We start from the raw sequence: 141,507 nt of genomic DNA on the forward strand, positions 1-141,507 counted from the left end.
AAAACATAAAATATAACTAATAAATGAGATGGTTAAATGTACTAGGGACTAAAATTGGATTTTAATCTTACACAAGGTTATAGCTTTTTTAAGGATTAAAATGAAGTTTTCTAAATAAAAAATATAACTTGCCACCATCTCTATTTATATGCGCACAATCCTCACTTTCTCACACAATCCTTGCCCCCCCCCCCCCCCCCTCCCTCTTCCCTCTTCCCTCTTCCCTCTCTAGTAGAACTATCGGCTATGTCCAGTGGAAAACTCTCAGATGCATTCAAATCCCACCCTATCTTTCTCCACAAGCAACAGCCAGACGACTTCAGCTCATTGCAGGAATTGCCGAAGTCGTATGCATGGACGTCACAGCTGAACGAATATCCGTCTTTCGAATCATTATCTTGCTCAGAGTCTGTGCCGGTAATCGATCTCACCGACCCAAATGTCGTTGAACTCGTAGGACATTCATGCAAGACTTGGGGCATGTTCCAGGCCACAAACCATGGCGTCCCTCAAAAACTTGTTGACGACATGGAATCTACTGTTCGAAGCCTTTTCTCTCTGCCACCCCAACAAAAGCTCAAAGCAGCTCGATTGCCCGATGGCTTTTCCGGTTACGGTTTCCATCGCATATCTGCCTTTTGTGAAAAGCTAATGTGGTCTGAGAGCTTCACTACCGTTGGCTCACCACTTGAACATTTTCGCCAACTTTGGCCCCAAGATTACACCAAGTTCTGGTACGTACGCATGCATGCGCGTATTACTCCAGCCACTAATAATTACATATACACTAAAGATAAACCAAACTAACAGATGTGCTTTACAATATGTCGTGTATTCGAGAATGTGTTAGCAATTAAGTGTCAGTTTTTTGTCTCTAAATTGCATATTTAAATATATATATATATATGTATGTATATATATATATGTATGTATGTGTGTGTGTGTATTGTGTTTTTGCTTTGAATGGTGTTTGATTTTTGTTTGGTCAGTTGTATTGCTGAAGAATATGAGAGAGAGATGATAAGGCTTGCGGCTAGGTTGATGTGGCTAATGCTTGGCTCATTAGGCATATCCAAGGAAGACATCAAATGGGCGGGTCCAAGAGGTGAGTTTGAAGATGCATCTGCAGTCTTACAATTCAACTCTTACCCAGCTTGTCCGGATCCGGATCGGACCATAGGTCTTGCCCAACATACCGATTCAAGCCTCATTTCAATCGTCCACCAAAGCAGTAACGCCAGTGGCTTGCAAGTTTTCCGACAGGGGGAGGAGGAGGGCCGTGGGTGGCTTATGGTTCCACCAGTCCCTGGGGCTTTCGTGATCAATGTGGGTGACTTCATGCACATGCTATCAAACGGATTGTACCAGAATGTCTTTCACCGGGCAGTGGTGAACCGAAGCCAGCACCGCGTATCAGTCGCTTGCTTATATGGTCCTCCGGAGAATGCTCAGGTCTCACCCCTCTCAAAATTACTTGGCCCGAGCTGTCCTCCGCTGTACCCGCCGCTCACTTGGAATGAGTACCTTGGAACCAAGGCAAAGCTTCACAACAAGGCACTTGAATCACTCCGACTCTGTGCTCCTCCGAATTAGTTAGAGGATTTAATGAATGTAATCATATAACCATGCTTCGTCTTCCCTTGCTTACTTCTTCTCTGTAATAAAATAATAAAACTTCGATTTCTGCTACATAAGAAATTAAAGATATAAATATTTCTTACATGCCTTTGACTTGCTATAATATTCATGAATTTAACGCACAAGGAAATACATTACATTTTTGTACAAAAAGTAGAATTTCTAGTTTATGATTTCTTCCTCTTCCTCCCCAGGTGTCTCTGTTCCCTCTCCTTCACCATCATCTTCATCACCGCTATCATCATGATTCCCGACATCGTTGTTATTTCCAGAATGATTGTTATAAACTCTTCCAACCATGGATTTATCGCTTCCCTTTAAAGCATCTTTCTCCGCAAGTGAGGACAACTTTTCAGCCACCTCTTCCTCACCCGAGCTTTCTTTAACTGCTACAGTAGGAAATTTCAAAGGTTTGTCTGGGCAATCTTTGAAGAAAGAGTTTGTCACCATGAACCTAAACGCCTGCAGCAGGTGGCTTCTGTCTCTCCTAATATCTGCACTAAGAAGCTTCTGCAGCAAGGTTGGCTCCCTTTTGTTTGGCTCCATCTTGTTGAAAGAAGGGTTATTAGACGAACCCTTTTGATGTGATCTTTGCCTCTTGGAAAACCGATCCTTTCTATCATATTTTTCTCTCTTACCAAACTTGTTTGCCAATCTCCCCTTCTTGGTCAATGATTCATTATCTTCTTTTACATGCCCTTGATTAGAATCTGCGAGGTAGTATGATGGTACTTCGGCAACTTCAACTCCCAACTCAGCCTGCTTTGTAAGAATTTCTTTGAGTTGCTGCAATGAAGAATAAGTAAAACTATCAAATATAAGAACGTGGTGGCAAAGATTTACTTCCTCAGTGTCCGGAACAAAGTCAAGGAAAACCAGTATATCACCTTCTGAAACATAAACATCAAGCATCATACCAGTAATAGAAGAAGGTGACATAAACATCAAGCATGATACCAGTAATAGAAGAAGAGCTATCTCAAAGAGCTCTCATGAAATGATCCAAAATTTCAGGTTTAATGTAATACCAGTGATCTCTTTGAGTAACAATTAAAAATATAAGCCACGATGCAGCTTATAGACATACTAACAAAATGCAAAAAGTTAACCAGAACTAGCTCAATTGGCCTAGGTGATAATGAGTTGAGCAAAAGTATTTCTCAGTCTTCTTCAATGATTAGTGCTCAAATAATCAGTGCGAGCGCGCACGCGCACAAAGAGATAGAGAGAGAAGTAACCGGCACACCTCTCGTCGAATGTTGGCCTCTCTTTCAATGATCTCTGAATTTATCATCTTTTCATTTATCTTCTGCAAGTGGCATTTTGATATTAGAAAATCTACATTTAGATGGAAAGAAAAAGCAGGCATGTCTCACAGTCAGCCAAACCTTCTCTATGTTGGATTTTGATGGGTAGTGCTTCCTACGTTCCTCACGCCACCGCTCAATCTCTTGTTCCGTATATGACAAGGAAAGAGATCTTCTCATTTGGGACAGAAAGAAGGCGAGTCCATATACATAAAAAGAGTGACGAGTTTCATTAAGAAACAGGACAGTGTGATCACTCAAAAGGCAAGATGTAAGGATTATGGATGCGGAGAATGTAAAGCTAATTCATGACTGTTAATTTTGCAATGTAAAGCACAAATACATATTACCTTTTACTCCTATCTGTGAGTTTCTAGGTACCAAGCCCATAATTGTAAAAAGTTTTAAGACTTCAGGATTCACATATGGCTACAGAGACACTCATCATAAAATTCAAGAGTAAAGAGGAAGTTTCTTGTTATCTATCCTCTTTCTTGGAGAAACATTATGGTGTATCATCAATTTTGGGATTACATTAAAATGGTATTTTCAAAGTTTTTGGAACTACAGTCAAACTTTGGCCTTCATTGACAAAACCAGTCAAGTTTCAATACTAATGTTACTGTGCAGCAAGGAGGGCGAACAAGAGGGAGAAACAATAAGACCCAGTTGGTATTATTAATACAAGTTTTTATTTTTTTTTTATTTTTTTTTTAGCACTGCCAATTTGGCTGAACTGGCTCAAAACCCAACTTGTTTAGCTAAAACATTTTACGTTGAGCTGTCTTTGAACTTTGAGTAAGCTTATTCTGGATAAAGGTTTGTAGGCCTGAAAAAAAAGGGCTAACGCATATATCAGGCCTCACACAGTAAGGTCGTACCCAGTGCACAAGGCTCCTGCTTTACGCAGGGTCTGGAAGAGGTGAATGTCGGCTAGCCTTACCCCCATTTATGGAGAGGCTGCTCCCAAGTCTCGAACCCGAGACCTACAGTATCTTCAAATAATTTTTCCATGCCGACCTGCGAGTGTCTCAGCCCAAATACTGCTCTACATAAAGGTCATCTGATCGCTTAGGCTCGAAGGTTGGGCTGGGATCAGCTCAGGCCAAGGAAATTGTATCTTAGTGAAGCTCAAACACGCCACCAGCCTGCCAATTGAAAATCCTACATTTGACTACTCAACTACTCAAGCAAGCTATTATATTTTGTGACACTGTCAAACTGCCATGGTAAAGTAAGGGCCTGTTTGTTAACACTTCCATTTTTGGTTCAGTTTTTATATTTTAGTAATAGGTAGTGAGGAAACGCAAGGGATAAATAACGGATGGATGGTAGAATGATGGTTAGGGAAGGATTGATGGACGAGGGACGAAATGTACAAGAAATGACCTACAAGGAAAACCCAAAATTTAAACCTAAAAGCAATTCCAACTAGAAATTTAAACGCAAAAACAAAAGTGTTTCGAAATGAGCACTAAATAATTGAATATGATTATATCTAATGATGTTCTCAACTAATCCTCTTTATCAAATTCCCCCGAGAGAAAAAGTTCACTAATTACCACTAAAGACTTGGCAGCCTAAAGTTATGTTCCAAATGAAAAAATAGCTCTTTGTTAGAGTTTATAATGCAATAAACTAAGCCAAAAACAGCCTCAAAAGATGTAGTTAACCCGCTTTGTTGAAAACCATCTTAACAGAGTCAGAGACAGGTATAATTTAATCAAGAGTATGTTGTTAAACTTATAAAAGAGTGTATAATTTAATCAAGAGTATGTTGTTAAACTTATAAAAGAGTAAAAGTATCTTCAAGACAGTCTACAAGCCGGATTGGTGAAATTCCAATTAGAGAAAACTCATGAATTCATTCAAAACTATATGATATGAGAGAGCAGAGGTTACCTTTTCCCTTGCTTGCCCTGGTTTGAAGAGTTGGCCAGAGCAAACTTTCCTTCGCTCTCATTTCTTAACCCTGCAATTTTGTGGACAGAGAGAGTCGGAGACTCATGAATGAACATCATGCTTACAAAAAGTATTCTGTACTTGAAACAGTAACAGGAAATCATGGTTTATGATTTCTCTGCAACCCATGAAGCATGGACAATGACATTAAAGGAATAAACAGGAAAGATACTATATAAACTTGGTACTTGGTAGACAGGTATAAGTCCACACCTTTTCCTTTGTGCCCATTACGAAAAGTGAACTTTCCCTTTGCATTTTTCATATGATGTGACTGCGGATTCTGAAATCTACACAAACCATATTTATTAACAATCCCAAATCATTGGTATCTTCAGAAGTAAAATAATGAAATGACACTAGTATGACCTACCCCCCTTGGTGATTCTTCGGATTTTTTGTAAAGTTTCTGCTTGGTGATTGTTTCCAATTGGAATTTGAATTGTAACCACCATTACTGTTTGTATTATTTCCCTGCAGAAGCTGACACCATTTTTATCAACCACAGCAAATGCATTTACTTCAAAGTTATATAAATCTACTCTAATTAGCAACTAATTGTTTTTAAGAAAATGTACTTCATAAAAAAAAATGATGGAAAACTATCTACATCAAAGTTAACAGAAAAAGGAGGCAGAACATTTTGACAGCCAAATGATGTATTTTCAAAAAGCATGGCCTTACTATATCAATATAATGTAACAACCTTGTCCATCAAATCGTAACCAACAATAAAGTGACTTACTTATCAGTATATGTAATGAACCACGGAGCACACACATATACACAGACAAAGGTGATCTCGGAATTTACCATGCCCTTATAAAACATTACAAACTAAGTCTCTTACTAATCTTAAGAAGAAGAAACAAAAAAAAAGGTTCATTTTACAACCATTATGTTTTTAGTTTTTAGTTTTGATTTTTGATTTTTCTTTTCCAGTTAGAGATAAAGGAGAAATACATGGGTGCAATGAGGGACGTAGAAGGGTGGAGGAGGGATGGTGGAAGAGATGTAGAAGAAATGTATGAGGAAAGGTACACAAAATGAAAACTAAAACCAAAAAATATCAAGATTTTGTTCTCATTCATTCTTCCCCTCTCTCCCACCACCCGTCTTCGTCCGTCCTTTCCCCCCTATACTTCGCCCATATCTCAAACACAATAACTGAAAACTAAAAACTAAAAATTATCAAACAGATAAATAAATGCAGCGATATTCATGTAATACTTTTTGCCACAAAGAATATAAATTCAAATTACCTGTGTCCCTTGCATTGGAGGTAGACCCAAGTTTTGCTGATTCTGGTTAGCTTGCTGGCCTGCCTGATTAGAATGCAGATTAGCCTGGTTATTTGCAAACAATGGGACATTTTGAGACATTGTGGCCCGAGGTGCTTGATTTGATCCCTGGAAAGCATAATTAGGACGGACTTGCGATGGATTTTGCATTTGCATTGGCACAAATTGATTCATGTTTTGCATGGAATTCGGCAAACAAAACTGCCCATACGGCAAACCCATATTCGGGTTCATCTGTTGCTGTAAATTTAACATGTTATGCCCAAATATCTGCCCAGGCACTTGAGAAGACATCAATTGATTCACTTGCTGCACCAAATTGCAAAATTGCCCAACCGAGTTCATACCTTGCCCGTTACTTTGCGAACCAAAAAACCCAACATTCGGCTGACCCGGCTGAGATGTAGGGCCAACGGAACCGAACTGAGGCATACCCAGATGGTTATTTTGCATAGGAAGAAGGTTGTTTGGTAGATTCATGAAATTGGGTTGAGCTATCATGGAATTGGAATTACTAAATTGGACTGGAATTTGGGGATTCCTGATACCCAATTGAGGTTGCATCTGCATACGCATAGAGCATTGCAACATATCAGCAACAGATTAGATTCCGTAACCTCCTGCTTCTTCTTAAACAAGCCATAAAAACCAAAACCCAGAAAGCAGAAGCAGGTTGAAGTGGGTGAAAGCGGTTATATTTTGGAATGCAGGAGAAAATTACCTGGTGAGGAGGTGGAGCCGAGATACCGGTCGTGTGAGCTTGGTTGGAATGGCGAGGAAAGGAATTGTAGTGAGGTAACATTTTGCAGCGTCCAGACTGATACAGTGACTTCTGGATACTTCTTTGAGGTAGCGGAGGAGGAGCTAGGGTTTAAGAAGGGTTTAGAGTGCCTCGTTGTTCGCTGTGTCGGGGGGGGGGGGGGGGGGGGACAAGGATTTTTGGAGGATGGAGTGATTGGGCTTCTTTTGTTTTTTTTTTCTATTTTTTTACATATTGGGCATGCAACTTTAAGCCCAAAGGCTTCGGTTTCTTAAGCCCTTCAAACTCATGTACAAGGACACATCTCCACCAATATGGGTTATGATCGGAGGGCTCTCGCATTTTTACACTTACTTCATGGGCTCAGTATATTTCAATGGCCTAACCGTCTATTTTTTATATATTTCTTAAAAAATCATGTCTAAAACAACTCACTGAAATTCATAATATAACCATTGGTTTAAATGATAGTCGTTTTAGTGTCTTTGTAGAATCGTATTTGTTAATTTTTTTCACTACAAATAAATGTCTCAGTTTTAATTTTTTTACAAGGATAATCTATGAATAATAAATTCAAATATAGATAGTTTGGATTGTTGAAACCAGTTACAGAGAGAGTCCTACAAAATGTGTCAAAAATGGGTGTCCCTTTATTCTTACCGCAATATAATATATAAACTTACTTTTAGCTATGCTCCCTGAAACATAATTTCGATCTTTACCTCTTGAAAATAAAAAATCGCAACTTTGCTTCCTAGAGCTCTGTTTCGAGCCCACTTTGCTCCCTGAAATTCAAAAGTATCCACTTTACTCCCTGAAACTTAATTTGGATCACACTTTGACCCCTGAAAGTCAAACGTCGCTACTTTACTTCCTGAAACTCCATTCGCTCAACCTTCGCTTATTTCTATATATTCCATTAAATTTACTTATGTGCATAATTATGATTTAATTATGACTGATGTGGCACAAATATAGCTCACATATCGAATCAAATAATGCCACATAGATTGAAACAAAAAACAAAAACAAAAAAAATAAGGACTTTTCAAACATCGTATAACATGTTAGAAAAAGATTGGTGAGGAGGGAAGATTCTTTTTGTTATTTTTTATTATTCATTTATTTTCAGGATAAATTTTGCATATTACCAATTATAAATTTTGAATGGATGAACCATTTCTAAAAAATAAAAACAAGGCAATTTAAAGCGAATTGTAAGTTTCAAGAGTGAATTGGCAAGTTTTAAGTTTTAAAGAACAAAGTGCGATCAAAATCCTATGCCATGGAGTAAAATGAAGATTTTTGAGTTTAAGGAGGCAACAAGGAATCAAAATCGAGTTCCATGAAATAAAGTAACGACTTATAAGTTTAAGGAGGCAACATGAAATCAAAATCACGTTTCAAGAAGTAAAGTAGTGACTTTTGAGTTTTAAGGAGTATCCTATTAGATTAGGGCTTGGGTTGGTATTAAACTCTTGACCAGTTACATTAGTGTTTCCCCTCGCTTATATTCTTCACAATAATTGAATGTCTTAATGATTTTGAATTTGACTAATTTTTTACAAAGATGATCTTATGAATGATTAATTGAAATATAGAATTTTGATCATAAAAAATTCAAAGAATCAACTCTAAAAAACGTGCCAAAAAAGTCTCATCCTGACCCATATACAGATAGGGTAAGAATCGAGATACACTTTCCGAGACATTTTGATTTATCGGACTTAACTACGATACAGGCATTTACATAATACATTCATCATCTAACAATCAGACATAGACAAACAATGTTCTCTCCTTTTGATTGCATCTTCAAAGGGTCCTCTTCTTGGAATGACATTGTTATCTTAATTCAACATCAAAATAGGCATGGAGAATGAATGAATTTTCCTCCCACTTGCATGCCACTACAATGTCAAATTAAGCTTTCATCTAATACTACTAATTTCACACGCTCATGGCTAAACAGCTCTAAAACAAATTAACACCACGCCAACTAGAGGGCAGAACTGGTGTTAATTAGTTGTTATTTTTGGGTTGTCAAATTAAGCTTTGTTTTTGTTAGTGTTATTTTTGTGTTAGAATAGAGATAGAGGGAAGTACACGAGAGAAATGAGAGAGATAAGAGAGCGGAGAAAGGATGATGAGAGATATGTAGAAGAACGTATAACGAATGTACATAAAATGAAAACTAAAAACTAAAAACCAAAAACTGTTTTTAAGTTGTTTTCAGTTTCAAGTTTTTGCTTTCATATAATCTCCTTCATTTCTCCCTCTCACCCCTCCCCTTCATCCTTCTCCATTCCTTATTTCTTTCATAAATTTCCCTCTATATCTAAAAACAATAAAAAATTAAAAACTAAAACTAAAACGAGTTGGTTATCAAACGGGTCCTAAATTAATGAAAGCTCGTTATTTTTCAGCCACTACATCTCACATTACCAGAAGAAGAAAAAAATCACCATAAAGAACACAGAAGCAAAGCCTTAAATATCAATCCAAGAATCAATCAAATATAATCAAAACTTGGAGCGGTGAAGACAAGAGAAAACCACTGTAAAAACACACTTAAAAAAATGGCTCGATAATTCTCCATGTTCCGAATAAGCAATTGGGAAGGGGGCAAGGTGGGGAGATAAAGAAAATTTTAAAAAATATATAGTAAAAAAACGCTTCCCTCCCCACACATATTATTGCCCCCTTTTCTGTTCAATTACAAAGTCGATGTATTTGTTAAAGGCAAGGACCAGAGACACCCAACTCTCAAGAAGCACATATGTGCCTATAATTCTGTCATATTGGAGTCAAGTATGTCCTTGATGCATGGTTGCGGAACTTTAAGTCTGTGCATTGCCCCAAAATTGAAAGTTTGAAGATTTCCGGGGAATTAAAAAGTGATAAATAGGAATAAACTCACCTGAAAACATTTGGTATTCATCAATTTGTATACATCTTAACTCCTGATTTCGGCATCATTCATCCATTTATGTCAGTCTTATTTGCTTCTGATTTCAGCCGCATGAAAATGGAGAAAGGGATTACCGCACAAATCACCTCTCATCCAGAAGCAGACGCTGCCCTCAACCATGTGTGATAGATTCCATAGTCTTTCACTCTGTCCAAAGAGAAAATAATTAAAAAAAAGGTCGTACCCAGTGCACAAGGCTTCCGTTTTACGCAGGGTCTGGGAGAGGTGAATGTCGGCTAGCCTTACCCCCCATTTATGGAGAGGCTGCTCCCAAGTCTCGAACCCGAGACCTACCGCTCATGGGCGAAGGCACTTGCCATCGCACCAAGTGCGACCTCTCCAAAGAGAAAATAATTAATACAATAAAATAGATAATGAAAAGTAAAAAGAGTCCTACCACCACCTTGTCATCCACTCTAATTTTTTTACAGAAACTTCAAGATGTATTGAGTACGTAAAAGGATCGAGGGATTGGGATGGTTTAAAGGGAAAATTGGGGCATTTTTTTCAGTGGTTCAAGGCTTGAAATTTAATGTCACAGGGTGGTTATGCTGGACTTTACAGTAGACATTCCAACTGCTAAACCTGTCACACGCACACTTGCACATGAGAATATGCAGACGCATGCATTATGTGTGCTATCCTAATGTTATAGGGTTCCCGTTTATGCTTTTTTTGTTTTTTTTGTGACGTTAGTTCTTGCATTCAAAGTCTACAACATCCCCACATATTTGCATAACTAATATTACGGCCAGAAAACTATATATACATTATCTACCCCCATCTTCCATCTTTTCAGTTTATTTTTACCATTGGCTCCACCACCAAATAAGTACTACTGTAGAGGTTGATCTAATAATCTTTTTGAAGATGCTTAAATTGTATAAAAATTAAATCGAATCACTGGGAGACATGGTAATTAAGATTTGACAAACAAGTTCCTTCAAGAGAAGATTGAATAATAACATTAAATAAGGAAAAACATCAGTCTTCAAGATCAATGACAGATTTTCACTTACAGGTACAAGTCATTTGGATCGATTTCGGGAAACAGGTTGATATAAAAGCGAAAGCCATCAGGGCTTATATCTCTGCATAGCAAACCTACCAAAATATCCAAAATTAATTAATATTCAACCACGGTACTAATATTTTTTGTAGCAAACATTTACTCTTGTGAAGAAAATAATATCAGAGTATTGTCAAACAATGTTGTGCAACACACCTTTGCTTTCAGCAGTAAGAAGATGCTCCTTGGCCATGCCTGGTGCAATACCTAATGTAATTGCAGCATCACTAGCACTTATCCCATTTCGAAGAGCATCAGGCTTTGTTACAAGGGTCTTGATTCTAGCAAAAACCTGATTTCCAAAATACAGCAAGTTGTCTCATGCAACTTGAAATGGCTTCTGATGTAGAATGACCGATGTCATAATGAAAGATGCAAAACAAAGTACATTCTGGCATTGTATAGGGCCCAGATGTGTTTTGGGATGTGATATCCACACACCCCTTTTTACTTCTCTCACACCCTTTTCATTTTCGGCCGTTGGATCGGATGAATTGAAGCAGATCAAAGGATAGAAATTAACAAGGGGTGTGGGAGAAGTAAAAAGGGGTGTGTGGATAGCACACCCCATGTGTTTTTCATCATTTTATAAATAAATAAAAAAACCAAAAAATTGATGTGTACTGTATAGCTTGAATGGACTAATGAAATCATTCTCATTCCTCCCTATTCTAGCCTGTCTTACACTAAAGTAATCAAGAGAAACATAGGTGCCATTTAAGACCCGCATAACATCTATCTCATTCCTGTTCAGGAATCAGATTCCTTGTGGGGAACTTAAAGTTAAGATTATTAGCACCAGAACAAATGTTTTCTCTCTCTCTTAGAATGTTAGAACTGAATCTATCTTGTTTTTCGAAACCAATATCATTTAGTCTTATTGTGTATGAAAACAATTCTTTTGCAGCAGGACAACGCAATGGTTAGTGTTAAGTATGATTATGGTGGGGTTTAATGGTAGTATTAATTTACATGCATTCCACCACTTTGGCTCGGAAAGTGCAAAGGCAATACGTTTCAAACAAAATAATTAGACATTTTTATCAATGTGAAACAGCTTATAATGATATAAGATCACCTCTTCGTCACTGTGGGACTTATTCTGGATAACCATGACTCCACTATCAAACTTTCGAAGCATTACTGGGCTGCAAAGAGAATAATCAACAAGATGATATAGTATCATACTCATGACACATAATATTGATGTCGACAGGTATTCATTTTTTACTCATTACAAGTAATGTATACTAGCATTTACAGTATGCATTATATACTAATGTATTTCCATGCTTTCAAATAAACAAATTGAAGAAATTCCTACATACACGTCAAACTTCTCCCAGAGAGAACACGCTTGCAGCAAATCCTCTGGCGATATCAGTTCTGCATAAAGAGAGATACTAAGCCACGTTTCACGCTTTAAAATTTTCAACATGAACTCGAAACTTAACCAATTAGTGCTAACAAATTAAAAAACAAGAGATCAGGTATTATCACACAACACCTGTGCCTCGAGCACGATTGAAGAGACAGTAGATGTCTATAAGATTCATCATCCCTCCAGCTCTCTCAAGTGGAAGTCTGACAAAATCTGCTAACTATATATCAGAAACAACAGAAAATTAGTTTTCTTTTCTAAGACTAAGAAATTGGAAAAATAATAAGTGACATGATGCATTTTTCATCCTAATGACATAAATCAATACTATGTGAGTGTTACCTACCAAAAAAACAATAATGTGAACATCCGATAAGAATGAACGTAAATATCAGATACCTTAAACAAGCCAAGAAATTAGAGTTTAACAAGGTCAAATAAGTTATGAGCAATAAATAAAATTTTCCTATAACAACTTCACATAGCCTGGTCAAGAAGTTAGAAAGTATCCTTCACATTCTATTGCTTTTTAGACGTTAGAATGAAAACTGGGAACAAATTTGATTTTTCATATTGTGTGATGCTAAATCTTCTTCAATGACAAACCGATATTCAAGCGACACAATCTGACAGAGATATATGTTCTCAAATTCAAATTTCATAGTGTCCTCGCTTTGCTCCGCCGTCCAAACAAACAAACTTAACAGTTCACTTGGTTTTACAATAAGGTTGTACCCAGTGCACAAGGCTCCCGCTTTACGCAGGGTCTGGGAGAGGTGAATGTCGGCTAGCCTTACCCCCATTTATGGAGAGGCTGCTCCCAAGTCTCGAACCCGAGACCTACCGCTCATGGGCGAAGGCACTTGCCATCGCACCAAGTGCGACCTCTACTTGGTTTTACAATAAGGAAGAGAAATTAAACAAAATGGATTCATTCACAATCACACAGAACACGGAAAGAAGACAACCTGACGGGACAATTGTTGGTGATACTGAGCACCCGCAGACTCCTTAGTAACGGGCGATATAATACCAACACTGAGCATCCAATCTTGCATCTCTTGTTTGGAACCCAATTCCTCATCATTTGGCTGCGAGCCCGATAAAAGCTTCTGCCTCATTTTTTCTGCTAGCATCACCATCTCTTTAGCCTTACTCTGTAAATTTAATGTTACTCTACAACTTAAAACCATTCACAAACAAAATGCACGAACACTCAACTCGAATCGAAAATCATACAAACTGAAAAACAAAAACAATTCAATTGCAACAATTAAAATCCCTGAAATTCAAGAAGTTGTTTGTCATGGTAACCGAAAGGACGAGATTATTATTACCATGAGAGCATTCAAGTCCTGGAAAGCGTCCTGCAAGCTCTTATCAGTACTCTCCCACATCTCCTGCTCTTTCCTCAATATCCCCGAAACTCCAACCATCCTCACCGTCCCTTCCCTCGTATACAACCCGGAACTGGACGCTGAACCCGAAACCGAAACAGCATCGGAGCTGCCCTGCTCATCCCCATTCTCCCAGGCTCTACCCCGCCAGCTCTCCCAAAATTTGCTCAAAAACGCGTCCAAATCGCCCTTCCCCCTCACCACCACCGTCACAACCACCGACCTCGAACCCAAACCGGAATCCGGAACCCGGCCTTCCGGCGAAACCGAGAGCTGGAATCTGAGCCGGGGCGAGTGGAACATGGACTTGATTGACTTTTTGGCGGCGAAGATGTGGGTGATGGCGGCGAGAGGGATGGCGGAGGCTGAAGAAGAGGCGGTGGGTATTGTGGTGGTGGAGTCCGGAAGCCATAAGAGGCGGTGGGTGGTGAGAATGAGGAGACCCGATTTGAGGTGAGGGAAATTGGGGAGGTCGTCGCATTCGAGGTCTACGGCGGAGAGGAGGGAACATTCGATCTCAGTTGGGAGGAGGACTGGGCGGCCGCTCGTAGTAAGCTCCACCGCTTGCAGGCAATTTCCGGCCATTTGACAATCATGTGAGTCGTGAATCGTGATATGAACTTGAGTTTACTCTTAACGAAAGTAAGGGTGGATTAGTATTTTGAGGGATTTTAATTCATAAATTTAGATATTTATTTAGGATTTTAAGAGTTTTTTTTTTTAATTTAATCAGTATTTAATCAGAATTTTAAAATAATTTATTAAAATTTTAAAATATCTAAATGTATTTAATTAGAATTTTATAGAATTAGAATTTATAATATTTCAACTGCATTCAATTAGGATTTAATTTTAAAGAATTTCAAAAAGTTGAGGAATTAAAAGAAATCAGAGAGATTTTGTAATATATTTTAAATATCTATAAATCTCTCATCTGTTTATGAGATTTCGAAGAATTGAACCAAAATTTTACATACAATTCCTACAGATCAATTAAACTCTATAAAAATACATAAATTTATAAACCTATTAAAATATTTTCAATTTCCAATTAAATACACAAGTGTAAGGTCAGCGCTAACCTCCTATGAGAAATGCCAAAAAAATAAAATTAAAAGAAATTAAAAAAATAAGAAGTAAAACAAAAAAGACTTTAAGAAAATACTTTTCTTGTTCATTTTGTTTGATTTGGAACCCGTCCAGACGATGAAAACCAGAGGCATGACAAGGAACCCATCAATATCATCCATGGAGATTTCCCTTTCCCTTCCCCTCCTCTCTTCATCTGAACAATGCTGTTTATGAATACTTCTGAATTTTTATTCTTCTGAGCATCGGCATTGGCATTGGGTATTGCAGAATCCTAGGATCTCCACGCAGGTGACGGAGGCACCCTTTGAAGAAGAAGAAGATTTTTAGCACATCTCCATCTCATTCGTCGCAAAAATGATGCAGGTGGTAATTCAAATCTGGGGTTTCTTAAGAAATTCAAAATTGTTTGCAATCAATAAGTTTTGCTATATTATTTTACCGGTTCCTTTCAAATAAAAATTTTACCGGTCGAAATTTTTTGCTATGTTGGTCAATGGAAATTTAGAGGCAGAGTAAATCAGGAATTTGAGATTTTGTGGTTGATTGGCCAGCAGAATTTTCTTTCTTCTTTTTTATTAGTATCATTACCTGGGAATTATGATCATAATTGATATGAATTGTGAAGAGCAAATGAGGATAATAAATTAAAAACCTAGATCTTGATTTTAGTAACAATCTAGAAATTGAACATGTACAATCTGGCGACGAACGCTTTTCGGAGAATTTAATCTCTTGAATACTTGTATGTGATATTTGTTTATTTTGTTTCAATTCGAGGATGAAGAATTGCTTCGAAATCCTTCTTTTAACTTGCTGTTGGAAACTTGAAACTTACTGGTTAATTTGGTGTATTAAAGGCTGTAATTGTTTGTAGGAATTGTCTACCATTGATGATCTGCCTGCAAGTAACGTGGAACTCAAACCAGAAAAGTTTGAAGGCGGGAAGGATGGAGGTCCTTCGTACCATTGTGATCTTTACGACACAGAATTAGTTCACAAGATAGCTCAAGTGTTCATCCCTGGATTAGCTACAGCTTGTGTTGACAACACGTCTGGTGATATCTTCCGGACCCCTGGTTCGGTGGCTGCTGATATCAGAAAGGAAATGGTGGAGTATATTACTCAGAGAAGCCAAAATTTTGTGGCAGAATCTGTTATCTTGGAAGATAGCACAGATGCACAAGTATCTGATCATCCGTATGATATCATTTCTGATTTTGTCGATGACTTTGCAAGTTCCAAGAGAAATCTGTTTGGTCGGGTTTCAGGATGGCTGCTAAGTGAAAAAAGAGAAGATAAGATAGATGATTTTGTTCAAGAGATGGAAATAAACGGGTTTTGGTTGATTGATAAAAGAGAAGCTATAGCACAGACTCTGCTTAAAAATGTTGACTTTAAGAATGAACATCACTGCAACATGAAGTTTAACTCTCCAGAAGCGCTTGCTGAGCATGCTTCAAGCTGCAGTTTTAGGTCTATGACTTGCACAAATGAAGGGTGTACTACTGTATTTTGTGCAAGTCACATGGAGAAACATGATTCAATTTGCCCGTTCAAGATAATTCCATGTGAACAAAACTGCTCCAATACCATCATGAGACGCCAGATGGACAGACATTGTATTACTGTCTGTCCAATGAAGCTTGTTAGTTGTCCTTTCTATGCAGTGGGTTGTCAATCCCCTGTACCACATTGTAAAGTTGAGCAACATCGTTCAGATGATCTCCATTCTCACTTGCTTTTCATTCTTCAAACCATTCACAAGGAAGCGTCTGCAGAGGATCTAAAGAAACGAGTGGAGCAAGTAGAAAAGGTGAGTTTCTTCGTATTTTGGACTCAATCATACTTTTCCATCCAATAATTGCAATTCTCATGGACAAAGCAGAAATCTAATTGAGCAATAAGCTTTCAATTTGTTTTTTTTTTGAAAGAAATTCTGACATAATGGTGATTCCAAAGGATAATCTCATGCAGTTAAACTAATGGTATTCGTGGTAGTGTACACCGCTTTGCAGCTTCAGATAAGGCTTTTAATGCTTCAGGATATTGAGAATTGGAACAGGAAAAGTATTTTGCTTGATTGCTTCTAAAACAAGACTATGACGACTAACCTTTTGGGAATATACATGCTGGAATTGAGTTTGTTGCAATGTTCCAATGTTTTGAACAAAACCGTCCTATTAAGGTGCAGCTAAGGTAGTAAGCACCGGATATCTATAAAGTTGCAAATCTTGTGCGTTTAGAACCCCATATAATGTATTATACTCTATTTTAGATAACAAAATGACACTGCAAATCTCATATATTGCTTTAATTGTTCCTATTAGCTTTGTATTTTATAATCATGTCTATTTCCCTAAACTCCGCCTATGTCTTACATGGCCGGTCCCAAGCCCGGATAAAGGAGGAGGGGGAGGGCGTCAGGTAGTCGACAGCCGGCACTCCATGATCACGTCGAATCCTTATGAAAATGAATCCAGAACAAAATCGCGCTAAAGCTAGGGCGTCACCCGTAAGTGGCGCGCTGTGTGGCCCAAGCACAGTGATAAGTGAGCAAGGGTCGCTGTATCTCCATCGGCACCCGGATGCAGTGTTAAATGAGCAAGGGGGCCATAGAAACTTCTTTTCGAACGACTCCACTCAAAGTTGTTTGGGAGCATATGCTCCTATCAACTTTACCCGGGACACACAAAAGAAGTACTTTGATCCTATTAGACGGGGGAGGGTGAAGAAGCTAGGACAGAAGGGTAGAGTTCAAGAGAGCAAAATGCGTTTAGGAACGTGGAATATAGGAACCTTAACGGGAAAATCTATGGAAGTAGTGGAAGTTATGGTGAGGAGAAGGATAAATATTATGTGCCTACAAGAAACTAAGTGGGTTGGTAGTAAGGCAAAGGATCTAGAAAACTCAGGGTTTAAACTTTGGTATTCGGGCACAAATAGAACGAGAAACGGTGTTGGCATCATCGTGGACAAGACCTTGGTACAAGATGTTGTAGATGTCAAGAGGGTAGGAGATAGAATCATGGCAATCAAGATTGTAATAGGACAAGAACTTATCAATGTGATTAGTGCGTACGCACCTCAAGTAGGGTTGGATACGAGTTCGAAGGAGAAATTTTGGGAAGATCTTGGAGACTTGGTGCAAGGAATTGCTCAGACGGAGAAGTTATTTATAGGAGGAGATTTAAATGGACACGTGGGCAGGGAGACAGGCAACTATGGAGGTTTTCATGGTGGCCATGGTTTTGGGGAGAGAAACGAGGATGGGGAAGCTATTTTGGATTTTGCAATGGCATATGATCTCTTCTTAGCCAACACCTTCTTTAAGAAGAGAGAAGAACATGTGATCACCTACAAGAGTGGGTCGTCAAAAACACAAATAGATTTTCTTCTAATGAGGAAAGGGGATCGTATAACTTGTAAGGATTGCAAAGTTATACCAGGAGAGAGCGTGGCTAATCAACATCGCTTGTTGGTGATGGATGTACATATCAAAAGAGTAAGACAAAAGAACAAGACTTGGAAGTGTCCAAGGACTAGATGGTGGAATCTAAAAGAAGAAAAACAAGTCATTTTCAAAGAGAAGGTAATCACCCAATGTGTGTGGGATAGAGAGGGGGAAGCTAGCCAAATGTGGGATTCCATGGCTAGTTGTATCCGAAAAGTAGCAAAAGAGGTATTAGGAGAGTCCAAGGGCTTTGCCCCACACCAAAAGGAATCTTGGTGGTGGAATGAGGAGGTACAAACAAAGGTGAAGGCTAAGAAGGAATGTTGTAAAGCCTTATACAAGGAGAGGACCGATGAAAATGGTGAAAGGTATAGAAAAGCGAAGCAAGAGGCGAAGAAAGCTGTCAGAGAAGCTAAGTTAGCGGCTTACGACGATATGTATAAACGACTAGATACCAAAGAAGGAGAGTTGGATATCTATAAACTATCTAGAGCAAGGGAAAAGAAGACAAGGGACCTAAACCAAGTGAGGTGCATCAAGGATGAGGATGGAAAGGTTCTTGCTACAGAGAACGCGGTTAAAGACAGATGGAGAGGTTATTTTCATAATCTTTTCAATGAAGGACATGAAATGAGTGCTTCTTTAGGGGAGTTGAGTAACTCAGAAGAGTGTAGAAACTACTCTTTTTATCGTCGAATCCGGAAGGAAGAAGTGGTTGTAGCTTTGAAGAAGATGAAGCATAAAAAAGCAATAGGCCCAAACAATATACCAATCGAAGTGTGGAAACTTTTGGGAGAGACAGGTATAACATGGCTCACTGACCTTTTCAATAGGATTTTGAAAACGAAGAAGATGCCAAATGAGTGGCGAACGAGCACTTTGGTGCCTATCTACAAGAATAAGGGCGACGTACAAAATTGCATGAACTATAGGGGTATTAAGCTAATGAGTCATACAATGAAGCTCTGGGAGAGAGTCATTGAGCATAGATTGAGGCAAGAGACACGGGTTTCGGACAACCAATTCGGGTTCATGCCAGGGCGCTCAACCATGGAGGCAATCTATCTCTTACGAAGATTGATGGAAAGATATAGAGATGGGAAAAAGGATTTACACATGGTCTTTATAGATTTGGAAAAAGCGTATGATAGGGTCCCAAGAGACATTCTTTGGAGGATTTTAGAGAAGAAAGGAGTACGAGTAGCATATATCCAAGCTATAAAGGATATGTATGAAGGAGCAAAGACTGCCGTAAGAACTCATGAAGGACAAACCGAAAGCTTTCCCATAACTGTAGGATTACATCAAGGCTCATCCTTAAGTCCTTACCTTTTTGCGTTGGTAATGGATGAGTTAACAGGACATATTCAAGATGATATTCCTTGGTGTATGCTTTTCGCAGACGATATAGTGTTGATAGATGAAACTCAGGAAGGGGTAAATGCAAAGCTTAACCTTTGGAGAGAAGTGTTGGAATCTAAAGGTCTTCGCCTAAGCCGATCAAAGACAGAATATATGGAGTGCAAGTTCAGTGCAAATGGAGGCCAAAACGAGTTAGGGGTGAGGATCGGAGATCAAGAAATACCAAAGAGCGACCGTTTTCGTTACCTAGGATCCATCTTGCAAAAGAACGGAGAATTAGATGGAGATCTCAACCATAGAATACAAGCTGGATGGATGAAGTGGAAGAGTGCATCCGGCGTGTTGTGTGACCGCCGTATGCCACTGAAGCTCAAGGGAAAATTTTATAGGACGGCAATAAGGTCGGCGATGCTGTATGGCACAGAATGTTGGGCGGTGAAACATCAACACGTACATAAAATGGGTGTAGCGGAGATGAGGATGCTTCGTTGGATGTGTGGGCACACGAGAAAGGATAAGATTAGGAATGAGGATATCCGGGGTAAAGTAGGAGTAGCCGAAATTGAAGGAAAGATGAGAGAAAATCGGTTACGGTGGTTTGGACATGTGCAAAGAAGGCCTACTGACGCTCCGATTAGAAGATGCGACTATGGGACAGAGGTTCAGGGCCGAAGGGGTAAAGGAAGACCTAGGAAAACTTTGGAAGAGACTCTAAGAAAAGACTTAGAGTACTTGGATCTAACGAAGGACATGACACAGGATCGAGCACAATGGCGTTCTAAGATTCATATAGCCGATCCCACTCAGTGACTTGGATTTTCCAAGTCTCCAACCGAGAAGTTTTCCTCACTCGGGAAATTAAGGGAACACTACCCCAACCTACATGCTCCACTCAGAAAGCTTCAACATACAAGCTTCAACAAAAGAAAATTCAAAGAACTTAGCGAAGAAGGCTTTAGTGTATTTAACACAATACGTTGAAATGAAGGAAAGCTTATTTATTGATATCCCCGATAAGCTACAAATATGTACATATACATGAGTCAAAATAAACACACAAGAGGGAGCCTTCACAAAGGTTGCTTAGGAGAAGTCTCAGCAGTCGGTAGAGCCCCAGAAAGAGAAGGCACCGGAGGGGGATCATTTGGAGCCTCAGTACTGGACAGAACCCTAGAAGGAGGAGGCATCAGAGGTTGATCATTCGGAGCTTTATTACGCGGTACAGCCCCAGAAGACGAAGGCAATAAATGCCTTTGGAACAAACCCACAAATCTCTGATGATCAAGTAAAACCTGACCATCAGTTTCCTTCATTTGGTCAAGCTTCCTCTTCATGTTTGTAGCATAGTCATGTGCGAGCCGGTGCAACTGTTTATTCTCATGCTTGAGCCCTCTAATCTCCTGTTTGAGACTCATCACTTCAGCCGCCAATGATTCAACTTGGCGGGTTCGAGCAAATAGGCGTTGGGCCATATTAGACACAGAACCTGCACACTGAACACTGAGAGCCAGCGAATCCTTAACAGCTAACTCATCAGACCGTTTGGAAAGTAGTCTGTTATCTTTGGGAGTGAGAAGGTTCCTGGCCACTACCGCAGCGGTCATATCATTCTTCATCACGGAATCCCCAACGGTAAGAGGACCAGTAGGGGAGATGAAGGATGGGCGCCATATGTTGTCTGGAGAAGGCGGGGTTGCCTCTTCAACAAGGTTCAAGTCAAAACGACGGTCGGAGGGGCTAGACATTTTCAAAGGTGTTGAAGAGAGAAGAGGTCGGACAAATCAAGATCTTAGAAGTGCAAGAATGAAGCTTCTACTGGTGGAGATTCAAGTGTGCTTTGGAACTTAATGCCAGCCCCTATAAAAATCTGCACTCGACGGAGCTTCAAAAATCGAAGAGGCGCCTGCTCAGAAATCGAAGAGGCGTTTGCTTTCTCAAAAGCTGGGCTGCTTAGAGATCACGAGGGTTGATCTCAGAAATCGAAGAGGCATTTGCTTTCTCAAAAGTTGGGCTGCTCAAAGACCACGAAGGCCGATCTCAGAAATCGAAGAGGCGCTCGCTTTCTCAAAAGCTGGGCTCCCCAGAGACCACGAGGGCCGATCTCAGAAATCGAAGAGGCACCTACTTTTCCAGCCTTGTCAGCACCTGTCACACGCACACTCAGCTTTGCGGAAATTATGGGCATTCTGTCGAAGACTTCTGGGGAAGTAGAAAACACATGAATCTTACTGTTCAATCACCCACTTCCCACACGCAACAATAGCTCATGGGTACCACAGATAATTTTGCCAAAGTTCTCTGCCAAAGTTGAGCACGTGAAGCTTGCAGCTCCCACTACATCGCTCTGACCAAGAAGGGTAAAAGAATAGCAAAGAAACAACACTAACAAAGTTTAGACCAATAAATTTTGAAGGTCTAGCTACCATATTATTACCCACAAGGGTAAAGGAACAGTACCACTGCTGGATAATTGGAAAGTCCCTGTGTGTCAACCTCTGTGCTTCGTGGCAAGGTAGACTAGCAAACATGCCCAACCTTTACTCACATTCGAGAAAACACTCCCAATAGGATTGCTTGCTCCAAAATCGAAGAGGCACCGTCCTCCGAATCTCGAGAGCCAGACTCCCAACATGACTACTTTCTTAAAAATCGAAGAGAGGGTAAAGGAACAGTACCATTGCTGGATAATTGGAAAGTCCCTGTGTGTCAACCTCTGTGCTTCGTGGCAAGGTAGACTAGCAAACATGCCCAACCTTTACTCACATTCGAGAAAACACTCCCAACAAGATTGCTTGCTCCAAAATCGAAGAGGCACCGCCCTCCGAATCTCGAGAGCCAGACTCCCAACATGATTACTTTCTCAAAAATCGAAGAGACACTACTCCCCGAATCTTCGAGAGCCAGACCCCCAGCGTGATTGCTTTCTCAAAAATCGATGAGGCATCGTTCTCCGAATCAATCGAAGAGGCGCTCGCTTTCTCAAAAGCTGGGCTGCTCAGAGACCACGAGGGCCGATCTTAGAAATCGAAGAGCCACTTACTTTTCTAGCCTTGTCAGCACCTGTCACACGCACACTCAGCTTTGCAGAAATTATGGGCATTCTGTCGAAGACTTCTGGTGAAGTAGAAAGCACATGAATCTTACTGTTCAATCACCCACTTCCCACACGCAACAATAGCTCATGGGTACCACAGATAACTTTGCCAAAGTTCTCTGCCAAAGTTGAGCACGTGAAGCTTGCAGCTCCCACTACATCGCTCTGACCAAGAAAGGTAAAAGAATAGCAAAGAAACAGCACTACCAAAGTTTAGACACATAAATTTTGAAGGTCTAACTACCATATTATTACCCACAAGGGTAAAGGAACAGTACCACTGCTGGATAATTGGAAAGTCCCTGTGTGTCAACCTCTGTGCTTCGTGGCAAGGTAGACTAGCAAACATGCCCAACCTTTACTCACATTCGAGAAAACACTCCCAACAAGATTGCTTGCTCCAAAATCGAAGAGGCACCGTCCTCCGAATCTCGAGAGCCAGACTCCCAACATGACTACTTTCTCAAAAGCGAAGAGAGGGTAAAGGAACAGTACCATTGCTGGATAATTGGAAAGTCCCTGTGTGTCAACCTTTGTGCTTCGTGGCAAGGTAGACTAGCAAACATGCCCAACCTTTACTCACATTCGAGACAACACTCCCAACAGGATTGCTTGCTCCAAAATCAAAGAGGCACCGCCCTCCGAATCTCGAGAGCCAGACTCCCAACATGATTACTTCCTCAAAAATCGAAGAGACACTGCTCTCCGAATCTCGAGAGCCAAACCCCCAGCATGATTGCTTTCTCAAAAATCGAAGAGGCATCGTTCTCCGAATCTCGAGAGCCAGATACCACAGACCACTTTTTCAAAGTGCTCTGACAGAGTTAAAACATGTGAAACTGGCAGCTCCCACTACCGTGCTATGACCAAGCAGGGTAAAGGAATAGCATTACTACTTGTTGTTAGGGAGACTCCTATATATGTCGACCTCCATCCCCAACGGACAGGCAGACCTGCAAAAATGCTCAACCCTTCATCATATCTGAGAGGGCACTCCCAACGAAGCCTTTCGAAATATTCAGCTTTCTTTCCCCCCGATAATACCTCTGCAAACAAGCTATACTAGAGCAAGAATATCTCATATCATCAGGGTTAAAAGCAAGAGTATCCCATATCATGCTTTTTCCCTGTCTTTTCCTTTGGCCTTGTTTTTACCTGCAAGACAAGGAGAAAGAGAGCAATCAGTCAGCACTTGGAATCAAGCTTCCAGCTAGGAACTGACTGCCTGGAACCCCTTACCTGATTACTTACCTGGCATTGCTCTCGAGTACTCATCTTCAACATCTTATGTTTCCAGGGAAGATTCCGCATCTGCTTGAGGAACAGATAGGGCAAGTGCGAAGGATACAAGGAAGCATGTGGAGACAAGCGTAACAGCACACGTGCCGATACATCCATTACTCTGTCAAAAACAAAAGTATTCTATATCAGCAGGGTGGAACGTACTCTAGATTTGATGGACTTGTTTTGACCCTCAAATTCTTCAGTCGGCCTTATACTCTGGAGGAAACCAGAAAACCCTCCAGCTCAGTTCAAGAATAAGCCTGTGGAAAGTTACTTCTTCAAAAGCAAAAGTATCTCATATCATCTCTTCTCATTTTTCTTCTCTTTATCCTTCATGCTGCTGCAAGATGGGGAGAAGGTGAACAATCAGTCGGAGCTCTGATTGCTTACCTTGTCTGTCACCTCTTTCAGCAGACCCCCTAGCTCGGCGACTTGGGGGACTCCTACTACATGGTTTGTATCGCGCTTGACCAAGCCTGAAACTACAAGTAAGCTTCAAGTGAAATTGATACATTACCTTGTGCATCTCCACCAGTTGAAGATACCACCCCTGGATGGAGGAAGAGTACTTCCAGAGAAGATGCCACATCTACCTATGAGACAGATAAGGCAAGTCAAGACGACACCACACTCCGATACTTAGAAGTTTCGTGATTACGAGATCATTCTCCCACAATATTTCCTAATGTCATTTGTACTAAATCATTCACTTGTACTCACTAAAGGAGAGCTTGAACCTATGTACTTGTGTAAACCCTTCACAATTAATGAGAACTCTTCTATTCCGTGGACGTAGCCAATCTGGGTGAACCACGTACATCTTGTGTTTGCTTTCCTATCTCTATCCATTTATATACTTATCCACACTAATGACCGGAGCAATCTAGCGAAGATCACAAAAAGCGACCGTTTTCGCTACCTAGGATCTATCTTGCAAGAGAACGGAGAATTAGATGGAGATCTCAACCATGGAATACGAGCTGGATGGATGAAGTGTAAGAGTGCATCCGGCGTGTTGTGTGACCGTCGTAGGCCACTGAAGCTCAAGGGAAAATTTTATAGGACGGCAATAAGGCCAACAATGTTGTATGGCACAGAATGTTGGGCGGTGAAGCATCAACACGTACACAAAATGGATGTAGCGGAGATGAGGATGCTTCGTGGGATGTGTGGGCACACGAGAAAGGATAAGATTGGGAATGAGGATATCCGAGGTAAAGTAGGAATAGCCGAAATTGTAGGAAAGATGAGAGAAAATCGGCTCCGGTGATTTGGACATGTGCAAAAAAGGCCGACTGACGCTCCGGTTCGATGTGACTACGGGACAGAGGTTCAGGGCCGAAGGGGTAGAGGAAGACCTAGGAAAACTTTGGAAGAGACTCTAAGAAAAGACTTAGAGTACTTGGATCTAACGGAGGACATGACACAAAACCGAGCGCAATGGCGTTCTAGGATTCATATAGCCGACCCCATTTAGTGGGAAAAGGCTTTGTTGTTGTTGTTGTTGTTGTTGTCTATTTCCCTAGGTTATGATATCAAATACTTGTCCCCTGCTAATTAAGATTAGCACATTTCATAACATGACAGGCATCTTCATCCAGTCAATTAGCGGAAGCTCGAGATGTGAGGTCGTTAACATCTGCAGTCAAGGGTATTGAAGAGAAACTTGGTCCAATGGAAGTGACCAGCAAGCACCCAGAGGATGTTGAATCAAAGCTAGGGCCAGCAGATTTGAGCAGCAAAAATCCATATGGTCCTGAAGCAATATTAGGGCCAACGGAAGAGACCAGCAAACCCGCTGAGGATCTTGAAGCAAAACTTCAGCCACAGGAAGTGAACAGAAGTGCACCAGAGGATGTTGAAACAAAACTAGGGCCAAAGGAAGTGAGCAGCAAACCCCCAGAGGATCGTGAAAATAAACTAGGGTCAAAAGAAATGAGCAGCCAACCCCGAGAGGATCTTGAAACAAACCAAGGGCCAAGGGACATGAGCAGCAAACCCCGAGAAGATTTTGAAACAAACCAAGGGTCAAAGGAAGTGAGCAGCAAACCCCCAGAGGATCCTGAAACGAAGGTTGGGACAAAGGAACTGAGCAGAAAATCCCCAGAGGATGTTGAAAAAAAGCTGGCACCAAAGGAAGTGGACAACAAACCCCCCAAGGATCCTGAAACAAAGGTTGGGCCAAAGGAACTGAGCAGAAAATCCCCACAGGATGTTGAAGAAAAACTAGCGCCAAAGGAAGTGGACAGCAAGCCCCTAGAGGATCATGAAGCAAAAACCGGGACAAGGGATGTGGACAACGAATCCCCGAAGGATACTGAAGCAAAACGGGAGCCAAAGGATGTGAACAAAGAATCCCCCAAGGATATTGAAGCAAAACACGGACCAAAGGAAGTGAACAATGAACCCCCCAAGGATATTGAAGCAAAAGTAGGGTCAAAGGAAGTGAGTGGCAAATACTTGAAGTATATTGAAGCAAACGTAGGTTGTAATGAAATCAGCAGCAAACACCAGAAGGATCTTGAAGCAAAACTGGGGCTGACAGAAGTGAGCAGCAAACACAAGGATGGTGGAGAGAGTAGGGAAACCTCAACCTCTGAAAATGCCTTGGAGGATGCTGAAACATAAATCCTAACCTGCCGAGTCTCCTGTTTTACAAAACCTTATTCATGTTTGGTAGAGCTATCCATTGCCAGAAACTGAGTCATCTGTACCTGTACTCTTGGTTCTCGACCGGTCAGTTTGATCTTTACGTAGATACTTCTATGATCAGCTTATTTTGTGCCTCATTGTTTATTCTTTGTTTACCTTAATCATTTTTTGTAAGCAATAGAACGTTGTGATACAGTTTATAGGTTTTACTCTGGAATATTTGTCTAGTGACAATGTGATATCACCTTTGTCAAGTGGCAGTGTAGCCACCTAGTTAAAACATCGGCGACATCTTTTTCTGTCAAGTTCTGATCTCTTCCAAGTACTAGACATCGCTTCAGTAGTTGTATAACTTGCACATATTTATGGGGGAAAAACATCACTGACCAACCCTTGTGTTATCCTCAGTAGTATAGCGATTCCCTCGTGAATTTCTTTTAGTATTGTAAAATTCTTTCCTTTCGGTTATTTCAAGATGAAAGTGGAGCTGCAAACTCAACAGGCCAAATGCAAACAGAGGCCATACAAGGGAAGACGGTCACAGTAAAAAGAGTAGGTTCATTGAAGGATCAAATTTAGTTTGTGTCCGAGTTATATCTAACATGTCTATTCAACCTTCAAGAATGATTCAGCTTGTAGTTTACAACTCGGAGAAAGAAACACGTCTCCAGTACTCTGTTATTCTTTGCCAACACAAGGCATTTGTTCTCATGGGTAGAGACAACAGTTACAGGCAAATCTATGCAAACAGATCAACGCCCCAGAACTTGGCAGGCTGATTTGTCCGGTGTTTCCTGTCTACCTTTGCAATCAGGTCCTAGTCCTCTTTGATGAGCTCAAAGTCAAAAACTTGGGCAGCAGTCTTTTTGTATTTCTCAGCCAGATTCTGGCAAATGAGGAATGTGATTGAGAAGAAACAATCTTACTATATTTGACTGGTAATTTGAAAATAAATCCAGTAATTCAACTTCAAGCGATAGAAAAAACGAGCTTACCTTAAGAACTGGATCGTCTAGACATGAAACTGAACCAAACCACTCACTGTTGGCCACAGCACCTCCGAGAGGAGTGTGGGCAGTGACACAGATGCCATGCTTCTGACAGAATTTGACAAGAGATTCGCGCTGGAAGTATGGGTGAGTCTCAATCTGATTCACGGCGGGCTTCACTTTGGAATAAGCTAAGCAATCTCTTGTCAGAAAGATGTCATGATTACTGCAGATAATTGTTCCATCAGAGCACAATTCATTTACAAAACAATTGACAAATGAATGAAACTAAAATGCCAAAACACTAGGGTTGGTGGCATATGTTGCTAAACATGAAAGAGAGAAAGAAAGTTTAATTTATATCTTTATCCAAAAATCTAAATTCCAACTTCCAAGTTGCAAACATGGTCACAGAGCAATAACAAAGTGACATGATCAGCTAAATAAAGGAGCTTCCCATATCATTTTGTGCGTATTCAGAAGCACCCAAACTTGTTGATACTGTGTGGCACAACTCAAAGAATGCCCGATTACTGAAATAAACCTAGTGATATTGCGACATAATTTATAATCTTTCTCTAATTGCACATATCATGTGTAAGTTTGTAACATATATCAACAAGCAATAAGACACAATAGTTAACCTCTTTCTGAACTAAGCTATATAGTATCTGTTAGAAACTTAATTGGACTAAACTATCATTTAGTGAAGGATGAAATGTATTTGGTAACAATACAATCTGATGTAAGTTGCAAACGTGGAAAAACTGCTTCCTATAAGCAAGGATACGTGGATAACATGCAGCAAATGATAACTGCTTATCCATTACTCGGTGAAAACTGCCGGCAACTGCAGGTAACTGATTTCCACGATAGATGGAAATTAGATGAGGCCTGTGTCTATATAATTCAATTCCCTACTTGTGAAGAATTGTTCTGAGAATGAGGGTTCTATCACCTTTGGAACATAAGGTCTTAAATAAGTAGAAGAATTGCATTTCCAACCAAAAACATGGCTGCTCCAGGTATCGCACGTAGTTGAATATATGTAATCTGGGATACTTGTTAATATTATATACTCCTAATTTTCCAACATTTGGTATCAGAGCCAAATTAACAAATCCTAGATTCAAATGTATGTGTCGAACTACATATGTTTTTAGCATGTGAATTTTTTATGAAATGTGTTGAACCAAAGCACATGACAGCATCGGCGATAACACTCCTGCTTTCCATTATTCCATCCGACAACACATGACAGCACCGATACTTTCAATAAAATGCATGAGGTAGTCTTGCCTCATAAGTTTTTTAATGTCAAGCAGCACTTACGATGATATTTTGAATTCACCAAAGTGAATGATTTGGATGTATATTCTGGCAAAGAGGGGTTTAAAGATTCATTGCATGTTCATACTCTTTTCCAAAGGAAAGAATATATAAAATGCGTAAGGTTTCAATGAATCATTCCTTGTATAATCTTGTAATTATCTTGTCCAAAGACTTGATATATATGTGATAAAAGTTGATTGAAGTGGTCAGAATGTACATGATGACTTTGAAGGGGTGTTTATATTTCTAACCTAAAGGGGATATATAAACATGTGTAAGTGATGCATGAAATTAAAATTGTATTTAATGTTTTATTTGGCTGCCTCAGCAACATCATCTGCACTTAGCCTTTCATCGATCGAGCCTCTCAATGGGGAAACTTTAAATTGGTGGCAGTTTTAATCAGTGTATGGTATCATGTAGATCAGGCTATATTGTTGTCCAAAGACTTGTAATAAATGCATGATAAGATTCTTGAATGATGGCTATACAATGAAGGTCAATGGCAGTTTATATCTCTTGCCCAAAGGTGTGATATAAACATGCATTTAACAATCACTAATGGTTGTTTCAATTTTTTCATGTCTTCGACAGCCAAATTTTTATTCACAGCAAGAAAAGGAAGACAAAGGCTCTTTTTGATTGGTGTAGAGGTTGCGTACACCCAAGCGCACCAGATTGTGAGTATCACTAAATTTTGATGTATTTATGAGTGATTTAATCTGATTGGCATCTGAATTTTGATGGAATCAACCTATCACTATTTTGGTTTAATCTGATCCAAAACCCCTTAGTTTTCTTGTTATCAAGTTATCAATTGCTCAAAAATTGTATGTGTGTGAGTAACTGAAAGGAAAAATAGAAATACTTGATATCGGTTTGCAGTGCATGTAATTGATTCATCTATGGGAGTAAGAATTATACATGTTATTTCTATATGTGATTGATGCCTGACATAACCCTTACATGGGTAAGTCTGTTGCCTTTGATTTCGATTTGAATGGGTAAAGTAAATTCATGTAAATCAATTTCATAGCCTGCTGTGCTCTATGATAATGTATAGTAAATATATATTAACTGAATTGAATAGCCATAGTATTGGTTGCTGTGGGAAATAATCAATATGGATTAAAAATCTGAAGTTCTGCAAACATGAAGCAAACTTGACATATTGTGTGTTTAAATAAGGAATGAGTTTTCCTACATTGCTTAAGCTTGAGATGAACCAATGCAAGGACACAAATATATGTATAAAGTATAACCTTGTAGTATCAACTTGTGTACATATGCTTTTCACCAAAGTGAAAAGACTTCCGGAACTGGATTGTGTAAATTATGAATTTAAAACTCAACACATGTCAATATTCTTTTCCAAAGAGAGGAATGTATGAATGGTTTGAGATCTTTTAGGGTATAACATTTTTACGGCTATTGAAATGTGGGAGTGCATGATAAGGATGCCCATGTTGCAAACATGGGTGTGCATGATGGTTTTGAATCAACTGAAATGTGGGAGTAAAGAAAGCGCTGCTGCGTAATTTTGATAGCATTTGGACCTGATGCTTGGCTTATCTTATTTTCCCTGTGGTTATTGTAAATAATGCCATGTTGATTCAGTTTATAATATATATTAGTACAACTGACTTATGTTCCAAAGAGCATGTTGGTTTCGTATGAGTATGCAGGAAGCTTGAAAAGCTAATATCCAATGATTAAGGTTGAAGGCAACATAAAGTTAGCTTTATAAAGGTACATTGGGTAATTGCATGTATGAATGTGTATTTATATGTATTTGCATGATTGTCAGTATGCCATTACAATTATGAAGTGATGGTTTAAGATTGAGTTGCAGTAATAAATATGCATGTGCTGAATCTTTATGATTATTCTGAGTTATATAGCTTATATAACACAAAGTGGTATTTGATTTTCAATTCAGTAAAGGGTACTGTGATTATCCAAAGATGATCCATAAAGTTGATTGAATTGAATCATAGAAAAATGAATGTTAAATTCATTGAAAGTTTGACATCATACATATTAGATTCAAATGACAGTGATTTTAGAGTGCATGTGCCAATGAGCTGCACATGGTTTTCTAGAGTTCGACATTTGAACTGATACTGGTAGATGTTGGGAAGCAAGTTACGTGTAACTGGATGCGATCACTAAGGAGTCAATATTGTAATTGTGATAACATTTCGATTAAATAATTAGTTTACGTCCAAGTGGGAGAATGTTAGAAACTTAATTGGACCAAACTATCATTTAGTGAAGGATGAAATGTATTTGGTAACAATACAATCTGATGTAAGGTGCAAACGTGGAAAAACTGCTTCCTATAAGCAAGGATACGTGGATAACATGCAGCAGATGATATATAACATCTCACCCCCATTTTATTTTAAAATGGTTTTTAATTCTTAATTGGTGTGCCCAAGGGGCCCACCTTCTGTTTTTGTGTCCCCATTCCCGTCACTCTTCCTTCTCTCTCTTTTTCTCACTCTCAGTCATCTCTCTCTCCCCCTCGTCCTTCATCTCTCCCGAACAACACACCCATAACCCATATCCTAAAATCATCATCAAATCACAATTTCGACACCACCATCGTCTTTATCTCGTTGCTACGAACTCAACCATAGGCTTGGCATCTTGGAAGTCGAACCATGAAGCCCCGTACACGAGCTCCGACGCAGACAGTCACTTTCGAGGCCATTTCCGGCCAAACCACGGCGAGTTGGCCGGCGTGAAAGATATCATTCTCTTCGTCTCGCTAAGTACTATAACTTTCCTTTTTGTTTCACCCAATTTCGTTGAGTATTGAAGAAGTTATATTCATTTGAATCTTACCCAGTTTCCGGCGACCTCAGTGGCTTTCGAGGCATTTTCCGGCCAAAACACGGCGAGTTAGACGTCATGTGAGGTACCATTCTCTTCGTCTCTTCAAGGGCTACAACTTTCATTTTTTTCTTGCTTGATTTCGTTGAGTTTTGACAAAGTTATGGCCGTTTAAAGTTAGGTGGTTTTCCGGCCGAATTTCCGGCCTTCTTCTTAGGCAAAACCAGGCCTTTCAGGCCATTAGAACCCCCCTCGGGCCTTAAGCCCGTTTTGCCTCAGCCCAAAACCCCAGCCCGTTTGATTTTTATTTTTAGTTATGTGTTTTTAAAACCCAAAGGCCTCGGGCCTTATTTAGAATGGCCTTGGGCCGGTTTTTGGTTAAGGGGCTCTAAGCCCAGCCATTTTAATAAGGCCTTAAGGCCTTTGTGTGGGTGTGTGTGTATTGTGAGGGGCTGCCTTTGTGCAGCCCGTGTGTGTGTGTGTGTTTGGGGTTTAAGCCCAAACCACATTTCTTCACCCTAAACCCTTTTAACCCAAAAACCTTATAATTCCAAAACCCAATAGATCCTAATTCTATTTAACCTAAACCCTAATCCGGATTTTAAGCTTAAAATCCATTAGACCTAATTTGACCGTTGACCCCCGGTCAACGTTGACTTTAGGGTTGACTTTTCGAGTTTTCGTCCGGGACCATTTTTAGGGTAATTCGACGTTCTGAATCCGTTTCTGATGTCCGTTTTCCCAAATTCAATTGCTATTATATAGTTTTATTTATTGGACTCTTTATGTGCTTAGGGGCAATTATAGTGACGTTTCTGTCTTCGCTAGCTGCGTGACTTTTCGACGGCGAAGTATTGTGAGTGGACCCCTTCTAAAAATGCATGTTTTAATAGTAGAAATGCATACATGGAAAAGCATGATTTAATGATTATGTTTTATGAAACGCTTTGAGATAACATGCTTACTAAGGCTAGTTTGAATTATTACTATTTTTCCTATAACCCATGTTCTTATAGAATATCCGATGGATGACGATATGATATTTAGAACATGTTTCGAACACCTCTTTATAGTATAGATGATGGATGACTTTATACTATGAAGTTGTTTTTCAATATATATATGTTCAATGATTTTGTACTTACCTAGTGGTCCTTTCCGCTACGGGACGTAGGGATAGATTCCGGTCCGTCCCGGGCGACGGTTTGGTGTTGGCATAGGGCCTGGAGTGTGTTTCCTCTGGCTATTTAGCACAGGGACGGGGAGCCGGTATGGGGCCTGAAGTGTATTTTCCTCTGACTGTCTGCTCAGAGACGGGGAGCCGGCATGGGGCTTGGGAGTTATCGAACAATTCACTAGTGATTATTATATATATGAGTTATGATTTGAGATACTGCACATCATGCTAGGTTTCGGAAAACCTATGTTTAACATTATATATGTGTTTTCATAAAACCTGGGGGTTAGTACGTTGCTAACTGTTTTATTATATATATATCAACTTGGTCCACTCATGCTTGTTTTGCGCCCCCTTCAGGATTTAGGATCGAGGCGTACAATCCCGGCAATCCAGGCACTTTCGCTTCGGTATCTTCGAGTCCTCTCGATGTAGGACCCATTCCTTTGTTCATCTAATTTTATATTATTTCTTTTAGTATTCTAGTTAGTCGTATGCTCTGAGCACGTTCCTTAAATGCATATTCTTTATTCTTTTATATTTATAAACCTTATTTATTCCTTATTCTCAGCATTTGCATTCAATTAATGGCTTTCGTCACCCTTGGGTGTCGGCCAGCACGTGCCCATCTTGGTATTCGAGGAATATCGGGATCGGGGCGTGTCATGATAACTGCTTATCCATTACTCGGTGAAAACTGCCAGCAACTGCAGGTAACTGATTTCCACGATAGATGAAAATTAGATGAGACATGTGTCTATATAATTCAATTCCCTACTTGTGAAGAATTGTTCTCAGAATGAGGGTTCTATCACCTTTAGAACATAAGGTCTTAAACAAGTAGAAGAATTGCATTTCCAACCAAAAACATGGCTGCTCCAGGTATTGCACGTATGTAATCTGGGATACTTGTTAATATTATATACTCCTAGTTTTCCAACAGTATCTCCACCCGAAGCTGTATTTGTAAAAATTTATTACCGTTTTAACGGGCACACGGACACTGCACACATTCTGCAAGGTTTCAATTTTCTTCAGCACATTCACTTGTATTTTCGTGAGTAGGTTTCCCATATATACAAATGAACTAGGTTGTATAACTAACACCGTAATATATTGCATATGAAATAATCCGAAACGTAATATGAAGTCGCAAATCATTAGTATTGATTCAAGTAATGATCCCTGAAATGTGCAAAGTTTTTACGATCACCTAATTCCAATGCTACGAACTAAACCCATAGAGACCAGCTCTTCCATAGCATGCCAGGTAGTTTCCAAAGATATGGTTGTGTCTATTTCTAGCACCCCATCCTCATCCAAAGCACTGCCAGTCGTACCAACTCCTGCATGTATGCAAATAAAGAGACAGATGAATTCAATAATCAATACAGGAATGAATATATTTGACAACTAAAAGAAAACAGTTCAGAAGAGAATCCAAGATAAGAATGAATAATTTTTTTTTATCGCTTTATATTTTTAATCATCTAAAGGCACAACTTTGACTCAATAGATGTTCAGAATCATTTGTTAACCTGCATACATGAAAAAGAAACTAAGGTTGGGTCTGGTACTCTGGAATTGGCTCTCCCATATGTTGCAGGTGGGAATGCCCACTTCCCCAGTGTAATAGAATGAGCACCTACTTTCATTTCTCCCCTGCTTCAATTCCATTCCTGCTAATAGTAAAGGAAAACCGAAGCCAATACTATCTTCATCAACCCCTCTCTTTGATCTTTCTTGCTGCACTTGCCCTCTCACTGTCTGATTCCCTCTGCACTTCTGTCCTCACACACCCTAATCAGTATGCCCCTTCTATCTCCTAACCATGGTTTTAAATATCGATAATATCGGCGATATTTCGTCGATATTATCGTTTTTCAGAGGCTCCGATATTTTTCCACATATCCGTCTCATTGTCGTCAAAATATCGCGATATTTTCGATATTATCGAAAAAGTTGTCGTGGATTCGTCGTCGGAAAGGCAGCCGAGGCTGCGTCGTCCCCCCAGCTGCCCAGATCTCTCTGCAATCCATGCTCAAACCTAAGATCTGCGCCTCAACGACGCCGATTCCCCCGCCGTTGTCGAAGTCACGGCGAAAGATCCACAACTCCAGAACGGATCGAGCTCGCAGTTGTAGATCCACAACTCGTGGTCTGTCCCCACGGCGAAGCAGGCGTGGTCTTGGGTTGAAGTAGACGTGGAACAGAGACGGAGGCGAGCGCGGCGCCGGCGGGGCAGGCTCCGGGGGGAGGAGGAGAATGGGTGGTTGTTGTGGAGGTTGAGGTTGGGGTTTGGGGGCGATTGGGGGTCGTCGCTGGAGTCAACGACAGAGGTGGGGTTGTTATCGGTGGGATCGGTGAGCAAGGCGGATAGGGATCAAGAGAACTCAGAGTTCTTGGGTTCGCCGACGAGGCGGAATACGTGGACCAGGAGGAAGGCGAGGGAGGAGGAGAATGCCATGTGGAAGAAGGATTGAGAAAGGTCTCTGTGCGTGTGTATGGGAGAAGGGAGAAGAGAGAATGATCGAGAATTCGAGAGATCTGTCGATCTGTGTGTGTGTTTGTGGGAGAAGGGAGAGGGAGAAGAGAGAAGGATCCAGAGACAAGTCTTGTGTGCGTGTGTGGTGTGCGTGTGTGGTGGCGTGTGTGATCCTGTGTGTGCGTGTGTGTGTGTGTCGGTGGCGTGTGTGTAGGTGGTGTGTGACGTTGTGAGAAAAGAAAAGCATGGTAAATAATTCAACTTTTACATCTTTTAGGAATGGTACAATGTATAAAGTGTAAAATATTGTACTAATTCATTATATATAAATTATTATGGTGTGTTTAAATTTCTTTCATTAATTACTATATATTTTCTACACTCACAATGTTTGCCAGCTCGCTATATAATCCACTTGATAATGTTAAATCCATCATGCAATGCATTTCCTTCCAATTTTTTATGATAAACTAATAGATAATTGACTAAATAAACATCTTGCAAAGTTTCAATAAAAATTTCCAAGTTTTTCTTACAATTTCCATGGTTTCCATGTAATTTTTATCGATATCGATATTATCCCGATATTTCCATCGATATTTCCGTGTTTTCGGACTACCGATATTTCCGATATTTTCTTCCTTGCTCCTAACACAAACCACTCACATAGTCATTGATTTTTTTAATCTACGCAATTTTAGAATCATCCATCGAATCCTAGTTTGATATGGATTATGAGTTGGAGATAGTATTGCTTTCTGTTTCTTACTGAGCTCATTTAGCCAGTAATGAATTTGGTTAGAATAGATTATTCAGAAAATGTTACACTTTCTGAATATTCTTTCCACTTATCGATCACGTCGTCCTTGACCATCCAAGCTGTAGAGACGTCAGTTGGTAGCAAGGAAACTGTTTTCCATTAGCAGTAATATATAATTTTCAATCACGCACTACTCTTGTCAACTGCATTTAAAAAATAGTAGAGCGCAGATCACATAATACAGAGAAGTTTTGTTATGCATAAAGTAGTCAAAAACCAAGAATTAATACCGGTATGCTTGGTGGCAACATGAAAGTGAACAAGGTACAGATCCAGATAATCCAACCGAAGCTTCTTCAGACTGTCTTTACAGGCCTTTACAACGTGTCCATGATCCGAATTCCAAAGCTGCATTAAGGATGAAGAAACAGGGACAAAAATAGATGTCATAGTCTGGACAACGACGAATATGGACTAGTCAGCTGGAGCAGCAAATAATGTTTTGATTGAAAATACACTTGCCTTGGTGGTGATGAAGAGATCCTCTCGCTTAACAAGCCCAGTCGAAAATGCTTCTGCAAGGGCCTCCCCAACCTCTGGTTCATTCTTGTAATCAGCTGAAAGCAGCATTAGATAAAAGCGTTTAGGGTTTGAATTGTGTTCTGTTATTCTTCTCCTTCTAGGAGGCTAAATATAAGATACAACACTAATAGAAAAATATGTTTGCACGAGTAAAATTCGTCGCGCAAACATAGTTTGCGCGACCCTAAACACAAAACGTCGCGCAAAAGGCCTTTGCGCAACGGAACTTTGCGCGACGAAGCCTTGCGTCGGGCAAAATTTTGGTGCCAAACCAAGAATGTTTTACCGTTTTTTTCCAATTTTGCGCGATGATGTGGTAAAAACTAACACACAAATTAAACTCTATTAAGACAGTTGTAGTATGAGCAAGTAGGGATCGTTCTAGGCCGGGGATTAGAAGGGATGCTAATCAACACAAACTGGACTTAAAAACTGTAAACTAGACAAAACTAACACAAATAAGAATTAAGGGGGGATTTTGGACGAATTTTAGAACTAAAACTAAGTAACTTGCAGAAAACAAACTAATTGATACTAAATTGGGGGGAATGAAGGGGGTGAAAGGTTAGTTAGAGGATTCTTCTCCACACATGACACATATGCATACAAATCGATTTCCAGTTATTCTTTCTATAAATCATGAATGACAATGCCCCAAGTTAACCGTGAACAACACTAATTAACCATCAGATTTTCCTAAATTCATTGAATTGGACTCAGTGTCGCAACCAAATTATTCTTATCAAGTTCCCTATATGAACATCATGATAGAGATACATATCAAAGATCATTAAGTTCTGTGAAAATCATAAGCATTGACAAAGCATTCGTAACTATGAACAACATGATACTCCTGCCAGAAATTTTACTTAACACGATCGTGACCAGCGACCTCCACTACTTATAAATATAAGTTCATAACTATTAAGTGAAAATCCCTTATATTTTAGCATCAGATTCATGCATGCAAACTAAGTAGGCCTCCTTAATCAACATACAAGAATAAGTTCTGAATCAAACAGTTAAGCAAATTGCATTCACGATTTATGAAACAATAACTGGACGTAATCAATTCATATCACATATATGTTCATGGCTTTGAATTCTCCTCTAGCTAAAACAAATTGGTTCCTCATGTTCATCATAACTGAAAACCAAATTAAAACAAACATTGGACTAAAACTAAGGATAGAATACACCTAGAAAAGCTCCCAGCAATGGCAGATTCGGCACTCCTCCTCTTGGTGGCAGATTTGGCTCCTCCTCTCCTTCCAAAGCTGCGGCACACTCTGTATTTTCTGTTTAAATTTCTCTCTAAAAATCTGACTCTAAGTCCCCCCCCCTCGAATGTTGTGGCAAGGACCCCTTTATATAGGCAGATGCACGGCTTCCAATTCCTGGGAGGAGAGGGATAGGTTCGACACAATTCAAGGGGGAAGGGGATTAACCTGTTTGCATGATTTTAGGGCTTCTAGAAATCAGATAATAGGTGTTTTAATATGAAAAGGATTCCCCATTGCAGCTGGAATTAAGGTAGGATAAGATTATGATAGGATAAGATAAGGTTAGTTTGGATAATGTTGGATAAGATAAGGTTAGATAAGGTTTCCTTCTTTTTAGCTGATTCCTTATCTTCCAAGTCTGAAATTAATTTCTCCAGATTTGTAGCACATTCCTAGCCTCTTTTGAACTTCAAAACGTCCATCAACCTTGCTCCATGCATGTGCTATCCATTCCAAGTCCAAAAATGCTCCAAAATGCCATTTCTTGCCAACTTTGCCATTTGGACCTACAAACACACTAAAATAACTTAAATTACTATAATAAATAGAAACTAACTAAATAAATGCAAAGAAACAAGCTAATAAAGTCACATAAATATGCTCCTATCAAGCGACGTATGTGGACCTACATCGCGCAAAACAACTTTGTGGTATCCACTTGTTTAAATATTTTAAGTTGACGATCGAATCAGTTCATTGTATTCATATATGGTCAAGGAGTGTAGCTGTTAAAAATCATCAAAATTAGAGTTAATATAACCGTTAAATTGTGATTTTTCGTTTATAACCGTCGAAAAGTTTTGTCCTGTTACTTGATCCCTGAATGTTTGTTTTTTGCGATTTTTGACGTATGCGATCTCGAAGTATATACAAACAAGTTTGACGGTTTGATCGTTGAAAGTAATTTTGTACAATGTGTTTCCCATCAAAATCAATGGTATATGTATATACTAAGTACATTTTCATTTATTTATTTTGTACTCATAAGGAAATTTTGCGCGACGCAGTTGTACCTACGTCACTCAAAGTCTTTTTTTTTTTTTTTCTTTTTCTTCTTTTGCTTTTCTTTTGGGGTTCTTGCATTGCCTTTTTTTTTTGTGGTATCCACTTGTGTAAATATTTTAAATTGACGATCGAGTTGGTTCATTGTATTCATATAGGGTTAAAGAGTGTAGCTGTAAGAAGTCATCAAAATCAGAGTTAATATAACCGTTAAAAATGTGATTTTTCGTTTATAACAGTCGAAAAGTTTTGTCCAGTTACTTTATCCCTGAATGTTTGTTTTTTGCGATTTTTGATGTATGCGATCTCGAAGTATATACAAACAAGTTTGACGGTTTGATTGTTGAAACTAATTTTGTACAATGCGTTTCCCATCAAAATCAATGGTATATGTATTTCCTAAGTACATTTTCATTTATTTATTTTGTACTCATAAGGAAACTTTGTGCGACGCAGTTGTACCTACGTCGCGCAAAGTCTTTTTTTTTTTTTTTTTGTTCTTCTTCTTTTGCTTTTCTTTTGGGGTTCTTGCATTGCCCTTTTCTTTTGTGGTATCCACTTGTGTAAATATTTTAAATTGACGATCGAGTTGGTTCATTGTATTCATAATGGGTTAAAGAGTGTAGCTGTAAAAAATCATCAAAATCGGAGTTAAAATAACCGTTAAATCGTGAGTTTTTGTTTATAGCCATCGAAAAGGTTTGTCCCATTACTTGATCTCTGAATGTTTGTTTTTTGCGATTTTTGGCGTATGCGATCTCAAAGCATATACAAACAAGTTTGACGGTTGGATCGTTGAAACTAGTTTCGTACAATGCGTATCCCATCAAAACATTAGATTCACTAACACTTGGAGTTTATTTATACTTTCATTAAGTATAACATAAGATTTTGTGATATCCACTTGCGTAAATGTTTTAAATTGACGATTGAATTGATTCATTGTATTCATATAGGGTTAAAGAGTGTAGTTGCAAAAAATCATCAAAATCGAAATTAAACTAGCCGTTAAATCGTGATTTTTCGTTTATAGCCGTCGAAAATGTTTGTCCCATTACTTGATCCCTGAATGTTTGTTTTTTGCGATTTTTGGCGTATGCGATCTTGAAGTATATACAAACAAGTTTGACGGTTGGATCGTTGAAACTAATTTTGTACAATGCGTTTCCCATCAAAATCAATGGTATATTTATTTATTTTGTACTCATAAGGAAAATGGCAAAAAAAAAAAAGAAGAAAAGACTTTGCGCGACGTAGGTACAACTGCGTCATGCAAAGCTGTTTTGGGAGATGCAGTTGTACCTACGTTGCGCAAAGTCTTTTTTTTTTCTTTCTTCTTTTGCTTTTCTTTTGGGGTTCTTGCATTGCCTTTTTCTTTTGTGGTATCCACTTGTGTAAATATTTTAAATTGACGATCGAATTGGTTCATTGTATTCATATAGGGTTAAAGAGTGTAGCTGTAAAAAATCATCAAAATCGGAGTTAAAATAACCGTTAAATTGTGATTTTTCGTTTATAGCCGTCGAAAAGGTTTGTGCCATTACTTGATCTCTGAATGTTTGTTTTTTGCGATTTTTGGCGTATGCTATCTCGAAGCATATACAAACAAGTTTGACGGTTGGATCATTGAAACTAGTTTCGTACAATGCGTATTCTATCAAAACATTAGATTTACTAACACTTGAAGTTTATTTATACTTTCATTAAGTATAACATAAGATTTTGTGGTATCCACTTGTGTAAATGTTTTAAATTGATGATCGAATTGGTTCATTGCATTCATATAGGGTTAAAGAGTGTAGCTGTAAAAAATCATCAAAATCGGAGTTAAAATAACCGTTAAATCGTGATTTTTCGTTTATAGCCGTCGAAAATGTTTGTCCCGTTACTTGATCTCTGAATGTTTGTTTTTTGCGATTTTTGGTGTATGCGATCTCGAAGCATATACAAACAAGTTTGACTGTTGAATCGTTGAAACTAGTTTCGTACAATGCGTATCCCATCAAGTTCAATGGTATATATATTTACTACGTAGATTTTAATTTATTTATTTTGTACTTATAACACTTAAGAAATTGAATGATATATATGTAAAAAAAATTTGAATTTGAAAGAAGGAAAGTCACATTTTCAGTAATTTTTATAATAATTTTTTTTTTGAAAAAATACTTTGCGCGACGTCAAATTGTATACCTACGTCGCGCGGGCTGTGATAAATTTGGGGGTCCAATAGTGAAAAATAGGCTTTTTTTTTTTCAATTTTCCAAGTTTGGACAAAATATTGAACCCTCCCTCTTTCTGTCCTGTGAACTCCAAACTTGAACCCTCCCTCTTTCTTTCCCCGTAGACCCCAAATCTTGAACCCTCCCTCTTTCTTTCCCCGTAGACCCCAAATCTTGAACCCTCCCTCTTTCTTTCCCCGTAGACCCCAAATCTCGCTCTCTTTCTTTCCCTCTTTCTTTCCCTCTTTCTTTCCTTCTTTCTTTCCCCGTAGACCCCAAATCCTGTCTTTCCTCTTGGATCGTCGAACCCAGACCTGTGTTTCCTCTTAAAAAATCTTGAACCCAAACAACAGGCCGCCACGGGAATCTTGAAGCCGACGCGAATCTAGTCCCAAAATCAAGGTAAGGGTTTCTGATTTTCGATGGGTTTTTGTTATTTAGGGTTTTTGTCACAAATTTATCTGTTACCAAATTGCTCGGGGTTAATTTTCCTTTTTGAAGAAATGAAAAATTGACTACGGCAAAGCTCTATTGAAAAACCTATTTCCTTCTGTAAGAGCAGAATATTAGTTTCTTTTTATGATGTTTGTTGAGGTTTGTACAATCTGATACATTCTAATGCAAACCTTCCTAGTATTGGGCCGTGGAGATAGCTCTATGCCTTGTTTGTTGCTTTTCCAAACCTCACTTGGTGTTTCTCAATTCCAAATTTGCCAATTCGGAAAACAGGAATCAGTAATATGTCTTACAACATGGTATTTTGGATGAATAGGTAGTTGTCATCTTCCTTTCTACAACAATAGTCAGTGCAACTTTGTATATCATGGCTTCTTGATATGGGTTGTGGCAGCATCAGCGCTTGATGAAATCACAAGCATTTCCTACTGCTGGTTGATTAGCTCACCTGGCCCTCAAGTTGTGCCAAGTTTCAATTTTACAATATAGACAATCCATACCAGAGGTTACTTACATTAGTACGGAATTTAAAGAAAACCCTTGTAGTCGAAATATTATATTGCAGATTGTTTCATTTCTTGGTTAAAGCATTGTCTTGGTTTTTTCTGCGTATTAAACTGATAAAGTCTGATGTCCAATTCCTTTGTCTTTTGCAGATCCAGCAGTAAACCTAGTGACTTCAGGACCTTATGGTCTTATATTTGCATCTTTTGTACCCTTTTTCTTTGATATTCCAGTTTCAACACGCTTTCGTGTATTTGGTGTTCGCTTCTCGGATAAGTCTTTCATATATCTAGCTGGCCTACAGGTAAAATGTGTGCAATCAAAGTATTCCATCTAACCATAGATGTTGAAGAACTATAGCTGTTTACTTTCCCTAGGCACTAAATTCTAAATGTTGTTCTCTCTTGCAGCTTCTTTTATCATCCTGGAAAAGATCAATCTTACCAGGGATATCATCTGAATGTCTTCTGTATCCGCAAAGCAAAGGTTATATTTCAATCTGACTTTTGAGGTTCACTTAAAAAGAAAAAAGAAAAGGAAAAATATGCATTCAATCAGACAGTAATTAACATTTTTTTAACGCTCTGAACTCTCTAAGATAGTTAGATTGGGCCTTGGCAATGGAAAAGTACAACTTGGCTTTTGTGAACTGCTATTTAAAATAAATTATTTTCTTGAATTAAGGAGGTTTGTGTATGAACATGGAGGTGTTCTTCTTGTACAAATTAAAATGTGAAAACGAAGCTATGAATTTGGTTTAGTTTGGTTTTTATTAATTTGATTTTTTTCTTCTTTTGCAGTTTTCGTTGAAGGGTTTTGATCTTTTTTTAATCAGTTGAAAGCGATAGACTTGGGTTTTTATTTTGTGAAAAGGTATAAATTCTCCGCATCAGATTTGCTCCTCCTCCTCCCCTTTTCTTAATGTTTTTTTCTTCAGGAGGATTCTATGTTCCCAGAGATCGACATGTTCAAGGACGTTTACGTTCGACCTAGTAATGAGACCACTAAGCAGCTTCATGTAAGTATATATAATTACTATTATTCTTATATGTATGAATCGTTCAAATATTATCTATATTTTGTTATTAAACATTATATGTTTTTTCTTTATTATTATAGGCTACTATGATGGAAAAAAGCACTGCTGTTCTCCAAGAAGCAACATTGCAAGTACCCCCAGAGACCCCGATCGAGGACGTCACGGTACCTGAGGATGTAGGTTTTCAGATCATGACTGATGTCCTGGATCAAAACTTCGGTCGTCGTCGTGGCAAGGTTGTTTGGTGTATGGGGAAAGCGTGGGTTCGTGAAACGGGTGCCTCTTCTTCCAGATCGAACACAGCAGAGGTCGATGCATTGAAGGAGGAAGTGACGCAGCTGAGGGCCGAGGGCGAGCAGATGAGGGCGCAGCTGAGGGCCCAAGGCGAGGAGATGAGGACCTTTGCCGGGACGGTGAGAGACCTTGTACAAACCATACAGATGTTCGGCCTCCAAATCTCGCTACCAGCACCTCATCTTGCTCCACCTTCGACCTCAGAGCCACCTCGCCCTGCCGATACCCAGTAGCCTGATGGTTTGATCTAGTTCACTTGTGGTTTTTCTTTTTTGTTCGGACATTTTGTATGTACATTTTCATATATTTTATAATTAAATACTTTTGCTTGGTTAATTAATTATTCTTTAGAATTTAATTATAATATTTATCAAAAATTTAAAAAAAAATATTTTTGACCAAAAACTTTGCGCGACGTAGGACGTGCGTCGTGCAAAGTGGCTTTGCACGACGAAGAAAGTGCGTCGCGCAAAATGGCTTTGCGCGACACATGTTATTTCTTTGTTGCGCAAACCCTACCGTCACTGCCTTGGCGCGACGGTTAGCGCGCGACGAAGGTTGCGTCATGCAAACCCTTAGGCAACGATTTTTGACTTTGCGCGGCGAATGTACGTACGTCGCGTAAAGTGTTTTTCCTACTAGTGCAACTTGTAATACAAGTAATATTAAAAGAATTATAACCAAACTAGGAAACATAATTATATTCCTAATATAATTTGGGCTCACGCCAACACTCCCCCTCAAGTTGGTGCATAGATATCACCTAGGCCCAACTTGTCGAGTGAGTCTTGAAACCTTATTGCAGAAACTGCATGAGTTAGAATATTTGCCAACTGTTCTTCTGTCTTCACGAACGGAATGTCAACCAACTTAACATCCAACTTTTCTTTGATAAAATGTGTATTGACCTCAACAGGCTTGGTCCTATCATGCTGCATCAGATTGTTAGCTATCTCTCGTGCTGCTTGATTATCACAGTACAACAACATAAAACCTTTTGGTTTAAACCCTATCTCAATGAGTAGAATCCGAAGCCATAGAAGCTCACAAATACCATGTGCCATTCCTCTGTACTCAACCTCGGCTGAAGACCTTGCCACCACATTTTGCTTTTTACTTCTCCATGTCACAAGATTACCAGCTACAAATGGGAAGTATCCCGATGTAGACCGCCGATCAATAATATTTCCAGCCCAATCTGCATTGGTATACCCTTTCACCTCCATATGCCTATGCTTTCTATACATCAACCCTTTTCCTGGAGCTCATTTTAAGTAACTCAAAATCCGCATTACTGCTGCCATATGATCTTCACTAGGAGCATGCATAAATTGACTCACCACACTTACTGTGTAAGCAATATCTGGCCTTGTAAGTGACAAGTAAATCAACCGCCCTACCAATCTTTGATACCTTTCCTTATTCACTGGGACTTGATCCTGATAAATTGCTAGATAATGATTCTACACAATAGGTGTATCCACTGGTTTACACCTTAACATACTAGTTTTAGACAAAATATCCGATACATACTTTCTCTGAGATAAGTATATTCCTTCCTGAGACCTAGCCACTTCAATTCCCAAGAAGTATTTAAGTCCTCCAAGATCTTTCATCTCAAACTCAGAAGACAAATGCCCTTGTAGACGTTCAATTTCCATTGTATCATCACCTGTGACAATCATATCATCTACATATATGATAAGCAGAGTTACCTTGCCATCCTTACGTTTGATGAACAACGTATGGTCTGTGTTTCCCTGTCGATACCCAAACTTCTTCATCGCCTGGGTGAATCGCCCAAACCACACTCTGGGTGACTGTTTAAGGCCATACAGTGGCTTCCAAAGTCTACACACTTTCCCACTGAAGTTCGCAGCGCCATAACCTGGTGGAATATCCATTTACACCTTTTCCAATCACCATGTAGAAAAGCATTTTTAACATCAAACTGTCTCAGAGGCCAATCATGGTTCGCAACAAGAGATAATAAAACTCTAATGGTATTCATCTTTGCAACATGAGCAAAAGTCTCCTGATAATCAACCCCAAAGGTTTGGGTAAAACTTTTGGCCACTAACCTCGCCTTGTATCTATCAATTGTTCCATCTGCCTTATGTTTAATAGGGAACACCCACTTGCACCCCACTGATTTCTTTCATATGGGAAGTGGGACCACACTCCATGTATTATTCTTTTGTAGTGCTTCCATTTCAACTTGCATTGCTTCTGTCCATTTCGAATCTTTCAAGGCTTCCTCCACTTTGGTGGGTATTTTGATGGTTTCCATTTGCTGAACAAATGCACAGTATTTTGGTGAAAGTTGATGAGTAGAGACATAGTTTGAAATTAAATACCGCACCTTTCCTTTTGGAGAGTATTTGTCTGGTGGCTTTCTTCGATTTTGACGAGGAGGCAACATATAAGATGGTTCAATAATTTCCGAGTGAGTACTTACCTTGGGAATATCCGTTGGATCATGGACTGACACTGGAAGTCTGAGGGGGGGGGTTTTACTGGAGTTGTTACTTGGACAAATAGTAGATGGCCCATTTGGGCAATTCGGCGCATCAGGAAATCCATTTGGGTTATTGGCAGACACAAGAGAGGGCCCAAGCCCAGTTTGGTTGTCGGGTGGTGCAAGATACGGCCAACATGGGCTATCAGTAGCAAGTGGCCCACTAGGTGCTGTTCTATCACGGTCATGTGGTCTATCTGCAGGCCTGCGTTCATTATCCTCTAATTCCAACCCGTGTCTTGGGCCTTCATTATCCTTCAGATGTAGCCCGTGTCTTGGGCCTTCATTATCCTCCAGATCCAACCTGTGCCTTGGGCCTTCATTTGGGCAGTCAATACTTAAACCAATAGGGATATCAAACTAGCCATAATCTTCACCTATGGTTATCTCCCCCTAAGGAGTATGGCTGGGAAGAAAAAATAATTCATCTTCAGAGAAGGTAACATCCATACTGACGTAGACATGTCGGGTAAGTGGATGATAACAACGGTAACCCTTTTGTTGTGGACTGAATCCAATGAAAACACACTGTACAACACATGGATCAAGTTTGCTTCGTTGATTTTTGTGAAGATGGACATATGCCACATAACCAAAAACTCGGGGTTCGAGATGAAGGGTGGAAGGGAGCAAAGCATGATCGGCAAGCACGGCCAAGGGTGTTTTAAAAGAGAGAACACGTGATGGCATTCGATTCATGAGATAAATAGCATAGGTGACTGCATCAGCACTGTATGTCTTGGATGCACAACTACCAATAAGAAGGGCACGGGTAATCTCAAGTATGTGTCGATTTTTCTGTTTGGTGACTCCATTTTGTTGTGGGGTCTGAGGGCATAAAGTTTCATGGAGAATGCCTTTTTTCAGTAAAAAACTGAGAAGGTTCCTGATTAAGATACTCACCACCATTGTCTGATCGAAGCACTTTAATAGGGAGTGAATATTGAGTATAAACCATGTGATAAAAACTTCTGAAGATACTACCCACATCGCTTTTATTTTTCATGAGGTACAACCAAGTCATTTTGGTGCAGTCATCAACAAATGTTACAAACCAATGCACACCATGTTGAGTAGTAACCAGAGATGGCCCCCACACATCAGAATGAATTAGCTTAAAAGGAATTGTTCTTCTATTCAAACTCGGGGGATAAGAAGCTCGATGACTTTTGGCTAATGTACAAACATTAAACTTTAATGAAGAATCTGAAATATTACCAAATAATGACGGAAGTAATTTTCGCAAATAACCAAAGGAAGCATGACCAAGACGACGATGCCACAACTGAATGGTCTTCAACTTCCCACTATCACAACCTTGAACTTGATGAACACGACTCTGTGCAACATCATCAACATAGTACAACCCCATTCTCTTAGTACCACGCCTAATGATCGTCTGGGTTTGGATATCCTGAAGTAAACAGGAAGACGGAAACATTTGCACAACACAGTCTAATTGCTCGGTGACTTGTCCCACAGATAACAAATGGCTAGAGAGTGTGGGAACAAGTAAGCAGTGGTGTAAGGAGAGAGAGTAGGAGTGAGTGCAATCGTACCCGCCCCTGTAACCGGGGCAACACCTCCATTAGCTGTGACAATACTATCCTGTGGTGGTGGTGTTGTAGAGTTAAATAAAGTACGATCATAAGTCATATGATAAGTGGCTCCAGAGTCGATGATCCAACCTGTATCAAGATCAACAGATGCAATTAAGGCTTTGCTCGTGTTACCTGGATCATCGGATTACTTTCAGGAAGTAATCAAATTCAAGAGTGATAGCGATGGGCCCAAATTGTCTGGGTCCGGGTTTAGTTCCTGCTTGTTTTCCGCTGGTGGGCTGAGTAAATCCTTACCCAAGTTGCTGCCGACATCATCATCTGTGCGTTGTCCAACCTGGTTGTGGGCTGCAGATGAACCTGCTTGCTGCCCAATTGAACTACGGGTGCCAGACTCGGCAAGCCCAGTTTCATCACACTAGAGGTTAGCTCGACAAGCCTAGGTCCCGAGACTCCTACAGCCTTGAATTCGAACGGCAAAGCCAGATTGGAGGATGCACTCAAAAGCAAGCGCGGAGCCCGAGGATGGAATTGTTGTTTAGTTGTCTGCCAAGGATGGAATCATAGCTTGGTTGCCATCGTCTCTTGCTTCAAGACACATGGCTTTAGGTTTCTTAGGTGTCCTGTGCGTTGACCTTCCTTCGGTTAATTGTACAGGAAAAATTGGTTTCTGTCAGCGGTGTCTCTTGCTTCGAGACACTGTCGGAAAATTTTCTTTTGATTCTTTTCAGAGTTTTGCAGCTACGGTAAAGAGAAAGAGTCAGGATCGGAACCTGCTCTGCTGTCAAGATAAAATTGTTTAGGGTTTGAATTATGTTCTTCGAGGAGGCTAAATATAAGATACAACTTGTAATACAAGTAATATTAAAAGAATTATAACCAAACTAGGAAACATAATTATATTCCTAATCTAATTTGGGCTCACGCCAACATCATTAAAGCAGCATTAACTCGTCAATGCATCTTACAACCGCAAAGGTAATTTATGCTACAAGCTACAAATAGATTACCGCCATATGGGGCAAAAATGATTATGAGAAGCTAGATTCAAATGCTTTAGCAGACACAAGAATGATCTGTAATCGGAATCAGATTCCAAATTTCGATTTGTATGATGACAAAGCCGGAGTGAGTCCGGATATCTTTTACATTCCTATCCATTTCTACTGTCCTACATCACGCACACACAACACAATGCTCTAGTATACAAGAACCAGTTGATGCAACGAAACCCAGATGACAAATTAATGAAGGGAAATGAAAGAAATCAAACCCATATGAACACACAAGAAAGTGTAAGGTTGGATGATAATTAAATTAATGGAAGAAAATGAATGATAGAAAGATAAGGGATGATGGATAGTTGGATACCAGCGCAATCGAAATGGCGATAGCCAACGTTGAGGGCATTGATAACGAGGTCTCTGATTTCGTTTCCTTCCATGCGCCAAGCACCCATACCCACTACTGGCATTTTGAACCCACTGCTGAATGTTATCGCCATTTTTCCTACCTTTCTTTCTTTCGAGTTCGGATTTTGGCTTCTGCCTCTGCCTCTGCCTCACTCACTGTAATACACTTGCCCTTCTCTTTCTCTCCGTATTAATGGCAGTCAAAGATGGAATTAAAGATAATATCCTCTTTCTGATGAGTCCAGGGGGAGCGAATCAGAGATGGTTTCTTTTTGTCCATTTGTCACTCTTTTTATTCGTAACGCTATTACCAAAGTATTGAGCTTTAGGCAAATTAGAGAGATTTCTCAATGTATTCGGATCGGTTTCGGCGAGCTTGAAGGATTTTGATTTTTCTTTGGTTTAGATTCGCGGGTGTGTTATTACGTCGTTAAGAATGGCCACGTAAAAAAGATGGGAAAATTATTGTGTTTGCGTTTTGAATTTGACTTGTAATCAAACGATTGAACAACTGAGCAAGAAACCTCTTTTCGACCTAGGTTCTTTCTCTACCCCGAAACATGACTTTAAACGAACAACCAAATAATATGAAATGGTAAAGGTGAAGATCGAGACAGAATCTAAAAAGAATTGAAACTTAATCTACTTAGCGAGAAAGTAAATTAAATTAAGAACAAATGCATAGAAAATAAAAGTGTTTAGACAAGTTGTTAGGGCTGGTTCGGTATGGGATACCGAACTGAAACAAGTATCCCGAATCCCAAACCGAATTTTTCCGGGATGGGATTTTGAAGACCAATCCCAAACCAAATTTTCGGGAATCCCAAAATATTTTCGGGATTTCGGGACAAATTGGGAATCCCAAATTGAAATATGAAAACAACAACTCCCATTTGCACACATTATACTGTTTTTGTAATTAAAGTAGACACGGTATCTACTCTTGCTTACGTCTATTTCTCGAACCCGAACCTCGTTTGCAAGTTGTTGCTGAAGTCTTTGTTGAGCTGTTTGACCTTCTAATGCCAGGCGAACATGCCTTGCTCGCACTCGAGCCTAAAGCTTGCATACAGCGAAGAGTTATTGCAGCTTGTTTTCTCACAGCATGACCTCTGGCAAGGGCTTGAAGTCTCACCAATCATTTTAAAGCTCGAAGAGCTCTTCTAGCCTGATATATATATCACCAAAAGATTCTAATGTGATCACAACAAAATGCAGAAAGGTCAATAAATCAAAGTATCGAACTACATGGAGAAACACAAATTGCAGCTGCTGTCATTAAAGTACAAACTATTGAAGAAGATGTGCTAGATTCAAAGAAAATTGCAGAACACAAACCCTTATGCAAAAAGCTTTCTGAAACAATAAACATTTGCACTTTTTTCTCTTCGACTACAGGGCTTGATAACATGTCAGTCCAACTATCCAAGCCATAAAAATAAGCCAACTCTGACTAAACAAATACATTCTAGGCTTGTTTTCAGAAGAAGAAAAAAACCTTATGAAACAATCAAACAACACAAAATGGCAAGTATGATAAACTGCCAAACTGAATCTTGCTCTATGCTTGAGAAATAGGCTTTGCTACACAAACCAAGGATCGCTGCCATTTTATTGGAGCTCATTTAGAAAGCTAAGCAGTATCATAATCTACAAAGCCAAATAATATATGCAGAAAAATGGTCTTGAAGTACCTGAGGAAATACCTGACAGAAAACGGTAGAAGTACCTGAGGAAATTTCAACGAAGCCAACAAAAAAAAATTCATGTATGGTCCTTGAATTTCAGGCCTAACTACATCATTATTCAGACACAATCCTGTATGATAATGTTGTATCGGCTCTCCGTGGTTGGCTGCAATTCCCGATTTCACAGAGAGAGTTCGAGGAGAAGGCGAAGGAGCTTGGGTCTGCTAGTTTCGAGGATGAAATAAACGAATTATAGAAGAACCATGTGATTAAAAACCCCAAATTTCAAATGAAATATAACACTAAATTGAAAACCCCAAATCCAAAACCCTAGAATTCAAATGCCCAAATTAAAAACGAATTGAAGCCACAAACAGACTTTACCACATCAAGATTGCCTGATGAAGACAAGAAGATTACCTTAATGAAGAGAGAAGTAGAAGGAAGCAGAGGTGGCTGTACTGATTATCGAATGCAGAGGACGTTGTCAAATGCAAAAAGAAAATGGAAGACTGGATGTAGTGTGAAGGTAAGGGGAGAGAGTGAAAGAGTGGAGGTCAGAGAAAGAGAGAGAGAGAGTTAAGGAGTGAAGGTGGGTTTGGGCCCGGGTGGAGAGTTTCAATCAAATAGTCTGAAAGTGAAGGTGAGGATCATGAGGTCGTTGAGATTGAGAGAGGGTTTAGTTTTGAATGAACGACTGAGATTATTTCTCAATCAATCCAATGGCCTATGATATCTAAAACTACATATATATTTTAACTTCGGTTCGGTTTGGGATTACTGAAAAAGTCATATTGTGAGACCGATTCCCGTAACGAAATTTTGGGATCGGTTCGGGATTGGGTACCTAAATTTCCAGAATTTTCGGTTTGAGATTTTTTCGATACGGTTTGGAATTTTCGGTATTTTTTTCCACCCTTACAAATTGTCATTTAACCCCTAAACCTCAACTTCGTCTCTTTTTGCCTTTGTACTACTAAAATCTATTACCAAATCCATCAAAATTGGTTGCGTAAAACAAATGAAACTTATTGTTGTTGAGTTTAAAGGTGAGCAAACGGATCTTGGACCCACGGGTAGGGGCGGGTACAAGCGGGTTGAGGCGGGTACGGGGCGGGGCGGTTATATGTCACTTGCGGGGCGGGGCAGGTCTAAATTGCTAAGAAAACGGGGCCCCGGCCCGAACCATATCTACCGTCCAATTTGTGGAGATTTAATCTCCACCTTTGATTAAATCCCACAATCCACCTGGCGCAGTGTTCGTCGATGCAGGTTCTGGGCTGAACGAAAAAGATGCGGCGGAAAGGGAGCAACGAGTGTGGAATACAGGCTTCAAACAGGCACTATGTGATGACGATCTGGGCAGGAGGTTCATCAAGACGCTGCAGCAAGCAGCAGCAGAGGTTCAAGGCATGTGCGAGATGGTGGTTGGTCAAGGTCTTAGTCGAATTTGGACACACACGGGTCAGGCAGCGGCAATCTTGAGGTGCAGAGGTGTAGCGGAGTAACGACGGCGGTCCAGTATGGGAAATCGCACTCAAGTTGACCTTGCTAGTGATGGGGATTCACTGGAGGGTCTCCGGCGAGGATAGGAAAACAGTGAATTGCCCCAACAAGATTCCGATCTTGTGGCTCAGAAACTACAGGAACCGCAGGAAATCAAGCTTTGGGTAAACGATGAGGTCGCCGATATCGATCTCGGTCTCGGTCTCGCCGTAGGAGAACGTGGTGGTCCGACATCTCCTGGAACAATCAGAATTCGAAAGACCTAAAGAAGAAGAGGAAAAGAAAAAAAAAGAAAAAGAAATAAAGAGGGGACCCGTGGACCTGGCCTGAATCGGCCTGTTTCAAATGGGCCGAGTTAGGTTCGGTTCCTGTATTAGAATTTCTTGTGCCCGACCCGGCCCACCCCGTTTCTTTTAAGCCCAGGTCCGGTTCGGTCCTTTCAAAATCGGGCCCGACCCGGCCCGTGCCCAACCCTAGCTAAGATGTGTGTCATATAAGAGCAAGTCCATTTATTGGTCGATTGCCAGGTGGAGTTCCTTTAAGACAATTACCATTTAAGGAGGCAAGGGCAAGTAATTTTCCCTTATTTTTCACGCTGAATAGTACTTGCGTTTGTACAACTCCACCTATTTTTGGAAAGGGCAAGGGCAAAGACAATACTATTGACAAGTGTGTGTGTATATATACATATATATATATATTATGCTTTGTAAATTTGTTCCTTGAAAATAAAATGATTGTCTAATTTCAATAGTTTATTTCAAATACAAGGCAAAAACATAAGCTCTACATTACCTTTTGCTTCTATACTTGTCATACAAGTAAGCCATTAGAGCTAGGGTTGGGTTCGGTTCTTATCGGTTCGGTTTTTTGCCAAAACCGAAACCAAACCGAAATTTCGGTTCGGCCCAAATTTTTTTCGGTTTTTTTCGGTTCGGTTTCGGTTATTTTTCGGTTTTTTTTTTCCTCCAAAAAATGCAAAACAAGCACAACATAATATAGAAATAGAAAATATGACATGTTTCCATCTCTACGTATAAAGTCTCATAAAACTAAAAGTCTCATAAAACTTAAAGTCCAACTAGAAATAGAATCAATCATCAATCAAGTTTAAGTCTTCAAAAATTCCAAATTAAACATCAAAGTTTAAGTCTTCAAAAAGTCCAAATTTAAACATTACACAAGTCAAATAAACCTTCAAGGTTTCATCACTTCATGTCTTGCACAAATAAAATCTTCCAAGTCTTCAAGCTCAAGCTCAACGCATAGGCGGCCTAGGAGGCAACATAGCACCTTTCTTTGAGCTTCCCCTTGCCATTTCTACATACAAATAAAAATAAAAATAAGAACATGACATAATTGGCACACATACTTGGCATAATTGAAATTTCAAATTATATTTTTGGCACACATACTTGGCATAATTGAAATTTCCAGCAACTATAGTACATAGTTACTAGCGAAGAAAACAATGACACCTTAGTTCAAAGTATCTGGATCTACAAACTAAACATGCAACGAGAAAAAACTCTCACATAGTTCCCTTAAAGGTTCATCTGCTGTACTGAAAAATTAACTAATGAACCATGTTAGAGCAAAAACGCAACAGTTTGTATTATTTATAACAAAACGTAAACAAGCCTTGTGACTTGAATAAGCTAAAGACAGTCCATGCCATGGAAAAATTTGACAGATTTAAGACAGCATTGCTAATGACTTCAACTCTTCTTCCTCACATCCTGTGTAGTACTAAAATCTTATACAAAACATCTACAGAACCCATCTCGTACACATCTAAGTCAAAGCATCTGCAGAACGGAACCCATCTCGTACTCAAACAATACCGAGTCGCATGTTTTCAATGCTGAGTCGGATTTCTTACTCAAATAATTCCTAGAGCTTCAAGCTAGTACAATACCATTCCTAATTCCTAAAGCTCAGTTATTCAATACAAACTACAACAATTCTATTCTGAATCCGAATGCATTACTATCCAAAATGAAATTTAAACCGATGTAATCCAGTACCCCTAACCAAACAAACCCTAAATTCTCCCAATAACAGAAAAAAAAAGCTCACCTTAAACGAAGCCTTGAGCCTCCTAAACGAATCATCCCGTTTCTTATTCTCCACCACCACCATCCTTTCATACTCCTCATCCTTGACCGTACGGCTCTGCTTCTTCTTCACCTCATCCGAATTCTTCTCCAACGCCGCCTGCTCCTCATTTTCGAGATCTTTCTCCTCCAGATCCGCCAATCGGCGGGCCTCGGACTTCCGCGTGGCAGCCTCCGCCAGCTTCTCGGCTTCTTCCTCGCGCTTCTTGGCCGCGGGGGATTTGCTGATGAAGCATTCTCGTTGTAGCCATCCCAGGGAGTCGGTGACCCCCAAATCCTTCAAATCCTTCAAAGCCCAATCCCCGAGAACCCCCAAATCTACGACACCTCCAACTTCCTCCCCCACCGCCGCCTTTCCTCCTCCTCCTCCTCTTGGCGGTGCTCCCTTCGCTCCAAGGACGCCGTCATCTTCCTCGCGCTTCTTGGCCGCGGGGGATTTGCTGCCCTTCACCTCGCACCAGTACTACTCGTCCTTCTCACGAGCCTCGCGTTCCTTGCGCTTGGCTTCGATGAAGCTCTTCACAGAGAGACAGAGAGTGTGAGAGAGATGAGGCTCGGCTGCGCGAGAGGGTTATTGGGCTAGGTTACACTGGAGGCAGGGAATGAGAGAGAGAAGAGAGGAATGAAAAAAATAAAAGGTGCGGCTAGGGTTAAAACTTAAAAGGTTTGTTGATTGCTAAAAAAAACTAAAAAACTTTTCTGAAACCCTGGAGGCATGAGGATTCGAACCCATGCGCAGGGGCTTGAAGAGTTTCAAGCAAACCAACTTGGTAACTGGTTATGTCTTGTTATGATTGTATCACTAAATTATTTATAATATTGAAAAAAAATTAAATATATATATCTGTTCGGTTCGGTTTCCGAACCTTAAAAACTGAAATCGAACCAGCCAGATTCGGTTTGGTTCGGTTTGGCAGTTTCGGTTCGGTTTTTTTTCGGTTCGGTTTTTTTCGGCCTCGGTTCGGTTTGGTTTTCGATTTTTTTCGGTTTTCGGTTATTTGAACCCACCCCTAATTAGAGCTACTTCACATAGATGTTTGGGGGCCATCATCTGTAACTTCTGTGCACAATTTTAGATACTATGTCATCCTTTGTTGATGACTTTACCAAATATTCTGGTTTTATCCCTTGCAATGTAAACCAAATGTGTTTCATACATTTGTGAAATTTAAAGATCTTGTTGAAAATTTGTTGCATACAAAGATTGTTGCTTTTAGATCAGATTTTGGTGGTGAATATTTGAGTACTCAATTTCTAACTATCTTGTTGAGAATGACATTCATCATCAATTAAGTTGTCCATACACTCCCCAACAGAATGGTTGTGTAGAGCCTAAGCACATACACTTAGTTGAGACAACAATGACACTTTCAATAGTTTCCAAAGTTCCACAGATATATTGGGTCATGCCTTTTCCACTGTTGTATATCTTATTAACAAATTACCTATTGCATCCAAACCATCTCCATGGGAAATTCTGTTCAAAAGGTCACCAAATTATATATATTGAAGATTTTTGGTTTTAGCTGCTTTCCATAGTTGTAGCCTTATTCTCAGTCTATTGGATCCTAAAAGCAAGCTTTATGTGTTCTTAGGCTACATTTTAAAACATAAGGGTTACAAGTGTCTGGATCTCACTACCAACAGGTTATACATTCCAAGACATGTGGTATTTGATGAGGATAGCTTTCCATTTCACATATCTGTATCTTCACATGGTTCTAGTTCCTCAAGATCCTCTCTATCTCCATATACCATTCCTTTTCAACTCACTTTTACACAACCTCATACAATTCCCATTAGTCCAACTCAACATCCAACAATTGGTTCTAATCTTATCTTATCACATATTCCCAACTTATCTCATACTCCATCTCCTTCATCATAAATAGCTCAACCTGCTCCAATTTCTACAATACACCCAATACAAACCAGATCCAAATATGGCATTTACAAACCTAAAGCTTTCTCTGTAACAAAGCAGTTCTCCCTTCTCATCACTCTCATGATTTTGTTCCCACTACTTACCTACAAGCTTCTAAGTATCCACATTGGGTTCAAGCAATGCATAAGGAGTTTAATGCCCTACAACACACTGGTACTTGGTCACTGGTACCAAAAACTAATTATCAAAAGATTGTGGGATGTAAGTGGGTTTTCAAGATTAAAAGAAAACTTTATGGTACTATAGATAGGTACAAAGCTCGGGTGGTTGCCAAAGGATTTCACCAGCAAGAAGGGTTAGATTATACTGAGACTTTTAGCCAGTAGCTAAGCCTATGACTATTAGACTATTTCTCACTCTTGTTGCACAATTTGATTAGAGTCTTAATCAATTGGATGTTAGGAATGCATCTTTGCATGAAACTCTCTCTGAATAAGTATTCATGTGACAACCTCCTAGTTTTGAAGACTTAGTTCACTCTAATCATGTTTGTCAGCTGCACGAATCTCTATATGGTCTCAAACAAGCTCCTAAAGCTTGGAATGAGAAACTTCATGGAGCATTGAAATCTTTTGGTTTTATTGGATCATAATCATATCACTCCTTATTTGTTAAAAATGATCATATGGTATTCATTTTGGTATATGTAGATGACATCATTATCACAGGGCCATCTTATTTAGCTCGCAAACATGTCATTTCTCAACTCAATTCACTATTTCCTATAAAGGATCTTGTTGATCTTCACTACTTTCTTGGCATTGAAGTCAATAAATCTTCCAAAGGAATCTTCATTTCCCAATCCAAGTATATCTTGGATTTATTAAAGAAGGCACACATGGATTGAGCCAAACCTTGTGTTATTCCTCTCAGTACGTCCAAGTTAGATCATTCTTCACCATTATGTGAAAATCCTTCAGAATACAGATCACTAGTTGGTGTTTTACAATATCTCACCTAGACTAGGCCAAATTTATCATTTGCTGTCAATTTATGCACAATTCTTGGTAGTCTTATTTTCAAGTAGTAAAGAAGACCTTTAGGTATCTAAAAGGTTCTATTGACATTGGTCTATGGTTTTCCAAATCTTCTACAACTTCATATATCAAAGCTTTCTTTGATGTTGATTGACAAGGTGTACTCTTGACAGAAGATCAACTGAAGGTTACTACATTCTTTTGGGTTTTTCCATTATTAGTTGGAGTGCTAAGAAGCAACCAACTGTGGCTCGTTCTTCAACAGAGGTAGAATATTTATCTCTGCTAATACTGCTGCAGAATCACATGGATCAACTACGTGTGGATATTGGCTTCTCACTTCCCGGTACTCCTTATCTTTGGTGTGATAATATATTAGCCATTTCATTAGCTAAAAATCCACTGTTTCATACCAGGACAAAGCACGTTTTGATAAATTACCATTACATTTGAGAAAAAGTATTAGCCAAAGCTATCTCAGTACACTTTGTCTACACACATGAACATATTGCATATATTTGCACCAAAGCTCTTTCCAAGCTCATATTTCAGTTTATGAGTTCCAAACTGCCTCTTTGAAGCCCTTGGTTCAGTTTGAAGGGGATATTAAGGATAGTTTTGTAAATGACTCAGTTGATATAAAACTTAGGGTTGTTAGTTTGTTGAGATAGTTGTAATAGGTGGTTAATTAGTTAAATTGTATTGTTATTTGGTTAATGTGAGAGGTTGTATATATACAACAATATTATAACATTATTATTCATTCAATGAAATACACACTTTCTATACATAATTGAAATATTATTTATTGACCCATTTATCCTTAATGAATGTTGTATTTTCTAAATAGGATTCCTTGCACGCCAAATATTTTATTTCTTGCATATTTTTGTACAAATTGACAATTATAATTATGTGGAAGCATGTTTCCTTAAGGTGGGACCAAGAAAAACTATAACTTATTACAATATGAATTTTATTCCAATACATAATTCGTCCCAAGTTGGGACCATAAATTTTTATAATTTTAAAGAAGTTATTTCATTATAAAGTATTATTTTAAAGAGATTTTACTATACAAAGACAAACTCCTATGCTCTCAGTTCAAGCAAATCACATGCTAACATTTGTTTTTTTTTTCTTTGACAAAGATACTTCTTCATCAACAGCAAAAAAGAATACAAGTCTAGGTCAACTGTCAACTACCAACTGTAGGATATGAGGTAGAGAAAGCTAAAACACGGAGAGGTAGGGAACTTAAGGGCAGATAGAGGAGACTACCAGCATAACTGAGTCATTGACCTTAAGAACCAAGCTTCCACAAAATAAGTTAGTGTGGGCTGGTGAGACCATCAATGGATAGGTTATGGACTAGAGTGGATGGGGGTTTGGAAACCCAGACTTCTGGACATATCCCTCTTTTACAATGCGAGGCGACCTAATTGACCAACAAATTTGCTTGGCGGGGAACCCAGCTCTACTTAGAAAAGCTGAAACTGTGTGAGAGGTTCCAAATCTGACAAAGTAATGGAAAAATAGACTAAGAGACATTCTTCTTATTTCCATTGATGAAACGAACCAGGGAAGCCGAATTAGATTCAAAGAGAACTTTGTCTAAGTTCAGGGATAAAGCCATTTGCATAGCAAGAATCGCTGCATTAGCTTTCGCCTCCAGAATATAAGAAGAATAACCACTAATACACTTGCCATCAACCAAAAAGCCGAGGGAATCACGGATGACCACCCTAGACTAGTTCGGAGGGAATCCTTAGACCAAGAAGCATCACAGTTAATTTTCATGAAGGAGGGAGGAGGAAGCTGCCAGGGAGTAGAGACAGAATCAGAGACGATCGAAGGTTGCTAGAGAGTCTTTGAGGGGTTGACTGCATAAAACTCCTCCATGAATGTCATGGCCCTCAAGAGTGTTGGAAGGATAGGGAGATGAGTCATTAAAGCATGCATGACACCTACCCTTCTGTTTGGGATGAAATTTAAACTTTGGGCTAAGAGAGAAGAAGCCCAGAAATACACTTATGAAAACAGGTCTGCTTGAGGCCCATCACATGTGTCCAGCCCAAGAAAGGTGGCGGCTCCACATTAAATGCAAAGACAAGTGGCCTACATTGGAGAAGACAACTGATGGAAATCCACCAACTCACAACCATACTTTCAGCCCAAAAAGTACTTTTGAAGGGCAAAATGTGAAAATAAGAGGACAAGTGGTTCACTACCGTCAGCAGTTTTCGGGCAAGGGTAAAAGACTACAGTATGGTCCGATTTGCCTATAAAAGGAAGAAGAGGGCCCAGAGACAAGGACACTCAATCAATCAAACAAATACAAGCACAAATTCTGCTCAAACTCTGCTCAAGCTAGAATCGCTTCAACGAAGCTGTAGTCAGCACCCAACCTCAATCCATTTTAGGACCAACTTTCATAAAAGCCTCATTCTCATTATGTAATAGCTCTGCTACTCTCCCCACCATAGTAGTATCGATTCTTTTAGGTTCATCTTGCTTACCACCCATTTCCCTTTCATCCTCAACGCTGTCTGAACACAAAGAAGAATGAGCTGTACAAGATTCAACCTTGCCCGACAAGTGCGACAAGCAGGAGCTCGACAACCAACCAAAGTGCCAACACCTCGGGGAGCTGTGTGCTCGAGCCAAGGACACCTGCCAGCCAGATTTCCTGCCCGAACATAGTTTTGGCACGCCCGGTGAGACCAAAATCTTGTATGCCAAGAAAATGAAGGAAAAAACAAACCTTCAGGCGGGGATTAGCACAGAAATCACCCCAACACACGCCGAAGTCCAGCATGACAAATCTCCACGAAGATTTCCTTCAAGGACCTATCTTATTAGAGAGCCCGACCCCTTCTAAAACAGCAGGGGAGAAGGTCACGAATGAAGATTTGCAGGCCACTATGATGGCTATCCTGAAAACCGTGGAAAGAAGTTCTCAAAATGTGGAAAAAGATTCCTGGGAAACAAAAGAAAAAATAAGTAGACTTTTTTCCATAACAGGGGATTTGCAAAGAAGGCTGGATATGGAATATTCTTCCCTAGAAAAAAAGCAGGCTAAAGTAATAATAGGCGAAGCTAGTCCAACGAAAGAATTGGTTACTCCTACATTTCCTGTGCTCAGTGAAAAAAGGGATAAAGGAAAGAACAAGGAAGAGTCCGAGTCAGCTCAACCAGTGTTGGAAGAAATTTCGAGAACAGAAATGCCCGATTCCCTGCTTTCTCTAAACATTAAGGGGCAGATCGGGCAAGAAAGAACGAAATACGGAATGCCCGAATGGATTGGAGAATCTAGTGGGAAGAAAGAATCCACCAAAATGGATAAACCTCTCCCTTATAGGCCACCACTACTGACCAATAAAGGTGGAGAAAGAAAATGGAGGAAGCCGGAACCAAATAAGGAAGTTAACTCGGGCAATAATCATAGCCCGAGATGGGAACCACGCCCCCGTTCTCCACCTAGTAATGGAGCCAATCAGCAGATCAGAGACGAGTTGGCTGACTTGAGAAGAATGGTGGTAAGAAATGCCCAGCCATAAGCTAGGCCGATGTTCAGGATCACTTATCAAAAGCCATATCCTGAGTTCATCGACGAACAGAATCCATTTCCTCCGAACTTCAAAATGCCTGCATTTCCAACATTTAGTGGAGAAGACAACAATGTGTCCTCCAAAGATCATATTTTCAAATTCTCCAACCATTGCGTGGTATTTGAAGACAACCCTAATTACAAAATGAGGTTATTTGGAAACTCCCTGGTAGGTTTGGCATCTCAATGGTATTCTTTGTTGCCCCCAAATTCCATTGCTAACTGGGGGCAAATGGAGATGGCTTTCCATGAACAATTTTACAGGATGGAACCAGAGATGACCATCAACGACTTGATTGAGGTTAAACAATATGAGCATGAAACTACTGAAGATTTCATTATGAGGTTTCGAAGAACAAGGATGAGATGCCAGTTCCCTATCAGTCAGGCACAACTCATAGCTATTGCCCAGAAAGCTTTGAGATTGCCTTTAAGGAAGAAATTTTATGATGTATAGTTCAATGAGTTTTAGGAGCTGGTGATCGCAGCTACTAAATATGAAAAACTGTTACTTGAAGAACATCAATTAAAGCATTCTTCCAAAATACCACCTTTCTATAAAAGTAAGGCGGCTATCCATCAGGTGGAATTTGAGGAAGGACCAGAGGAGAGTCATAGTCATAGAAGGGAGTGATGGACATGTGTGCAGCAGAAATGACTTATCCTTTCAAACCTCTAATAGTAAAGGGACTAGTTCAACCAGTCACAGATCAGAAAGTAGTTATGAATGATGGAGGTTTTGTACCTATGAAACCTCCAAAATACCAAAGTTATTCTTTCGACTTAACCAAGGCGGCTAAAATCTATGAAGAGCTGGTGCAGGCAAAAGTGATTGTACATGATAGCACTAAAAAACTACCCAAGCCCAATGAGTTAAAAGGAAAGAAATATTGTAAGCTACACCACACTTTCAATCATTCCATCACTAATTGTGTCCAGTTCAGGGATTGGATACAGAAGCTCATCATTAAAGGGAAGCTACTGTTAGAGAAACCCCAAACCAACATGATGATTGATACAGATCATTTTCCAGAAGCCCCAATAAATATGATCAACCTAACATGGGCCAAGGAAGATGTGGGAGAGAAGAAAATGGAGTGAAAAAGGGCACCAAGGAGGATTACCTGAAAAGATCCAAAATAGTCTCAATAAACTTTATATAGTCCAAGGGAAAAAGATTGTACATAAAGCCACCCTTAGCTACAAAATCAACCCAGTACAAAAGCCAAAGGGATCATTTCATAAAAGGAGATTACAAAATCTTAATCTAGCAATTTGACATATTCGGCCAAAGAAATCACCTTGGAGAAATAGGTTTGCATAATAGCAAAAATGCGATCTGGTTCACCCAAGCATGTGTGACTACTCGCCAATTGGCTTTTAGAGTCCTCCACTTCCTGGGAAGCTTGCTCCATCTCCTTAACTTTTTGAGAGAGGTGGTTGGTGAGGATCACTTTTTCATCTTTAAATGAAGATAACTGTTCTTCCAAATGCTGTATTTCAGAATCGACCAAAGCAATCCTTGCTTCGATCCCTGATCATTCTGCCACTAAATGTTGAAGGGTGGAGGAGCTTTGGCTATACTTTTCTTGATAACAATTTACCCTGTTGGCCGCTCGCTTCGCTTTGTGATGCTCTTCCCTTAAGGCCCTTAAATTCTCAAAGAAACTCAGAAAAGACTTGTGTTGAGTTTGGACAGCAAATGAGCCTGATGAAGTTCATTTAGGACTTTTTTTGCATAATGGAGAGTTTTGAGACTGAAAGTAGCAGTGAGACCCTTTTTCGTCCAATCCTTAAAAATATTACGGGCCTTCTGAAAATGAGGGAGCTCATGTGATGTTGGAGAGGACTGCAACTTGTTTTTGATCTGCCCGAACTTCTTCATCAAATTAGGAAGAGAAGGCATCGAGGAAGATGATGGTGTGTTTACGACACCTTCAACAGCAGCGATGGGGACAATACTAATCAAAGGAGTAAAATTGCAAGTGGTGACAAGAGTAGTTGCCTCAGAAACCTCGGCCTGTTCATTTACCAGTTCAGGAGCAGTGGAAGTTGAGACAGGACGAGGAAGATCGTTCTTACGCACCATACGTGGTGGAGACTGGTCAGAACCTTTTCCAGAGCCCTATTTTCAAACAAGACAAAGATGTTAAGAAAATGATGCATAGATCAAATCAAAAGAGATTGAAAAAAAGCAAACCTGAATGGAGGCGGAAGTTGTAAGATGTGGTGTTACTTCTCCTAGTGGCTGAGAGGGTTCGTCATTGCCCATTGAGGAAAAAGAGATATCGACTAAACTTTCAATAGAAACCTGCTACGGATAGATAAAAGAGATGAATAATTAGCAAAAGAGAAATGAGTTAAAAGTTTGAGTAATAGTATACCTGAGGACGAGCCTGAGGCTGAGAAACAGGTATTTCAGAGACTCCTGGTGCATCAGTAAAAATTGTCTGAAAAGCATGAGGGTCAGCCACCACAGGTGCTATAGGAATCTCAGGGACGATAGGTTCTCCAAAAGAAGAAGTTGGGACTTGACGGAGTAATGGAGAAGGCTGGAAAATAACAAAAAGTTAGGAAACTTTTGAGGTTAAAGGGGTCGAAAATAGATGTTTACCAAGATGTCATCATCCTCTACAAAGTGCAGCATATGCCCGGTCGAACGGTTAAACTGGGAGATAGGGGTTACTTCTAGAAAGGTGGGCTTCGTAGGAGGTGGAAGGATTCGCGTTGATTGGGACAAGGATTCAGATAAAAAGTGTTCTTCCACTTGTAGTTCCTAATTGAAGAAAGAGAAAGATCAATTGTTTACAGAAAAGAAAGAGTTTTGAAGAAAATATAGGTCGTACCTCAAATTCTTTAAGGGTAGCATCTTGATGGTCTTTTGTCTTTTGCCGCGTCTGCACCCCTGATGGTTCATTAGAAGAAACAACGGAAGGTTTCTTACTTGAAGATTTCTGTTTTTTCCTGCCCGCTGTGAAGGTAGTTCTAGCTGGAATTTTTAGAGCTTTAAAGGTTTTAGCTCTCTTACTTCCTTTAGTTGGAATAGCCTGCTCAAGATCAGAACGCTCTTCGGACAAAAAGTTAGAAGCTTCCGCCACGGTGCTCCTTGCCCACTTAGAAGAACGAATGTTCGCCTCAGGCTTATCCTCAGCTTCTGAATCACCAAGGAACTCAGATATATCTTCACCCTTGCCAGCCTCGCTCCTTTTGGCCTCGGCTGCAACATTGTGAAGGATTCGGGCATCAGTGGATTCTTCATCCGATCCTGTGTCTCCTACTGCAGTATCTCCTTGAGCTACAAGAAAGAAAAAATGAAGTGAAAAAGAATGAATTCACAACAAAGACACAAAATATGAAGGAAAGACAGGAAACATACCTATCAAAAGAAGCTGATTCTTTTGACTAATCATTTTTTTCCAATTCTTAAGTTCACCTGGGTTAAGAGTGGATGTAAGTGAAAGTTGGCTGAAGATACGGTCATGAGCCTCGTGTAAGTTCCCTCCATACTTTTTGGTCCATTTGGTCTCCCACCAGGTAGAAAAAGCTAAAGAACATTCAAAGTTAAGGGTGAAGGGCCCTCGCGCGACCTTGCTCATAACAACGAGGTTGCGAGCTCGAAATATGTCTTCCGAGGGAACTTGTATGCGATAAGAAGTGCCGCAATGAATGGAGTAAAAAAAGGGAATATGAATGGCTTGCCTAAAACCAAATTGCGTGCTGCAAAAGTTTGGGTGATAAACTTCTAGCCCGCGCTCATATCGATCTTGGCGAAATCCCCAGGCTAAGTCCCTCGGCTGAATGCAGCTGAGAAATTTCTCTCTGCAAAAAGGGGTGGCATCTTCACCAAACGTATCTGAGAAGGCATTATCAGTAAACCAAGGGTATTTCTTGAGTGCGGATGCTCCCCATTCTAAGTATGTTCGGGGTTTGCAGACTCTGAAGAAATAAAAACAGGCGAATGTGGAATGATTTGTGGGGGAAGCTTCAGCCAGAATTCGGGCAGGGGTCACACCTTCGGGGAATCCCAGATTGGTTGCTCGAAACTCAGGGAAATACCATTGTAACCACAACTGTATCATCCAGATTGGCCCATTGAGATTGGTTTCAAAAGGTTCACCCTTAGTCATTTCAAACAAGAGATGGTAAAGATGAGAAAGGATGAAAGGGCCTGTGGCTATATCATCAAAATTGTGGAGAACTTCCACCAATGGAATCCACTCAACCTTCATTCCCTTGGATTTATTCGGGAATGCATGCTTGCTAAGCCAATATAAAAGGAAATACATATGCTCCTGATGTAAATCCGCGTTAGGCTTGCTCGCACCAAAACTTCCTTTTACAAAAGGGATGAAGCCCTTGAATGAGGTCCCATAACTCTTGAAAGTCGCAGAGTTATATTCTAGATGAAGAAAGGAGGCTGAAGTGCTCGAACTAGTACCTGAGCTCTCTGCAGACATACGTAAAGATGGAGCCCAATCATGTGTCACATCCACAATCCTGGCCGATGGTCTTAAACCAAAAACCTGTGCCATATCTAAGATGGTGGCGGACAAAGGACCCGTCCCAAAATCAAAAGTGTTGGTGCCCGAATTCCAAAATAGGAGAGCATTGGCCAATAACTCGGGTTTCGCCGTTATAGAGGTTTTCGAGAGCATTATCAGTTCATAAATACCGTTACTCATCCATTTCTTTTTGAAGTGGGGTTCAAGCTCAGTTATCCATTGGACCCAAGCTATGTCAGTCATTTGGGGAAAGCCACGATGATGGGAGGACCACCTGGTTGAGGGAATACCAGATTCAGCCAGAAATGGGTTCGGAGTAAACCAATTAGCTCTCGGTATATTTGTTTCTACCATTGGCGGAATCTGTGAATTCCATACAGGCCCCAATAGGTGCACCCCTCCATCTTCAAAGAATAGTTTAGACTGAGGACGATGAAGGGCATTAAGCAGAAGGCGCAGGGTGACAATAACCGCACCAGATTCATACGAGGGTTGAGATTGGATAGTCTTGGGTGCCATTGAATCAAATATGGGAGAGAGATAGAGAAGGTAAGAATGAAATGGCAAAGAACACTAAAAATTTTGAGTTAAGGAGGTAAAATCACTAAAGAGAATCAAAGAAACTCTGAGATTAGACGGTTGAAAGACAGAGATCGTGGTTTAGCGTAAAGCGAGTTAGCTGCATTAAATAGCGCGTGTTTCGAGTGCCGACGTGCAGAGGAAGTTCAATCGATATTGGCACCTAAAGTCTGGAAGCTTAACAACGACTGAAGGGGGCACTATTTGGGATGAAATTTAAACTTTGGGCTAAGAGAGAAGAAGCCCAGAAATACACTCAAGAAAACAGGTCTGCCCGAGGCCCAGCACATGTGTCCAGCCCAAGAAAGGTGGCGACTCCACATTAAATGTAAAGACAAGTGGCCTACATTGGAGAAGACAACTGATGGAAATCCACCAACTCATAACCATACTTTCAGCCCAAAAAGTACTTTTGAAGGGCAAAACGTGTAAATAAGAAGATAAGTGGTTCACTACTGTCAGCAACTTTCGGGCAAGGGTAAAAGAGTACAGTATGGTCCGATTTGCCTATAAAAGGAAGAAGAGGGCCCATAGACAAGGACACTAAATCAATCAAACAAATACAAGCACAAACTCTGCGCAAACTCTGCTCAAGCCAGAATCGCTTCAACGAAGCTGTAGTCAGCACCCAACCTTAATCCTTTTTAGGACCAACTTTCATAAAAGCCTCATTCTCATTGTGTAATAGCTCTGCTACTCTCCCCACCATAGTAGTATTGATTCTCTTAGGTTCATCTTGCTTACCACCCATTTCTCTTTCATCCTCAAAGCTGTCTGAACACAAAGAAGAAGGAGCTGTACAAGATTTAACCTTGCCCGACAAGGTTAAATCTTGCCCGACTTGCTTTGTTGTTAGTCTTTTAATTAATAGATTTGGTATTAGTATGTATCCTACAACATATATTCAAGTTATTCCCAGTCTTTTAATACTTCAAAGCCATCCAAATTGTCAGATCTAGTTTGTTTAATGTTGTCATTGTCATTGTCATTTGGGCATTGTTCATGAACAAAGACGGACCATTTTCCCAGATCTGGATGTTCGTTCTTTAAAGCATATAAGATAAACAAAAGTCCTTGACCTCAAGGCATAGAAAAGAACTTAATGTAGACTTAACCCATCTACGACAATCCTTTGATAACAAGAAGTCAGAATAACTTGGGGCGCAAGTAATCGGCTTAAATACACTTGTTTTACATCTGCCATACTGAGATGGCAGTGGCATGCCTACGCACAAAATTAGTTTTGATTGTGAGCCTCCAGGCCTATACCTAAGGCCCTGCAAATGCACCTTTCAAAAACTAATTTTGTCTTCCTCTTGAAGCAGTGCGACAAGCAGGAGCTCGACGACCAACCAAAGTGCCAACACCTCGGGGAGCTGTGTGCTCGAACCAGGGACGCTTGCCAGCCAGATTTCCTGCCCGAACACCTTCCAAATTTCCAAGCATAGGAAAGCAACTGTAGAGAGAATGCGACCTCGGTTAAGGGTGTTGCCCTCCCCAAGCGATACCCGAGCGACAAACCATTGATAAAAAATGGTGATAGCCTGAATATCAATTTGATAGTTCAGGGGAGTAGCAAACCAAATAGCCTTAGTCCAAGGGCACAATAAAATAGAATGCTTTGCACTTTCTGTAAATTCCAAACATAACAGGCAAAGCGGGGAAGCACAATAAGGTCTTTGGAAAAAGGCTCAGCATTGTGGGAAGACAGTTGTTAGCAGTCCGCCAAAGAATTTTTTTTATCTAAGGCAAAGTGTGCAAACCCCAAATTAGCTTCCAAAAAGATGGATCAACATAATGAGATTGGTATGCCTTTTGGCAAGAAGGAGGCGCTGCCTGATTCGCAAAACTTGAAAAAAGTGTAACCTGATTTAACCGAAAAATCCCCATTGAGAGTCCAGGGCCAAATAAGGCAATCTGGTGAAGAAATGTCACCCAATGGAATTCTTTCAATAGCTCAACACTCCTCAGGGGAGATGAAGGAACGAACCAGGTTAAGATTCCACAAACCATCAACGCAGTTGCTAATGTCCTTAACCAAGGAAGAGGCAGGACTAGTAACCTGGACCATAGGGTGGATAATCTCCTATCGGGTTGAGGAGATCCACCTATCTTGCCAAATATTAACCAGATTACCATTCTTGACTTGCCACCTGGCGCCCTGAATGATAAGGTCTTTGCCACATAGTAAACTACTCCAGGCCCAAGAAGCTTTAGAACCCTTTAGGGCGTGTTTGTTTGACCTTCTTAGGGGGGACTGGACTAGACTACACTAATTGGTATTGTAGTCTGATGTTTGGTAGGGGCAAGGATTACGTTTAATGGGATTAGATCCGACTCGCACGGATTAAACCCTTCGCTAGCAGTTCTTAGCGAACCACCCAAAAAACGTCCGGATTCGTAAGACCTCCTCCCTCATGTCGTCCTCCTCATCCTCATCTCTGCGTCCTGCTCGCCGTCAGCTGCATCCTGGTCGCTCTCATCTGCATCCTGCTCCTCATCTGTTCCTCTCGTCGTCCGCTCCCTCGTCTTCACGTAACAGATCTGCTCCGAGAGTTCTCCAAGGACAGCATTCGCCTCGTCAAGCGCTGCCACAAGCCCGATCGCAAAGGTAATTCAGCATTCGGGTCGGATTTGTGTTTTCTCACAAGTTATATTCTTTGATATGCATGTGTAATTGATGAGATTTGATGGTTGATTGTCGTGTAGAATTCTCCAAGGTCGCGCTCCGGACAGCGATCGGGTTCGTCGTGATGGGTTTCGTCGGGTTCTTCGTCAAGCTGATCTTCATCCCCATCAACAATATCATCGTTGGATCTGTTTAGGTATTTATTGGATCTAATCAAATCCATTGATTGAAAATTATTGATGGAAATTGTGGAGATTTGATTGGTTTGCTTGATCGATGTATGATTTGATTAGGTTGTTTATTAGTTGGAATTCGGATTAATTTGATTTTGGTAATTGTTGTTTGTTCAATTTTATAAACGAATCAAAAGTTTCGATGAGGAATGTAGTGGTTGAGTTGCATATGTATACACACACACAGACGTTTGGTTTTTCTTCTATGCCAATATAGTTGAAATGGTTCTTTAATGTTGAGATTTTTATCAACTTTATGTTTAGATGTGTGCATCGCTCTTGGTTTTGAGTGTTTCATTCGGATTACGTTAATGGTTTGGAACGGATAGTCTGCATCGTGATATTTGGTAGAAATGGATGTGGTGAATCTGGTGATATGATCTAAATAGGGAGATCTTCTTGAGGCACGATTGATTAGTTTGAGTTCTGGTTTTACTCTGTTGCTCTATTATTCTGCTTTATGTGTCTTAGGAAATTGATACCGAATCAAGGACGTTTAACAGAATATTGATTCATAAAATTGGTCCAAAGATCTTGTATCTTGAATTTATTCGATTCGTATGTAATAATATAAGATTACGGTGTCATTTGTGTACTGTGTGTGCAAGGTGTATACAGTGTGTGTTTGTGTACTGTGTATGCAGTGTGTATGTATGCAGGGTGTATGCAGGGTGTATGCAGTGTGTGTATGTATGTATGCACTGTGTGTGTATTGCAGGGTGTGTGTGTAGTGTATGCAGTGTGTGTGTGTAGTGTATGTAGTGTGTGTGTGTGTGTGTGTAGTGTATGTAGTGTGTGTATGTATGTACTGTGTTTGCAGTGTGTATGTATGCAGTGTGTGTGTGTAGTGTATGTAGTGTGTGTGTAGTGTATGCAGTGTATGTAGTGTGTGTATGTATGTACTGTGTTTGCAGTGTGTATGTATGCAGGGTGTATGCAGTGTGTGTGTACTTGCAGGGTGTGTGTGTAGTGTATGCAGTGTGTGTGTGTAGTGTATGTAGTGTGTGTGTGTAGTGTACTGTGTTTGCAGTGTGTATGTATGCAGTGTGTGTGTAGTGTATGTATGCAGGGTGTAGTGTATGTAGTGTGTGTAGTGTACTGTGTTTGCAGTGTGTATGTATGCAGTGTGTGTGTGTAGTGTATGTAGTGAGTGTGAGTGAGTGTGAGTGTGAGTGTGTGTGCAGTGTGTGTGTGTGCAGTGTGTAAGCAGTGTGTGTGTGTGCAATGTGTGTGTGAATAAGTGTGTATGTGTGTAGTGTATGCAGTGTATGTAGTGTGTGTAGTGTACTGTGTTTGCAGTGTGTATGTATGCAGTGTGTGTGTGTAGTGTATGTAGTGAGTGTGAGTGAGTGTGAGTGTGAGTGTGAGTGTGTGTGCAGTGTGTGTGTGTGCAGTGTGTAAGCAGTGTGTGTGTGTGCAGTGTGTGTGTGAATGAGTGTGTATGCAGTGTGTGTGTGTGCAGTGTGTGTGTACTGTGTGTGCAAGGTGTATGCAGTGTGTGTGTTTGTGTATTGTGTATGCAGTGTGTATGTATGCAGGGTGTGTATGTATGTATGCACTGTGTGTGTACTTGTAGGGTGTGTGTGTAGTGTATGCAGTGTTTGTGTGTAGTGTATGTAGTGTGTGTGTGTTTGTGTACTGTGTGTGCAAGGTGTATACAGTGTGTGTGTTTGTGTACTATGTATGCAGTGTGTATGTATGCAGGGTGTATGCAGGGTGTATGCAGGGTGTATGCAGTGTGTGTATGTATGTATGCATTGTGTGTGTAGTGTATGTAGTGTGTGTGTGTAGTGTATGTGAGTGTGTGTATGTATGTACTGTGTTTGCAGTGTGTATGTATGCAGTGTGTGTGTAGTGTATGTAGTGTGTGTGTAGTGTATGCAGTGTATGTAGTGTGTGTATGTATGTACTGTGTTTGCAGTGTGTATGTATGCAGTGTGTATACAATGTGAATGTTTTGTATTGTGTGGGGTTGATGCTGAATTGCAATTTGTTGTGGTTGTTGGTTGCAGAGAAGATGAGCATAAACGGAAGGCTAAGGCTAAGGCTACTGCATTACAGGTGTCCTTTAATTTCCCTTTTCACATGCAATGCCTAGCAATGATAGCAATCCTCATACTAGTGTTCTTAGACACATGTTTATAGATGTATAAGAGTAGAACATTTTGAATATGATGCCTCGGGTTAATGAAAACTTTTTTTTTTTCAACGCCACCTGTATATTTGTTGCCTCGGGTTAATGAAAAGTTTTTTTTTTCAACGCCACCTGTATATTTGTTGCCTCGGGTTAATAAAAAGTTTTTTTTTTCAACGCCACCTGTATATTTGTTGCCTCGGGTTAATGAAAACTTTTTTTTTTCAACGCCACCTGTATATTTGTTGCCTCGGGTTAATGAAATTTTTTTTTTTGAACGCCACCTGTATATTTGTTGCCTCGGGTTAATGATAACTTTTTTTTTTCAACGCCATATGTATATTTGTTGCCTCGGGTTAATGATTTAGTTAATTTGTTTATTGTTTTTTTTTTTGTTTGGATAGATATGGATCGAATGAAGCTTTTATTGATCTTATTGTTAGAGATGTCTTATTTGGAGACAATTTGTATTTGTACGATTCTTGTGGTGATGATGCTACGTGGCAAACAGAGACATGTTGAACGACCCACATTGACTAACCGTTCACTTATTAGACGAGAGATTAGTTTGTGTTATCTGAATGGTATAATAGGGAATACTGATACTGAATGTGTTAACGAATTGAGAATGGATAGAAGGACTTTTGGCATATTATGCGACTTACTTCGTCAAGATGGGAGGGTAAAAACTGATGGTTTGGTGTCTGTAGAGGAACAGGTGTGTATGACTTTACAAATATTAGCACATCATACTAAGAATCTTAGTGTTGGCGGTAGATTTTATAGGTCGGGAGAGACTATAAGTAGGTATTTCAATAGCGTATTGCAAGGAATTTTGCGATTACAAGGTACCCTACTAAAAGTCCCCCAGCCTGTGCCTATTGATTCTACAGATGCTAGGTGGCGATGTTTTAAGGTATGATGAGAAATTTTTTTCATTTTCCCTAAGCTTTAACTCTTCATTCCCTTTGTATAAATTAACAAAAAGTTTATTATTTTTGGTTTTTAAGAATTGCTTGGGAGCATTGGATGGAACACACATTGATGTGCATGTACCTGAAATTGACAAACCAAGATACCGAACAAGAAAGGGTCGAGTCGCAACTAATGTGTTAGGTGTGTGTTCAGGAGATATGCAGTTCATATATGTGTTTCCGGGGTGGGAGGGTTCCGCATCAGACTCTAGAGTGCTACATGATGCGATTAGTAGGCCTAATGGTTTTAAGGTACCAGCGGGTAAGACTATTACTTAGTCTCAACTTTGTAAGTTAGGTTTAGTTCTGTTTGTCAACTACAAAACACTAATAAGGTCTGTTTTTTTTTTTCATTAGGTTGTTATTACCTTGTAGATGGTGGTTATACAAATGGTGAAGGATTCCTTGCACCCTATAGAGGAATACCTTATCATTTATCTGAATGGGAGGGACGAACACCTTCTAATAAGGAAGAATATTTTAACATGAAGCATTCTAAGGCAAGGAATGTAATTGAACGCTGTTTTGGCTTGCTAAAAGGAAGGTGGTCGATACTAAGGAGTCCATCTTTCTATCCGATAAGGACACAAGGTCGAATAATTACCGCTTGTTGCCTACTACACAATCTTATTAGGCAAGAGATGTCAGTAGATCAAATGGAGAATTTGCCAATAATAGAAGATGGACAAAATACAGAAGAAGGTGAATATGTTGGTAGTGTTCAAACATCGGACCAGTGGACTGCAATGAGGAATGATATGGCTCAGGAAATGTATAATGAGTGGAGAGCAATTAGGAACCAGCAACCGAACTAGCTATATGTTTTAATGATAACATTTTATTTTAGTATTCCTTTTTATCATGCATTTGTTAGATATTAGCACAATGATTGGATGGTATGCAAATTAATTGGATATTATGCAAGTTGATTGGATATTATGCAAGTTGATTGGATATTATGCAAGTTGATTGGATATTATGCAAATTGATTATTTGTATGATATTTTCCTTCATTAAAATATTTTTTGTTTAGGTATGGATAACGATAATATTTTGAATGCTACTCAAGAGCCAAAAGGAAGAAGGCGTAAATGGGAAGCATTTGAGGAAGAAGTATTACTAGGAGTTCTTGAGGATTTTGTTGCTCGGAAGCAACGGTGTGACACCGGTGCTTTCAAACAAGGTACTTTGGTTGAAATAGCAAAAGCTGTCAATGTTTTATGTCCTCATTCAAATATAAAGGCAAATCCACATATTGAGTCCAAGTTGAAGAAATGGAAAAAAACATATAGTATGGTCGTTGACATGATAAACACAAGTGGATTTGCATGGAATGATGTCAAAAAGTGCGTTGAAGTTGACAGTGATGACGCATGGCAAACTTATGTGCAGGTTCATATCCTATTTTATTTATGCATTAGTTATATTCTTGCTGCTATATTTGTTACGCATGCTAAATTTTAGTTTTGCTATGTTGATATAATCTTAGAGAAATAAAGAAGCCGATGGATGGAGAAGCAAACCTTTTCCACTGTTTGATAGATTTGCATATATATTTGGAAAAGATCGGGCTACGGGTAATGTAGCCGAAACCCCTGCTCAAATGGTGGAGGAACAAAGTCATGATCATGTTGGTGAAAGTGATATTGGAGGTGAAAATTTTGTTTCTTCAATGAACCAACAAAGCCAACAAAGCACCCCATCTGAAAATAGCCAAAGAAAGAGGAAAAGAGCTGTGGGAAGTTCAAGTGATGGAACCGAGGCACTTATCAGTGGACTGAAAGATTTTTATGTTGAAAGTGGGAAGAGGATGCAAATGGTAACTGAAGCTTTAGTTCAAGGTACTGCAGATCATACTGACATAGCTAATGAACTTGAAGCAATGGGTCTCTCTCCTATGGATCAAATTGATGCATTGTCTCTTATTTTGGATAAACCAAAAAATGTGGGAGTGTTCAGGGCAATCAAACCGGAACTCAAGAAAGTGTTCGTCCAAAGGCTTTTAAGCGACAACGCAAGCGGATGAGGATTTTGGCTAATGTTAACATGGATGTATTTTATTAACGTTAACATGGATGTATTTTATTAATCATACAATCTTATGTTATGACTTATAACTTAGCTTTGCACTAGTATTTTGGCTTATGTTAACTAGCCATTTTGTAAATTATGGAGATCTATTTTGGCTAATGTTAACTAATGTTAACTAGGATTTTCTAAATTATGAAGATCTTATGTACTTGTATTTGTTGAAGTTGCATGTATTGGCCACTATTATTTTTCTTCTGTTGGGTGATAGAGTTTAAATCAAGCTACATTTGCAAATTAAACCCAATTCTATTAGCAGGTAATAGAAACAAAACAATTGTCAATTTTTTTTAAGATTCATAATATACATGGCAAAAATATGCTCCAATTAACCCATATCATGAGATTTGTAGCATTACTCTATTACACAATGGCAACAATTTGTAGTTCTAGTCTAAGCAAACACAAATCTGGTGAACAGTACTGTTTTTCTTATCCTGCTTCTTAGTCCGAGACTGCACCAAACGCTTCACTAAGTTAGTCCAGCTTAGTCCAGTCTAAGCCAGTCCAGCTTAGTCCCGGCAGCTAGTCCAGTCCGAGACAGTTCGGCGCAACAAACGCACCCTTAAAGTGTTAAGAGCATCATCATCAGTGAAGTATCGTCCACGAATAATGCGGGCCCAGAAAGCCTTAGGCTCCTTCATAATACGCCAAAACTGTTTAGCCAGCAAGGCAATATTAGAGCGTGTTTGTTTGCACTCACTAAGTACCACTGGATTGGACTGGCTTACTAAGAATATTAATCCCGTGTTTGGTGCGAGCCAAGATTGTGTTTAATGGGACTACGTCGGACTCGTGCTGACTAAACTCTTCACTAACCAGTCTTAGCGAGACCGCCCAAAAAGGATGGGATTGCTAAGACCATTGCTTCGCTTCGTCTGCTTGGTCTTCGTCTTCCTCAACTCACTTTGTCTTTGTCTTCCTCAACTTGCTTCTTCTTCCAGATCCCGCACCAACCGTCACGCCCTACTCGAGTTTGCTAAGAGCTTCACCAGGAAGATGCGCTAGCTAGTTTGTCTCTTTCTTCTGCAAGATCGATTGACATTGATTTGGAGAGGTCGATTGAAATGAATTTGCAGATTTGACGATCTGACGAAGCCTCTGCAAATTGAAAAAAAAAAATTGGGGATTTTTCTGGGTTTGATTTGAAGAGAAAGTAAGTAAATTAAAAGAAGAAAAATATAGGTTTGAATTCAAGAGAAAGCAAATGCAAAGAAGAAAAAAATGTGGGTTTTATTTTTTCTGGTTTGAGTTTTACTGAGAGCGAATCTGGGCGTGAAGAACCAAAGCAAATGAATGAAGAAAAGAGAGAGACAGGGGAGAGAGACGGGGTGGGGGGGGGGAGAGAGAGAGAGAGTCAAATAAAAATAGTTGTATTTTGTTTTTTTTTTAAAGATAAAAAATGTGTATTAATAATAGTAAAATGAATTAATGAATGACAAAAGAAGTATTTGAACTCTAAACACTCCACTATTCTTATCCAGCTTAGTCTAAGCCAAGTCAGTCTAACTTAGTTCCGAAAGTTAGTCCAATCTGAGATAGTCCGGTACAACAAACACATCCTGAATCATGTATGTTTCTTTCGTTGGCAAGAAAATTTGGTTTTTATATTTTTATTGAGTCTCACTCTAATCCAATATTATTAATTTTAATAATATCTTTAATATAAAAAGCAATTAAAATAGAACAATAATGTAGTCCTAATCTAAGCAAAAATCAAATTGGTAACAGTACTATTTTAATTATCCTGCTTCTTAGTCCGACACTGCACCAAACACTGCACTAAGCTAGTCCAGCTTAGTCCCTGCAGCTGCAGTCCGAGACAGTCCGATGTAACAAACGCACCCTTAAAGTCTTGCAGGGACCTGAAACCCAAACCGCCATCCAACTTGGGAGAACTAACTGAACTCCAACTACGCCAATGAATTTTATCCTCCGTATCATTTTGGCCCCACCAGAACCGGGCAATAAGAGAATCAATTTCCTTGCAGAGAGTAATAGGGAACATAAAACATTCATGGGGTTGGTGGGAATGGCCATAACAACCACTTTAAGAGCAATTCCAACGTTGCAAAGACTCCCTAGGGCAAGTTACTATTGAATAACCTCCAATGAACAGTAATTGCCTTAATGAACATAAATTGCCTTTTGCATCTTCACCCCTACACTAAATAGCCATGGCAATAGGCAATCAAATATTAGTATTTTTTATTTTATAAAATAATGCAAAATAATTTATTTGTAATTTCAGATAAGATTTTTAATCGTTCTCATTGCGCCACGTGTCATTATCCGAGAAGACAATTTTTGGTGATAGATTTCGATAAGATATTTATCTAATGCCATCGTGCCACGTGTTGTTACCTTTTCAGAATCGTTGAGGATAAATGTCCGATAAGATTTTTAACCAATCACGCCGCACCACGTGTCATAATCTGAAGACAATCTTTGATGATAGATTTCAATCAGATTTTTAACGAATGACAACATGCCATGTGGCATTATCTACAACCTAATCCTTTCTTTTTCCTCTATATTACCCACCATCCAGAACAAGAAATCACACACAAAAATCAAAATATCTATCATTATTCATAGTTTCTACTTCTTTCTTACAATGTCTTATTCTTCAAGGATGTTGTGGGAAATCGAGGAGCAAGAGAAAAAATTGTTTAAGCAAGGGGAAGAAATGTTCAATCTCTAGGTGGCCCAAAATGAGATGGAAGACGAAGAGGATGAGAAGCGTAGAAGGAGAGATGACGAAGCAAGAAGCCAAAAAGCCTCACATTCCCGTCGAGTCATCCAAGCTGTAGCTCAGATCTGCAGGCCCAGTAGTTCTGCAAACCTTGATAAAAGCAGGCCACGACGAGGTACAGATCTCTTGGACGATTATTTTGTCCGTAACAGTGCATTCCCTAATACGTACTTTAGACGTCGTTTTAGAATGGAACGACATTTGTTCAACAAAATCATGATTGATGTTTGCAACCAGGATTCTTACTTTGTGCAAAAGAAAGATGCTTTTGGTGTTATGGGTCTCATTCCTGAGCAAAATATTACTGCTGCCTTGCGAATGCTTGCATATGGAGCATCTGCAGACCAAGTGGATGAGATAGTGAGGATGGGGAATGTTGGAAATATGCCCTAAAACCAATCATATGATGATACTTTACGGACATTTCACAAGTTAAACTAACGTAGTTTAAATATAAAGGGCAAAGGTTATTGTTTGAGCCGTCTCATATAAATGTTATATGCTTAAACGATAAGTCCAAGGAATATGTGATTGAGAGAATGCAATCTAAAGAAGTTAGAATCATGAGACCATTCTTTCGTAGACACATCCTAAACGTTCCTGATCATAGGATTGCCAATTGGGCATTGACAGTCCGTTAAGATCAGTACGTGCTATGTCTTCTCTCAGGGAGAGTGACTAGTCTCGAGTCATTGGTGTGTGTGACATCAAGACAAGTACGTAGGTGCTCAATAGAGAATGAGTTTACTGAACACGATCAACGAAGAGTTCTCATATTCATGTCACATGAGAACTCATGGTTGGGATAATGCAAAGTAGTCATTTGACCTGATGCATCACAGTTGTCTTGTGGTTAAGTCCTTGATCTTTGATTATGTCAAAGTCACCCCATCCGCGGGTGTCCACGGCATCGTTGGGGTTAAGCCACTTAGACATGGAGGCAAGTGAATGTGCAACAAGGGATCTCTAACCTTCAAACCGTTTGGGGGAGAATACTCTATGATATGATTGAAAATCTCTGTTCAGAGTATGAATGAGATTTAGGAAGGCGTTCCAAATCACATTCAAGGTAATCATATAAGTAAACGAATCACATTGGATAATAGACATGAATAAACTATCAAACCAAACAATGTGGTCAAGAGTATTGTATTAGAGAAATACCGTATTGCATTTGTAATCCTAAACTGAATAGGTTCTCCACCTCTTCTGATTAGCTTGGGTAACCATGATATGCTGCTAGGTGTCACTCATGGTTTGTGGAAGCCCTAAACGTGTATAATCACTAAAGGGAGAATTGAAAGTAAGTTTCAATTCATAATCGATTTGAAATGGTTTTAATCGCCCACTGCCTCGCTAAAAGGAACCTAATGGATCGTACACCGTGTAAGGTGGAGATTGAAGAAACAATGGAGATGAGTAAGAATAATTAAATGGTTTAATTATTTATGGCAAGGATTAATTAATATGTTAATTAATCAAACGAATAAGTTCGTTAAAGACCTCGGGATAGTTTTGGACCTTAAGGCCCAATGGGCTTTAAACGTCAAGCCCATTGACTTAAGTTGTATGACAATTTAATGAATAAAATTCACAAAGGCCCAAAAGCTCAAATCCCTAATGTGGCCGGCCATGGTATATGAATTAGGGTTTTTTGGTTCTTTAGGTCACTTAAAGAAGTGACTATATAAATGACTTTATAGCCTAAAATTCATTAAGGGTTCTTTTGGAGAAAATTGGAGAGAACATGTCTCTCCTTTTCTCTCTAGGAGGCCGGCCCCCTTGGAGGGATTAGCTAGCAATCCAACTCCTCCAAGGTCACTCATTTCTTCTCCAATCTAACCTTGGTGTGGAGACTTAGAAGTTCTCAATTTTGGGAACTTGGAGAAACCTTTTCATCAATCCAAATCCATAGATTTTAGATGCAAGGAATGAAGGCCCTCTCTTTGGGTGATTACCCTTTGCTTATGCAAAGAGGAATCTACAAAGGTATAAATTTCAACTCACTTTGTTTTGAGTTGAGTCTTGGTTCACCAATCTACTAGGCTTTGAATTTCATGGGTAATGTTTTGTTTTTAAGTGCATACAAGCATGATTCCGCCTTTTAGTTGTTAAATGCATGCTATAGATGTTGCTTAAATGAACATGTTTTCACAAAATAATCCTTCAGGGAAATCAACCATTCTTGAGTCTCTGATGAGGTTTTGCTCCGTAATTGAATCTATCTACACCGCAGAGTACCTTCGGAGACTTACTGAGATGGACTTGCAAAGGCTTCTGAAGAAGGCCGAGATGTGAGGTTTTCCTGGGATGATTGGAAGCATCGACTGTATGCACTGGACCTGGAAAAACTGTCCAAGTGCATGGCAATGAGCTTATGGGGACAAAAAAGGAGCAAAAAGTATCATTTTGGAGGAGGTAGCATCATTTGATACATGGATTTGGCTCTCTTTTTTCGATGTTCTGGGGGCTCAAAATGACCTCAATGTCCTTGCCCAATCCCCAGTGTTCAATGATGTCCTGCAAGAAAAAGCACCAAGAGTCATGTATTGGGTCAACGGATGTAAGTACCACGGGCTATACTACCTAGCAGATAGCATTTACCCAAGGTGGTCATCTTTTGTCAAAACAGTGCCACGTCCGCGAGGCAAAGGAAAAACACTTTGCAAGCTGTCAAGAGGGGTGTAGGAAGGATGTGGAGTGTTGTTTTGGTATCCTCCAAGTTCGTTAGGTGATTGTAAGGGATGCTGCCAGAATGTTTGATTTACAGTTGCTTCGATCCATCATGATGACGTGCATCATTCTTCACAACATGATTGTGGAAGATGAGTACGATTATGATGCCATTGATGAATATGAGCCAGACACGATGAACAATTCCATAACACAAATATATTGTGCTCATGATGCCACCGAAGAACCCGTACAACACGAGCCATTACAAAGGGATGGACGTTACAATGAAAGGCTCACTAATTGATATACTACAATTTAGGACCCATATATGCACAATGAAAGGCAAATTGACTTGATAGAGCATCAATGAGAATTGAAACAAGCTCAAGAAACTTAAGTTCATTTAATGTGTTTGTTTTTATTTGGTGTGTTTATTTAATTTTATTTGGTGTGGTTATTTAATTTTATTTGGTGTGTTTTTAAAGTTCAATTAGTGAGTTTATTTTTTGGAGTGTTTGTAATTTTATTTGGTATGTTTATGTAATTTTATTTGGTGTGTTTATGTCCTTTGAATAAAGATTCTCTTAGTTTAAATAAATTACCAAATTAAATAAATATACTCTTAGTTTAAATAAAGTACAAAATTCAATAAATTGGAAACAACATAAAGTACTCTATTCAATAAATAAACAACCCAAAGTGATTGGAAAATTATGGGCTCCGATTAAAAACAAATTCCCTAGTCCCTCGTAAATGGAAAATCATCACCTAACCAATTTGTGGTGCTAGGACCATCTCCTCTTGCTCTCGCTTCCCTTGCACGCCTCCTTTGCACCACGTCCGCTTTCTCCGAATTCCAAAAATATTTAGAATTCGGTGACTTCCCCTCTAAAGGCTCATTCATAATGTCACGATCTTGTTGTGCCCTTCTTTCTTCTTTAATCTCTTCCCTTTCTTGCCTAAGTAGCTCTCTTTCTTTCTCATTAGCTTGAAATAATCTCTCAGTAGCTGCAGCTTTTGCTTCATCTCTAGCCTTATCAGCCTCAAATTTAACCATTTCCCACGTCAAAGTCAATTCACCTTGGCGAGCAAGTTATTCCATATATTTTGCATAATCATTCTTGGAAGCACTCCCTTTTCTCTTTGAAGCCTTTATACCTTGAGGCCTAATTGGATAATGGGTCGACCCCGACGCTTGTTTAGGAGGCGTTTCCGACACTTCTTCCGTGTCTCCTTTAACATGAGAGTCATGAACGGGCGTAGAGTGTAGAGGGATGCTGTTCATGACAACTTCTGGACCGACATGCACAACTCTGAATTTAGGACAATCTTTGACAATATTCCAACATTCCCACCGGGTGAATGATTTGGTTTTGTTTTTGCTTTTGGCATTATACCAAGCTTGTGCTGGAAGTATCTACACAATGCGGGAGAAGAAATAATTATAATCAAAGTAGCTAACAAATAAATAATACAAACAAATAATTATAATGAAAATTTTGGTATAGTACAAACAAATAAATAATATATTGTTACCTGATCCGCTAAATTTTCCCCACTTCGAAGATTAGCACTAGCTTTTGCCAAAGCATCTCTCCAAAGACTAAACGATTGGCTGAGTATTCTCCAATGACTGGACATCGATTCTTTGGTTCTTTTCCCACCAATTTTCTCAAAATAATTGGTATGAATAAGGCTCCACATTTCTCGCAACTGCATCTCATTACCCGTAATCGGATCATGAGTAACTTTAACCTAGCTAGAACACAACGTAACATCTTCAAGAAGTGTCCAATTCGTACCTGCATCATTAGTCATTTTGTTGGAAACCAATTGGATTGAAACTTTGAGAGAAAGATTGGAATATGGTTGATAGTATTTGAGAAAATATGAAATTGTGGTGTAAGGTTGAAGATAATGAGAAGGTATTTATAGAAAAGTAAAATCAATTTTTTTTTTGGATTTTTTATTAATTTTTAACACTTTTTATTAATCTTTTATTAACTTAATTAATTTCATCCGTTGGATTAAAAAAATTTGAAATCCAAGTCTCCAGATTGTGCCACGTGGCACAACAGTAAAATTTCAAATTTTTTTACTGTTATTTTTTTTAATTTTATAAAGGCGAATAACGTGGACCATTGATCTCAAATCTAACGGCTAAAATTAATGAAGGTTTGAATTTTTTTTTTTACCATTGGAAATCCAATGGTTCCCAAAAAGTAACTGTTGAGCAAAAATTGTACACAATATGTAAACAAATAATTCACTCGACCCAATTTCACCCTCGTTCATTTTTTGAAGGAGGGTTTTATTAATTTGAGTTCGACCCATTCTTGGTTACGCGCCTATTAATTACAACCCTTCTTTTGGGAAAGGAATACCCTTTGATTCTAATAAATCATAACTTGGGGATTTGGGTATTTATTTGATTTTGTGAGTGCACCTAGGTCAAGCCCTAGATTGCCTACGTACCCTCATTGAGGACTTGCCTTGTGCAGTTTTAGCTCGTGTGGGTGAGGTCTTTGAGCGATTGGAGCGTTTGATGCCTTGTGCGGTTTTAGCTTGTCCGGGCGAGGACTTTAAGCCGTTGGAGCGTTGATGCCTTGTGCAGTTTTAGCTCATGCGGGCGAGGATTTTGAGCCCTTGGAGCGGTTGATGCCTTGTGCAGTTTCAGCTCACGCGGACGAGGACATTAAGCCGTTGGAGTATTTGATGTGGCTTCGTGCCATTTGAATTTAGAGCGGCTTTGTGCCATTTGAATTTGACATGGCTTCATGCCATTTGAGACTTTTCTTCGGCTTTGTGCCTTTTGGAATTTGATACGGTTTCATGCCATTTAAATTTGGAGCGGCTTTATGCCATTGGGAGCTGCTTTATGCCTTGACCCTAATTTGCGGGTAAAAGGCCCATGTATGCTGGAGCTGCTACCACAACATGATTGGGAGATCCACCGCCTTTTTTTCTTGCGCCTATACCTTTGGATTATTTTCCTTTTGCTGTAAGAAAATATCATATGATGTCGATCCATGGTTACTAGTGCGAAGAGGCCAACTGGTATGAACTTATTCATATTTTTTTTTTTTATTCATAGGACTTATTCCCTTCGAGAGAGTAAAATAAAGTCGTTGACAATTTTCAAATTTCCTTTACATGCCGTAGAGACGTCAAGAGGCAAATTTTGTTTTGTACCCTTTGTCATTTTGTCTCCATATTTACTTGTTTCATGCACCATATTCAATCAATGGGGCCATGCTCATAATGCCCATGTGAATGGCATTCCAAGTTTTAAAGGAGCTTTTATTTTCTTCCCTTGCTGTTGCCTTCGGTTTTTGTTGGATTTTAAACCTAATTGAACTAGGATTTTGAAAACATGAAAGCTGGACCTTTTTTCATTGTGAAAGACTTGTTTGACCTGTCTTTTCCTGTGAGTTTTTAAACTACCCAGTGGAGGTAATGAAGTCATCCATTTTTCCTCTTTCTTTTTCTTGGTTTCGGGCTTTTTATAGTCAAACTTTCTTTGAGAAGAAACCACATGATTTTATGTTGGAGAGATGTAGCATTTTAAAGATGTCACGTGAGTGTTTTTCCATTTGATTTGGGGAGTTGTCAGCAAGCCTTTTCCTTCTCTTGTCTTTCCAAGTCCAAATAGGCTTTTCTTTTTATGGAGTCAGGAAGATAGCTATCTTCTGCTGTCTTTTTGAGGGTGTGGCAATGCTTTTAGAATGAAGTCAATGAGAGTTGATGCATGTCTTGTGAGATTAACACAATCTTCTTTTTGCATGCAAATTCTTGGAGTCACCTCCACATTAGTTCTTTATGAAACAATGATCTTTTTAATCCTTGGTGTCGTAGAGCAGCTGCCGCTGATGTTCTTGTTTTACGGACAAAATTTAATCTATGGGGGCATGCTCATAATGCTCACGTGAGTGCCATGGAGGTGTGCTTTTATTTTTCCACTGTAGCCTCTTTCTTTGCACCATGCACTCAAAATTGGAGTAGGAAAAGAAAATGTTGGCATTTGTTCCTTTCTCTTTTTGCTGTTGCTTTTATCCATGTGATGCTTCCTTCCATCCTTTTTATTTATTGGACAAAAGACATAGAGGTAGTAATTCAGAGGCTTTTTTTGTCTTGTTTCTTTGTAGGGCCAATAATAACCTCATTATTTTAAGTGTGAATGGTTGACACGCGTCATCCCACACGAAAGGCACGTCCTTTTTCATTTTGACACGCGTCATCCCACACGAAAGGCACGTCCTTTTTCATCAGCCTCGTGAATGGTTGATTTTTGAAAGGTCAACTTCGATTCCCGGTACCTTACTACAAAGCCAAGAATTTTGCAAATGCCACTCCAAATGCGCATTTTAAAGGATTCATCTTTAATTGATGCTTTCGGAGTTTGTCAAAGACTACTTAGCCTAGGAGGGTTTCCGAGAAAATTTCGTAAAAGTCAACATAAGAGAATATTCCAGGATCCATTTCAGAATTGGGTCGGGTCGGGTACAATGGCCCAAGGGTTTGGGCTTAAGGTTTGGGTTTTGGCCCTCTTTTTTTCTTTCTTTTTTTGGTTTTTTTTTGTATCGGGTCGGTCTCGCGGATCAAGGTCGGATCTGGGTTAGGGTTAACTGGTTGTGGGCTTGAGTCGATTCATGGATCGAGTTTTGGGCTTTTTGTTTTCTGGTCGGGTTGACCCGGTCCCCATCGTGGGTCCAGTCATCGGTTTCTAGGCTGGTTTAGCTAAGATAAATTCCCGAGCTCCAATTAGCTTCGAATCACAATCATTTTCAGCAATCCATATGTCAAATTGAAGCTAAGGAAAGGGAGAACAAGGATTTACCAATACAAGGACTAGCTGTGGCTGAGAGTGAACGGAAAATGGCCTACAACCGTCAGGTCATTCGTCAGAAACTGGGGAAAATTCCAGAGAGTTGCAGAGCATGAATTTAGTCCCAAAATTCACGAATTTCATGTTAAATCTCGTAGAAAACACCACTACAAGGCTTCTTTAAGTTGTTCCGATGATGTTCCTTTTTTCTCGTTTTGATGATGAGATCATCCACATAGCATTTGACGGTGTTGTGCAACATATCACTGAAAATGACTGTCATGGCTCTTTGGTACTTGGCTCCTGCATTTTTGAGTCCAAATGGCATTACAGTATAGTAGTAGACTCATTTCGGAGTACTGAATGCCGTAAGTTCTTCGTCTTCAGGTGCCATTTTAATTTGATTGTACCCTGAGAATCCATCCATGAAAGATAAAACCTCAAAGCCGGTTGTGGCATCTACCAACAATTCAGTTATTGGAAGCGGGAACTCGTCTTTTGGACATGCGTCATTAAGATCTTTGAAATCTATACAGACACAAATTTTTCCATTTTTCTTCTTTACCGGTACGATACTGGCGAGCCATGTAGCGTATTGAACTTTTCTGATAAACCCAACGTCTATCAGTTTGTCAATTTTGGCATTAATTTGCACTTCAGGCTCGGGTCGAAAACGTCGTGGTGCCTGCTTAATGTAACGTCTTTCTTTTGATATAGCCAATCTATGAACTGCCACCTTAGTGTCTAGACCAGGCATATCTTGATAACTCCATGCAAACATATCTCGGTAATCTTGGAGAAGACATTTGTAGTCTTCTAATTCTTCCAGTGTTAGTAGGACACTTACAAATATAGGCTTTGGCTCGTCATATGTTCCAAGATTGATTTCTCGAAGTTCATCCACAGTGGCTTGCCCCTCATCTTCTATTTGAGGTGGTGCTGGTTGAGCATTGCAATAAACTCGGTTGAGTTGTCACCATTTTCCTCTTTTTCATCTTCACTGGTGACGTAGTTTACTTGAGCAACATTACGAACCTCTTCTTCTGTGCTTGATTCTTCATCCACTTCATAAGCCTCACTTTCTAGAAGTCGCGGTGCATTGTTGAGGGTTCTGAAGCTTGCGCAAATATGACTTTGCCCATTTTTCTTTTTGACAGGAAAACAGGTGGGGAATTGCCTAACAGGCACAATTAGCTTGTTATCAGATTCCTTGCTTGTTTCTTTGCTACCGATCATGCTAACTTGAACAACATCTTGTTCCTCTTCTTGTGCATCATTATTTTTGTCTCGGTTTATCTTCACCTTTTGGCTTTTGACTCTCCATTTTTTGCTTTTATGAGATTTCTTAGGTTAAGAGTTGGTGATTTTACCAAGTCGTTGGAAGACAGAAACTCGAGGTGGCTTGCTGTTGGATTCTTCTTCAATCAACATTGCTTTCTTGAGATTAGTAAAGCCTTCCAACTCATGATTCTTGGTTTTTGAGACAAATGATTTGAGCATTCCATTTCCTTGGTGCACTGTGACATTAATAGCACTCTTTTTAGCTTTATGCCTCTTCGCTTTTATCTTTAATGGAACTTTTGATGAGGACTCATTTCTTTTTAACAAAACAATGCGACCATTATTCCTTTGCAAATTTGTTGAGACTATCAAGTTGCCCCCAGGAATTGATTGGTTGATTCTACGCAGAGGCTTCGTGTAGCTGGTTACAAACGCTTCAAATGCATTTTGGATTTGCTCTTTTGCTCTGTTTTCAAGTTCTCTTCGATATTTTAATGAGCGATTGAGAATTACTTTTTGGGATTTTGGAGTTTTAGAACTCTCGATTTTGACCAGCTTCAACGACTTTGCCTTTTCCACATGTGATGATTGTGATTCATTTTGCACCACTTCATTTTTTGTTGGTTGTGAAAAAGTGACTTTTGATTGTTTGTAGAATTTTGCATCTGCGTAATTCACTTCTTCACCCCTAAATGGGTCGGTGTCCGCTAGAACTTTCCTGACTTCGCCATTTACTAAAAACTTGAAGCACTGCTGGAGTGTAGAAGGAATGACACCATACGTATGAAGCCACAGACATCCTAATAAAACATTGTCAGATGTGTTAGCATCGATTAGATGAAAAAGGGCATCAGAGTACAACTCTCCTATCTCCATTTGCTATAGATCCCATTGCTTTTTGTCCGACTTGATTGAAGCCTTGAATAGTTAGCATTGATGGTGTCAGTTGACGAACATTCATCCCTAGAGCTTGAAGCGTTTGAAGAGGAATCAGGTTTACTGCTGATCCATAATCAAGCAAGATTTGATTTATTGATGTATCTCTCACCAGTCCACTGACGTACAAAGGCTGATTATGATACTTGTCTCCAAGTATAAGGTCATTTTCGTCAAATGTGATACTTGCAAGGCAGCAAGTGCAATACTTTGGTGACATCATATCCACTTCTGTGGATTTGAAACTTGTTTCAAACACTTCAGGACTTGTTAAAGCCATAATGAGTGATTTTCTAAGCTCATTTGACATTTTCAAGGTATCATACACACTAAGAAGAGATGATGCTTAAGATGGTTGACTATGTCGTATTTGCCATCTTGGGACTGTTGTACATCTTTTGCATGTTTATTAGGGGTACTTGCTTTTGTGGTTGAGACTGAAATTTCTACCACAAGCTCTACAGTTGTAGTGACTAGAACCTTTCTGGCACTTGGTTTGTCCAAATGATCGACTGAATCAACTGCTTATTTACCCTTTTTCTTGTCTGCAGACGGGATCCTTTGGCCATAGCGTAGAGTTATTTCATTTACCTCATTTTCATTATGGATTTCACATGAGGTCGCGCAACAGTTTCCAATTTCTTCATCACTTCCCTTACTCTTGAAAAGTTTTGGAGGGAGGTAGTCTCCAAGGGTTATTGGTGCTCTGAAAGGCTGCTTGTACTCATCATCTTGAAAGACTCTGAGCTTTCTCTGAGTACTTTTCTTTTTTTTCTTTCCATCTTTTGAGGGTGGTCCCCTCCATAATTTTCCTTTTGATCTCTTTGTGGAAGAAAGATGCTTAGCAATCTTTTTCACCTTCTTTTCACTGACGATTTGCCACTCGTCTTTCGGATTCAAGTGATGACGAATCCTCCCAAACATCAAAACTTGGTGCAGCCATGAGCTCCTACAGAGTTGGAATTTTTGGATTTCCTGAACAAGGCATGTCAGGATAAGCATGGACAACTGTGGTTTCATTATCGACATGGAATCCTACAGGGATTGGCCCTTCTGGTAATGGAGTGGAGGCTTTTGATTTTCCTTTGATCATATTGGACGTTGCCGTTTCATGTTTCGAGGACGAATCCACCTCGATCTCATGCTTGTTGATCTTTTCTTGAATTATATCCCTAAGGATATAACAATCCTCTATCATATGGCCGATGAGTCGATGATATCGATAATACTTGGGATCATCGGTCTTATTTACTTCAGCGGGACGCTTTGGTTCAGGAAGCGTGGTCATTTTTGCTGCAAGGAGTTTGTCGAAGATAGTTCCAACATCTTCATCATCGAAACTATATTTAACTTCTTTTCTTTCCTTAAGCGAAAGCCTCCTCATCCCTTTGGTTTCTTCTTTTCTTTTTACATTGTCATTTTTCTTGTCTACTTTGACAAATGTCGCCATAGAATCTCCTTTCTTCGGCGTTCTTTTGTTTTCTCCTTTCTTGGTGTCAGACTTATTTTCTAAGTCTTGGATCATCTTTCCAATCACATTTTTCTGGGACATTTGCTTCTCCACATTACTTGCCTTTGATACCAACTCGTCAAATGTTCGAGGCTTCGCAATGCCTACAAATGTTGCAATCTCAGGGATGAGGTTGTTGTAACATATTTGCACTGCCGAAAATTCAGAAATCTTTTCCATGCATTGTAGGTTAAGACTTATCCATCTTGTGATGAATTCGCTCACGCTTTCTCCAAGCCTTTGTGTCGTTTGAGCCAAATCCATTAATGTGACTTTTTTCTTTGAACTGACGAAATGAGCTAGAAAAGTTCTTTGCATATCATCCCACGTTAGAATATATCCTGGCTCTAACTGAGTGTACCATGTGAAAGCAGACTCTTTGAGTGACTGAACAAATTGTCAAACTAATAAGGGATCTAACTGTGATATTTCCCCACAAGCTGAGTAAAAATGAGCTAAGTGTTCTTGAGGAGAACCACTCAAACCATCAAATTTATCAAAGCTAGGTTTTTGATACCCTCGGGGAAATGGAACTGTGTCATAGTGAGCTAGATAGGGCTTCCGGTATCCGAGACTTGGTGTCGTTAAAGACATTTGATATTCACGAATATTTTTAGCAAAAATTGCATCAATATCTTGATGCATGAGCTGGCCACTGGAACTTCCCCCTTCTGTTTATTTCCTTGCTCTATCTCCAGCATTATTCATGCTAGCTTGAGCGGCTAACTGAGCTGCTAAAGTAGCAATTTCAGCTTCCTTATCAGCTACCAAAGCTGCCATTTCTGCTAGTTTCTGTTGCATTTCTAGCAGTTGTTCTTCTGTATTGGATGCGCCAATCATTAGAACTTTCATGTTCTCAGATTCGACGTCTTCATTTGTCTCTAACCTTTGGAATTAAGTCATTACTCTAGGAATCTCTTCTTGGAAAAAAGATTTGTTTCCTCCAGGAGTGTCTCTAAGGGAGGATGAACTCTCGGGGGAGTGAATTGCCAATGCACGGGCCCTTGCACGTGTGACAGGCCCCTCAAATTGAATGTTGTCTCCTTCCTCGACAAGTTCGTAGGCCTTGGCCTTTTGTTGAACATTTCCGAACACTATTGGCAAGATTTCTTCACTTTCCTCGACGGAAGTCATCATGACCAACTCCGTTGTAGATAGAGTGACTGGAATTGTTCCAATCATGATTTGAGTGATGACAGGAACCTTGATAGGCGGTGATGATGTCACTTTGACGATCTTGCGTCGAGGCACCTTGGTGTCTTTAGATGAAATAGCTCCAAGAAGCTCATTTGAGATGATTTCAATGTCTTCGAGTAAACGCTCCCTAGCGATCTTCTTCCTAAGAGCTTGTGACGCTTTCTTCCTTGCGTTCCTCAAGGCGTTCTTGGACGAACATTTCTTCAGTCGAACTTTGATGACTTTGACAACCACCTTGCTTGTCTTTGTTGCTATCTTAGCCTTCACCATGTTGCAGATAGTTCGTGCTCATTGATGGTGAAGGAGATTCGGCGACCAGTATGCCTTCCATGTCCAAATTTGGATTCAGCAGCAGGGAGGTCATGGAAGTAAACAGTAACTTGTGGCGCCATGCTTCCTTCTACACAAAAAAAAAAAAAAACATAGGACATTAATTATCTTCGAAATTTAGAGATAGGAAAATGGGTCCCACCCCGCATGCCAAAAACCATGTTGAGCAAAAATTGTACACAATATGTAAACAAATAATTCACTCGACACAATTTCACCCTCGTTCATTTTTTGAAGAGGGTTTTATTAATTTGAGTTTTACCCATTCTAGGCTACGCGCCTATTAATTACAACCTTCTTTTGGGAAAAGAATACCTTTTGATTCTAATAAATCGTAACTTGAGGATTTCTGTATTTATTTGATTTTGTGACTGCACCTAGGTCAAGCCCTAGATTGCCTACGTACCCTTGTTGAGGGATAAGTCACTTGTAGTTCATGATGTATTTGTTGGGGTTTGATGCCTTGTGCAATTTTAGCTCATGTGGGCTAGGTCTTTGAGCCATTGGAGCGTTTGATGCCTTGTGCAGTTTTAGCTTGTGCGGACGAGGACTTTAAGCCGTTGGAGCGTTGATGCCTTGTGTAGTTTTAGCTCGTGCGGGCGAGGACTTTGAGCCCTTGGAGCGGTTGATGCCTTGTGCAGTTTCAGCTCATGCAGACGAGAACTTTAAGCCGTTGGAGCATTAGATGTGGCTTCGTGCCATTTGAGTCTTGTGCCGGCTTCGTGCCCTTTGAATTTAAAACGACTTTGTGCTATTTGAATTTGACGTGACTTCATGCCATTTGAGACTTTTCTTTGGCTTCGTGCCTTTTGGGATTTGATACAGCTTCATGCCATTTAAATTTGGAGCGGCTTTATGCCAATGGGAGCTGCTTTATGCCTTGAGCCTAATTGGGAGATCCACTGCCTTTTTTTTTTTGCGCCTATACCTTTGGACTCTTTTCCTTTTGCTGTAAGAAAAGATCTTATGATATCGATCCATGGTTACTAGTGCGAAGAGAGCAACTGGTATGAACTTATGCATATTTTTTTTTTTTTATTCATAGGACTTATTCCCTTTGAGAGAGTAAAATAAAGTCCTTGACAATTTTCAAATTTCCTTTACATGCCGTAGAGACATCAAGAGGCAAATTTTGTTTTGTACCCTTTGTCATTTTGTCTCCATATTTACTTGTTTCATGCACCATATTCAATCAATGGGGCCACGCTCATAATGCCCACGTGGATGGCATTCCAAGTTTTGAAGGAGCTTTTATTTTCTTCCCTTGCTGTTGCCTTCGGTTTTTGTAGGATTTTAATCCTAATTGAAATAGGATTTTGAAAACATGAAAGCTGGACCTTTTTTCATTGTGAAAGACTTGTTTGACTTCTCTTTTCCTTTGAGTTTTTAAGCTACCCAGTGGAGGTAATGGAGTCATCCATTTTTCCTCTTTCTTTTTAAAGAAAACTATTGAAAAGGGTTTGAAAACTTTGAGTTTTACAAAATAAAGAGTAAAGTGAATAGTACCAGGATTGACTTTTTAGTGTAAAAATGTGGTTTTTCATTAAAATGAACAGTACCGGGAGCTTTTCGTTAAAGTTTCTTTTTTTTTATTGGTTTTGGCACCTCTGTCACTTCGTATCCATGCCTGCTTTCTTTCTCTTTTTGTTGTTGACTTTTATCTCTTGTACAACAGATTGCACAACAGCGAGTCTTTGCGTTCATATTGTTTAATTAAAATATAAAAGCAAGTGGCAGAGCACCATTTCTTTTATAAATGCCTTTTCGGGCTTTTTATAGTCAGACTTTCTTTGAGAAGAAACCACATGATTTTTTTTAGTGAGACGATAGCGTTAGTAAGTTAAATGTTAGATTAGTCACTGACGGGATTTGAACCCACGCCGTCATGCAAGGGCACAACACCTTTCCACCACATGATTTTATATTGGAGAGATGTAGCATTTTAAAGATGTCACGTGAGTGTTTTTCCATTTGATTTGGGGAGTTGTCACTTGTCAGCAACCCTTTTCCTTCTCTTATCTTTCCAAGTCCAAATAGGATTTTCTTTTTATGGAGTCAGGAAGATAGCTATCTTCTGCTGTCTCTTTGAGGGTGTGGCAATGCTTTTAGAATGAAGTCAATGAGAGTCGATGCATGTCTGGTGAGATTAACATAATCTTCTTTTTGCATGCAAATTCTGAGAGTCACCTCCACATTATTTCTTTATGAAACAATGATCTTTTTAATCCTTGGTGTCGTAGAGCAGTTGTCGCTGATGTTTTTTGTTTTACGCATAAAATTTAATATATGGGGGCCATGCTCATAATGCTCACGTGAGTGGCATGGAGGTGTGCTTTTATATTTCCACTGTAGCTTCTTTCTTTGCACCATGCACTCAAAATTGGAGTAGGAAAAGAAAATGTCGGCATCTGTTCCTTTCTCTTTTTGTGTTGCTTTTATCCATGTGATGCTTCCTTCTATCCTTTTTATTTCTTGGACAAAAGACATAGAAGTAGTAATTCAAAGGCTTTTTTTTTTCGTCTTGTTTCTTTGTAGGGCCAATAGCCTCATTATTTTAAGTGTGCTTTTGCTGGGACTTTTCTTATTGTAGGAAGACATCATTTTCTTTTTGACTTCACCACTGAAACTTGCTGACACCATGTGATGAACAACACATTTTCTTCTTTTCCCTCTCTATTTTCCATTTTCTACTTTTCTTTTGTAGAGTTTGCAATCCCCTTTTTTTTCTTATCTTTCGAATTCTTGAAACAAAAAACTTTGGGTGGAACTCTTGAACAATAAGTTCTCTTCTTTTCCCTTTTGTCTTGTAGCATATGTCAAGTTTACTTACTTTTCCTTTGCAAACCTTCTTGACCATTTTTTTTTTATCTTTCGACTTCCTGACACAAAAGACTTTTGGGTGGAACTCTTTGAATCAATACATTCTTTTCTTTTCCCTTTTGTCTTGTAGCATCTGTCAATCTTACTCACTTTTCCTTTGCAAACCATCTTGACCATTTTTTTTTTTATCTTTCGACTTCCTGACACACAAGACTTTGGGTGAAACTCTTGAACAATACGTTCTCTTTCTTTTCCCTTTTGTCTTGTAGCATCTGTCAATTTTACTCACTTTTCCTTTGCAAACCATCTTGACCATTTTTTCTTCTTATCTTTCGAATTTCTGACACAAAAGACTTTGGGTGGAACTCTTGAACAATACATTCTCTTCTTTTCCCTTTTGATTCTCATGTGAGTGCCTTTACCAATGAAGTTGTCAGCGAGTTTTATTATCTCTTTCTTTTTTTTTTTTTTTTGTGAACTAAGCTTTTCAAGTTCAAATAGGACTTTGCTTCTTCTTCTTCTTTTTCATCAGCAACCTCTTTTATGCCATCGGTGAGAAAATGGAGCATGCTGCGACGCTGGGCTTCCGGATCGGAGGACAACGTAGCTGTTGTGGCCGGCTGTGCTGTTGAAGTGGTGGTGTTCGGTGGGGTCGCAGCGGCAAGTTAGGCAGAGATTTCTCAATGGTGCTATCGTACATCCGTGGCTGCTATTGCCTCATTCGGAAACCGCCCTTGCGTCTTTGATGAATTTTGGAACCATCGTTGGGCATGGTGGGTAGGCGTTGTTCGTCCATGCCAATCAGACTTCCAAACTTCTTTGGGCACCCATGCAACTGGTTCTTCCTTTTGAAATTGGGTTGAATCCAATCAGCGTGTTCTGCTGAAATCTCCATTGTATATCGCCGCGGCGGCAGAGGGATATGGTGGTTTTGTTGCCGTTTGTTGGGCTGCAACTTGAGAGGACATTGGGGGATGGGAGAGGTTGGAGAAGCAAATTGTTTCTTTTTTTTTTCTTCCTGCAAAACCGAGAGAAACCAAACAATGAAAGATTTAGAAGGATGGATTTGTACCTTTAAATGCTTTGTTGCTTTCCATTGCCGTATATCCTCTTCTCTGTTTGCTTTTGCCTCGTTGAATTTCTGCAGCAGTTCACTTCTTTGATTTCTCTCCAACTTTCTCAAGATCTCTGCCGTCTTTTCTTCTCCGTTGTCTCTCAATTTCTGCAGCGTACCTCCTCCTATTTTTTTTCTTCATTTCTCACTGCAACTGGTGCCTATTTATAGACATCTTAGGAGGGTTCTAGAGCTTCTTACGTGGGGAAGATGGAGGCCATGTCCTCTGCCACTTTCTCTTAACTTGTCCCACTAACCATCCAGTCTTCGACGTCTTGCTTTTGCGGAAAAATAGGGACGCCTTGCTTTGCACCTTACTTCCCCCTTTTCTGGGAGGAAATACATATTTTATTTTTATTTTTATTTTATTTATGGATGTTGATCTGTATGTAAAGCCCATCTCCATTTTTTTGGGCTGGATTACATTTTTGTTTTGTGCTTGATCCAATTTGTATGGATTCTATTTTTTATATGTTATTTTTTTGTTCAATAGTAATCGTTGAAATCCAACGGACACGAAGGTGCCACGTGTCCCAGCCAACGATAACATTTCAGATTCTGCTTTGCAGGCCCGACATCTGAAAACCTGTCGAGGATGCACCCCCACTAGCCCTTGAAGTGCACGCGCCTGACGCAAAAAAATCTAAAACGTGGCTGACGTTAGCGTTGCATCACCTCCACCTCGGGCTCTTGGGCCACCGATTCGTGCGGGGCCTGTCGCTCGGGCCCCCTCCGGCGCTGTAGCCCACATGGGCTGGAGTTCATTGCCCCAACAATTTGATCCTGTGCAATCCACGGTCCATCAGGCTAAAGCCCCTGCTGCACTTGCTCTAATCAATACCTCATGACCAACAACTGACAAGGAAGCATGCTTCCAGCTTTGAAGCTTCTGAATAACCCGGTACTTAACGAAAGCAAGAGCCGCCTTTTTTGATCGGCCCCAAGAAGCAGGTAGACCAAGATATCTCCCCGGATCCGATGACTGCGGCATATTAAAAATATTTCAGGCTTCCGCAATTATATCAAGGGGGGAGTTTGCCGAGAACACCAGACAACATTTGTTAAATGTAACTTTTTTAAGGTGGGTAATTTTTAAACATATCTACCACAATGTCACATCATCATTATGTGTTATTAACTTACTGATTTTATAACATATAAGTACTTGCTACTAGCAGTTGAGTTTGCGTGATGTTGTGGAGTTTAAACCTATGTTAAATGTGTGGAATATATTAATTTTTTTTTACATCTATATCAAAATTCATTTACATTCTTATATTTATTAAGGAACAAAATATTAGTTTGTAGAATATATTACACAGTTCATATGGCTGTAATATCCATATCGAAACCTATTTATCCTTATGTTCAATAACGAACAAAAGATAGGTTTCTATACAATATATTACATAGCAAAAGTTAGAGATTAAACTATTCATTCCGTAAAAGTGGGGGATTAAACCATGTCCCAACTTTTCAAATTGCTATCTATTGCCATAGAATAACTCATTTCTTCTTTCTTCTTCGGTTTTCTGTAGATGGTTGTGCGTACATTTTTGTATAGGAGCTTTTGATATCATTGTTAGTTGGCAACAAATATGATCAATTTAAAATTTGAAAATACTAAGCACGAATCACTAACACTATGTTTGGATGACGGAAATAAACTTGGAATTTGGATAAAAGTCGGTATTTATAAATTGACATGCACCAATTCCTTTGTTTGGCTTCATAAACATAGAAACTTAGAATTTCCACGTGAAAAAAAACTTTGAATTTGGAACCTGCAATTCCCAAGTTTAAATTCCATGTAAATAAGTGTCATTTCTCAATTTCTATGATTGAGAATTTAAAAATAACAAATCTCATATTCAATTACATTGTTCTTTTAGGTTAACCAAACAAGAAAATTCACAAATTCTAGAAAATAAAATCTCATTATTTCAATTACTGTCATCTTAAAATTCTTTAGTAATCTTAAATTTCTTCATCCAAACATAGTGTAATTGATATAGCTATAAGTTTAAATTATGAGACAAAACTGAACCTTATTTTGAGAATTATCCAGAGATTACTTCCATACCTTCCATATCAACAGTACCTGTACTGAAAAAGTAAAATTTCTGTTAACTTCCGTAGGTAATAAACTTCGTTAAATATCCAAACTCACAAATTTTAAAACCCAATCTCTATCAGACATTGAAATTGTTGAAAAAATTAATTTTACTATTATAATATCAAGTTCATTAATTGAATGGAAATTAGAAGAAGTGTTTTCTGGTGGAAAGATATGTCTATTATAAGATGAAATTCAAATGAATAGTTGCAACTTTCGACTCTTCATGAATAGTCACATGTTTTCCAAGAGACATCTCAACTTCTATAAACAGGGATGCCCCCTACAGTTACTAAACTTTTCATGGTTTACATAATCATACAGAGAGTCTCATTGAGTGCATATAAGAAGTTTTCAACACAATTGTAGTTCAGTAGAGCATTGTGATTTGAAGTGCTGCTATTACAAGGACGTGGTCGTTGTATTCTGGGAGACAATCGCTGATTAACGATTAACACCGTAGTGGGAGGTAAACTTGTCTTAAGAACAGAATGTCAAACATTTGCCTCGATTGATTTTTAGGTTTTTCTAATCCATTATGTCATTTAACATTTGGTTGATCATGTTTCATTTCTAATCCATTATGTTTTCTAGGGACAAAATGTCAAACATTTGCCTCAACAGATTTTTTTGCCTATTTTGCATAATAATAGTCGTTGGATTATTGCGATGGGAGGTTCCTTTTGGTTTGACAAATGGTTGAATGACCCGATTATTAACACTTCTTTATCTTCGATCATTTCACCTTAAGGTTCTTCCTCGGGGTTCAAATGCTATTGATGCTCAAAGTTGGTCTATGCAGATTATTTTATAGATTTATTCCCTCTAGTGGCGCAATAGATTTTACGTCTACCTTTGCCTTTAAATATAGAGGATGACGAATTGATTTGGGAACCCTCTCCCATTAGGAACTTTTCCTTTTCTTTTGGTTATCATCTTATTTGAAGGAAACATAGTGATTGTGCTTGTGCTAAGGTTATCTAGCAATGTTTTATTCCCCCTATCTATTTTGGCTTGATGGCTTTTTCATGATAAACTTCCTACCGAGGGTGCACTTCAACGACGTGGTATTTCTTTGGCATCCATTTGTTGTTTATGTAATATTTCTGAAGAATCTACTGCTCATCTTTTCTTCGGCTGTCGGATATCTAGGCAACTGTGGAGGTGGTTAGCATGTCAATTTGGTACCTCTTTGCATTTTTCAGATTCTTTGGCTGTTTTCTGGGATGTCTATGTGCCTAAGACATTTTCCCAACAATTGTACAATCTCTGGGTTTTTGCAGGCGTTTTGAATATTTCAAATATTTGGAAAGCTCGAAATAAGTTTATATCTTAGGGTCGACCAATGTCTTTTTATCGTATTTGCTTGTCTATCAATTCTGGGATTATTCATGGTAGGAAGTTTATTCCTAGTTTCTCTTAGGGTTTTACACTTGTATCATTTCTTCTCTTAGGATCCGACTTATCCCTCGTAAGGTGCTTACTTTTCTTCCTAGACTTTGGTCTCGTCCTTGGTTTCCTTGGATTAAACTTAATGTAGAAGGTGTCTTTAAAGAAAACCCTAGTCCTACTGCTTGTGAATTAGTTTTTAGGGTTGCCATGGTCGGTTTCTTGGTGGTTTCTTCCAATGGATTGGTCATCATAATTTATTTATTTATTTATTTTTTTGCAGAATTTTCATCAATTATTAATGGTGTAGAGTTTGCATATCAGCATGGTTGGCATTGTCTTTGGTTGGTTGGAAAGTGACTCTTTTAGTGTTATTTTCGCTCTCCAATCGAATGGTTCGGAAGTGACTTTCTACACATATCAGTTTCTATAGTTACAACCTTTTTGGGGAAATGACAAGAATACCGTCTGCTAAGATTACCTCTCCCAAGAAAAGTACCTGAGCTAAACAAAGTAAACATGTGAGGAACTTGGTGTAAAGCTGTTTGTCATTTGGATTTCAATAAGTTTAATTGTTGTTAGAGTAGGTAAGAAAGTTGATAAGACTTCACACGAATCTGTCAAGGTATGGACGGAATACCTGGTTCGTTAAGTTCATGAAGGTCGTTGGAACATCCGTCAACCCACATGGCATTACAAGGAACTTATAATGATTATGTCAAGTCCTGAAAGCAGTCTTAGGATCATCATCGTTTCAAATCTTCAGCTGGTCATAACTAGAACTCTAACCAACTCGAAGAAAACTTATTCTTTACTGAGTTGGTCAAAGAGACCATTAATTCGAAGCATGGTTTAATGGTTTTAATCGTCACTCAATTGAACTACTTGAAATCTAGTTACACAATTCTAAGGTTCGGTTTTTCGTCTTCACGAATAGGTTTGAAGTTCCCTAAGATAATGTGTTGGGTTGGATAATTCCCTAAGAAGTAAGCTTTTGTAACTAAGTTATTTCAATTCTATAAGAGTCAAACGATAAGATTCAAAGAGAATCGGTATTGTACTTGAAAGTGGATCGATAGTGTACTCCACTTCATGCTTTTGGTGGTATCCTAAGTAAGTTTTGAGAAATGATGCCAAGGATATATGTCCTCAAATTGTACCACATTACTTTCTTTCTCCACGACATGCACTAATAGGCAACACGTACTAATAGACCTCACAACTTTCTAAATATTTATTTTGCCCTTATTGTTGGAAATTAACTTGTCTTTAGATTCTAATGTTTGCTTGTGAAAGTGACCATAAGGATGACTAGTAGTCGAAAAAATGACCATTTTCGGTGAATGCTTCACCAAAGGGATAAGCATTGAGGGTGGTGAATTCACTGCATTCGCACAGGACAAGTCAAACTTTGTCTCGTGGCATTAGGATTCACAAGATGTACCCGACTGGGGTACCAGGTGATTTAAATATTTGAATAGCTAAGGATGATGTGGCGGATTGAGGGGTGCCCTAACCAATCGAAGTCCTAAAGAAAGTGTCCTAAATATGCACTCATGACTAGGTCGGAAATATTTTGGTTACCTAGGTGGGTGATATGGGTAATACCATTTCAAATTCTTCGGCCCAGGTTATCACTCTTAGTCAGTCTATCAGTCGCGTTGCTTATTGACTCATTTATGATATTTTGATATTGTTTGCTACCCTGAAATTGTGAATCAGTGTTCTAGCATTAAGGTATCACTCCTAGATACTGATGTATCCGCTATCAGAAATCATATCACATGAATACCGATTAACAACTCCTGGATACCGAATAGTTTCATCAATGAGTAGCATCGTCGTAGATTGCCTACAGGTTAGAGCTTGCTCTGATGGATAGTTTTGGTTGATTGGTAAGGAATTGGTCCTGTGATTTGGTTCTGTTAATTCTAAGGAAATTTTTTACTATTTCTGGTATTTTTGCTAACCATAGGTATAACAACTTACACTCCCATGCAAATACACACCGTAGTGACGGGTACTGCGTCAGAACTAAATATGGGAGCTAGTGTTGGCTGAAGTGTCCTAAGGTCAGTAAAAGGAATTTACTAATAATCTACTTCATAATGAGGTTTAATGAAATTCGATCTTCCTCCTGAAAAGTCAGAACTATAACTAGTACTTTTGAAAGTTCTTCCTCCCAAAAGTTCTTCTGTTGAGTGCTACCACTTTAGCATCACATTTGTACTCGAGACAGTTTTAGAAATTTTGACAAAAAGTAAAATGAGTAGGAATTCTAATAGGTGATATATTAAACAGACACTGCCAAGGATCAAACTATTTACGGTTTTCTATCTTGGACGGGTTGGTAATGATGACTGGATAGTAGTGGAATTGATTGGTAAATCTTTGGTGGGACACAACTATTGATACATTACCCCTGCTTTAGAGCCATCAACTCATTTCAAAATTGAGATTTTCCTTGGCAGGGAGGTTTGTCATTTAAAATCTAGAGGCAGTCGGCAAAATGTTCTTTTAAAAGGTCGACAAGTCGTCTAAGTCACCCAAAACTTAGGAAAAGCTAATACATTTTCCTTGCTCAACAAGGTGGCAAGATTCAACATTAGGTTCAAGAACCAAAAATGCTTACATCACACATGTGATGAATGAAGTCCTAACCAAACTTATGCTCTGATACCAAACTGACACACCCCAACCCGGAATGTCTACCTAGACTCCGAATCAAGCTGTGTTGGCCGACACCAGAAAGGTGACGAAGCCATAAAGTCTAGTGATGCGAAAAATGTGAATAAATTTAAACCAAAAAGTGATTAATGCAAGAGTGCGTATGTGAGCGGGATTGAACCGATTTCACACGGGATGTCAAAGTATAAGTAAAGTACAGTAAAATTAGAATAAGAATTATACCATCGGAAGCAATCTTCTATATTAGAGTTTGCCAGAAATCCTCGTCTACACGAACAATGTCACTTAATGTTGGAAGGGCGAAAAATAAGGGTGAGTGGGTTTTGAAAACGTGTAGCCCCTCGCCGTAAAACAAGTATAGTTTCTAAATAAATATATATATATATATATATATATATGTATGTATATATATTATCTGGTGAATCATAATATTTCACATATAAAACATATAGCATCCGATGACCACAATATCTCACATAACGAACATATAATATCAAATGCCCATCAATATATGCTGACACGCAAACTCATGTAGAGATATTCTGTCATTAACAGGACTGGATGCAATAATAATTTATGCTCTAGTACTACTGTAACGACCCAAAAATTCTAATTTGGAAGCTAAATCTGCTGATAGGCCAAAATATAGTCATGGTTAATCTCTACGCTATTAACTAGAATAAATTTCTTTCCTTAGACGAAATCCAACACAAAATTCAATTTGGGTTATTTTATGGCTGCATCTAACCATCTCGTTAAATTGCCTACGTACCCTACGCAGGGATCAAGCCATTTGTAGTTCACTAACACCATGTTAATCCATTTTCTAAATCATTCAAGTGATTACCAATCACAAATCTAGGTTCAAACAAAGGAATCACACCAAATGCATATCCTACATGGATTCAGAATATCAACATTAGCCTAAAAAGACAACATCGACCCTCTGGCCACACACAGGAAACCCATTTTTTTTTTACTAACTCCAAATTCCACCAAAATTTACAAGAAGATAGAGCTCAACAAGAGGAACAAATTTTATACCTACCGTGAAGACTAAAAGTGGACGGAAGATGGTCAATTTGTCGATAAAGCTGGCGGGTGCCCAAAGTTTCCAGTGTCAATTCGTCGCTTATAGTGGTCCAACGGGGACAAAGATGGTTGAGATTTATTCCTAGGATGATGGGCTACAAGACCCAAGTGGTGGCGGCGGCCATCACTTGGTCGATTCACCGGAAAAAGGAAAAGGGTGGCCGAAGCACCATTGGGTTTCATTGGGTTTTGTGGTCTCGTACCTCCACGTACGGTGGTTAATCAAGGTGGTTCTTGGTTAGGTTTTGTAGAAGGGAGTGAGAGCTTCAAGATGGTGGTGGTGGCGTCGAAAAATTCCACCGGAGTTGGCCGGAATCGACCTCGGAAAATGGGAGGTCGCGAGGGTTAAATGGAGTGGGTTTTCTGGGTTATTTGGGCCTCTGCACCAGGTTTCCCAAAATGGAAACCTGCCCTTAAGGCAATTAGGCTTTGGAAATTTACTACCAATAGTAAGTCCATCTGTTTGCACCCACGAGCTCACAAGGTCGTTGTATAATTACTTTTAGCCACCTAGGGACATTTTCGTCATTTGCACTTATCGATAAATTTTTCCACAAAAACATATATTTTAAAATTTTCAGGGTATTACATTCGACCCCCATTAAAATAAATCTCATCCTCGAGATTTCTACCCTTAAATAACGAAAAAGGAATTAAAGCTAATTCCACCATTCCGTTTTTAGTGAATAAAATCATAACCTCAATCTGATTTTATTCAAGCCCCATAAATAAATATTTCCATGAAGTAATTGTTTATTCTCAAGTTTCCTACCATTGGTAGAATGAATATCGGAAATTGTAGCCATATACATTGGAAAAATAAATATCACAATCATTGGTGAACCACTTACCATCATTGGCTATAGGCAACCGTTACCACGATTCTTCCTCAAAATGGCCACAATCATTGGCGAAATCAACATCAGAACATTTTTGCCACATTCATCATTGGCAAAACAAATATCATATATTTCAGCCGTAACCATCATCGGCCAAATAAACATCAAAGTTTCAAATCGTAAGCATCAGTGGCTAGGCAAAAATAACAATTTCAAGCCAAACCATTTAAATTGGCAATCAAATATAAGAAATTCCAGTCAAATCATTGGAATTTCAAATCACAATCACTGATAAAATCACTTACCATTATTGGCTATACACAGCCGTCACCACGATTCATTCCCAGAACTCGTATGCCAACATAATCCAATCTAATGACCAATCCCGCGGCTGATTACCCTCACTTCAATCTAACCACAACAGCATGAAGTAGGGTAACGAGAGTGTCCATTTAATCCTACACCATAGAACCAAGTACCCTCCCCACGGGATATGGTACACGTTTGGCCGTGTAGGCCTCCAGAGGTTTAGGGGATCAAAATCCAAGGCAGCGCGCGGTGCCCCTCACTCCTAGTGCCTCTCAATCTATGAGTGTCCATTTCCAACAGCTATACCACATAGACTATCCCGTAGGAGTAGCCCGTCCATATAACACCCTCTAAAGGTTTAGGGGATAGAAACTAAGGGGAACCTCATAGTCCCTTACACTCTCAGGTCATCAAAATCATTTAGGGAACCTGCATTTACAATCCACAAGAACCTGTGCTCACAACAACACACGTGAGTAATCCACAATACATATATGTATCCCACACATTCATAGAAATTATGAAATATTGCAGCCACAATGCAAATCATAATTCCGAGTAACAAAACTCCATAATCATCACGGAAATTGCACCATGCCACATAAGTAAGTGATCCACCATGTGTATATATCACATGAATGCCACTTTATTCACAAAATTTTGAAATAATGCATTCACAACGCATATGCAATGCACATGAAGGCCTCATGATGCATAAAACTGATGAAATATTGCAATATCACTGCGATCATATTTCACATCATCAAAACATGAGAATATATATATATTCACTCTCCTGCCAGTGTAAGATTCATAATACATGTGTATTTCACATCATCAAAACATGAGAAAAAATATATATATATATATATTCACTCTCCTGCCAGTGTAAGATTCATAATACATGTGTATTTCACATTTAATCATAGAAATTATGAATAATGCAATATCAATGCAAATCATAATTCACATAGCACTTTGTTCACAGACATTATGAAATATTGCATTCACATTGCATATCATATTTCACAACAATAAAAATTCAAGAATATCCCACACACGTTAGTTATTCGCAATATACATGCATTTCACATGACTGCCTCATTATTCATAGAATTTATGGAATAATGGGATATTACTGCAATCATATTTCACACCATTAAGAGCACAAAGAATATATATACATTCATTCTCCTGCCAGTGAGGTTCACAATATATATACACACACACACACAAATTTCACCTAAATGCCACATTATTCATAGGAATTATGAAATAATGCAAATTCAAAGCTAATCATAATTTACATCAACATGAACTCGAGAATATTGCATATTGTAGAGCAGGATCATTCGCTTTGATACCACTTTGTAACTACCCAAAAATTCTAATTTGGAAGCTAAATCCGGTGATAGGCCAAAATAAAGTCATGGTTATATCTACGCTATTAACCATAATAAATTTCTTTCCTTAGACGAAATCCAACACAATATTCAATTTGGGTTATTTTATGGCTGCATTTAACCGTCTCGTTATATTGCCTACGTACCCTATGCAGGGATTAAGCCATTTGTAGTTCACAAACACCATGTTCATCCATTTTCTAAATCATTCAAGTGACTACCAATCACAAATCTAGGTTCAAACAAAGGAATCACACCAAATACATATCCTACATGGATTCAGAATATCGAAATTAGCCTAAAAAGACAACATCGGCCCTTTGGCCATGCGCAGAAAACCCTTTTTTTTTTACTAACTCCAAATTCCACCAACATTTACAGGAAGATAAAGCTCAACAAGAGGAACAAGTTTTATACCTGCCACAAAGACCAAAGGTGGACGGAAGATGGTTAATTTGTCGATAAAGCTGGCTAGTGCCCAAAGTTTCCAATGTCAATTCGTCGCCTACGGTGGTCCAACGGGGGTAAAGATGGTCGAGATTTATTCCTGGGATGATGGACTACAAGACCCAAGTGGTGGCGTCGACCATCGCTTGGCCGATTCACCAGAAAAAGGAAAAGGGTGGCCGGAGCACCATTGGGTTTCATTGGGTTTTGTGGCCTCGCACCTCCACGTACGTTGGTTAATCAAGGTGGTTCTTGGTTAGATTTTGTAGAGGGGAGTGAGAGCTTCAAGATGGTGGTGATTGCGTCGAAAAATTCCAGCAGAGTGGGCCAGAATCGACCTCGGGAAATGGGAGGTCGCGAGGGTCAAATGGAGTGGGTTTTCTGGGTTATTTGGGCCTTTGCACCAGGTTTCCCAAAATGGAAACCTGCCTTTTAGGCAGTTAGGCTTTGGAAATTTACTACCAATAGTAAGTCCACGTGTCTAAAAGGTCTCAGTACTTCTGAGGCTCGTAACTTCTCCGTTCTAACTCGGAATTAAGATATGTTTGCATCCACGTGCTCATAAGGTTGTTCTCTATTCAAATATTTCAAAAATATGTTAAAATATATGAGGATAAAATACGTCCTTGTATAATTACGTTTAGCCACCTAGGGACATTTTCGTGATTTCCACTTATCGATAAATTTTTCCACAAAAACATATATTTTAAAATTTTCAGGGTATTACAACTACAATCATGTGAAGATTAGAACTACGTGTGTTACATATGAGTCCTAATTTCCTATAGCAATCTGGGACAGGATGGCACCTACAATGGATCCAAAGTGAGCATATCGGTGCAATGTAAACATACACGTAAAGACTGGCTCTGACTCGGGCGAGTACTAACTCTAGTGTAGCATGCACGATGAGCAATTAACATAAATATGATCATGCCATAGTAATTCGATAGTTCTAGTGAATTTAATGTCATTCACGACCATAAATATAATTAAGGCATCCCATAATAGTACGCATACCTGTGAATCTCGTAGGATATATGATGATTTCATAATTCCCATCATGACGACATTTCGTATAAATGTTAATTTAATTATGGCATGATGTAGAAAATTCAGTATTCAATATATACGGAAACTTAATAAATATGTACTATTCAAAAGAAAAGACTCACTCACAGTCATGTCATCGGATGATAGCCCGCCTTGCGGGCTTCGAAAATCCATGCAATGCATTCAAGTAGAAATGAAACCATTCACGTAAATATATAATGTACTAACATAAATACACGTTTTCACACAAAGTTTGATGATAACTCATATATTTCATACATTTGTAGTATCCATTCCTAGCCTCTTTTTGATATTTTTTTAGTTAAACTAGTTGCTTTTACCCTCCTTTATTTTAGTGTGCAGTTAATTGTATTTTAGAGTCCATTTGGGGGCAAATGAGGCAAAATGGTGCTGAAAGTGGAGAATTGAATAAAGCTTCTGATGTAGAGAAATCAAAAGTGAAAACTGAAGATGGTGATGAATATGGCCCTTTAAAAGACCAATAAGAGAAAAAAATGTTTGAAATAAATGCTCCTTTATTGGGATGTCTTGGCATTCTATAACAGCCTCTTTTACCTTATAAAACCTAGCTTTTCAGCCACTTTTACACAAGCTCCCTCTTGGGGACGCCTAGAGCTCTCTCTCTCTCTCTCTCTCTCTCTCTCTCTCTTTATCTTCTTCTTTGGCTTTTCTTCCATAAACAAAACTCTATTTTTCCTTCACCATTCGCTGCCACTAAAGATACATGTTGCGCTGTTCTTGAAGGATTTCCACATCAGAATTGCTTTAGGGGGTTTCTTCTATGAACTTTAATTTCACTCATATTGTTCTTCATATTTATATATTATGTAATCGTATTGTGTAATTAAGTTCATAGCTACAGATTTCAATGTAGCCTTGCAAAACTACTCTATGTTATTAAGTTAAAAAGTATTCAAATTACCAATATGTTTTCTTGTTTCATTCATTGATTCTATTGTTCAATTTGTTTGTTTATATTAATGTTTGATCACCGTTAAGGCTGCTTATGAATTATTTGATCAAGGTTATAATACATATCATGCTTAATCTTGGTGGACATGTGAATGAAATGAAGAAAGTGCTATGCAAACATCCTTCCATGTGATTTCTTTGGTTCTTTGAAGTTTTCTTGTTCTTAATGGAATCTTAATTGGTAACCTAAGTTGAACATCACAACTAGGTTGCAAATTGAGAGTACTTGATCATAACCACACATCAAATGGATGATCGTAAATAAGTAAAACGAACCTTAGTTGTAGATTGGAGAGTTGAGTACGTTTTGGCTTAATTTTCATGGAATTCTTGTAATGGTGAAATCGATATCCCTAGTTCCATTCACATCGTTTTTGAATCAATCTATCATTCATCTTTATCTTATCTTGCATTTTAAGTTACTTCAATTTTCAAAACACAAAAATCCAAATTCAGTTTGTAGTTTCATTGTTTAGTTTGGGTTCACATAAAGTTGGTAATTTTAGAGGTCTAATCAGTCCTTGTAGTTCAACACCTTTACTTGTGCCATTATACTATCCTTATATTTGCACTTGAAAGGAACACAACATTCGACTAATAAAGGAACTATTTTAAAACGGTCGAATTTCGAAAAACGCAGGGCAGATTCCAATTTGGCACTTCAAGAAACCTAAGGAGGAACCTCAAGTTCCTTCACACGCTGCCATAAAGTGGCTGGGCAGGCTGTCATGCGTCGCAAAAGCAACCCCTCACGTGTCTGCGAATACATTTGTACTCGCCTCCTTCACGAAATATGTAGTTTTTTGCAGGTTTTTGGTCCGACTTCCAGAGCTCATTTCGAGCTCTATTCTCAACAAAAATCAACATAATTTATATGGAAATGAAGCTTAGCACGAGAAGAACAAATTTATACAATGTTGAGGCTGAGTAGTGATCGGTGTTGGCTAGAAAAATGGCATGATGGCCATAGTTTTTGTTGCTAGAAAACTAGGGAAGTTCTTCCTCCGTGTCACTTATGTCTCCAAACCCTTCCAAAACAAGTTTAAAAACCTTAAGATCCTTCATATACAACGAAAAGGTAAGAGAGTGTGAGTTCCTGAGGCCTGCCCTTTGTCAGAAAAGTGGAAGTCTTGTTGGAGTTCTTCCTCTTTGATGAAGCTCAAAGGTTTGAGGGTTTTCCTTTCATGTTTATGGTTTTTGAGTTACAAGCGTAGTAGTGCTCGTTGAGTTCGTCGTCTGGTGGTATGGCTCTCTGGTGTGGGCAAGTGATGATGGATTGTTGTATGGCCATCCGACCTCTCTGCGTGTGCAAAAGAAAGAAGGAGTTTGAGAGGGTGAGTTTAAGAGAGAGGGGTGAGAAAGTGAAATGAAGGAGAGATGAGTGAGGTGGTAGCAAGAGAGAAGGGGCCCGAGAAATTGAGAGACACGGGAGAGACAAAAGGGAAAGGTGGAGTGGCATGTGCGCCCCACTTGGCACATCGTCCAAAGCCATAAAAGATAAAAAAAAATTGGAAAATATCTCCACGATGTGAAATTACAAAATTACCCTCAGCGTTCTGTGCTTCGTAAAATCTTCATTGTAACTCTGAATTCGATTTTTTTTACGCCCATGAATTCGTATCATCGAGTACTACAATAATATGTGTGTGTCTTTGGGTGAAGCCCAAATAATATTTGTAAACACGAAAATTCTGTAACGAATGAAACGAGAACATGTGTACAAAGTAGATTTGTATTGATGAATTTGTAGGGTTACAATCTTTGTTTACAATTTTTCTCTAATTCAGTCTTCAAATTTGATGTAGATACGTAGGTTGTTGATCCAAGGGTCGCGATGACTTGATCTCAGACGAACAATTGAAAGATTGCTTCAAGTTTTGAGCTTGAAACGATGCTTGGATGGTCTTCACCTCAAATCTGTGAGAAAGATGGTGTAGATGTGAGATTTCATTGATTCAAGGGTCTTGATGACTTGATCTTGAATCGAACTTCGTTGCAAGTTTTAAGCTTGCAACAAAGTCTTAAAGGAATCGACACAAGTGCTTGTTGATTCTTCAAAGGAATGCTTTGGCTTTGGATGTGAGTTCTTTGAAGAGAACTTTGACAGCGTATTAGTCTTCAAAGATTTGTGCAGAGGTTCTTCTAAATGTAGAATTTTTGACCCCTTTGTGTGTCTTGGGTCCTTGTATTTATAGACTTCCAAAGTTATGCCTTTGGATGAATTTGGCCTTGATTTGTGTCTTGATTTGTCCATGGGAGAATTTAGGCATGTTTTGTGTCTTAATTTCATCCACCTTCCACATATTGGCCAAAATTTATAGCCTTGTTGCCTATTTGTGAGTAATCTTCAATTCTTGCTTATTTTGTGAAGATGCTTTGGCTTTCTTTCCTGTTTTGAGAAATTTTGGGCCCCTTGCCGATTTTAAGGGGGATTTTCTCCCTTTTGCCAAATTTTGGGAATGTTTTACACTTCATTTGCTTGATTTGTGCCACATGTCATTAATGACGTCCATTTTTTATGAGTCATATGCTACGTGGAGCTTTGTGATGCATCATTTGTATGCAACGAAATTTACATGTCTACAAATGCCCTCACTTCAAGGCTCGTTGTAGGCATGTGCTTGTGACACGTAGGAAACGTGTGTTGAAGTCCTAGAATGTGAATGTTCTAACTCAAGGATCGTAGAGACTTTATCTTGAATTAGCTTGCTTTTTCATAGGTTGTAAAGGCGTATTTCTTGAATTGACATGATGAATTTCATCAAGGGTCGTATTTATTAAATGAAACATTTCTTCAAGGGCCGTTGAGGCTTAGTCTTGAATAAATGAAAACTTTTGTCAAGTGTCGTAGAGGCTTGATTTGAAAGAAACGAAAATTTTCTTCAAGGGCCGTAGAGGTTTGATCTTGAAAGCAATGAAATTTTTCTTCAAGGGCCATAGAGGCTTGATCTTGAAAGAAATGAAAATTTTTTTTCAGGGCCGTAGAGGCTTGATCTTGAATGAAAATTTGAAAATGGATAAATCGGCACATACATATTGTGCGTATTTGATTTTCCATAATCCTTGGCAAAATACATTTTTTTCTTTGTGGGTGTAGGAAAAAATGTTTTTCCTTCCTTAGGTAGGAACCTCCTTCAATTTTGGTAATGAGGGTGACTTCCTTCAAAGTGTTGGAAAGCTTTGGTGATTTCCTTCAAGGTTTTGGAAAGATTTAATGCTTGTCCTTGGGTAAGTAGAATGTGCATTTTTTCCTTTCCATTTCTTTTTCCCATGGCAAGAAGGGTGTTCTTCCTTTCTCCTTTTGTTTTCCACGGCAAGGAGGATTATTTCCTTTCCCCTTTTGTTCTCCACGGCAATGAGGGGTTCTTTCCTTTGTTGTTTTGGAAATTTTGAAGCCCATTCCTTTTTTTTCCTTTTCTTTTCTTTATTGATTTTTGTTGCAAAAACACCATGTATTTTTTTCTTTGTGTCGTGCATCACCTTGCCATTTTTGTTTGGAATTTGCCTCATTCTTTTTGTTGGAATGTGCTTCCTTGTTTTGATTTTCCTTCTGCTATTTGGGTATGTATCTCCCTTACAGCATTAGGAAGCAATTGACCCCTATTTATAGGACAATTAGGTGTGTGTTTTTTTCACAATTCACATCGTTGCCATGTGCTTGCTGCTGCACTTTGCAGTGGGTTTTGCTGCTGCTTGTCGTAGGTTTTGCTGCTGCTTGCCGTGAGTTTTGCTGCTGCTTGCTGCGGGTTTTGCAGCTTAGAGCTTGTTGCAGTGCGTCACTTTTTACCACATGGTGCTATGCAAAAGACTGCAGCGGGGTTTCGTTGAGTGGTGCCTTTTGGTCACAGTTTTCCCTCGGTGGTGATGTTGCCGATGCAGTGCGAGAAGCTGCTTGCGTAATCGCTACGGGGTTGCGTAGTGCGATTGCGTGGCATTTTGGTTTTCTTTGCCACTATAGCGTGCTTTGAAGAGCCGTCTTGTAGCTGCCATCTTTGTCGTGTTGTTCAAGCTTTGTGGCTGATTTCTTCTCGTCATTGCGATTTTGTCATCGTCATCCTCCAACACTTATGAGGTTTATCTCACATGTCTTTCGCTTTTAGCGAAGCAATTTTGTTTCTTTGCCTCCCCACTCTTATGCTTATGTTGCTTTGTTTATTTTGTTGCAGCCATGGTATTTTTCAAATGCTTTAAGAGCAATACCATCACCATTCTTGTGAAGGAAACTAATTCGAAAGATAGGGGAATGATGTTCAAGCTTTATGCGCCGTTGACTGGCCCTAAGGCATTTGTTCTTCCTGCAAAAGATAACTCGATGCATATCAAATTATGGTCTTCTGATGTATCTTGGGAGGTGACAAATTTTGGTCGACCAAATATGAAGAAGAATGCGTGTCTATCGAGGATTCTTCTCTTGAATACTTCGCACCATGCTCGTGACAATTCACCAACTTCTTTAAGCTTCTTGGCGATCACGTCCGTAGTGGAGTTGTGACTTGGAATAGCACTTTGTTGACTACTGGAGAAGCTATCTTTGCTAAGTTATACTTGGAGTGGCTTGAAGATGTCTTGAGTTGATCCAAAGATGTTCTTACCAATTTGGGCCTTTATCACGTTGTGTACACATCTTTGTTTAGTTATGATAGCCATTCTTCCATCCTTCGTGTGTTCTTTAAGCATTGGTGTTCAGCGACCAACACATTTCACACATTATAAGGGGAGATGTCGATTTCACTTTGGGATCTCCACAAGATAGGAGGCTTTCCGATCCATGGTAAGTTTTACGACAAGGTTCTTCCTTGTGTGAAGGAATTTTCTCATCGCAATAGTCAAGGATTGCCTGCAAGTTGCCGCTATTTGTTTTGGACGCATCACAAGCTTTCCCATGAGGCTCAGAGTAAGTCAGGCGTGAAGATTTCTTCATGGATTCGATTTTGGTATTGGGATGCCATGAAGTACAAGAAACCTTCGAAGAAAAGTGGCCACAACAAGACTACTAAGCCAAAGGGAGACTCAGATTCGTCAGGTGCCCTTGGTTCAGCTAGGCGATGTTCCCCTACTGAATTGAAAACATTTGAGGATCTTGGCGTAACGTTACAGCATTTGGAAGAATCTTACCTAGCCGCTTTCTTAGCTTGTTAGCTTTGTAAGTTTGTTTTCCCCAAAGACAATGTCAACCTTATCCATCCCAGAGTCTTCAAAATGGATAGCAAGATGGCTACTAGTGAATCTTTTAACCATGCTATTCCGGTTTTAGCCAATATTTAAAATGGCTTGAGTATTGTTTCGAACTCAGCAAGCACTGAAGATCGTGCTATGGTACTTCCCTACCACTATGTGTGCGGTTGGTTGGGTGAGTACTTTGGCACTCATTTTTCTTCTTTGACTTTGGACAAGTCGGGACCTTCCTTACCAACTTCGGTCAAGCTAGGGCCTTTGATGACAAAGTATTCTGGCGTGCTTTATGTGAAGTGCCTTGATGATTTGTTGGTGCAGAAATTGTTTAGAAGTTGTGAAGATTTGAGAATAGATCATTTGGCAAAGGTTGGTTTGGCGCGGCGAGGCCTCATAGATGATTCACAGCTTCGATTCTCAGACTTATCTTATATTACAAGTCTTCACTCGGGGTATGTTTCTTTGTGGCAAGGAGATCGATTTATTGTTCAGCACTATAGCCCTCATCGTTTCAGCAGGCAATTTGGTTTTGTCCAACATGTGCCAGGCAAACTGAAGGAAAACACACAGCCCGAATCCTTGCAAGTCGTGTATATGTATTGGGAGTCTTGTACCTGTTCATGCATAAATGCTTCCATCACCCTGCCAGCCAAGGACGAGTTCAAGAGTAATCCAGTTACCCGTGCCTACATAGGTTGGTGGTTAACGGTACAGCGTGAAGACTTGGGGACAGCAAATGGTGCCAATTCTTCGCGTACATGCAATGATGCACCAATAGAGGGTTGTTTTGCGGTTCCTACGTTGATGGTATCTTTTGATTGTGCGAGTGCAGCTCTTTTGCAAGATGAACCTGCGACTTTACCTTATTAACTCCCGTGTTTTTCTTCTCATTGTTCAGATGCTTCTGAAGAAATGGGTGACGAGGTTGACTCGCATGAGGAGGAACTTGTTTGCGGCAGCGTAAACAAGTTTTGAACAAGCGACTACTTGAAGGTGCTCTGGATGACAGCAACATTAATTTTTGTCATAAGAAGAAGAAAGTGTTTAGGCCTCCTCAGTTTGATGGTCGTGTGTCACTTGAGAAAGATGTATGTATTTCCTTATTTCTTGTGATTTCTTATGTTTTTTTTATTGGTTTAGCTTTTTGTTTCTAACACCTTTCTTTGTCTTCTTTAGGCTGGGCCCTCTTGTTCTTTTGACTTGGCAAACATGGGCGTTCATTCCTTTACGGAGATGTTATTTGGAAGCAATCTACCTACAGACGAGGAGATTGGGGATCCGCCCAGTACAGAGCTTGTTCTAAATCCGCCAAGTTGCCCAAGTTTGCCGTGTGTAGGTGAAGGTATGCAAGAGCCCGCCATGCGTCCAACACATTTGCTAGCTAGCTCTGAGATTTCTCTTAAAGGGCCGAACCTTAGTGGCACTGAGTAGCTCATCCATCGCATCACCATTCGTGTTGCTCAATGAGGATTTGTAGAAACTTGTTTCTGCAATTGACAACCTTAACGTTGATTCTTCGTTCTTGAGAGTCAAGATTGCTGAACTTATGGTCGCCTCGACTGAGTATTCTTCCTTGCATGTTATTTCCTCGAAAAAGCTGAGTCCAGAGGCTAGAGCTCAACAACTTGTGGCAATAGACTTATCAATTGCCTAAGTTCGGTCTTCTCAGCAAGCTGCTTCGGAAGTTTATCAAGATATAGGGACTTTTTTGGCTTCCGTCCAAGCAAGTCTAAAAGCGTTTGTGCGTGAACGAGAGCAGTTGGAAACCGAAGCATCACGACTTCAAGCTGTTCTCTCGGAGTAGGAAGCTACACTTTCTCAGCATCAAAAGGAGGTTTCACGCCTAGAGCAAGAGAAAGGCGCAGCCATGGAAATGCCCACCTTGTCTCCCACCGATGTAGAGACTTTAAAGACTTTGGAAGGCTTGCTTGAAGATCGTCGCCGTAGTTTTAGAGACATAGTTCTTAAGTAGTGTCTTCCATTTTTTGTGCTTGAAGCCTTCTTTCTTTTTGCTTATTTTGTAATAAGGCTTTGTAGCCAAATTCTTCCTTTAAAGAAATAAAGTATTCACATTCTTAAGTTTGCTCTTTATTCTTCAAAGTGTTTGTGTTTATGTTGATGATGTGACTGTACTTGAAGTTTTGAAGTTTCAAGTTGGCTACGTACCCTCGGTTGAGGAGGGATTAAGTCATGACGTAGTTCAAAGGAATGATGGATTATTTTTTGATGGTTTTGACGATTTTGATGGTGATTTTGATGATGATTTTGATTTTTGGTTTTGCCGTACACAGTTTATGCTCTTGGGCCAGGAGCGTTGGTTGTCGTCTTTTAAGCTTGTGTGAACAAAGAGCATTGGGTGTCACCTTTTAAGCTCGTGCGAATGAGGAGCATTGTTGTCGTGTGCAGTTTAGGCTAATGCAAGTGAGGAGCTTTGTTTATTTTCTTTAGGGATGGTAACGCTTCAAGAATCTGTTGTTGATGGGGCGATCTTTAAGTCGTCTTCCTTTATGATTAAGTATGCGCCGTTGGTGTAGACCTCTTGTATTACGTAAGGTTTATCTTACTTTGATGTGAACTTGCTTTTTGTCTTGTGAGTTGTGATGATGGGCCTTCGTAATGCCAAGACAAGATTTCCAGTTTGGAAAGACCTTGGGTGGACCTTCTTGTTGAATGCCTTGGATAACCGTGCTTGGTAGCATTCCAATTGCTGTTAAGCTTCAAGGCTTCTTTCGTCGAGTGTTTCCCAACTCTTGAAGTCATAGCTTTGCATTTTCCTCTTCAGTCAAGCCTTCTTGTATAGCCATCATTAGTGAGGGGATTTGACTTTTGAGTGGCAGAACAGCTTCCACGCCATATACGAGAGAATAAGGCGTAGCTTGGGTAGGAGTCCTATGTATCGTCCTATATGCCCAAAGTGCTTCGCTTATTCTTTCGTGCTAGTCTCTCTTTGTTCGACCGATCACCTTCTTCAAGAGGTTGCACAATGTTTTGTTGACTGCTTCTGCAAGACCGTTGGCCGGAGAATGATACATGAAAGACTTGTGCTACTTGAACTTGTATTTCTCGCAGAGGTCGTCCATGAGTCGGTTGGAGAACTGTTTTTCGTTATCGGTGATGATGTAGCAAGGCACACCATATCGGTGGATGATATGCTCCTTGATGAAATGGACGACAATTTCCTTCTTGACTTCCCTTAGGGGTACGACTTCAGCCCACTTGGAGAAGTAATTCGTTATAGCTAGGATGTAGGCTTCTCCTGCATATGACTTTGGTGTGATTGGGCCTACGACGTCTAATCCCCATGCATCAAACGGCCATGAAGCAACTGTAGGGTGTAAAGGCTCAGGTGGTTAGTGTGGAATTGGCAGGCTTGACACCTTTTGGCATATTCCAGCTAATCCTTCACCATGGTCGGCTAGTAGTAACCCATTCTTTTGAGCTGGAAATGTAGCTTTGGTCCAGACTGATGCGCTCCGTATACGTTTGAGTGTGCTACTTCCATGGCTTGATTAGCCTCTTCCTCGCCTAGGCATCTTAGAAGTAGTCCTTCAAAAGAGCGTCGGTAGAGTGTTTCTTTGTAGTAGAGGAAGCGAGGTGCTTGTTGATGTATTTTAGAGCGGTGTCTAAGATCTCCGGAAGCTTTTCATGCTTCAAATAATCGATCAGTGGCTGTCTTCACTCTTCAATGTTGATTGGAAGTACTGAGATGACGTTTATGTCATTTAGTAGCATTTCAGTGAAAAGTGAGATCACCCATCTTTGATAAGCTGGCACGTCTGCAGCTTCGTCTTCTCCTAGCGCCATACTTGAAGCTAAGTTAGCAAGAGCGTTCGCCATTTGATTTTCTTTTCTTAGCACATGTTCTAGCATCACGACCTCAAACTTTTGTAGCAGTTGAGTTGCTAGCCAAAAGTATAGGACAAGATCATCTTTCCTCACTTTATATTCAGTTAAGAGTGACGTTCGAGGGGTAGGTTTAGGCTTTTCTTGATCTTGTTCAATGCTTATGTTGATGTGTTGAGCGCTAGCATTTTTTGCTTTTCTTGAAATCTTCACAGGTGTATTTGGTGTGAAGCCAAGTCCAGCTTTGTTGTTGGCAACTCCGTAACCATGCTCCTTCAACTTTTTTTGAGTCTCGATGAGGTCACGTTCTTTGTCGTTGACGGTATTTGCATTCTTCTTTCCAAGATTTGAAGATGAGGCGAAATCGTACCCAGTATTTGACATTAGTTTGTAGGCGTTTAGGTCGAAACCTTCTTTGGTCCTCTTGGTTGGAAGAGAGCTTGGTTCTGTCCCCTTTGGAAGAGGTTTTATGAAGCCTTGTGGTGGTTTTCAAACATTTGCATCGCCTAGCTATGTCAGAGGTAAAACTGCATTTATCTTGAGCAGCTTTACATCATCCTTACGCAACTGTGTATCGAAAAACGGGTGTATTTGATCCTTTTGAGGGTGTCACACTCCCTTTGATTGTTGCAGGCTTGGCAGGCTCATCATCGTTTTTGCTTGAAGATGGCACGGTTTCCCCTTCTTGCTTCTTAGGCCACTCCTTCTTTTTGGGTGTGGCTTTGCCAATGGATTTGATCTCCTTTGGAAGAGCTTCGGGTACCATGTCTTCATCCACGTAGAACTTGACGTCCACGAAGTGTGATTCGGCTTCGATGAATGGCTTGGTGTCACCTTGTATCATCTTCACCCCTTCTTGGTAGAACTTTAGGCATTGGTGGAGGGTGTATGCCACCACTCCATTTTCGTGGATTCAAGGCCTTCCTAAGAGTAAGTTATAGGAAGTTCTTGCATCAATCACATGGAATAGGGTGCTTGATCTGAGTTCGCCAATTGTCATCTCCACTCGGATCATGCCCATTGCTCTTTGTCCTCATTGGTTAAAACCTTGGATTAGGACGCGGCTTTGGGATAGTTCATCCACCTTGACGCCGATTATGGTCATTGTTGACTTTGGCATGATGTTTATGGTCGACACACCATCCACAAACATGCGGTTGATTTTGTTCTCTCTCACGTACCCAGAGACAAAAAGAGGACATTTGTGAAGCTTTGACCCTAACAACAAGTTTCGTCAATGAAGTTGATCGCATCATGGGCGGCACAACATGCGGCATACTCGTGTGGCCAAAGTTTCAAGTCTCCGTCCTTGCTTTCCTGCACTTCGTAGTCGTCGAGACTCGCCAAGACCCCTACTAGTACATTTTGCATCTTCTTGGGCAATCGCAATGCCTCATCGATGCTAAAGTGCGCCGGCAGGCCTTCTTTGGACATGAGAGTTTTCTCTTCCTCGATAGTGATAGCTTTGCCTTTTGAAGGCTATTCTATCTTTACTTTAACCATGTGACAAGCAATGATAGTACATTGTTGGAAAAAGTCATTCGGGAAGTACTCGTGAAAGAAAACAAGAATGCGTGGCTCTTGCTTTATAGGTTCCTCAGCGTACGTTGGCTTAGCAACTCTTACACTCCTTTTGGGCTTCCTATTGTTGTGGTGGCGGTGCTTTTTCCCTTGTTCCACCTTTGGTCGTGCAGCTTATGGTATTGGCTTCCTTGTCTTTTTGTAGGTCACCAATGTCCATCCTTCTTCATCGTTGGTAGGTGCATTTTGGTCGCTTGCCCCAAGCGATGGTTGTGTAGAAGATGCCATGTGGTCGAAGCATTAACGGCAGTGGTCATGCGTCATTTAGAAAGGCACGGGATCGAAAGATCCAAACGCAATCGTTGTAGTGTATATTGCTGCCGTGTCTTCCAAGTTTTAATTTGCCATTGTTGTGCCAACTTCATGATGAGCTCCTTGAGGATGAAACACTTGCCAACCGGATGACTCACAATACGATGGTATTTGTAGTACCTAGGATCACTAACACGATTCATCTCTTCGGGACGCTTGCATTCAGGCAGCTTAATTACTTTATTTTCTAACAGGTCATCTAGCATTGCAACCATATCAGAGTCCAAAAAAATGGTACGTCTTCTGCTCCAGTTCCCTCAAGGTGTTTTTGTACCTATCTTGGGTGTGAGAAGGCTCACCTCTCTTCATGTCTTTCGTTTTGTTCTTGGATAAGATCTTGACAGGAATGAATGAGGTTTTGATAGGGGTAGCGTTAACGGTAAAAACTTCCTTGGCAGGCTTCTTCACAGGCTTGTCCACCTTTGGGGCAAACACCTTATCATTCTTGAAGTCAGTGATTGGCTCATTTTTCCCATAATTAGCATGACTCAGCCCCATGTCATGGGACCCTGTTGCTAACTCCTCAAACATTCTTGGCTTTATGCCTTAGAGGATGTAATGTAACCCCCAATGCATGCCTTGAACACACATCTCAATGGCGGAGGTTTCAGAGAGCCTATGTTTGCAATCCAGACTCAATGAGTGCCATCTATTGATATAGTCAACAACAAGTTCGTCCTTCCACTGCTTTGTACTTGTCAGGTTCAGTATGCTTACGGTGCGGCGAGTGTTGTAGAATCGGTTGAGGAATTCCCTTTCAAGTTGATCAACAAGTTTTGAGCTTGAAACGATGCTTAGATGGTCTTCACCTCAAAGCTGCGGCAAAGATGGTGTAGATGTGAGATTTCGTTGATTCAAGGGTCTTGACGACTTGATCTTGAATCGAACATCGTTACAAGTTTTGAGCTTACAACAAAGTCTTGAAAGAATAGGCACAAATGCTTGTTGATTCTTCAAGGGAATGCTTTGACTATGGTTGTGAGTTCTTTGAAGAGAGTTTTGGCAGCGTATTAGTCTTCAAATATTTGTGCAGAGGTTCTTCTGAATGTAGAATTTCTGACCCCTTTGTGTGTCTTGGGTCCTTGTATTTATACACTTCCAAAGCCATGCCTTAGGATGAATTTGGCCTTAATTTGTGTCTTGATACGTCCATGGGAGAATTTAGGCATGTTTTGTGTCTTAATTTCAGCCACCTTCCTCATATTGGCCGAAATTTATAGGCCTTGTTGCCTATTTGTGAGCAATCTTCAATTCTTGCTTATTTTGTGAAGATGTTTTGGATTTCTTTCCGGTTTTGAGTGATTTTGGGCCCCTTGCCGATTTTAAGGGGGATTTTCTCCCTTTTGCCGAATTTTGGGAATGTCTTACACTTCATTTGCTTGATGCCCTCATTAGGAAACGTGAATAAACCGGCTGATTTATGCCTCGTCATGTTCACGTGTTTGTAAAGGTACGTACAACCTAGAAAGATGTGTAAAGTGATAAAAAGTGATAAGGACTTGAAAGTTTACAGAGGATTTCCACCCGTCAGGGGTATTTTCGTAATTTCCTAAGTCTAAAGAATAAAATAATATTAAATTCGGAACTGGGTGCCGCAACTTTTATCCTATTAAATGTTTCTACCCCTAGTAACGTGTTTGAGATGTCCACACATGCAGGTGACCAAGTTAGAGCCACATATTCGATATTCCTACGATGCAAAGCAGGAAAAAGGACGATGATATAGGGTCCAGATATTTTGCTATACCGAGACATCTGAGAAATATGAAGTTAAATCCCACAGTTGATGGCGATCCAAAGGCTGATATGAGAAGAAAATAATCAAAGATAGGACATGGGGACACTTGTCTTTAATAACCAACAAAAACCTAAATTTGTGATTTGTGATTTGTGATTTGTGATTTGTGATGAAGCCTAAAAGCACATTCATTTATTTTTCACAATTTATATCAAATTTAATGACAAGTGATCATACATTTTTTTGGTCACCAAGTAATCAGGAGAATATATTTTGTTTTGGTCATCCAATTTTTGTGACACTAGTTGCACATAGTACTCAACGCCGAAACTGTAGCACAACCAAAGCATGCACATGAAAGTAGTCTACATCTCAAAATACAAACTTGCATCGACTTTATATAGACAAGAAAATGCCTTTGCAAATTTCGAGAGAAAAATATGTGGAGCAAAAATATCTGCAAAAATGTATATCAATCCCGTTTTCAGTTAGTGCCGGCATAAGGTGGACTTGTATTTGTACCATAAGCATCACAATCATACCTATTTTATAGGATGACGAATTTCTTTCGGGCACTTAGTCATTTCGTCTCAAACACGGTACAAAAGAGAAGTAGGCTACATATTAGTAAACACAAATACAAAATGGGAAAGGGGACGTGGATGATCTACTATTCCTCGAAATTAAGTTCGGAATCGACCTGGCATTCGTGTTGTGTTTTCCGTGTTCGTGTTGTTTTCGTGACATACCCAATATCTTAACGGGTCGTGTTGTGTAACACCCGTTAAAGTAAACGGGTAATATGACCCGACCTGAAATCAATCCATTAATATTATCAGGTAATATGACCGGACCCGTTTCCCGTTAATGGAAAACAACACCAAATTAGTATATGCATACTTTGATACAAACAAAAAAAAAAAAAAAAACAAAAAAAAACAAAACAAAAAAACAAAAAAAGAAAAAGAAAAATAGTATATGCGTCACAGCCCGTCCCGAACTTCATCCTCGATAGGGTGAAATGTCCATTTTACCCTTGGACATCGAGACGTGTTGTGTGTGTGACTTATATTTAAGTTGGATTTACTTATTATTTTCCTTAACTTTTTGGAACTAAGTGAACTAAAAAGGACTTAGTTTTGTTTGATTGGTTACTTTTGGACCACACACACACAAGACACACTCTTTCTCTCCCGTGGACTTCTCTCTGTCCTCCCTCTCGTATTTTCTCCAAATTTCGTACAAGACGTACGGACAACTCCAAATCAACCCATCTCTTCACAGATCGAAGTTTTGAAAGCCATATTCGTACTCCCTGCAAGCTTAGAAGTTCATCTATACCTTTTTCAGGACCTTAGACCTTCATTTTCTCGAGAAACCGTAATCTTAGATTTTGATCATTGTTCATGCACACGTAGATGTGGAGGTTTTAGAAGATTCTAAAGTTATAGGGAGCTTTAGAACACTCTCACGAAGCTCGGAGAAGAAAGTTCAAGTGTTTTGGACGTCGCGAACCTCGAGTTGCAGTTTTGGCCGATTTTCTTGAATTTCTCCGGCGAGATCCTGAGACTTTTTAGGCTTGAAAGTGGTAAGAACTTGTTCCCTATGTCGTGGGCTTCATTTTGGTATAAAATTCGTGAATTTTGGTTGAGAAATGAGTGAGTTATGACGAATGGAAGTTTTTCCCAGTTTCCGGCGACGACGACGGAGTCCCGCGACTAGCCGGAGAAGAAAGGAGAATATTCCGTTAGTTTTAAAGGAATATTCATAACGGCAGTAACGGCGTCAGGTTAGTTTTAACAGAATATACTTGCTTTTGGACGGAATATTCTTAACGGCATTAACTGTTACCGTCAGGTTTCCCTGCGCGTGGCCGCGCGTCTGGCCGTGCCTTGGCCGGCTCATAAGGGCGTGTGGGTGGTCGGAAAATTATTCTAAAAATATGGGGATGTTTGTGATGTTGTGTAGATCACGTTGGTATATTCAAATACCAAAATTGAGCATTGTATGAGAAGTTATTACATAGTTTTGGTTATGTGCTTTAAATGACGTTTATTCAGTTATTTCGCATATAGGTGAGACCTATCCAAAGGACGAGCGCAACCAATCAAGGCTCGGGGGCTACGACCCTTCGACATACCAGTGAATGGGCTTTTGGTTTTCAATATATACCTATATACTTGATATTTTTCCCAGAAAATCAAATATAGTGATTATTATGTTTTAAAATGCCATGTTAAATATTCATGATTATGTTATGCATACAGTACTTGCAAATAACTGTGGTTTGACGTTGTGGCCGCTCAGGTACGTACCAGGTGAGTTATAAATGGTTTATGTGAACTACGAATGGCTTGATCCATGTTCAGGGTACATAGGCAGTCTAATGAGACGTTAGATGCAGCCATACAATGTTGAGGAACTGAGTAATGTGATGGACCTTGGTAGAAATGTGAGATGTATTGAGAGCTCATAAACCTGCACCCCGGTGTTAATGTTCCCACCATGGTTAGGGCACAGTTTTTCACGTGATGTTCACCTCCCGCACCATATGCTCATCTAGGATCCAAGTTAGATGCACAGGCTTGTCGTACAGACCACTAGAGGTGGTTCCGACTCGTAGGTGACCCACGATCATTCGCAGAGTCTTCACGTGATTATAGCACTAGAGTATAACTGTTTTACACCCAGCCTTGTCGTATAGACCACTATAGGTGGTTCTGACTCATGTGCAGGTATAGCGTCGTACAGGTCACTTCGGTGACTCCGACTAGACGGATTAATAAGCTATAGATTCAGCCATACATGCCACTCAAGGTGGATCCAGCTGACATGTTATTCCTCATGAGTTTTTATCACCTGAGATACTTGTTCTGTTATTGTGAAATAATTGGCATGGTATACATATTGACATATTATGATTATCACTATTGCTGAGCATGGTTTTGAAATATATGTTGATATATTTTATTTTCTAGGAAAGTATACAGGTTTTACGGCGAGGGGTTAGTACTTTTGAGAAATGAATGATTTTGAAAAGCTTTGTTTTTGCCCACTCACGTTTTCTGTTTTTCGCCCCTCTAGGTATTAAGTAGAAGCTCTTGTTGGTGGTTCACGAGCATCAATGGTAGTTCTGACAGTTCACCATAAATGTAGGATTTACCTTTGGGTGTTGTAACTTAGCAATTATCCTACTAGACTGCACTTAGATTACCTATGCTCTGGTTGTGTATTTTTACACTTATTCTCGCACTAGCACTTACTCTTAGCTAGTACGTTGTTAGTTTGGTTTTGATTTATTCGTATTCCTCTTTATTTGTATTCCTTCCGCACTGTGTACATGATTACGTCACCCTCACGTGACGGCCAGCATACCTCGATCTCGGTTGGGGTGTGTCAATATGCATACCTCATTATCACATAAATATTACTTTTTTTTCGTCGAAACATATATATTACTTCAAAACATAAAAAAAAAAACATTTGTCTTTCAAGTATTACATACTCCAAAATAAGAGCCTAATGAAAAAACATTAGTACATTACTACAAAGTACTAAATGTTTAAGGATATGCAAAATGAAAAGAGTTGTGTTCCAAGGTTGAGGAACTTTGCATGTTTATATATGCTTTCATATTTTTCAGACTTGTACATTAATGATTATGAATTTTATTTATTTTGAACTCCCTTAAAAAAACTAGTCATGATGGTTTGTATGGTTTTGAAAATTCAAACGACGATGTACCCATACTCAAAGTGTTAATGATGCGATCATGAGCGTTTGCATTTTTTTTTTCACATTTTTCGCACTTGTAAATTAATTTAATGTGTTTGGTCTTTTTAAATTACTTGATATTTTTATGTTTAATGTGTGTTATAATTTTTTAATCTCACTCTTGACCTATAGTATACTACAAAAAAAAAACTTGAATTTTTTTAAATTTATATAGAATAGTAATACAATAATACATATTTAATATACAATATATACATATACACTATGACTATTTTATTTTATAGTAAGTTTTTTAGTAGTTTAAAAAATTAAAATCATCAAAATAACATTTTTCTTAACGGGTTACCCGCGTGTCACTTTCGTGTAAATCTGTTAAGGATCTGTTATTAATGGGTTCTTATCGTGTGATTCGATAATGATACGATTAGTTATCGTGTTGATCCGAAATCCGTTATTTTCGTTTCATTTACGTATCATGTTAACGGGTCATGTAAGAAATTGTCAGGTCTAGTTAGAAACCATCTTCTAATGAGATTAAAATTTTTCTGTGCTGCAAAAGGCAAGGTATTGGCTTGAATTACTTGTTAAGTTAATATTTGAATTCTTAACTAGTTTAGAAAACACAGCAAATCAAAATATGAATTACGATTTACTGCAGATTATTTTAAAAATAATTCAAAATGATGAGGTGATAGAGCTCACTGTTCATCCTCTTAATCTTATTAAAATAAAAAGCGAAATACAGACGAGGGGGACATAAACCAAACCTACAGAGCAAGTGATACGGCAGGAGAACCAAACATCAGCCATACTTACTAGAGAGAGAACATAAAGTAAAAAACACAAATTCATCCAAGCAGCATCCAATACTTGAAAGCTTATGCAGATGCCGAAACCACGCAATTAGACTGAAGAAGATATCTGGAGCTACAGATAAAAATAAACAAGCACCGGTAAGTTAGAAGAAGACAATTGATCATAAAAACCAAATTAATTGTGATGAATCGATGAGAGAGCGAGAGAGAGTACATACCACACATTACAGCCTATCTATTAAGCATCCGTTAATTTCCGCTTGATCAACATTACCCTCACATAAAGCCAATCACTCAGAAAATTCAAGAGCTTGAAGTATGTGTACCTCCATTCCCTGATGAATATCAGACTTCCACAAACTCCCCAGAACCCAACAAAAAATCCGAGCCCCATGCTGATGTAAAATCCGTAGCGTAGTAGCTGATCATCCTTATCTTCTTCGTTACTAACTTGATCTGGAACTATTTCTTCGCTATCACACAGATTTTGAAGTGGAGGTCCACAGAGCTGATTTCCAGCATAAAAAGAGGGATCAAAACTTTGGAGCTGGGTGCCAGTTGGAATCTTTCCAATCAAGTTGTTGTGTGACAAGTCCAAGACACCAAGACGATATATCTGAGAAAGGCTTGTTGGGATTCTTCCGTCTATATGATTTCTTGACAAATCAAGTGAATCCAGCGACTCCAATTTTCCAATGTCCGGAGTAATTTGACCTGTTAATTGGTTTCTAGAAAGGTTTAAAGAAACCAAACCAACAAGATGACTGATTTCGCTCGGAATCTCCCCAGTCAATCTATTGCTTGAGAAATCAATACTTCTCACAAGCCCCAAAGTATTCCTGTAAACCTGCATGCTTCCCTTCCATATGAAGATTGCATCATCATCATAACTAGTCCCCTCGGATGAATGTTGATCAGTATCTCTCATATAAGAATGTTCGACGGTTAGATTTTCATTTCCTTTCTGAGACAGAGTAGTAAAATTTTTTAGGCAATTCGGTATGCCTCCAGAGATGCTGTTCACAGAGATGTCCAGAATTTGAATATGTATTAGATCACATAGTTGCGAGGGCAAGCTTCCATTGAAGTGGTTAGAGGAAAGCATTAGGATAACCAATTTCTGAAAGCTAGCCCCCAACCATTTGGGTATTGATCCCGACAATTGATTATCTGCAAGATCAAGAACCATTAAACTTGTGCAATTCTTCAAGGATAAAGGCAACTCTCCCACAAACTCATTGCTTCTTAATTTCAATGTTTCGATCCCAAATAAGGAGCCTATTGTCATAGGAATTTTTCCAGAAAGAGCATTGTAACTCAAATCAAGCATGACTAGATTGCCCAAATGCGTCAAGCATTCTGGAAGTTCTGCAGAGAGATTGTTGTTTGAAATGTTAAGAAAAGTTAAGCTCATAGCTGCACTTGCACACAAGAAAGAAATCGACCCTGAAAAGCGATTATTAGAGAGATCCAAATATGACGCCTGTGACAGAGTTGCGGGAATTTGACCTTCAATTCCATTCGAACGCAAATGCACTTCAGGGTAATTTGCAAAATCCACTGTCAAATTTTTTAACATTTCTCCAATTTGGTTATGGGAAAGATTGATAAATGTCACATTAAGAGTCATACCCCAAAACCAGCTTGGAAGGATATCCACAATTCCAGCATCAGAAATATCGAGGTATGAGTACCCATTCTGAGATTGAAGCCATTTCGGAAAATAAGGACCCATCTTGCAAGACCCCAAACTTATATGGTCCAATTGAAAGGGAGGAGTCCAATTAGAATGGAAGTTTAAAACTAGTGAGTTAGATGATAAATCTAAACTCCTTAATTTGGAGAGTAGAGAGAAATGGGAATCTACAATCTCCCCTTTCAAAGCATTCATACCAAGGTAAATATACTCGAGCTTTGACATTTGCCCGATGCTTTCGGGTATTCTTCCACTTAATTGATTGTAAGAAATATCTAACCCTTTCAACGATAAAAAGTTGGTAAGATTAGGTAATGACCCTGCAAGTTGATTTTCAAAGAGCCACAAAGTCTCCAAGGAGTTTCGAGCACATGTAGACAATATCTGAACAAATTTGGAAAACTGTCCACTCAAATTGTTGTCGTCAAGCTTCAATGATTGCAAACTACATAACTTAGTGAAAGAATGAGGCTCTGCTCCTTCAAGATGGTTGAAAGAGAGATCAACATGTGCAAGAGAGCTCATGTTTCCGAACACATCAGGAATCGAACCGGTCAAGCTGCCGTAAGAGAGAACAAGATCAACAAGGCTGGTATTGTAGTTGGATATCCATAGAAATATTGAAGAAGTGGATAGATGGTTCATGGGAAGAGCGATGCTAGAAAGAGATTTAGAGGAATTTATGTTTGAAAGAGTGGAACGAATTGGAGGAGAAGGAAGACTACAGCTCTGTAATGTCAAGTTTGTTAGTGTGGGGAGTTTATTAACTGCTTCCGGCCAATCAAAAGCATTACTGAGATTGGCAAAACTCAAGTCCAAATATGTCAACGAAGAAAGACGAGGTAGCCAATTGAGATTTTCTACATTATGGAAGCGATTAGCACTGAGATCAAGATATTGCAAGTTGGTAAGGTTTCCAACCTGAATCGGAAATTTTCCACCAAAATAACACCAAGAAAGATCGAGATATCTCAGATTGGTTAGAGAACCAATGAAATCTGGAACTGTGCTCCTGTCGAAGAAAATTCCCCGAAGGTCTAAATACCTCAAATGCTTCAACTCAATCAGTTTAGGACTAATCATCGTACCTTGCAAAAAATCATTGTCTTGGAGATCAAGCTGAACAACATGGCCAGTTTGGTTGTCACATGAGACTCCTTTCCATCTGCAACAGTCTTGTTTTGCGGCTTCTGTTCCCCACGAAGAGAATATTACTTGGTTGTCCTCGTCCATGATGAGGCCTTGTTTGAAAGCAAGGAGTGCTTCCCTTTCGTTCTCTCTACAACGCATCGTCATGTTAGCACCCCCGTGGCCAAGGTTCACATGTAGGATGATGACTAATAGCAAAAGCAACATAATTCCCCTCATCTTAAAAAACAATAACAATCAGGATCAAGAGCCAGAAACACAATTAATCACACAAGTGTTGTAATGAAGATATGAAGCTTGCACGACAATACAAGCAACACAGCAGACAGCACCCCTCGGATATAAATACAAAGAGTGCATTTGCCTTTGCCCCTTTTAAGTTTAGTTTTGAAAAGTCAAAATCTGCTTTTGCCCTTTTAAGTCTAGTTTTCAAAGTCAAAATATGTCAGATTTTTTGTTCAACCATGCAAGTGAGTCCAAATTTCGAATGGTGGAGCTGTTGCAGAGACTTTTAATATGTAATAAGTCTATTAACATGACCTGTTTATGCTCAGACGAACCTTCCTAAGAAAACTCAAGAATAATGACAGTTCAGTCTCCAACTTGTCCTGTGCGGAAAATATCAGGTGTTAGGAAGAAGTCGTGCGGGCCAAAATAAATTATGAACATTTTCATTTATTTCTACGCGCAAGGAAACGTAGTTCAGTCTCCAACTTGTCCTGTGCGGAAAATATCAGGAACAAGTCGTGCCGGCCAAAATAAATTATGAACTTTTGTCATTTATTTTATTTGATTTTATTTTTTGAACGAAACGATAGCGTTAGTAAGTTAAATGTTAGATTAGTCACTGACTACGCGTAAGAAAACGTCGTTGGCCCCTTTGTCTCGTTTCTTCATTTTCTTTCTCTTTACTGTAAAAATAGAGATAAAAACACTTAAAATACTTATAAGAGTACAAGATAATCAGCTTTAACAATGTCATTTTCCACATGTATTAGCTAAATAATTTATGTCAAACTAAATCTTAATTAAATATTTAAAACAAAGATTGAGAAAAAGGTTATTTTATGACCCAAAATATCATAAATGAATTTAATAGAAATAATAAAATAACTCTAGCAAGATCATTCTCCGCTAGGGTTCCACCGTCATCTTAACAATCCTACGTAGTTTTTCCAATTACTTATGAGTTTTACACATGCATATTTTGAAAGTTAGGTTTACCTAAAGTATGCCTACTTGGACCTCCAACATAGAGCGTATATTAAGCATCCAACTCGTGTGATATTCAGATCAAATCTAAACATGCATGACTCATTAAGTTTTGTGAAAATCCTTTGGAAAAAACCATGCAACCCTTAAGACATGGTATTCATCTTAAGTGAACTTGCACATATTAACCACAAGAAGCCTTCGTCAAAATCAGGGACCAACATCCGACCAAAATTGCATCAAATTATTTTTCTAAATATCTTAATGGTGATCGCTTAAGATAAATAAATAGTTTAAACACGGTAATTAATAATTCAAACTTGCATGCATAATATCATAAGCAAATTGAAAAGAAACTACATATTCTTGCTAAGGCTCGTGGCCTCGCCCTATGACACATCCCGTCCCAGAATGTCCACCTGAACACCCGAATCGCGATGTACTAGCTGACACCTGGAAGGTGACGAAGCCATAAAATGTAGTGATGTGGAAAATATGAATAAATTAAAAACTTAAAAGTGACTAATTTAGAGTGCGCATGTGAGCGTGATTGAACTCATATCACACAAGTGATGTCAAAGCATAGATAAATTGCAGTAAAAGAAGAGTAAGAACATTTATACCAAAAGGAAAAATCTCCTACATAACAGCTTTTGCCAACAATTCTCGTCGTCACAAAACCTTTGCCACTAAAATCTTGGAGGGGTGAAAAACAATGGTAAGTGAGCCTGAAAATAAAGTTTTGTAAAACCTTTTCGAAAAGTTCAACCGCTCGCTATAAAACAAGTATATGGTTTCCTAAAAATAATATAATATTAATATGTAATATGATACCCTGCAACAAAAGTGAGTGAAAGATGTAGGGTACACCAACAAGATATCTCAACATCAAATCTCAAATTGATATCACAAGAAATCAATTCTCATTAATTTATGTAGGCACACAAGACCATTCCAAATGAATTCAGACAATGGAACAGGTTGGGTGTAGGTTTTACATTCTAGTACTTCATTATGTGAGTTGTGCTAGTCGCATCACATATGAGTCTAAAACATCACACAAAATGATAGGCTGACACCTAACTCTGGATCCAAAGTGAATGTAAACGATGAATGTGAACTACACGTGAAGCTAGTCCTTGGCCCAAGACGGTACAAATAACTAAGAGGCACCGTGCAAACATGTAATAATGAGCAGATAAAACGCAAGGATGTCATGCCACAAGTTTATGCTCACAAATAATATTAAAAACATAGTGTACGGAAAGTCTATTTGTAAAGCTAAACATGGCATGTCACATCGTAATATATATAGGCAGTAGTTGGGAAAATCACATATACATATATATAAGTAAAAATGAAAAGACTCATTCACAGATACCTTCAATGTCACATCCATTCGAGCTAGGAAAACCGAAGTCTCTGATAGAAATTGTACCTAAGCATAATATTGGGACCTATTAGTAAAACTCAACCTAAACGTCTAAATTTGGGAAAATGGAGTGCGGATTCGGAATCAAAGCGTCGAAATACACTAAGAGGGGTCTCAGACAAATTTTGTAAAAAGTCAACAAAAAAGTCAACGATCAACCCTAAAAAGTCAAAAAAAGACTGCGCTAAAACTTTTAAAATTTCACTAAATGGATGTCAAAAAAGGACTTGGGGTGTCGAAATTGGCCTAGGAGGGTTTCCGAGAAAATTTTGAAAAAGTCAACACAAGGAATACTCTAAAGAAATTTTGTTCTGGGCTGATACGGGTTTAGGTTGGAAGGTCATGGGCTTAGGCTGGTTCTAGGTTTGGGCCTAGGGTTTTGGGCTTTTTTTTCTGTATCAGGTCGTGTTGACCCGTTTGGATTGCCAGGTCGGCCCAAAGGTTTGGGTCGGGTCGAATCTGGCCCATGGATCCGGTTAGCCTTTTTTTTTTGTTCTTTTTCTGCAGTTTTTCGTCGGAAAATTTGGGGGATTTCAAACCCTCCGTTCCGACCCATTTCACAATCAAAAATTGCCCCCAATATATCGAAACGAAGCTAGGAAATTATAGAACAAGATTATAATCGTTCAAAAAGTGGCCGGAAATGGCCGAAAAATACCTGCAAAACTCTCGAGTCCGTCGGAAAAATCTGGAAAAATTGCAGCAACAATGCATACATCAACATAGAGATTTCCAACACGATTTGTAAGTTAGAAACCATCAGAGTAGGTTTGAGAAGTTACCCAGGTGAAATGCAGGAGATTTCACCAAGAATTGGACATCGAACTCATCGAAGTTTGTCCGTTTTCCTTTGTCGAACTCTGAGTTTGAATAGGAACTCGGCACTTCTGGGTTCATTAGTTCAGTCCTCTCCCATCCACCGATCGCACATGCAAGGGCGTCATTGTGATCCTCAAGTCACGAGGATGCAGAAAATGGTAGTTTGGGGTTAGATTATTTAAAGGGTCATTGTGGTTGTGGGTGGTGGTTCTCGGTGGGTTAGAGGGAGTGAGGGTGAGTTGCATAGAGAGAGAGAGCGCGCAGAAAAAAGTGAGGGAGAGTTGAGTGGGTATAGGGAGAGAGAGAGAGAGAAAGAAAGAAAGATAGTGATGTGGGAACCGGCCAATAAGGGAAAAAGAAAGAGAGAGAGAGAGAGAGAGAGAGAGAGAAAGATAGTGATGTGGGAACCGGAGAGAGAGAGAGGATGAAAGATAGAAAATATATTTAGGGTAAAAGACTGTTTACTACTCTTATGTTTCGTGATTTTCAACATTTAGTACATCAAGTTTTTTTCGTCCCAGTCATACCTAAAGTGTAAATTTTGGGACTGTCTCATACATCCGTTAGTCAAACTGTTAAGTCTGCCGTTAACAGTGACGTGGCGCCCATGTGGACAATGATTGGGCGCCACGTGTCATCCACGTGGAAATTTAAAAAAAATATATATATATATATATATTATAAAATAATAAATAAATAAATTTTAAAAAAAAAAACGTTTTTTTTTTCTTCCTCCTCCTTCCTTTTCCTTCTTCTTCCTCTGAATCTGGGTAGCAGATTCATTTTTTTTTTTTTGCCTTTCTTTCTTCTTCCTTCTTCCTTCTCCTTCTTCCGAATCTGCCCATTTTTTTTTCTTCTTCCTCCTTCTTCCTCTTCTTCCTTCTTCTTCTTCCTCCTTCTTCCTTCTCCTTCTTTTTCTTCTGCTTCTTCTTCGAATCTGCCCAGTTTTTGTTTTTTTTTTCTTCTTCCTCCTTCTTTCTCCTTCCTTCTCCTTCTTCTTCTTCCTCCTTCTTCTTCTTCTTCGAATCTACCCAGTTTTTTATTTTTTTCTTCTTCCTCCTTCCTTCTTCTTCCTCCTTCTTCCTTCTCCTTCTTCTTCTTCTTCTTCTTCTTCGAATCTGCCCAATTTTTTTTTTCTTCTTCCTCCTTTTTCCTCCTTCCTTTTCCTTCTTCTTCTTCTTCCTTCTTCCTTCTTCTTCCTCCTTCTTCCTTCTCCTTCTTCTTCTTCGAATCTGCCCATTTTTTTTCTTCTTCTTCTTCCTTCTTCTTCCTCCTTCTTCTTCTTCTTCTTCTTCCTTCTTCTTCCTCTTCTTCGAATCTGCCCAGTTTTTTTTTTTCTTCTTCCTCCTTCTTCCTTCTCCTTCTTCTTCTTCGAATCTGCCCAGTTTTTTTTTTCTTCTTCCTCCTTCTACCTCCTTCCTTCTCCTTCCTTCTTCTTCCTCATTCTTCCTTCGCCTTATTCTTCCTCCTTCTTCCTTCTCCTTCTTCTTCTTCTTCGAATCTGCCCAGTCTTTTTTTTTCTTCTTCCTTCTTCCTCTTCCTTCTTCTTCGTCTTCCTTCTTCTTCCTTGAATCTGCCCAGGTTTTTTTTCCTTCTTCCTCTTTCCTTCTTCTTCCTCCTTCTTCCTTCTCCTTCTTCTTCTTCTTCTTCTTCGTATCTGCCCAGTTTTTTTCCTTTTTTTTTTCTTCTTCCTCCTTCCTTATCCTTCTTCTTCCTTGAATCTGCCCAGTTTTTTTTTTCCTTCTTCCTCCTTCCTTCTTTTTCCTTCTTCCTCCTTCCTTTTTTTTTATTTTTATTTTTTTTAATTTTATAATATATATTTTTATTTTTATTTTATTTCCACGTGGATGACACGTGGCACCCAGTCATTGACCACATGGGCGCCACATCACAATTAACGGCTGACTTAACAGTTTGACTAACGGATGTATGAGACTTTCCCAAAATTTACACTTTAGGTATGACTCTGGGACGAAAAAAAATTGATGTACTAAATGTTGAAAACCACAAAACATGAGGGTAGTAAACAGTCTTTTGCCCATATATTTAAAAGAAAAGAAAAGGATGACGTTTTAGCAGGTAGAGAGAGTGAGTTGATGATTTTTTTTTTTTTTGTCAAAAGATAGACTTTATTAATGATAAACAGAAACGTTTACATCTTTCGCTAAAACATCAAATAAAAACTTCGGCCCCAAAGCTCTCTAACGGAAGACACATCCATGTGAGGCAACATATGAAGCTACAGAATGAGCAGCGGCATTTCGATCTCGCTTAACAAACATAAACCTCATCCTTCCTAATTGAGATACCATTAGCCCAATATCATACAAAAAGCATTCCAAAGTAGCATCAGCTGCACAATCCTTATTAATCATACGAATAAGCATCATGGAATCAGATTCTATCACCACATCCTGGCAACCCAACTCAATGCAAACCTGTGCTACAACACGCAAGGCAGCAGCCTCTGCCATTGCTGTTGTGCTGAAAAGCAGCCTTCCCACTCCTCTCGCCGCAAGCAGCAACCCCGCAAAGTCTCTTAAAACCCACCCATAGCCTCATTTTCCAAATTTCCCGCTCCAAGCCTTATCACAATTGATTTTAAGTACCCCAAACATCGGCCTTCTCCATCTAACTGGCTGCCTCGCAAAGGTTACCCGTTGCCCCATCTCACGCTTATTAGGATCACCCCTCTCCACACATTGAGCCACTCGAAACTCCAAAATTTGCTTCCGGATCACATGAACCATATCCATAGGATTAACAAGAACTCCATTGAATACCATGTCATTCCTAGACTTCCAAATTCTCCAAAGCACAAAAACACACTCCTGCAGCACTTTCTCATAGCGATTTTTCTCTTGAAACCGCATGCAAAGCCCTCTCCAATAGTCCCTGAAATCTCGCCCTCCAAAAGACCCCATATCCAACTGCAAGGAGCAACAATACCACAACAAACGGCTAAATGCACACTCAAAAATAAATGATGTTCTGTCTCCTCCACCTCACCACACATTACACACAGACTATCCACCTGCATACTGCGACGAATCAAATTAACTCTCATAGCTAAAGAGTTGTTGCTACAGCGCCATACAAAAAGTTTTAGCTTGTTTGGCACGGCTAGGTCCTATATATCCCTCCAACAATGATCACCCTCATCCCTTCTACTACATCCCCCCGTACCCTTTCTCCCCAACAACCCATTAGCCTGCATCTCCATAGCAACTCCATACCCCATTCGAACAGAATAGGCACCATTAGTCGAGTAATGCCAAATGATTCTATCCTTACACCCTGCCACACTAATAGGCAAACCCATTATCATGGTATTTTCCTCCTCCTCAAAACATGTCCGAACTAACGTAGAGTTCCAAGTCCCCAACTCGGAATCAATCAAATCCCCTACCATTAACGGCATCTCACTATGAGTCAACTTTACTCTAAAAGTATAAGGTCGTGGGATCCAAGGATCCTGTTTAACTCGAATGCTCCACCCATCCCCCACTCTCCACCTTAATCCTCGTTCCAAGACCTTCCAACCTTGCATAATCCCCTTCCACCCCCAAGAAGATCGGCTCCCTACCTTTGCCTCCATGAATGGTCGATCTGGAAAATACTTAGCTTTAAGAATTTGTCCCAATAAGCTACCAGGTTGAAGAAAAATGCGCCACCCAATCTTTGCTAAATAAGCAAGGTTGAAAGCTAATAAATCCAGAAATCCAAGTCCTCCAGTCTGCTTACTCCGCTTCATTTTTTGCCATGAAACCCAATGCATGCCGCCCTTATCCTTATTTCCCCTCCACCAGAAGTTAACGGTAGCTGATTCCAACTCCTTGCATAACCCCACCGGAAGCTTAAAACATGACATGACATAATTCGGCAATGCCATAGCCACTGCTTTAATAAGAACTTTTTTCCCAGCAGGGGATAAAAATTACTCTGCCCACCCATTTATCCTCCCCTCCAAGGCCTCACGAACACCCTCGAAAACCACCTTCTTAGACGCTCCAAAGTCAGAAGTGATCCCCAAGTACTTACCAAATTCAGCACAACTTTGAATGTTGGTGCATGTAGCCAATTTCCGTCGTTGTTGCCGCAAGCACTTTGCTCCAAAATATAAGGAGCTTTTCTCCCTATTAACAATCTGCCTGGACGCTTCCGCATAACAACGCAAGAAACCTCCAAAACCTCTTCCTCCATGGCCTTACAAAAAATAACCGCATCGTCTGCAAAGAATATGTGAGACAAAGGCATCGCACCCGGTGCTACTCGGACCCCATGCAAGGACCCCCATTCCTCCCTCCTCCGTAATAATGCAGAAAACCCCTCCGCACAAATCAGAAACAAAAACGGGGACATGGGGTCCCCTTGCCGTAACCCTCTCTGGGGTTGAATATACCCAGTGGATGCTCCATTAATTAGCCCACTGTAAGAAACCGTAGTAATACATTCTGCAACACGATGACAAAATTCATAAGGAAATCCCAAAGCAGTCATCATTGCCAACAAAAAATCCCATTCCACACGATCATAAGCCTTTGCCATATCAAGCTTCATTGCCATCGACTGCTCATCTACATCTTGTTGATGATTAAGAGAATGTAAAATCTCATGCACCACCAAGATATTATCCTGAATCTTCCTCCCTACCACAAACGCATATTGGTTTGGACTAATAAGCTGCGGCATAGCCATCTTCATCCGGTTCGTCAAAAGTTTTGCTATCACCTTTTAAACCACATTACACAGAGATATCAGTCTTAACTGGGTCATTCGTCTCGGACTAGGCACTTTCAGAATAAGAACCAAATGAGTATGATTCAGCATCCGTAGTAGCCTCCCCGAATGCCAGAACGCCATTACCATGTCCACAATATCCTTGTCGACCACATCCCAATACTCGTGATAGAAACTGCCAGTAAAACCATCCGGGCCAGGAGACTTATCAGCCAGAATTTGGAAAACTATTTGCTTCACTTCCTCTACCAACACCGGCCGCATCAGCTGTCTCCTATCAACCTCCGAAAGCCTAGTCTTTACACAATCTGTAATCTCCGAAATCCTACACGGATTGCATGTCAAAAAAAGCTTCTGAAAATAACCAACTGCAATCGCATCCACCTGCGCAGGTTCAGAACACCAATCCCCCCGCTCATTCTCTAACCCTACTATTTTATTACACCTATGCCTTTTCATAGTTTGCGCGTGAAAGAATTTCGTATTTTTATCCCCTTCTTTAATCCATTGAGTACAAGACTTCATCTTCCAATACCTCTCATCCTCACCAAGCACTCGCCAAAGCTCCCTTTCCTTACACGAACCTCATTGGGATGCAAATGCCGGTGTTTTCCTTCTTTAGCTCATCAATACGGATTTTGGAATTTCTCCCACTAGTCCTCCACCACTCCTGCAAACCTCGGCGCACCCACTTCAATTTCTCCACTACCCTGAAGGCGTGTGACCCCACAATGCCACGGCTCCAGTACCCCTTAACCACACCGTGGCACTTCTCCACCTTATTCCACCTGGAGTCATAGATAAACCTTTTTTCCTACGAACTAGCAATTGTTTCATGTCCAAAATAAGCATAGCATGATTAGACCCCTCCCTCATGCATAATTTTTGCTTCCGGATACACATTCACCCAACCATTTCTTGCCAAACCCCGATCCAAACGTTGTTGGATAGGACCTTCATCCCATCAATTCCTCCATGTAAATGGATAACTCGTAAAGCCCAAAACGAGAAGCCCATTTCTCACAATAAAGTTACAAAAGTTCCGTCGACTAGCAACATACTTATAATTTCCCCCTTCCTTCTCAGAATCATCAGTGATATCATTAAAGTCCCCAGTAAGCAAACATTCATCACCAGCTAATGCAACCCTTTGAGACAAAATTCTCCATTGTTCTTTCCTTTTGTTATCATCCAAATTTTGAAATTAGACACGCCATAACACGCCATGTGTGGCAATGGTAACAATTTAATTTGTTTGGCTGGAAATTCAAGGACTCACGGCAAGCCACTTCAACAAGTCGTTGGGGCTTTATTGTTTGTCTACTGCAACAGGGACCACCTTTGCAGCTGCTATCGGCTGCTTGCCTATTTTCGCAAGTGTGTTATACGTGCCTGAGAGAAAAATAAAGTTGTGGCCAACATCAGCATGTCATCATGCTAACGTCAGCTTGCCCGCTGGTGCAAGGCTGAACTTATTTTGCTTGGGCTTTTGGAGGATTGTGTTTGGCCCACCACTTGCCCCTATCAATTGGAACTTGTAAAGATGGCTTTTTGGGTTGGAGGGCATCCTTTGGGCACTTGCCTTGCCTTCCACCAACCCGTCGAAATGCTTTTAGCCTCCGTTTACTATTTGCCAAGGCAAAAACAGATGGATTTAACTGATATGTGAAATATAAGATAATGAGCTAAGAAGACCCTTCGTGACTCAACACATCTTCCAAGCTGATCTATAGGTATTAAAAAATTCATAGATTTTGAAGGATTTCTTTCAATAAGAGATTTTGTAGGATTTGAAAAGGAATTATAAGCATAACAAAATCCTACCTCCACCTCTAGGATTTCTTTTCAACATCCTAGCTCTTTCTCTCTCCATTCTGCAACTCTATTTTTCTTTCTCACTCTCCATTTTCTTTCAGACATAGAACCTGCCAACCTAATTTCCTTTCACATTCATCTATAACCGTCCCAGTTGCAAACTTGAATGTTTTGAATTGTACAATATTATTTGAATTTTTTTCCCTTTATTTTGGACTGTGTAATAGTATTTCTTGTAATGTTTTTATGGGAAATGTTAATAGCTACTAGCAGTTCTTGTAATGATTATGCGTTCTATCTCAATGTGTTAATTTTTTACCATGTTAATTGAACTCTTGGAAATTATTATTAAGAATCTTATTGCCAATTCAAGCTTTCTGTTCTTTTTCGTGTAATCATGTTAGTGTAAGGGTGCAATTCCAAAGCCTATTTATATTGGCAACTATACTTAGATTGAATAACACATTATGAACTAATCAATTGTTGAGGAAAAATGGTTAATTGTGAGACATTTGATTTAAGAAGCACTACTTGTTTTGATTAGTTAAAATTATTTTTCGTAAAGAAATCACAATTCAAATGAGAAAAGGAAAGAAAAGACATATTTGATTGGTTTATATTTCCATATCAATATACATATGCTTATGTCATTTTTAGATTGCGCATTGAGAAAAGAATTTATGTTGTAGGAGTCAAAAAAGAAATCCTAAAAAATCCATGAAAGAAATTCATACAATTCCATAGAAATCTATAATAGAAATCCATAATAATTTGTCAAAATCCATATGAAATTGTAGAATCTATTAAAATCCTTTAAAATCTGTCACTTTAAAAAGTCCATTAAAATTCTCTGAAATCCAAATTGACTACCCAACGTTTAGCAGCCGGGTTTGGGTTTTAGAATCAGGTAATTCCAACCCGGTAAATTCCTTATCTTGTCTCTGCCACTTTCCAACCCTCGCTGTCTTCCTTCTTCTTTCAGCTTCAGAAGGTTAGGGTTTCTCTCTCTCTCTAATGTTAGAACCTTATCAGGACCATGCTATAGTATAGGCCTTAATACTTTATCTTTATTGCTCTTTATGATATTTGTAATGGTTGTTGGATGGTGACTCAGCACTGTCTCTTTTGTCTGTTTTGGGCTAATGGAGATATATGCCTATCTGTATCTCCCTTTTGGGGTATGAAATGAATTAGTCTTTTATATTTATCTGCTTTTCTCTTTTATTCCTATTTCCCTTTCCTTTGTGCGATTGGTACCTATCATTTGGTATCAAGAGCCAGGTTGTGCTTCCATGGGCAAGAACAAGGCGGCAATGCAGGTGGCCGACGTCCCTGAAACAGAATTTGAAAGGGAATTGCAGCAGCAGCAAATTTTCACACAGCTCCAGGAATTCCATGAGATACTAATTGTGATGAATCTCCGCCACGACGATCTTCAACACCACATAGCTGACCTGCAACACTCTATCACCGATCTATCAGTCTACCGTTCTTGACATGAAGACTTCCAACAGACAGTGCTTGAAGAGCTCCGTGCTCTCAAAATCCAGAACCTCACCCTACCCGTTTCCCAGATCCCAATCGGTTCCATACCGATTTCTCTTGGCTCCATTCCCTTTTCAGCCGTCCACACCACCCTTCCTCCACCCACATGAGGGTCTTCCCCGTCCCCACCTATCCCACATACACTCCCATCTACGTCTCATCTGGCTGCAGGGCTGTCCTCCCTTTATCCTTCCACGAGTCGTCCCCCACCCTCCCATTATTTACCACCCTTTTCTAGTGACCCTCCGTTCCATTCCCGGGCACCCGACCCACCACCTTACCAACCCCCTTCCCCACCATTCGCTGGCCCCAAACATTTGAATATTGAACTACCTCGCTTCTTCGGGGACGATCCGTATGGATGAATTGCCATGGCAAATGAATTTCTTGACTACCATGAGATTAAGGACCGTTGCCGCGTCACCGTCGCTGGCCTGCACCTCGGAGGTGACGTTGCCTATTGGCTTCGTTGGTTCAAAATGAGATCTCCTCTCTCTTCGTGGGTGACATTTACCACCCAATTGCTCCAATGATTTGGCCCGACAGAGTCCTTGAACTTTAACATGGATCTGTCCCACATTACACAAACTGGATCGATGGAAGACTATGTGGGCCATTTCATTTGGCTTTCTTGTCGAATGCCGAATTGGTCGGATGCCCAGCTTTTAGGGGCCTTTTTAGGGGGCTTCAAAGATGAATTACAAGATGATGTGGTGGCTCAAGGGCCTTTGTCCCTCACCTTTGCAATCGAACTTGCTCGTATCTACGAGCACAAACAGGGGCGTCGTCCCTCTTTTCGTTCGGGATTTACCCATTCCTTCACTAGCTCGGCCAAACCCAATTCTTCCTCTTCATTCCCTCCATCTACCCAGCCTCTTCCTCCACCACCTTCCCTAACCGATCTTGCGCCTCACACAAGCAGAAATGCGTGCACGCAGGGAGAAAGGTCTCTGTTTTAATTGCGATGAACAATATCGCCCAGGTCATTGGTGCCGCCAATCTCATGTCCTTCTTCTTTTTGCTGATGACGGTGGCTCGGACCCTAACTTGGATTCTGAGGTCTTTCTTACCCAACCTCCAGTGTTGGTGGAACAACCGAACCACCCTATTGCTCTAAACACTATATCAGTCACTAAATGTTCTCGAGGCCACGCGATGCGTTTGGAAGGCTTCCTTCAAAATTCTCATATTCATGTTTTTGTGGACTCAGACGCAGACCAGAGCTTTCTCAATCCTCAGGTTGCTGCTCGCTTGGGTTTGCCCATTGATGCAACGCGCACTGAGCTGGTGATGGTCGCAATCGGCCGCTCCTTTCGTACCAAGGGTATGGTTCATCGGGTTTCTGTGTGGCTCCAAGGGTATGGGTTTACTAGTGACTTCCACCTCCTCGCCGTGGCAGGGTGTGATATGGTTCTTGGCGTCGACTGGTTAAAGATTTTGGGGTTCATTGGGTGGAATTTTCTTCTTAAGGTCATGGAATTATCTGTTTATGGCATCAACTACAGGTTGGTGGGATCTTCTCATCCTGTCTCCCTTTCCCCTACCCCGTCCACAACTCTCGACCCTGCTTGTGGTGATGAGGGCAGTCTAGTCACTCAAATCTCCAGTCTCACGACATCGGCTCTACCGGCGTCTCCAACACCGGACTTCATTCAAGACTTGCTCCTCTAATTTTCTGACCTCTTTGCACCATCAGCCACTTTGCCACCTTCCCGTGCCATTGATCATCAGATTCCTCTTCTACCCGGAACGGGTCCAGTCAATGTACGGACCTACTGTTATGGTCATGCTTAGAAAGCAGAATTAGAACGACAAGTTGATGAGATGTTATCTACCGGCATTATTAGGCCAAGCCTCAGTCCTTTTTCTTCGCCCGCCTTCTTGGTTGCCAAAGATACAGACTCTTGGCGCTTTTGTATGGACTACAGGGTCCTGAATTCCTTAACCGTCAAAGCACGTTTTCTGGTCCCTATTATTGATGAGTTACTAGTGGAATGACACGGTGCGGTGATTTTTTCAAAATTGGACCTACGTTCGGGTTATCACCAGATTAGAATGCACAAAGCAGACATACATAAAACTGTTTTCCGCACGCATGAGGGGCACTATGAGTTTATGGTGATGCCGTTTGGACTAACCGACGCCTCGGCAACTTTTCAGGCATTGATGAATTCCATTTTGAAGCCGTTATTGCATCACTCGATCATTGTTTTCTTTGACGATATCTTGGTTTTCAGCACTTCAAAGGAGCAGCATACTGCCCATTTAACTGCTGTCTTTGAGATCTTACGCACTCACCAATTGAAATTGAAGCCTTCAAAGTGTTTTTTTGGCCAAAGTTCTATGGCTTATTTGGGTCACATCATCTCTGCAAATGGCGTCACCGTGGATCCCTCTAAAATCTCGGCGATTACGGATTGGCCAACATTCTCCAATCTACGTGATCTTCAGGGATTTTTGGGACTTGCAGGATATTATTGCAAGTTTGTCCGGAACTTTGGGATTATAGCAAAGCCTTTTACTGATTTACTTCGTAAGGATAGCTTTAGATGGTTCGAGGTGGGTGATGAGGCTTTCTCTGCCCTCAAACTTGCTCTGGCGTCGACACCGGTACTTGCCCTGCCGGATTTTGCTAAACCATTTATCGTTGAATGCGATGCTTCCAATTCCGGGATTGGTGCTGTTTTATCTCAGGACAACCATCCCATTGAATTTCTAAGCAAGACATTATCTCTGAAAAATCAAGCTCTCTCGGTGTATGATAAAGAGATGCTTGTCGTGGTCTTTGCTGTCCATAAATGGCATCCGTACTTGATTGGCCACCACTTCAAGATTCTAACGGGCCATCAAACTCTAAAATATTTTTTGGACCAAAGGATCACTACTCCAGCACAACAGAAATGGTTGCTAAAATTACTTGGTTTCAATTAAACTTTGGAATACCGGCCCGGGTCTTCGAATACCATTGCCGACGCTCTATCTCATCGACCGGAAATGCTCTCACTAATGGGCCTCTCGCAGCCCCTTTTTTACTGTATTGTTGACATTCAATCCACTTACGCAGCTGATCTTCAGGCTGCCACTCTTGTATCAACCTTGCAGCAGGGCATGAAAGGTCCAGGTCATTTTCAGCTTCATGGTGATTTCCTATCTTACAAGTCAGGTATCTTTGTGCCTGCCTCATCTCCTTGGCGTTCTTACCTTCTCAAGGAGTTTCATTCATCTCCATCGGCGGTCCATTCTGGATTCTTACGCACTTATAAAAGACTGACAACGAATTTCAATTGGCTGGGTGTAAAAAATGATGTCAAAACTTTTGTGGCTGCTTGCGATATTTGTCAACGTATCAACTATGAGACCATTAAACCCCCTGGTTTGTTGCAGCCTCTGTCCATTCCCACACAAGTTTGGACTAACATTGCTATGGATTTTATTGAAGGTCTCCCAGCGGTCCATGGCAAGAATGATATTTTGGTGGTTGTCGATCGCCTTTCAAAGTATGGGCATTTTATTCCTATCAAACATCCATATTCAGCACCCAAGATTGCAGAGATCTTTATTTAGGAGGTTTTCTGTCTTCATGGCATGCCGGCGTCTATCGTAGGTGATCGCGATCCTATTTTCATTAGTGAATTTTGGACAGCTTTCTTTAAACAACAGCATACAACACTTTGCAAGAGCTCTGCCTATCACCCTCAAACCGATGGGCAAACGGAAGTGCTCAATCACACCCTGGAACACTACTTGCGCATCTATGTGATAGACAAACCCCGAGACTGGATTCAGTGGTTGCCTTGGGCCGAGTGGTGGTACAATACCACCTTCTAATCTGCCATTCAAATGACACCGTTCCAGGTAGTTTACGGGTACCCTCCTCCCACGGTGTCCACGCATCTGCCAAGGTCTTCGCTGATTCATCTTGTTGATGTCACTCTTCATGATCAGGATGCATTGCTCAAGCACTTGCATGAGAAC

At 39.7% G+C, this 141,507-nt stretch overlaps 10 protein-coding genes and 4 long non-coding RNA genes across 21 annotated transcripts; 8 read left to right on the forward strand and 6 right to left on the reverse strand.

Annotated features, from left to right (window-relative positions):
* Window positions 1–246: 246 nt before the first annotated feature.
* On the forward strand, window positions 247–1,599 carry LOC126582623 (gibberellin 3-beta-dioxygenase 1-like). Its single transcript, XM_050246784.1, has 2 exons — window positions 247–734; window positions 990–1,599. Exons 1-2 carry the CDS (start codon window positions 247–249, stop codon window positions 1,591–1,593), a joined length of 1,092 nt encoding a protein of 363 aa, XP_050102741.1. The 3' UTR covers window positions 1,594–1,599.
* A 67-nt stretch (window positions 1,600–1,666) lies between these two features.
* On the reverse strand, window positions 1,667–7,725 carry LOC126582560 (uncharacterized). 2 transcript variants are annotated; one of them, XM_050246702.1, is made up of 8 exons: window positions 6,930–7,725; window positions 6,170–6,772; window positions 5,281–5,390; window positions 5,121–5,197; window positions 4,848–4,917; window positions 3,027–3,117; window positions 2,885–2,947; window positions 1,667–2,424 (listed from the first exon to the last, which is right to left on the reverse strand). In XM_050246702.1, the coding sequence occupies exons 1-8, from the start codon at window positions 7,008–7,010 to the stop codon at window positions 1,801–1,803; spliced, it is 1,719 nt and encodes a 572-aa protein (XP_050102659.1). In that variant the 5' UTR covers window positions 7,011–7,725; the 3' UTR covers window positions 1,667–1,800. The 2 variants fall into 2 exon arrangements, with proteins under 2 accessions (XP_050102659.1, XP_050102666.1); XM_050246709.1 differs by having other exon boundaries at window positions 5,281–5,381; window positions 6,930–7,724.
* On the reverse strand, window positions 3,636–14,445 carry LOC126582582 (vacuolar protein sorting-associated protein 36-like). 3 transcript variants are annotated; one of them, XR_007609551.1, is made up of 9 exons: window positions 13,727–14,445; window positions 13,358–13,546; window positions 12,516–12,609; window positions 12,337–12,394; window positions 12,087–12,156; window positions 11,165–11,300; window positions 10,959–11,043; window positions 10,230–10,524; window positions 3,636–3,931 (listed from the first exon to the last, which is right to left on the reverse strand). XR_007609551.1 is itself a non-coding variant. In XM_050246736.1 (8 exons), exons 1-8 carry the CDS (start codon window positions 14,369–14,371, stop codon window positions 10,029–10,031), a joined length of 1,335 nt encoding a protein of 444 aa, XP_050102693.1. In that variant the 5' UTR covers window positions 14,372–14,444; the 3' UTR covers window positions 9,542–10,028. The 3 variants fall into 3 exon arrangements, 1 of the variants encoding a protein (XP_050102693.1); XR_007609552.1 differs by lacking the exons at window positions 3,636–3,931; window positions 10,230–10,524 and adding exons at window positions 8,608–8,878; window positions 9,889–10,086 and having other exon boundaries at window positions 13,727–14,444; XM_050246736.1 differs by lacking the exons at window positions 3,636–3,931; window positions 10,230–10,524 and adding an exon at window positions 9,542–10,086 and having other exon boundaries at window positions 13,727–14,444.
* A 500-nt stretch (window positions 14,446–14,945) lies between these two features.
* LOC126582554 (uncharacterized) lies at window positions 14,946–27,026 on the forward strand. The gene is made up of 3 exons (XM_050246691.1): window positions 14,946–15,241; window positions 15,753–16,691; window positions 25,657–27,026. The coding sequence occupies exons 1-3, from the start codon at window positions 15,233–15,235 to the stop codon at window positions 26,695–26,697; spliced, it is 1,989 nt and encodes a 662-aa protein (XP_050102648.1). The 5' UTR covers window positions 14,946–15,232; the 3' UTR covers window positions 26,698–27,026.
* A 239-nt stretch (window positions 27,027–27,265) lies between these two features.
* LOC126582653 (NADP-dependent D-sorbitol-6-phosphate dehydrogenase-like) lies at window positions 27,266–49,280 on the reverse strand. Its single transcript, XM_050246816.1, has 6 exons — window positions 49,133–49,280; window positions 36,825–36,919; window positions 36,593–36,710; window positions 34,271–34,403; window positions 27,717–27,936; window positions 27,266–27,607 (listed from the first exon to the last, which is right to left on the reverse strand). Exons 1-6 carry the CDS (start codon window positions 49,263–49,265, stop codon window positions 27,539–27,541), a joined length of 768 nt encoding a protein of 255 aa, XP_050102773.1. The 5' UTR covers window positions 49,266–49,280; the 3' UTR covers window positions 27,266–27,538.
* LOC126582782 (uncharacterized) lies at window positions 31,557–33,621 on the forward strand. Its single transcript, XR_007609588.1, has 3 exons — window positions 31,557–31,965; window positions 32,676–32,736; window positions 33,418–33,621. It is a non-coding gene; the product is annotated as an uncharacterized LOC126582782 (long non-coding RNA).
* LOC126582694 (uncharacterized) lies at window positions 41,435–44,020 on the forward strand. 3 transcript variants are annotated; one of them, XM_050246874.1, is made up of 7 exons: window positions 41,437–41,793; window positions 42,164–42,352; window positions 42,504–42,655; window positions 42,762–42,837; window positions 43,152–43,224; window positions 43,289–43,369; window positions 43,471–44,020. In XM_050246874.1, the coding sequence occupies exons 6-7, from the start codon at window positions 43,298–43,300 to the stop codon at window positions 43,915–43,917; spliced, it is 519 nt and encodes a 172-aa protein (XP_050102831.1). In that variant the 5' UTR covers window positions 41,437–41,793; window positions 42,164–42,352; window positions 42,504–42,655; window positions 42,762–42,837; window positions 43,152–43,224; window positions 43,289–43,297; the 3' UTR covers window positions 43,918–44,020. The 3 variants fall into 3 exon arrangements, with proteins under 3 accessions (XP_050102839.1, XP_050102831.1, XP_050102826.1); XM_050246869.1 differs by lacking the exon at window positions 42,164–42,352; XM_050246882.1 differs by lacking the exons at window positions 42,164–42,352; window positions 43,152–43,224 and having other exon boundaries at window positions 41,435–41,793.
* Window positions 49,281–49,835: 555 nt separating the features above from the next.
* LOC126582754 (uncharacterized) lies at window positions 49,836–51,483 on the reverse strand. 2 transcript variants are annotated; one of them, XR_007609581.1, is made up of 3 exons: window positions 51,282–51,483; window positions 50,903–51,082; window positions 49,836–50,341 (listed from the first exon to the last, which is right to left on the reverse strand). It is a non-coding gene; the product is annotated as an uncharacterized LOC126582754 (long non-coding RNA). The 2 variants fall into 2 exon arrangements; XR_007609580.1 differs by having other exon boundaries at window positions 50,880–51,082.
* Window positions 51,484–53,396: 1,913 nt separating this feature from the next.
* Window positions 53,397–60,107, reverse strand: LOC126603063 (uncharacterized). The gene is made up of 4 exons (XM_050269824.1): window positions 60,034–60,107; window positions 59,837–59,951; window positions 54,447–54,929; window positions 53,397–53,687 (listed from the first exon to the last, which is right to left on the reverse strand). Exons 1-4 carry the CDS (start codon window positions 60,105–60,107, stop codon window positions 53,565–53,567), a joined length of 795 nt encoding a protein of 264 aa, XP_050125781.1. The 3' UTR covers window positions 53,397–53,564.
* An 8,505-nt stretch (window positions 60,108–68,612) lies between these two features.
* LOC126582788 (uncharacterized) lies at window positions 68,613–69,113 on the forward strand. Its single transcript, XR_007609590.1, has 2 exons — window positions 68,613–68,708; window positions 68,807–69,113. It is a non-coding gene; the product is annotated as an uncharacterized LOC126582788 (long non-coding RNA).
* Window positions 69,114–71,876: 2,763 nt separating this feature from the next.
* Window positions 71,877–72,991, forward strand: LOC126582800 (protein ALP1-like). Its single transcript, XM_050247004.1, has 3 exons — window positions 71,877–72,009; window positions 72,104–72,329; window positions 72,425–72,991. The coding sequence occupies exons 2-3, from the start codon at window positions 72,227–72,229 to the stop codon at window positions 72,880–72,882; spliced, it is 561 nt and encodes a 186-aa protein (XP_050102961.1). The 5' UTR covers window positions 71,877–72,009; window positions 72,104–72,226; the 3' UTR covers window positions 72,883–72,991.
* Window positions 72,992–73,136: 145 nt separating this feature from the next.
* On the forward strand, window positions 73,137–74,305 carry LOC126582792 (uncharacterized). Its single transcript, XM_050246991.1, has 2 exons — window positions 73,137–73,459; window positions 73,557–74,305. Exons 1-2 carry the CDS (start codon window positions 73,361–73,363, stop codon window positions 74,091–74,093), a joined length of 636 nt encoding a protein of 211 aa, XP_050102948.1. The 5' UTR covers window positions 73,137–73,360; the 3' UTR covers window positions 74,094–74,305.
* A 45,477-nt stretch (window positions 74,306–119,782) lies between these two features.
* Window positions 119,783–120,770, forward strand: LOC126582950 (uncharacterized). The gene is made up of 3 exons (XR_007609637.1): window positions 119,783–120,162; window positions 120,264–120,363; window positions 120,650–120,770. It is a non-coding gene; the product is annotated as an uncharacterized LOC126582950 (long non-coding RNA).
* Window positions 120,771–122,939: 2,169 nt separating this feature from the next.
* Window positions 122,940–126,355, reverse strand: LOC126582814 (receptor-like protein EIX2). 2 transcript variants are annotated; one of them, XM_050247033.1, is made up of 3 exons: window positions 125,909–126,353; window positions 123,343–124,492; window positions 122,940–123,236 (listed from the first exon to the last, which is right to left on the reverse strand). In XM_050247033.1, exons 1-2 carry the CDS (start codon window positions 126,186–126,188, stop codon window positions 123,363–123,365), a joined length of 1,410 nt encoding a protein of 469 aa, XP_050102990.1. In that variant the 5' UTR covers window positions 126,189–126,353; the 3' UTR covers window positions 122,940–123,236; window positions 123,343–123,362. The 2 variants fall into 2 exon arrangements, with proteins under 2 accessions (XP_050102990.1, XP_050102983.1); XM_050247026.1 differs by having other exon boundaries at window positions 123,343–126,355.
* Window positions 126,356–141,507: the final 15,152 nt, after the last annotated feature.

The sequence above is a fragment of the Malus sylvestris genome, chromosome 2 (assembly GCF_916048215.2).
Source record: "Malus sylvestris chromosome 2, drMalSylv7.2, whole genome shotgun sequence".
Classification (NCBI taxonomy): domain Eukaryota; kingdom Viridiplantae; phylum Streptophyta; class Magnoliopsida; order Rosales; family Rosaceae; genus Malus; species Malus sylvestris.

What these genes read in the sequence shown, in the direction of transcription:
- LOC126582623 (XM_050246784.1), top strand. Translation starts at nt 247, where the DNA reads ATGTCCAGTGGAAAACTCTCAGATGCATTCAAATCCCACCCTATCTTT. An exon ending in CAAGATTACACCAAGTTCTG is followed by an intron (nt 735 to 989) that starts GTACGTACGCAT and finishes TTGTTTGGTCAG; the next exon opens with TTGTATTGCTGAAGAATATG.
- LOC126582560 (XM_050246702.1), bottom strand. Translation starts at nt 7,010, where the DNA reads ATGTTACCTCACTACAATTCCTTTCCTCGCCATTCCAACCAAGCTCAC. An exon ending in CGGCTCCACCTCCTCACCAG is followed by an intron (nt 6,773 to 6,929) that starts GTAATTTTCTCC and finishes ATGCGTATGCAG; the next exon opens with ATGCAACCTCAATTGGGTAT. An exon ending in CTCCAATGCAAGGGACACAG is followed by an intron (nt 5,391 to 6,169) that starts GTAATTTGAATT and finishes AAATGGTGTCAG; the next exon opens with CTTCTGCAGGGAAATAATAC.
- LOC126582582 (XM_050246736.1), bottom strand. Translation starts at nt 14,371, where the DNA reads ATGGCCGGAAATTGCCTGCAAGCGGTGGAGCTTACTACGAGCGGCCGC. An exon ending in ACCAACAATTGTCCCGTCAG is followed by an intron (nt 12,610 to 13,357) that starts GTTGTCTTCTTT and finishes TCTGATATATAG; the next exon opens with TTAGCAGATTTTGTCAGACT. An exon ending in CAATCGTGCTCGAGGCACAG is followed by an intron (nt 12,395 to 12,515) that starts GTGTTGTGTGAT and finishes CTCTTTATGCAG; the next exon opens with AACTGATATCGCCAGAGGAT.
- LOC126582554 (XM_050246691.1), top strand. An exon ending in GAGTGGAGCAAGTAGAAAAG is followed by an intron (nt 16,692 to 25,656) that starts GTGAGTTTCTTC and finishes ATAACATGACAG; the next exon opens with GCATCTTCATCCAGTCAATT.
- LOC126582694 (XM_050246882.1), top strand. Translation starts at nt 43,298, where the DNA reads ATGTTCCCAGAGATCGACATGTTCAAGGACGTTTACGTTCGACCTAGT. An exon ending in AGACCACTAAGCAGCTTCAT is followed by an intron (nt 43,370 to 43,470) that starts GTAAGTATATAT and finishes TTATTATTATAG; the next exon opens with GCTACTATGATGGAAAAAAG.
- LOC126582653 (XM_050246816.1), bottom strand. Translation starts at nt 49,265, where the DNA reads ATGGCGATAACATTCAGCAGTGGGTTCAAAATGCCAGTAGTGGGTATG. An exon ending in ATCTCTTCATCACCACCAAG is followed by an intron (nt 36,711 to 36,824) that starts GCAAGTGTATTT and finishes TCCTTAATGCAG; the next exon opens with CTTTGGAATTCGGATCATGG. An exon ending in TAGACGATCCAGTTCTTAAG is followed by an intron (nt 27,608 to 27,716) that starts GTAAGCTCGTTT and finishes CTCATTTGCCAG; the next exon opens with AATCTGGCTGAGAAATACAA.
- LOC126603063 (XM_050269824.1), bottom strand. Translation starts at nt 60,107, where the DNA reads ATGTTCGGGCAGGAAATCTGGCTGGCAGGTGTCCTTGGCTCGAGCACA. An exon ending in AGAATGAGGCTTTTATGAAA is followed by an intron (nt 54,930 to 59,836) that starts GTTGGTCCTAAA and finishes TGCGAGGTGAAG; the next exon opens with GGCAGCAAATCCCCCGCGGC. An exon ending in GGCTCAAGGCTTCGTTTAAG is followed by an intron (nt 53,688 to 54,446) that starts GTGAGCTTTTTT and finishes ATTTGTATGTAG; the next exon opens with AAATGGCAAGGGGAAGCTCA.
- LOC126582800 (XM_050247004.1), top strand. Translation starts at nt 72,227, where the DNA reads ATGCAGTTCATATATGTGTTTCCGGGGTGGGAGGGTTCCGCATCAGAC. An exon ending in TGGTTTTAAGGTACCAGCGG is followed by an intron (nt 72,330 to 72,424) that starts GTAAGACTATTA and finishes TTTTTTCATTAG; the next exon opens with GTTGTTATTACCTTGTAGAT.
- LOC126582792 (XM_050246991.1), top strand. Translation starts at nt 73,361, where the DNA reads ATGGTCGTTGACATGATAAACACAAGTGGATTTGCATGGAATGATGTC. An exon ending in CATGGCAAACTTATGTGCAG is followed by an intron (nt 73,460 to 73,556) that starts GTTCATATCCTA and finishes ATATAATCTTAG; the next exon opens with AGAAATAAAGAAGCCGATGG.
- LOC126582814 (XM_050247026.1), bottom strand. Translation starts at nt 126,188, where the DNA reads ATGAGGGGAATTATGTTGCTTTTGCTATTAGTCATCATCCTACATGTG.